At 48.0% G+C, this 143,211-nt stretch overlaps 7 protein-coding genes, 2 long non-coding RNA genes and 2 pseudogenes across 9 annotated transcripts; 8 read left to right on the top strand and 3 right to left on the bottom strand.

The window, feature by feature from the left end:
- Positions 1 to 69,829: 69,829 nt before the first annotated feature.
- Positions 69,830 to 72,201, top strand: LOC112895123. The gene is made up of 2 exons (XM_025963003.1): positions 69,830 to 70,798; positions 71,888 to 72,201. The coding sequence occupies exon 1, from the start codon at positions 69,928 to 69,930 to the stop codon at positions 70,780 to 70,782; it is 855 nt and encodes a 284-aa protein (XP_025818788.1). The 5' UTR covers positions 69,830 to 69,927; the 3' UTR covers positions 70,783 to 70,798; positions 71,888 to 72,201.
- Positions 72,202 to 73,209: 1,008 nt separating this feature from the next.
- LOC112895435 lies at positions 73,210 to 75,739 on the top strand. The gene is made up of 2 exons (XM_025963387.1): positions 73,210 to 74,047; positions 75,254 to 75,739. Coding segments are annotated over exons 1-2 (801 nt in total). The 5' UTR covers positions 73,210 to 73,247; the 3' UTR covers positions 75,255 to 75,739.
- A 3,695-nt stretch (positions 75,740 to 79,434) lies between these two features.
- On the bottom strand, positions 79,435 to 81,462 carry LOC112894323 (heat shock 70 kDa protein BIP4-like). Its single transcript, XM_025961989.1, has one exon. It carries the CDS (start codon positions 81,460 to 81,462, stop codon positions 79,435 to 79,437), a length of 2,028 nt encoding a protein of 675 aa, XP_025817774.1.
- A 6,961-nt stretch (positions 81,463 to 88,423) lies between these two features.
- LOC112892569 lies at positions 88,424 to 89,042 on the top strand (annotated as a pseudogene).
- Positions 89,043 to 90,366: 1,324 nt separating this feature from the next.
- LOC112892568 lies at positions 90,367 to 91,578 on the top strand. The gene is made up of 7 exons (XM_025959703.1): positions 90,367 to 90,444; positions 90,556 to 90,610; positions 90,834 to 90,990; positions 91,087 to 91,184; positions 91,268 to 91,300; positions 91,396 to 91,467; positions 91,561 to 91,578. Exons 1-7 carry the CDS (start codon positions 90,416 to 90,418, stop codon positions 91,576 to 91,578), a joined length of 462 nt encoding a protein of 153 aa, XP_025815488.1. The 5' UTR covers positions 90,367 to 90,415.
- A 9-nt stretch (positions 91,579 to 91,587) lies between these two features.
- On the top strand, positions 91,588 to 92,266 carry LOC112895999. Its single transcript, XR_003229311.1, has 3 exons — positions 91,588 to 91,753; positions 91,844 to 91,942; positions 92,033 to 92,266. It is a non-coding gene; the product is annotated as an uncharacterized LOC112895999 (long non-coding RNA).
- Positions 92,267 to 92,370: 104 nt separating this feature from the next.
- Positions 92,371 to 92,821, top strand: LOC112896000. Its single transcript, XR_003229312.1, has 2 exons — positions 92,371 to 92,446; positions 92,536 to 92,821. It is a non-coding gene; the product is annotated as an uncharacterized LOC112896000 (long non-coding RNA).
- A 1,170-nt stretch (positions 92,822 to 93,991) lies between these two features.
- On the bottom strand, positions 93,992 to 99,609 carry LOC112892567 (protein FAR1-RELATED SEQUENCE 5-like). Its single transcript, XM_025959702.1, has 5 exons — positions 99,540 to 99,609; positions 99,077 to 99,377; positions 98,692 to 98,962; positions 94,420 to 94,797; positions 93,992 to 94,285 (listed from the first exon to the last, which is right to left on the bottom strand). Exons 1-5 carry the CDS (start codon positions 99,598 to 99,600, stop codon positions 93,992 to 93,994), a joined length of 1,305 nt encoding a protein of 434 aa, XP_025815487.1. The 5' UTR covers positions 99,601 to 99,609.
- Positions 99,610 to 101,008: 1,399 nt separating this feature from the next.
- Positions 101,009 to 102,555, top strand: LOC112895969 (probable pectinesterase 67). The gene is made up of 5 exons (XM_025963988.1): positions 101,009 to 101,277; positions 101,402 to 101,564; positions 101,685 to 101,891; positions 102,000 to 102,247; positions 102,354 to 102,555. The coding sequence occupies exons 1-5, from the start codon at positions 101,009 to 101,011 to the stop codon at positions 102,508 to 102,510; spliced, it is 1,044 nt and encodes a 347-aa protein (XP_025819773.1). The 3' UTR covers positions 102,511 to 102,555.
- Positions 102,556 to 104,807: 2,252 nt separating this feature from the next.
- Positions 104,808 to 106,733, top strand: LOC112892566 (annotated as a pseudogene).
- Positions 106,734 to 110,669: 3,936 nt separating this feature from the next.
- On the bottom strand, positions 110,670 to 113,161 carry LOC112895503. Its single transcript, XM_025963453.1, has 2 exons — positions 112,362 to 113,161; positions 110,670 to 111,155 (listed from the first exon to the last, which is right to left on the bottom strand). Coding segments are annotated over exons 1-2 (801 nt in total). The 3' UTR covers positions 110,670 to 111,154.
- Between the last annotated feature and the right edge of the window lie 30,050 nt (positions 113,162 to 143,211).

Genomic DNA, 143,211 nt, shown 5'->3' with positions numbered 1-143,211 from the left:
ATGCAACGACTTTCCCGCCTTGCATCAGCACACACCCTAATCCTTGTCGGGATGCGTCACAATAGATGACGAAGTCTCGATGAATGTCCGGCAGGGTCAGCACTGGGGCGGTTGTCAACCTTTGCTTTAGTTCTTGAAAACTTCTCTCACAGGATTCCGTCCAATCGAACTTTTTCTCTTTCTTAAGAAGTTCTGTCATGGGTCGGGCTATCTTAGAGAATCCCTCAATAAATCTTCGATAGTACCCGGCTAATCCCAGAAAACTTCCAACCTCACTGACGTTAGTCGGTTGCTGCCAATTGGATACGGCTTCGACCTTCTCTGGGTCCACTGCTACGCCTTCAGTGGTCAGAATGTGACCAAGGAAAGCTACTCTCTCTAGCCAGAATTCACACTTGCTAAATTTGGCATATAGTTTATGTATCCTTAGCTTTTCCAACACTACCCACAGATGTTGCTCATGTTCCTGAACACTCTTGGAGTAGATAAGTATGTCGTCGATAAAGACTACAACAAACTTATCCAGCTCGTCCATAAACACTTTGTTCATGAGGTTCATAAAGTAAGCAGGGGCATTGGTTAGTCCGAAGGACATTACGGTGAACTCAAATTGCCCGTAGCGGGTGACAAAAGCTGTTTTAGGGATGTCACTTTCTCTAATCTTGAGCTGGAAGTACCCTGACCTTAGATCGATCTTGGAAAAGTACTTGGCTCCCTTTAGCTGATCGAACAGGTCATCAATCCTGGGAAGGGGGTACTTGTTCTTAATGGTAACCTCATTCAGTGCTCGGTAGTCCACACACAACCTCATACTCCCATCTTTCTTCTTGACAAACAACACTGGGGCTCCCCACGGCGACGAGCTTGGTCTAATAAAGCCAATTCGTTGCAGTTCTTCTAGTTGCTTCTTTAATTCTGTTAACTCAGAGGCCGCCATCCTATAGGGTCTCTTGGCTATAGGGGATGTTCCGGGAATAAGGTCTATGACGAACTCTATATCCCTGTCTGGCGGCATACCGGGAAGCTCTTCGGGGAATACATCTGGGTATTCGTTTACTACCGGGACTCCTTCTAAGGGTTTGGCTCCCATGCTAAACACCATTGGGTCAAACTTACTATCCCGGGTATGGCAGATCACTTGTACTCCTTCGGGGTTTGTTAGGTGTACCACTTTGTCGGTACAGCTTATGAGACCATTGTGTCGGCTTAACCAGTCCATTCCAAGGATCACGTCTATTCCCCCAGGCTTAAGTACTACCAAGTCTGCTAGAAAGTCTACCCCACTTAAATTGATCCTTACCCGTGGACAACCTAATTGACAATTGATGTCGCCTCCAGGCGTCCGGGTTAATAGGGGTGTTTTTAGTAGTACTGTAGGTATTTTGTGTTTCTCCACATAGCTCAAGGATATAAACGAGTGCGATGCTCCAGAATCAAATAGTACTGTTGCCAGAGCTGAGTTGACCAGGTACTCACCGAGCACTACGCCCTGAGCTTCTTGAGCCTCCTGCGCGTCGATGTGGTTGACGCGGGCTCGTCCAAGTGACTGCTGCTTCACCTGCTGGCTGCCGTCGTTGTTGCGGACAGGCACTCAGTTGGCACCGGTCAGGGCTGGTCTGGGCCCATTCACTGTGTTGGAGAAGGCTGACGTCGCCGGCTTATTCTTGGCGTAGGGGCAATTGGCGATGAAGTGCCCTGTCTCCCGGCAGTTGAAACAGGCCCTAACGTTGTTGTTGTCGGAAGCGGCCAGGCTGGTGTTGCTCTGCGGGGCCCTCATGGTATTCTGACTCTTAGGCTGTGCTTCAGAGGCTCGTGATCTCGTCACTTGGGACTGAGTCCTATATTGCATTGGGGCCTGGGATCTTGGTGCAGTGTAGTTGGAGTTCCTCGACTTTTGGAAGCGGTCCTGCTGGCGTGCCTTACTTTCCAGGAATTTGCGTTTATTGTCCTTTTTCTCCTCGGCTTTGGCCCTTTCTGTGAGGATAGCTTTGTTCATCAGGGTGTTGAAGTCCGGATAGATCTGTGGGGTAAGCAAGGTCCGGAGTTCTGGGCTTAATCCCTTCTTGAACATGTCCTGTTTCTTGTCGTCATCGCTCACTTCTTCCGGCGCATATCGGGCCAATTCTATGAACCGGTGGGTGTACTCTTCCACCGTCATGCTCCCTTGTTGTAGTGCGCGGAATTCGTCCGCCTTGCGCTTCATGGTGGCCGAAGGGATGTGGTAGCGGCGGAACTCCCTTACAAATTCTCCCCAGGTGATGGTAGAGGCATCCTCGGCTGCGGCACAATAGTTTTCCCACCAGGATAATGCTGTTCCGGTGAGCTGGTGGGCTGCTAGAAGGACTTTGTCCCGGTCCTGGCATTCGAATGGTTCGAGCTTCCTCTGAATCACTCGCAACCAGTCGTCTGCATCCAACGGGTTGCAGGACCCGGCAAAGGTGGGTGGCTTGGTCCTGAGAAAGGCCGTTAGCTTGTCGTTCATATTCTGCCCTCGTGGCTGCCGGTTAATGAGGGCATTTGCCAGTGTTTCCAGAATGAGGGTCTGGTTGTGGATTATCTGCGCCAAGTTTCCGAGGGGTGGGGGTGGTGGTAGTTGCTCCCCTTCTTGACTTCCTCCTCGGTTCTGGCTTACTTCTTGTTCTCCTTGGGGAAGATCTTGTTCAACGGGCTGTGCTCCGGTACTAGCGGCTACGGGGTTCCGGCCACGGGAGGCCCTCGCGACGTTCCGGGGGGTCACCTGTTGATTGGGTAAATTAGGGTTACGATTATGTGATGTTTAAGTTGTTTAACTCGTATATAAGGCAGAATCCACCTTCTGCCGGTACCCATATAAACAAGCAGCACACAACAAACCAGCACACAATCACCACAAACAGCAAGCACAAACCCTTTTATTACAGCAGGGGGGGTACAACTTGGGGGTACGACTAGGTCTCGTGCTACTCGGCCAGGGTCTTGTCTTAAGGGTACGGCGTAAACAGAAAGGCTGGGAAGGGGCATCACTGGGATGGCGTCGGTCACTCTACTTGCGTGGTGTGCCTTCTTCCGGGGCGGGAAGGGTGAGAGGTCCTCGCTCGCCGTCTTCTGGGTTCCCATCGGTCAGGGGTTGCATTGCAGCATCCCCTTCGTTGGTGGCAGCAGAACTTCCAGGGTTCTCGGGTGGGGCTCGTGTGCTCCCAAAGAGTGACCCCCACCCTATGATGGGTGTCCCGAGTAAAACATGGCCTTCCCCTATTGCCGGGACTGGTGTTCCACTTTGGGTCCAATCTTGCATACGCCGGTCTCGGGCCTGCCTGAGGCTCTCTTGGGCGACTGCTTCGCTACTGACCGCGGCTGCGGCTCTCGCCTCGGCGTGGGCAGCTCGGATCTGCTGTATCCTTACTGCGAGCTCTGCTTGCTCGGCTCGATGGGTCTGCTCCCTTAGAAGGTTGGCTTGCTCATCAAAGAGTTGGTCCAGGGCGGCTAGGTAAGTAGCCACTTGGTACAGGGGGCCTTCTTCGTGGCGACGTCGTTCCAGGTTTCTCATGCGCGCTTCCCAGACTGGGGTTCTGATGGCCGGCGGGAAGAACTTCGCTGGCGTGGGGGTGAGGTGTTCTTCAAAAATCCGGCACAAATAACGGAGTGCTTTTCTGATGGCCAAGGGGTAGGTGTCTTGGTGTCTAAACCCTGTGGCGGTCGCCCGCCAGGGCTGGATGTCGGGGTAGCGGTTGCTCCTGGCGATGACCAGGATCACCCTGCAGCGGAGGGTACCATGGTGCTCGTACTCTCGGCTGTAGTACCATGGTGCGTCCTCTTCCCTCAGCGGGTGGGAAAAATCCCATAGGAGTCCGCTGAAGGTGTCGCCTGTAGAGCACACGCAGCCGGCGCAGGGCTTTACGGGCGGCCTTTCGATAGGTGTCGGGGAAGCGGAAGCCAGCAGTGGAGATGAACCAAGGGTCCACATCAGGGTAGCGGGTGCTTCTCTCCACAAAAACCATCATGTTGCACCGAAGGGTGCCTCCGGCGATGTACTCACGGTAGGCATACTCCGGTGGTTCCATGATCCCAACGCGTTCCAGGCTGAGCAATAGTAACTTGGGAAGGCCGGGCTCTGCGTGGCAGATTCCGTTAACCCATCCATTGCCAGCCATCTGGAACAAGGCAAGGACCAGTGGTGAGTGTTTGTGCAGAAAAGTTCTAAATCGGGACAAGTTCTAGGGCCTGAAAAGGGGTCTCGCTCCTAGAGTCACGTCCTACGGCCAGCCTACGGCTCTGATACCACCTGAAGCGTCCCCCCATCAGAGAAGACTTAAAAGTGTTACTTTATCAGTCCCAGGAGGCTGATAACACTTTTATTACATTAGATGGTACATCACCGTACAACTCTTCGCGGTAATGGGCAGTGAAGCGCCACTATCGCGAGGATTACAACTAAAACCCACACTACTACACTAGCTACGAAAAGAGGATCATCAGAGTCTTGCGCCATGCGGAATCCAACAGTGGCCTCAACCACAGGCAAGACTGGGTGCAGGACGAAACCCTACTCGTTGTCTTCGGGGACGTAGTCTGGGTCTTCCACTGTAAAAGTAAGAATGGGGTGAGTACAAACGTACTTAGCAAGTCCAACCACACCCACGGAGGGGGTATAACAGAAATTAATGCACAGGACTATCCAAGGATAAGGTTATGGTTCATTTGCGGAAAACACGGTTATATGCAGGGGTTCGTTTTTAAAACATTTCCAAAACAAGTTTTCTAGTACCAAGGAGCACACGGTGTTGATCCTCACGGATCCAAGTTTTAAACTGCTACCGGACTCCCCGTCCGCCGTAGCACACGGCACAACTGCCGGACACTTTCCAAATAACTCACACCAGCCCAACCATTCCCAGAGAGAAACACTAGTTATGTGACCACACCATAACTTGCCCAATACCGTGGGCACGGCTATTCGAATAGATTTTAACTCTGCAGAGGTGTGCAACTTTACCCACAGGTGGGGTACCACAGCACGAACACCTTAGTGCCGGTGCAGATCCCATCAAAGCCATTACCCACCTTAGCTAGGCCTGACTAGCCACCACGGGATCCATCAAGGGGTCATTCGACCTATCTTCGAGGTTTAACCGGGGCATAAGTCACACAGAGCTTATCCCTTCTCCTTGATCACCCGTTGCTCTCAGCTCTCTTGATGGCTATCAGACTAACTAGTGGGGTTAGGCCAAGCCGTTGCCCATACAACGGTCAAGTGGTTTGCACGACAGGAAGCTAGGTGAGACGACACATCAACTCGGTCCTTAGGGGTGACAAGATGGATATCTCCCCTCCACGTTCAACCACACAGGTACGAGCACACCAACAGCAATTTACACAGAAATGCCATCCATCCCGTCCGACTCGTTTCTCAAATCCACATTTTACCCTTTCCCACACACACGCATTTTCTTTATAAAATCAGGTGGTCAAGGTATGGTTGTCACAACAAGGGTGGCTATCCTACCATGGTTACGGCACGCAAAACCATGCAATTTTATAAAACAGGCCATCGGGTTGTGTTTATAAAAACTAGGACAAAAACATGCATCAAAGGGCGGAATTGAACTTGCCATCGTCAAACCCTTGCGGGAGGTCCTGATCGAAGCACTGTCCCTCGGGTTCGGGGTCGCAGAACTGGTCCTCGGTTGCTTGGTCGCAGTCGGGAACTCCTTCGTTCACTCCGTGTCCTACGACGCAAACAAACAGACATACAATCAAGCGAAAGAACTAAAAGCTTTTATCGTTGGGCTTGAATCGGAAATAATTTAGTTACGGAGTTAGGGGTGATATCTTTGGGTGGTTTCTTAATGGCATGGCTAAAACTATACTAGAAAGGGCGTGGTAAAGTTTTGGGTTGATCGGAGGTCGTTTCGCACATAAAATGACGAGCTAAAGAGGGTTCGGGTGGTTAAACAGGGCTCCAGGGATTTATTCGTAAGTATCTGGAGGGGGCAAGGGCCTATTTGCAATTTCTAGAAATACGCAGGGCACGCTAAAGGATGTCGAGTATAATTAGGTTCGTGTAATGAAGGGTTTATTTTGAAATAACGGAAACAGCAGGGCCTTTTCTGCAAAGGGGAGTAAGTGGGGGTTTTCTTTTGAGAAATATACAGGGAAGGGGGGGTTATGGGCAAAACTGCCCCCTCTTCCTCCTCTCCTCCCCTGTGACCGAAACAGAGGAGGGGCAGGGGCGGCGGCGGCGGGCGGCGCCGGCCGGCCAGGGCCCAAGGGTGGCCCGGGGCAGGAGGGAAAAGAGGCAGGGGAGCAAGGGGAACTGTTCCCCGGCCTTACCTCGGGCTGAGGTGGAGCGAGGAGGCGCGCCCACGGGAGCGGAGGCGGCGGCGCAAGGCGGCTCGGCGTGGTGGCGGTGAACGCTAGGAGGGAAGGGGCCAGGCGTGGAGCGGCGTTCGTGGGGAGCTGGGGGTGCCCCTCGGCCCCTTTTATAGGCGGCCGGGGTGGTGGGCGGCGGTGACCGGTGAGGGGGGCCGGCGAGCGGCGCGGAGCGCCATTAATGGCGCTCGGCCATTTGCTTACGTCGCGACGCGGTGTGCGGCGAGGGCGCCGAGGTGCTGTACGTGGGGCTGTGCCGGTACAGGAGCAAGGGGACGACGGCGCGCGCGGCGGGGCCGGGCGTTGGCGACGGGCGGCGCGGCACGCGCGGGGAAGCGCTCATGTGCGTGCGGCGTGGCTCGGGCCAGGGGCAGAGCGCGAGCGGCGGCCGGCACAGCACGGCGCGCGGCCACGCGGTGCGCGTGTTCACGCGTCGCGGCACGTCCGGGGCAGGGGCCCGCGCGCGGCGCGGCAGGGGCTCGCGCGCGGCCGGGGCGAGCGCGCGGGAGTGCTCGGGCGTGTGCGCGTGCGCGGCACGGGCGCGTTTGGCCGGGAGCTGGTGCGCGCGTGTGAGGGTGGGAGGAGGCCGTGGCTCAGGGGCCAAGCAGGGGGGGCGGCGCGGGTTGAGCAGTGCTCGGGGCAGGGGAGAGGGGAAGGAGGAGAAGAGAGGAGGGAAAAGAAGAAAGGAAGGGCGAAAGAAAAGAAAGAGAGGGAAAAAGGGAAAGAAGAGAAAAGAAATAGGGGGGAGAAAAAGGAGAAAAGAGAAAGGGGAGAGAGGGAAAAAGGGAGGGGCGCCGCCAAATTCCCCAGTCCTAACCAAGCGCCGCCGCCTTCCCCCAAGAAAAACTCCCACCCCGACCTCCCCGCCCCTCTCCCCGCAGCTCCCGAGCATCTCGTGGCCGGCGCATCGGAGATGACGTCCAAGAACTCAGAGATCGAGGGAATGAAGAAGGATGCGGAACCAACAACCGCGGAGTGGACACACAGTAAGTGCTCCCTCAACAATCTGAAAAAACTTGTTTCTGAGGGGTTGCTGCAAGAGAAAAATCTCGTCAACTGGCGCCCCTCTTTCCGTGAACCTTTCCCCATGGAGAATGTCGACGAAATTGTCATATTCTACCATTTTGCCGAACGGGGATTGGCCCTCCCCACTTGTTCTTTCTTCCGCAGCCTTCTTTACTACTACGGGCTTGAGCTCCATCACCTCAACCCGAATTCCGTCTGCCACATCCCCATGTTCATCCACTTTTGTGAAGCATTTCTCGGAATTGAACCCCACTGGGATCTATTCCGCTTCCTCTTCCGCGTGAAACCCCAGCCAACCACGAAAAAACTCGCCGTGGTAGGGGGCGCCGGCATCCAACTGCGACAGCAGGCTGGCGAAAAATACCTTGCATATAGATTCCCCTCCAACCTTCCTGGGTGGAAAAACCTCTGGTTTTACATCGAGAATCATGCTCCCCCCTGCCGACAAAGTCGAGCAAACCGCCCGTGGTGAGGGGGGAATGGAACCTTGAACCCTCCGGCATGGAAATGATTCAAGTCAAGGAGCTGCTGGAGGCCATCGATGCACTGAAGAAGGAGGGGGTGACCGGCGCCTCCGTCATGTTCTCCTTTTACAAGCGCCGCGTCCAGCCCATCCAACAGAGGTGTTGCCTGGGCTTCGAGTACACCGGCCCTGCTGATCCTTCTCGCATGTGCACAGAGGAGGTGCCAGATGAAGTCGCGCTCCAGCGGGTTCAGCGGGTGCTGCTGGACGTGAACACCATGCCGTACGTACCCACCTTGTACTCCGCGCAACATCCGCCCCCGCCGGTAAGTGCTCGACTTCTTTTGCTGAAGAAATCGACTACTGCGCCGGTACTGAACTGAAGGACTTTCCGCAGGGACATTCGGAACTGTACTGCAGCTACCCGCCGCAGCCGAACCTCCCCCGAGCGTATCACCTCCTTCCTTCTGCAGTCACGGCGGCCAAGAAGGCTCGCCTTGCTGCGACCCAAAGCCACAACGAGGCCGCCGAACGCGTGGACTTGCCAGCGGGGGAAGAAGCCGAGGGAGGTCCGCGCCCTGTTGCCGCCGTTGCCACCAAGGCGGCACGCCATACTGCGGTTCAAGGCAGCAGCGAGTCCACGGAGTGCGTGGGCTCGCAGGCGAGCGGGGGGACCGTGGGGGAGCCGCGCGGGAACAACTCCTCCGATCAGAGCGTGGAGTTGGCCGGCGCTCTGCCACCGGTGCCGAAGGGCCAGCGCCAGGTGCGCAAGCGCAAGGCTCAAGAAGTCGAGTCCTCCAGGTACGGAATTGCTGTTTTGGCCAGTTCCAAAGTTTCCATGGTGCTGAGTACTGACAGCACCCCCTTGCAGTCTTCCTGCTCTGCCATCCGGATCTGAACCCGAAAGGGTGGAGACAGGCTCCTCTGACGCCGCGGCAGTGACAATTGCCGTGGCGGGAACCCCTCCATCAGCCGGCCAGGCCTCGCCATCAGCGACGAGCGTTCCTCGGCGGGCCTGGCGGGTGAAGAAGGCTGCCAAGAAGAAGTCGACACTGTAAGTTTTACTTCAATCGCTTGAAGATCTTGACCGTGCCCGCGTGGATAACCATGTTGTCGATGTCACCAGGGCTGCAAGTGCGGTGCAACTCCAGCTGGAGCCGAGCAGGGCTGCGGCGCCTGCCTCAGCTGCAGCAGCCCCCGAGCCCTCGGCGCCTGGGGGCCCGTACCCGCAAAGGTGGCCCCTGAAGCAGATGCTGGGCTCCCCGACTTGCCGCCTCCCGAGTCCCGACGAGAGGGAGCCGAACCCGGTGGCGATGAACAAGTCGTGGCCCCAGAAGCAGATGCGGGGCTCCCCGACTTGCCGCCTCCCGAGTCCCGACAAGAGGGAGCCGGGCCCAGTGGCGAGGAACAAGTCGTGGCCCCTGGTGCCGCTCCCACCGGTGGCGCAGGTACGTGCTTACCCACCCGCGGCTTGATGCCAGGGTCCGGGCATAATGTGGTGACCACTTCGCATGCTCGCAGGTGTCCGGCCGCCGCCGTTCGGAGAAGCCGCCGGGCCCTCGGGGAGTCCTCGTGAGGTGCTGAGGGCCGGGCCAGGGCACCAGGACATCATCACCACCGACCTGGTGGATGATCTTCTGCTGACGGCCGAAAATGTGAAGACTTTCAAGAGCACCTTCAAGGATCCGACGTTGCAGCGCGAGGTGAAGTCGAGCCGAGTAGTCGAGATCGATGTAGCCGTTTGCTGAAGGATCCGATCTCGAACTCGATGAATCGACTCGTCGATGCACATGCGTGAAGGTAGCAATCCGCCACCTGGTGAACTAGAAAGATGCCGTCGAGTTCGCCGGTGGATCTTCGATGCGCTCCCCTACCTGGCGCGCCAGCTGTCGGTGTTTAACCGGCTGCCCACCGAGGGATATACCCAAGGTGGTAAGTTTTGGGTGAGGGAACGCCGAGATCAGGAACTCGAAGGTGCAAAGAACACAAGACTTTAGACAGGTTCGGGCCGCACGGAGCGTAACACCCTACGTCCTGTATGGTGGTTTGTATTCTCTTTGGTGTAGAATGACCTAATGATCTTCTGTCTTGAGGGGGGTCTCTGACCTCCCTTATATATCTGAGAGGCCAGAGTTACAAAGATGCTAACCAATCCCCACCGAGGGATCACACCAGAACTGATCTCGAGTAGATCCTCTCCGTGTTGGTTAGCCCTATCTCCTATTTAAATGGGATAAACAAGAGATAAACAGAATGAATAAGAGATAAGACGGGCTTAATCTCTTAGACTACATAACATGCCCAGCCCGGTGGCCCCGGGTCTGACATAGGGCGCCACAGGGACGTCGACTGGGAGACAAACGCCTAGAAGTCGTCGAAGCCGCTGACGTAGTCCTCCACGTTGCCGGGCACTGAGCAGCAGTCCAAGATATCCAAGAGAACAGAAGAGTAGAGAGGCAAGTGTGAGTACAAACTAGTACTCAACAAGTATAACACAAACTATGAGGCTCTAGGTTGGCTGACTCAACTGCATTTGCTTTTAGTCTTGGCAGAATTTTATTAAAGCTAATTACTACAAGTGGATAAATTACCATAAACCCACATTTCATAATAAATTAATCAGTATTAATTAAGAACTACTGAAAAACCATCCAAACCAAAACCACCCGGGGAATCTCCCTAATCAAAGGTTGATAACCCCACTAATCAACAGAAGGATCTGGGCCGCTCATGACTGTGAGCACAGCTGATAAATCAGTTTTACACTCTCGAGAGGTTGCACAACTTTACCCACAAGTCGTGAGCTACGCTAGTTGTTCATCACACTTCCTTAGGTGAGATGGCTAGCAAGCACACTACGAGACCGTTACAAAGGATCACGTTGGTAAGGTGTAACCGCTAAGGATTCTAGATCAGCAATGATGGGGCCCACCTCCGGGGGTACAAGACACACAGCACAGACCAAGCCGGAGGAGCAGGGACCATTGAAGCTTACCACCCCTCTTGCTCACGCAGGTAAGTTACTCCCGAACCAACATGACCTAATTAGTAAGTCAAGACCGTCCCATTCCAGTCTTGTGGTTGTGCGGTTGTCCCAGGTTGTCGCTCTATGAACCGGTCCTTATGGAGAGTAGCCAACCAAGCACTAAGCACCGTGCTGGCCCCCTAAACCATGTTTCTAACAAAACATCTTTTAAGGAGACGTGAGCCACTCAAGCACACAGCACAGAGGGCCACTCTCAGAATCAAGTTGCATATACCATTAATCAAATTAATTAAAAAGGACCAAATTTGTTATAGCGCAGCAACCTAGCACGACTAACTCAAAATGCAACCCAAAGGATATATATAGGATATAAAGTGGCTAGGGAAGTCCTTATAGGCGTACAGTATTGAAATGCAGTATGAAATTGTATTAAAAGTGATAGGAGATTCATGTTATACTTGCCTTCCTCGTACTCTCCCGGCTGCTGCTCGAACTGCTCGGAAGATGGCTGCTCCTGGTACTCGTCCAAAGGCTCCGCGTCTACTCACGATCATCAAGCATAGTCCACACATACACACATGCACAAACCATAGCAAACTATAAGAAAACAGTACACCAATACAATAGAACAGCACACAAAACTGGCCTAGAACTATTCTACGCGTCACAACGATCACGTGGACATAAAGAACACCTAAATCGGAGCTAAGACGCGAAATCTATGCTTGAAACAAGATCCAGGGACCTATCTGCGAGAAAAACTGGACTATAGGGGGTTCTGGGCAAAACCAGGGACCTAAACGTAATTAAAGCATAGACTCGGGGTCTAACACGCTAAAACTCACGGCATGGACGGTGGGTTCAATAACTGGAAAGCTCAGGGGTCTAAACGAGTAAAACAGGACTTGACTGCAAATACTTTTGAACTAAGGGTGGACCGCGGGTTGATTCCTCAAAAGGGCAGGGGCTCTTTAGCAAAAAGGAACGGCTGAAGGGGTATCTCCAAATCTGAGCCTTTGGATCTCCATCTAATGGCTCAAATTAGATCTATTACGCGAAAGGGTACGCGCAGTTCTCACCCGTTGAATCTCGATCCTACGCTCCCGACTCTCACTTCCCTTGGATCTAATATGGTGAACTGGATCGAAGACGGACGGCTCAGATTCAATCGTAGGGCGAAGGGGTACGCGTGAATTCCGTCTGCTGGATCACGATCCAGTGGCTCTGACTCGTGCCCAGCACGATCTAATCTCGGCCGCCCACTTTGGATCGGACGTCTACGGGCGATCGGGCAGCGGCCGGCAGCGGAGGTGTGACAGTTCAAGTCCTTGTAACTTAGGCACATTATTTGTTAGTGTGAAGTATGTGCTTGTAGTGTAAAGCTTATGTGTGTTTAAGTAAAGCTTTTAAAAATTTAAATGCACATAAAAAGGGTATTTTTATAATTACAGAAAACCTAGGGTTGTTTTTGCAAAATGTTTTTGGATGGGAGGTAATTTCAAAATAAGGATGTTTATATAATTTATGAAAATACAAGTCCTTTTATGTAAATTAGTTGAAGTATAAAAGTGATATCTAAAAATTACCAACGATCAAAGTGAAAAAGGTAAAAGTAATCATTACCAGCATTAAATGCTTGCAAATAAGCCCAAAAGTTCATAAGATTTATACCATTAGGACAAAACTTATGTAATTTTTAAGTTGAGAGCAAAATGGTAAAATAACACAGTGTGCTTTAGGTTTCTGAACTCGAGCCCTAAAACAAAGTTATAGGTTTTGAAAAGTTCTACAACTTCTATTTTGACCATTTCTTCATTTGAGCTTTGGATCAGTGGGAAATTTCCATTTATAGTGAAGTCCCTGAGGTTTTTGCTTTTTCCAACGAAGCCCCTCGGACCCCCTCCTCTCTTCTTCCTCCTCTAGCACCTCCTCTGCTTCGCCCACTGCTCCTCTGCCGTCGGTGTCAGCGCCGCTTCCCCAGCCATGTGCTGAGCCTCGGCCGCTCCCCGGCGCCACCTCCAGCTTCTAGCCACTCCACGCGTCGCTCCTTAGCCCAGCTACCGCCCTAGCTCTTCTTGCTGGCCCCCTCGCCGAGTACCACGTTGCCTGTGATGCTGCCAGTGCCGCCCGGTCTCGCCGGCACTTCTGTTCGCCGCCCACCGCATCAACGCAGCCACCCAGGGCCGCGGCATTGCGCCCTTTCCACTCTCCTCTATCTCTACAACCTATAAAAGGCCGGTTCTAGCTCACGGTCGCACTACCAGAAACCACCGTTGTCCTCCATTGTTGCTGCTCAACCATCCCACACCGAGCTCGCCCCTCCGGTCTCTCTTCCCTTGAGCTGACCCCCAAAATCGCTTGCCCCTAGCCCCTTGAAGCTCCTCCCCCTGTTCCCCATCAACCCCGCTCGCCGGAGCTCGCCGGAGCACCACTGCCACCATTAGCAAGTTACTGTCACCGCCGTCGGCCCTCCTCCAGCCACCCCGGCGTCAACCGAGCCCATCCAAAGGTAGCCCTCGTGTCCCTCATGCTCCCCCACCTATTCCTCGCCTCCGGGAAGCACCCCATCGCCGGAATCAAGCTCCCTGAGCTTTCTCTGTTCCAAAAATCGCGACCAGAGACCCCATACAACAATAGGAATAATTCCAGAGGCCTATCTGCACGGACCATGACTCAGATGAACAGTATCGCGCTGGACCTTTTTGAAATCTTTGGCTGAAACTTTGAAAAATCGTAGTAAATCATAGAAAAATCAGAAAAATGCCAAACCAGTTTTGTTGGAACTCTTAAGTAAAATTCGACTACTTTTATTTAGGAAGTTTGAGCTGTAGGTGTATATTTTCTGATGTAGATTAAATATTAGGAAATGAGTGTTTTATTAGTATCTCATGTTATATGCATGTGTTGTGGCTGAATTTTGGAACCTAGGTTGTATGTCCCATGAGTAGCTTTGTGTAAAAATTTCGAGTATTTTACTGTTCATTTACTTAGGATTCGAGTACTTTTTGTTGTATGTTGATAGAGAGTTCATAATTTAATTCTAGCTGCATTCCTTCATGAATAATGCTGAAACTTTTACCTTAGTTTTGCTTCAACATGTTTAGTTCACTGTAAAAATTTCGTGCCCAGAAACTATGTGCATGTTTGTAAATCTATTTTTGTTCAGTTTGTCTTGTTGAGGCTAAAATAAATACTTTAGATTGGCAATAAATGCTGGTAAATTGTTTTTACTCTCCTTATCAGTGTGTTATCATGCAAGTTAATCTGTGCTATCGGATCCTTGCTGCATGTCAAGTTGTTGCATTTATTTGGTTCCTAGATATACTTTTCTTTTTGAGTGTTACTAAGAGGTGCTTTCCTACCTATTAATTTCAGTAGCTAATTCTTGTTTCTGAGTAAGTCATGTTACCCTTGTTGGATAATTATAACATGAGTTATGGTTACAACAAGTGTCTCTGTGCGGCTGCTCAGATTCTGAGCATGTGCTTTAAAGTTAATTGCTTAAGCATGGTATTGTTTGTATGCTTGTTAAAACTAGCTCGTAACCCCAATACAACTTAGCTAACATACCTGAGATCTTGTGACACTTGTGTCATGATGTAGGAATTGGAATAATTTATGAACCACTTAAAGCTATATTTAGTCATGTATGCTTGTTGTTGCAATATGTTTCTTGTGCCACTTGTTTGAATCTTAATTAGACTTGTTGTGCAACTCTAAAACATATGAGATGTCTAATCTGAAAGTGAAACATTTGATTTATATTTAACCAGCTGGTTGTATGATGCTAAACTTGATTAGCTCTTAGCTCTTGGTAGCCAAAGTCCTTGCAATAGATTGACTGAAGTTAATTTGTGCACCATGCCTGATGTATTTGCTACCCCTGTGGCAGACTGTTGCGATGTTTGGTTAACCTCCTCTGTCAGCACACTTATGTCAGTCGATTTATCGACTGAGATGTTGGCCACACACACCTTTAGCTATATACCCATAGGACACACACCTATCGGCCACGTACCCTCAACCACACTACAATCGGGTGCACATCTGTAAAACATATCCTCCTCAGCACCAGCCCATCGGCCACATTCTCTTTAGTCTAGTTCCATATTTGTAGTCTCATCAGCTTAAGTTCGATGTTAATGTCCTATTCCACCTGGTTCATGTAACCGATCCAGTTTAGATGGCCCCATCGACTAGATGTCACTCAATTGTTGTACTGACGTAATCAAATCGATGCAACCACACCTAGTTACCTAGGATAACACTTAAGCACATCTCAGTTAAGCACCGTTAGTGCAGAGTAGGACAATCAGCTACACGGCTGATATTGCCCAGTAGATATAGAAGAACATTAAGGATGGAAACCAGCTACACAGCCGACCCACCAATCGACTGAACACGCCGAGGCCAAACCGTACGAATACATAGTTCGACTAGTCTACCAATACACTGATCGGCTACATTGTGCCGATTCACAAATCTAGTACATACGCACATATCAGCTCGGCTGATGTTCACACTCTCGACTAGTTTACCAATACGCAATCATATAGTTGCATGCTACACGAGTCGAGTAGTTGTTACACAATCGGCGACTTCCAATATTGAATAGTTGCATACACTGATCGACTAGCGTGCCGATGTTCACAAATCGACTAAGCCGATGCACGCCGGGATCAGCTAGACATCCGGTTAGATGACATATCGGCTGCCCCTGCCGAAGCACACCACTGCAGATCGGCAAGTTACCACAGTAAGAGTCTTTATTAAGCACGACCGATACAGCTTTGGCCAATCGGCTAGCACCAATAGACATCCAATCGGATAGACCAAAAACATGTTGCTAATCCAATCGGCAAGATCCTTCCTTTTTCTATCCTTGAAGTACTGTACCTTCAACGTTCCCTTCCATATCAGCCGGTTTGACCTCAGGTAAACCCCAAATCAGTTAATCCCCTTTGATCATACCCAGAGACCACTCCTGCTGATTTCTCTTTTAAACGGAAATCAGCCGATTTCCTAAGGCAAAGTAGACAGCTCCCTCCTTTGCCGATTCCATCGGCTGAACCCTGTTGTTTCCAATAGACTCTGTTGTAACCTTTAACAAATAGCCAATTTTAATCAGTTGTCCAACTAAAGCTCTACCCAAGTTAATTTCTGATCTTTTTGATCGTTATATGAGTAGTATGTTAAATGAGTGTTGGATTGCAACTTTATCGTAAGGTAAAATAGTTTCATGTGCACACTTTGAATGTAATGTTGCATTGCATGTAGATACGACTACTTTCACAAGCGGTACCTACAAGATCTCCCAGGAGTCTGCAGAGGATGTTTCTAAAGACCAAAGGAACGTCACCAAGGGATTATCTGAAGCCCCGAACCAAAGTTCGGAAGATAATAATACTAACATCCCTGACTCCAGCCCCACCAGTAAAGGCAAGCCCCGGACATAAACCCAGTATCTTATTTACACTGCAATTTACCTCTATATATAGTTGTATACTTGTGCATTAAGTTCTTAGGAGTTGTCTGAAAACCATAGATGCATTTCCCTAGGAACCAATGTACTGAATCCTAGAAACTGAGTCTGACTAGTGCTATGCTAATAGGACCGGTAGAAGTCGGGTGATTTCCTGTCACTCGCGCGATATAGGAATTGATTAATTACAATTCTGCAATCACTATAAGGATGACGGATGGGGTTATGTGTAGCATCATGGAAGGAAAGGGTATCCCGTCTGTGTTGATGAATTTGGTTAAGGTCGCAGTGTGTGGTAGTGGCAGTTAAGCGTTTGAAAGTACTAGCCACATGCCGCGAAATATGGTAAGCGGTAAGCCTAGTAACCAATCGGCCCGGCAAGTGGACTCGTCCCCCACCACTCGACTTTTATTTTATGTTTACACGCACCGACTGTGGGAGTACGTTCTGCAAAGCAGATAGGCATACGGTCATGTAGTCGCGCTACAGACGTATGTCCTGCACATTGGATGTGCGTATGGTCCAGCAGTCGCTTGTGGTGGCTTTGTTCCATGACCTGGAATGAAAGGCAAACGGTTGCTTCGGAACGACTTGTTGGTGTTCCAAGCGTGTGAGTTAGGTTTACCTTGCAAGGGTTGAAATTCGATTCAGAATCGTCCGCTTCTCACGAAGATTGAGACTGCTTAACTCTTTTGCCACATAGAGTAACAAGAGCAATGTTGTTTATAAGTAATGCTAATGTATGCTTTAAAGACTCTACCTTGCTTGAGTAGCTATAGGTGCTTACCTAGAATGGTTAAAAGAACTAGAACTTGAAAGCTAAAATATAAAATAAGGACCTACTCTTTGTTGCTTTTCAGCAAAAGCTAAACCTTGAATCTTTTGCAAAGCCTGCATGGTCTAGTTATGGGCTAAGTATACCCAATACCGGGTAAGTCTTGCTGAGTATTAGTATACTCAGCCTTGCTAGCTTTATGTTTTTCAGGTAATATCTTTGAATACCCTACTCTTCCCTTGCCTTGGCCCTATGCTCTTCCAGTTGATTGGTCCGTGGAATGGGATCCATCCTCGGCCAACACTGATGATATCGAGTGATGTCGTGCCCGGGCTTAGCATGACATCCGTCTTGACGACATGCTGTAGATCATCGCGTATGTTTTCCGCTGCCAAAAACTATAACTTTAACAGTTTGTAATGATTTCTCTAGATTTGAAACTTCGTACTGCTTTTGGAAACTCTTGAAATGTAATTCCCTGTGATGTAAAATATGATGGTGACTGTATCTCTGGACTCACCTTCATGAGAGGTAACCTTATTTGATCCTGTGTATCGGTGGTTTATCGGGACGTTACCCGACAGGCCAAGGGATTATACCGTTTGAAGCACGTTGGAGCCCTCGGGGTGGACTCACGTACTTGATCCGGTATAATTATGGTTGGTTCTGCCACAGGAGGTCACCGGAAGTGCCGCTCCCGCGGCGGCAGCTCGCCGGAGCTGGCCAATCTTGGCCCTCCGGGCTGGAATCCGGGCGGGAAAGGGGGCAGGGCGGCGCGGCTCAACACGAGTAACCCAACTAGGGTTTCAGCCGGGCTCGTCGGGGCTCTGTGTGGCTAGTCCACGGGCGACGGCGGTTCCGCACGGCTCGGCCCGCCGGCGAGCGGCGTCCCAGCCTCGGGATCGACCAAAGTGCACGACTTCTAACGCAAAAGAAGGAGGGGTCCGAGCTGTTGCTCACCCAGGCTCGAATAGGCCAGAGAAGTGGCGCAGGACGGCCGGAGTCGAAGACGCGCGGCGGCGCACGGATGGCGTCGGGGAAGAAGGTCGCTGAGAGCGGCCCAAGGCTCCTGACTCCACGGTGCTGCTCGGAAAGGTCCTGCGGAGGGGATGGGGAGGTCAGCACGGCTCGAGGGACACCGGTGGCCGGCAATTGCTCGGAGGTGACTCACCGGCGGCAACGGTTCGGGCCCAAATCCGGCGAGCGCCAGGGCACGGGGAAGATTGGGATGAGCAGTGGCGGCTGGGCGAGAACACGAGAGAGCGGACGCGGCTAAGAAAAAGGGGTGAAGCGGCCTTGGCGTGCGGGTCGCTGGCAACGGATCCCGTACCTCCCGCGGCCGTTGCGGCTCGTCCACATCCCATCGCGGCCGGGCTTCTAGAAGGGTCCAGGTGGGGGTGGGTCCGGCGTGCGGCTTGGAAAGGGGGCCCAGAGGCTCGGCGGGAATGGGGCCACGGCCAGTGGCCGAGCGGCCGGCCGGCGGGGAAGAAACAGGGGAGGGGGAATCGGGCGCTGGGAGGAAGGAGCGTCTGACCGGTGGGACCGGCCTGGCAGAGGGAGAAGGGAGTAGAGGGCGCTCGGGCGGGAGAGCAGAGGGGAATGGGTTGGCGCGTGCTGGGTCGAGGGAAAAGAGAGAGAAGACAGAGGCACGGGGCTGGGGGAAACGGGGCCGGGGCACGGCCCACGCGGGGAGGGGAGAGAAGAGGGGTGCTGGGCCTCGGGTGGCCCATGCGGGAGAAGAAGAGGGAAAGGAGGTGGGCCGGGCTGAGAGAAGGAAATGGGCTGCCCTTTCTTTTCCTTTTCTTCTTTCCTTTTTCTTTTCTACACTCAAACATTCAAACAAAACTATTTGAATTCAAATAAGTTTGAATTCAGATCCTATAAACTCAACACAAGAAAAACAATGCTCCAGCATGAATGCACAAACATGTTGACCTTATAATTAATTTTATTTTCTTGTGTTATAATTTGCTTTAAATGCCACAAAAATTAGAGAAAACCCTTGAAAATTTATTTAAGCCCAAACAAATTCCTTAAAATTTAAGGAAATTACCTTAGGGTGTTACAAACCTACCCCCCTTACAGGAATCTCGTCCCGAGATTCGAATAGGCTAGCTAGCAAAGAGATCGGGGTATGTCTTTCTCAACTCATCTTCTCGCTCCCAAGTAGCCTCGTCTTCCGTGTGATGACTCCACTGAACACGGCACATCTTGATCTTCTTGTTCCTGGTAACTCTCTCGGACGTCTCCAGAATTTTCACCGGATGCTCGATGTAAGTCAGATCTTCCTGTACATCCAACCCTTCTAACGGTGCTTGCTCTTCTGGCACCCTCAAGCACTTCTTCAGCTGGGACACGTGAAACACATCGTGCACTCCCGAGAGATTGGGAGGCAACTCCAAACGGTATGCCACTTCACCTTTCCGTTCCAACACCTTGAAAGGACCAACGTATCGAGGAGCCAACTTTCCTCTTACGTTAAACCTGCGGATTCCTCTCATCGGCGAGACCTTCAGGTACACATGGTCACCCACTGCGAAGGTCAAATCTCGGCGACGAACATCCGCATAGCTCTTTTGACGAGTCTGTGCGACCCTTAGGTTCTCGCGCACCTGCTGCACCAGCTGTTCGGCCCCCTCAACAATGTCCGGGCCAAATACCTGTCTCTCGCCAATCTGATCCCAATACAGCGGAGTCCTGCACTTTCGACCGTACAAGGCCTCGAAAGGAGACTTCTTCAGACTGGCCTGATAACTGTTGTTATACGAAAACTCTGCATATGGCAGGCATTTATCCCAGCTGGTACCATACTGAATAGCACAGGCCCGAAGCATATCCTCCAACACTTGGTTGGTTCTTTCTGTCTGCCCATCTGTCTGAGGATGATATGCAGTTCTGAAGCGCAGCTTCGTATCCAACGAATCATGCAACTGCTCCCAGAACCGTGAAGTGAACTGAGATCCTCGATCAGATATGATCTTCTTCGGAACACCATGCAGACAGACGATCCTGGAGATGTACAACTCTGCGAGTCTAGCGCCCGAGTAAGTAGTGTTCACCGGAATGAAGTGGGCAACCTTCGTCAACCGATCCACTACTACCCATATGGAGTTGTACCCTTTCTGAGTACGAGGCAATCCAACAATGAAGTCCATAGTGATTTCCTCCCATTTCCACTCTGGAATCTTCAACGGCTGCAATAGTCCTGCTGGCCTCTGATGCTCTGCCTTGACACGCTGACAAGTGTCACAGATAGCCACGTACTCTGCAACGGAACGCTTCATTCCATACCACCAGAATTGTTCCTTCAGGTCGTAATACATCTTTGTGCTGCCCGGATGGATGGAATATGCCGTATCATGAGCCTCACTCAAGATCAGCTTCCTGAGGTCATTCACATCCGGCACACATATACGACTCTTGTACCACAAGGTACCCTGATCATCCTCTCTGAAATGCGGTGCCTTGCCAATCTTGAGCAACTCACGAATCTCTTGCAGCTTCTTATCTTCTTTCTGATGCTGCTTGATCTCTGCCTCAAGAGTAGATTCTGCCTCGAATGATGTACCCGAGGTGCGATGCAAGAAACCCAGACTCAACTGCTCAAACTCCTCGCATAACTCGTGAGGCATCTGAAAAACAACGGCCATGTTGACATAGCTCTTCCTGCTCAGGGCATCTGCTACAACATTAGCCTTGCCCGGATGATAGTGAATCTCCAGGTCATAATCCTTGACCAACTCTAGCCATCTTCTCTGCCGCATATTCAGCTCACTCTGCGTGAAAATATACTTGAGGCTCTTGTGATCGGTGTAAATGTCACACCTCTGCCAAACAAGTAATGCCTCCATATCTTCAGGGCATGCACAACTGCGGCTAACTCCAGATCATGAGTGGGATAATTCAGCTCGTGCCGGCGCAACTGCCGCGAAGCATAAGCTATCACTCTGCCTTCCTGCATCAAGACGCAACCAAGACCATCCCTCGAAGCATCACAATATACTGTGAACCTCTTTCTCTGGTCTGGCAGAGTAAGGACTGGCGCCGTAGTTAACCTCTTCTTCAACTCCTCGAAGGCCTTCTGACGCTCATCAGTCCAAGAGAAATCCACACCCTTCTCCAGCAAGGAAGTCAAAGGCTTCGCAATCTTGGAGAAATTCTCAATGAACCTCCGATAATATCCAGCTAAGCCCAGAAAAGAGCGGACTTCCTTCACTGTCTGTGGTACAACCCAGTCAAGCACATCCTTCACCTTTCCGGGGTCCACAGCAATACCTCCCTTGGAGATGACATGACCGAGGAATGGAACCTCGTCAATCCAGAACTCGCACTTGCTAAGCTTGGCATACAGCTTGTGCTCTCTGAGTCTCTGCAACACAAGCCTCAGATACTTCCCATGCTCTGCTTCTGACTTGGAATATATCAGGATATTATCAATGAATATCACCACAAAGGTGTCCAGATAATCCATGAAAACCTTGTTCATCAGATGCATAAAGAAAGCCGGAGCATTGGTCAAGCCGAAAGACATGACCGTATACTCGTATAGCCCATACTTGCAGGTGAATGCCGTCTTCTGGATATCCTCAGGACGAATCTTCAGCTGATGATAACCCGAACGCAGATCAATCTTCGAGAATACACAAGCACCCTGAAGCTGATCAAAAAGATCCTCGATGCGAGGCAATGGATGCTTGTTCTTGATAGTGACTGCATTCAGATCCCGATAATCGACGCACATTCTCTTCGCGCCATCCTTCTTCTCTACAAGCAATACAGGAAAAGCACAAGTAGAGAAACTGCGACGGATATAGCCCTTGGCTAGCAACTCGTTGATAGTCTTCTTAACTTCCTCATGTTCAACGGGTGCCATACGATAGGGCCGCTTAGCAATAGGAGCTGTGCCAGGCAAGAGATCAATAGAAAACTCAATGTCGCGATCAGGCGGCATACCTAGCAAATCATCCGGAAAGACATCCGGGAATTCGGACACACGCGAATACCATCCGTGGGTCTAGCCTCCATCTGATGAAGAAATCCAGAAGGCTCTGTGGCACCAACAGTAACCTCCTGACCATCCGGTGCTGACAGAAGAACTGTCCTCTGGGCACAATCTATCCGGACTCCCCACTTAGCAAGAGTCTCCATCCCGAGGATCACATCAATACCCTTGGTGTCTAGCACCATCAGATTAGCACTGAACTCTACCCCCCTTATGACAACACCGACTCTGGGACAGATGGTATGAGACCTCAACTGCCCTCCCGGTGAAGATACTAACATGCCCCTCTTTAATGTGCTAGTGTGAATACCATGATGCTCAAAAAAAGACTGGGTGATGAAAGAATGCGTAGCACCAGTATCAAAAAGCACTGTAGCAGGGTGGGTATTGACCATGAACGTACCAATAACCACGTTAGGAGCCTCGGCCGCTGACTCGGCTGTCACGTGGTTCACCCTGCCCTGAGCTGGGGCCTTGGGCGGTGCTGCACGCCCCTGCTGTCCTGCCTGCGCCTTCCAAGGACAGACGTTGGCGTAGTGCCCCGGCTCGCCGCAGTGATAGCACGCCCGTGGGAATGCTGGAGCCTGTTGCCCGGCAGGAGGAGTAGGCACTCCCTGTCGCGGAGCTGGTGGAGCCGGTGGAGCGGAGCGTGCCAGAGGCGCTGGAAGCCTCTGGCCTGGTCCTGCCTGTTGCTGCTGCTGAGGACGAGGCGGGTACTGCTGCTGACGCTGCTGGTACTGCTGGACCTGCCTCTGGTGCTGCTGCTGCTGCGGGTACTGGTATCGAGGCCGAGTGTTGCTACCCGACGCAGCAGGAGCCATCTTCCTCTTCTTATCCTCAATCTCCCGGTGCTTGCGCTCGGTGTTGAGGGCGGCATCAACCAGCTGGTTGAAGTTGTCGAAGCGGTGGTTCATGAGCGCGTACTCTAGGTGGTCATCGAGTCCCTCCCTGAAGCGCTCCTGCTTATCGCCATCATGGGCGACCTCGGCGGGGGCGTAGCGAGCGAGCTGGAGGAAGCGGTCACGGTACTCAGTCACCATCATGGCTCCCTGAAATGATAATCATCGGAAAGAAGATGGAAATTTACTCAGCACCTCTTACATCAAGGGTGGGTTTGAGCTCAAAAAGAAATTGCGGAAGGATTTTACTCGAATTTACCTGCTTGAGCGCAAGGAACTCCTTGTGCTTCATCTTCATCACTCCAGCAGGGATGTGGTGGTGCCTGAAACGCTCCCGGAACTGGACCCAAGTGAGAGTGTCGCGGTCCCGAGCTGGGTAGGACTCCCACCAATTGAGGGCTGAGCCTCGCAGCTGTCCTGCTGCGTACATGACTCGCTCCCTGTCGTCGCACTGAGCGACATCCAACTGGCGCTCCACTTGACGAAGCCAGTCGTCAGCCTGAAGTGGATCAGCCGCATGAGCGAACGTCGGCGGATGACCCCTCAGAAAATCCGCGCGCCTGTCGCGGGGCTGCTGCGGTGGAGGCGGTGGCGGCTGAGCGTGGATCTGCTGCAGCGTCTGAACGGTGTTGTTCAGAGTGGCCATCATCTGCATCTTGAGCTGGAAGAACTGCTCCGGAGTCAGAGGTGGAGGCATCGGCAGCGGCTGGTCAGTGCTCGGATTGTTCTGCCCCTGCTGGCCAGAACCGGTGCCGGTGCTCCTGGTGTTCACCATCTGTTTGCAGCATAGCGAAATTCATAAGAGATAGATATGGTATAACTTCGGGAAGGAAACTCCGACAGGATAAAATAGAGAGAAAGGAATGTACGGTTTTACCCCCAACGATCTAACTCAAATTTTTTTTTATAAATTTAGGTTTGTATTAGGGTCGTTTTGCATAAGCAAGTTTTACTTCTAAACTATGCAATCAACCAAAAATCCAAATCAAACATTGGCACAATAACAAACATTCAATATCCACATCTTAGCCGAGCTTATCACACCACTCGACTAACACACTCGTTCTAGCGCACTTTTATCAGGATAGCCTAAACTTATAGGGTTAAACGAACTCAGGCCAACGTCTACGGAAAACTCAAGCTATTTCTCAGAAGAGACAAGAGAGAGATAGCAAATCAAGGGCTTAAGACTCAAGGAGTAGAAGTAAGAAATGATTTTAGAATATTTGCGGAAGCAAGGCAAAAGAGGAGGAGTCCTATACTTGTCCAGATCTATCTAGGCTTCGTCCTACAGTCGACACGGCTCTGATACCAATCTGTCACACCCGATTTATAACAACGTAAATCGAGCAATCATATATGCGCTAGGATCAAGTCACGCATATATACAACAGATTATCAAGATATCACAACACATGTCATGAATAAAAGCGTATAAATTATAAAAGGAATGTTCTTATTACAACTGAATCAAGAATCAGTTCAAGGAATGCGGAAGTGTAAAATAAATACATGAAGAGTAGGGCGCCACAGGGACATCGACTGGGAGACAAACGCCTAGAAGTCATCGAAGCCGCTGACGTAGTCCTCCACGTTGCCGGGCACTGAGCAGCAGTCCAAGATATCCAAGAGAACAGAAGAGTAGAGAGGCAAGTGTGAGTACAAACTAGTACTCAACAAGTATAACACAAACTATGAGGCTCTAGGTTGGCTGACTCAACTGCATTTGCTTTTAGTCTTGGCAGAATTTTATTAAAGCTAATTACTACAAGTGGATAAATTACCATAAACCCACATTTCATAATAAATTAATCAGTATTAATTAAGAACTACTGAAAAACCATCCAAACCAAAACCACCCGGGGAATCTCCCTAATCAAAGGTTGATAACCCCACTAATCAAAAGGAGGATCTGGGCCGCTCATGACTATGAGCACAGCTGATATATCAGTTTTACACTCTCGAGAGGTTGCACAACTTTACCCACAAGTCGTGAGCTACGCTAGTTGTTCATCACACTTCCTTAGGTGAGATGGCTAGTAAGCACACTACGAGACCGTTACAAAGGATCACGTTGGTAAGGTGTAACCGCTAAGGATTCTGGATCAGCAACGATGGGGCCCACCTCCGGGGGTACAAGACACACAGCACAGACCAAGCCGGAGGAGCAGGGACCATTGAAGCTTACCACCCCTCTTGCTCACGCAGGTAAGTTACTCCCGAACCAACACGACCTAATTAGTAAGTCAAGACCGTCCCATTCCAGTCTTGTGGTTGCGCGGTTGTCCCAGGTTGTCGCTCTATGAACCGGTCCTTATGGAGAGTAGCCAACCAAGCACTAAGCACCGTGCTGGCCCCCTAAACCATGTTTCTAACAAAACATCTTTTAAGGAGACGTGAGCCACTCAAGCACACAGCACAGAGGGCCACTCTCAGAATCAAGTTGCATATACCATTAATCAAATTAATTAAAAAGGACCAAATTTGTTATAGCGCAGCAACCTAGCACGACTAACTCAAAATGCAACCCAAAGGATATATATAGGATATAAAGTGGCTAGGGAAGTCCTTATAGGCGTACAGTATTGAAATGCAGTATGAATTTGTATTAAAAGTGATAGGAGATTCATGTTATACTTGCCTTCCTCGTACTCTCCCAGCTGCTGCTCGAACTGCTCGGAAGATGGCTGCTCCTGGTACTCGTCCAAAGGCTCCGCGTCTACTCACGATCATCAAGCATAGTCCACACATACACACATGCACAAACCATAGCAAACTATAAGAAAACAGTACACCAATACAATAGAACAGCACACAAAACTGGCCTAGAACTATTCTACGCGTCACAACGATCGCGTGGACATAAAGAACACCTAAATTGGAGCTAAGACGCGAAATCTATGCTTGAAACAAGATCCAGGGACCTATCTGCGAGAAAAACTGGACTACAGGGGGTTCTGGGCAAAACCAGGGACCTAAACATAATTAAAGCATAGACTCGGGGTCTAACACGCTAAAACTCACGGCATGGACGGCGGGTTCAATAACTGGAAAGCTCAGGGTCTAAACGAGTAAAACAGGACTTGACTGCAAATACTTTTGAACTAAGGGTGGACCGCAGGTTGATTCCTCAAAAGGGCAGGGGCTCTTTAGCAAAAAGGAACGGCTGAAGGGGTATCTCCAAATCTGAGTCTTTGGATCTCCATCTAACGGCTCAGATTAGATCTATTACGCGAAAGGGTACGCGCGGTTCTCACTTGTTGGATCTCGATCCTACGCTCCCGACTCTCACTTCCCTTGGATCTAATACGGTGCACTGGATCGAAGACGGACGGCTCAGATTCAATCGCAGGGCGAAGGGGTTGCGCTTGCGCTTGTCCTCAATCTTCCTCTTCTTGTCCTCAATCTCCCGGCGCTTGCGCTCGGTGTTGAGGGCAGCATCAACCAGCTGGTTGAAATTGTCGAAGCGGTGGTTCATGAGCGCGTACTCCAGGTGGTCATCCAGTCCCTCCCTGAAGCGCTCCTGCTTATCGCCATCATGGGCGACCTCGGCGGGGGCGTAGCGTGTGAGCTGGAGGAAGCGGTCACGATACTCAGTCACCGTCATAGCTCCCTAAAAATGATTATCACCGGAAAGAAGATGAAAATTTACTCAGCATTTCTTGTAGCAAGGGTGGGTCTGAGCTCAAAAAAAAAATTTGCGAAAAGATTTTTTTACTCGAGCTTACCTGCTTAAGCGCAAGGAACTCCTTGTGCTTCATCTTCATCACTCCAGCAGGGATATGGTGGTGCCTGAAACGCTCCCAGAACTGGACCCAAGTGAGGACGTCGCGGTCCCGAGCTGGGTAGGACTCCCACCAATCGAGAGCTGAGCCTCGCAGTTGTCCTGCTGCGTACAGGACTCGCTCCCTGTCGTCGCATTGAGTGACATCCAACTGGCGCTCCACCTGACGAAGCCAGTCGTCAGCCTGAAGTGGATCAGCCGCATGAGGGAACGTCGGCGGATGACCCCTCAGAAAATCCGCGCGCCTGTCGCGGGGCTGCTGCGGTGGAGGAGGTGGCGGCTGAGCGTGGATCTACTGTAGCGTCTGAATGGTGTTGTTTAGGGTGGCCATCATCTGCATCTGGAGCTGGAAGAACTACTCCGGAGTCAGAGGTGGAGGCATCGGCAGCGGCTGGTCAGTGCTCTGGTTGTTCTGCCCCTGCTGGCCAGAACCGGTGCCGGTGCTCCTGGTGTTCACCATCTGTTTGCAGCATAGCAAAATTTATTAGAGATAGATAGGGTATAACTTCGGGAAGGAAAACTCTGACAGGATAAAATAGAGAGAGAGGAATGTACGGTTTTACCCCCACGATCTATCTCAAATTTTTTTTATTACTCGATTCAAGTTTGCATTAAGATCGATTTGCATAAAGAATTTTTTTTACTTCTAACCTATGCAACCAACCAAAAAATCCAAATCACACATTTGCACAATAACAAACAGCCAACGTTCACAACTTAGTCGAGTTTATCACACTACTCGACTAACACACTCGTTCTAGCGTATTTTCATTGGGATAGCTTAAACTTATAGCTTATAGCCAACGTCTACGGAAAACGCAACTATTTCTCAGAAAGGACCGGAGAGATAGCAAATCAAGGACTTAAGACTCAAGGAATAGAAGTAGGGAATGATGTTAGAAGATTTGCGGAAGCAAGGCAAGAGAAAAGAAGTCCTAAACTCGACCAGTTCTATCTAGGCTTCGTCCTACAGTCGACACGGCTCTGATACTAATCTGTCACACCCGATTTATAAGAACATAAATCGAGCAATCATATATGCGCCAGAATCAAGTCACGCATATATACAACAGATTATCAAGATATCACAACACATGTCACGAATAAAAGCGTATGAATTATAAAAGGAATGTCTTTATTACAACTGAATCAAGTATCAGTTCAAGGAATGCGGAAACGTAAAATAAATACATGAAGAGTAGGGCGCCACAGGGACGTCAACTGGGAGACAACGCCTAGAAATCGTCGAGTCCGCCGATGTAGTCCTCCACGTCGCCTGGTACTGAGCAGCAGTCGAAGATATCCCAAAGAGAATAGAAGAGAGGAAGAGGCAAGTGTGAGTACACAACTTGTACTCAACAAGTATAACACGAGTATGAGGCTCTAGGGTTAGCTGACTCAACTGCAGTAGCTTTTAGTCTTGGCAAATTTTATTAAAACTATTTACTATAAGTGGATGAATTACCATAAACCCATATTGCATAAGAAATTAATCAATATTAGTTAAGAACTACTGAGAAACCAACCAAACCAAAACCACCCGGGGAAATCTCCCTAATCAAAGGTTGATAACCCCACTAATCAAAAGGAGGATCTGGACCGCTCATGACTGTGAGCACAGCTGATATATCAGTTTTACACTCTCGAGAGGTTGCACAACTTTACCCACAAGTCGTGAGCTACGCTAGTTGTTCATCACACTTCCTTAGGTGAGATGGCTAGCAAGCACACTACGAGACCGTTACAAAGGATCACGTTGGTAAGGTGTAACCGCTAAGTATTCTGGATCAGCGACGATGAGGCCCACCTCCGGGGGTACAAGACACACAGCACAGACCAAGCCGGAGGAGCAGGGACCATTGAAGCTTACCACCCCTCTTGCTCACGCAGCTAAGTTACTCCCGAACCAACACGACCTAATTAGTAAGTCAAGACCGTCCCATTCCAGTCTTGTGGTTGCGCGGTTGTCCCAGGTTGTCGCTCTATGAACCGGTCCTTATGGAGAGTGGCCAACCAAGCACTAAGCACCGTGCTGGCCCCCTAAACCAAGTTTCTAACAAAACATCTTTTACGGAGACGTGAGCCACTCAAGCACACAGCACAGAGGGCCACGCTCAGGATTAAGTTGCATAAGACTATTAATCAAATTTAATTAAAAAGGACCAAGTTTGTTATAGCGTAGCAACCTAGCACAACTAACCATAATGCAACCCAAATGATATATATAGGATATAAAGTGGCTAGGAAAGTCCTTATAGGCATACAGAATTAAAATGCAGTATGAAATTGTATTAAAAGTGATAGGATATTCATGTTATACTTGCCTTCCTCAAAGTTCTCCTGCTGCTGCTCAAAAGCTTCAGAAGATGGTGGCTCCTGGTACTCGTCCAAAGGCTCCGCGTCTATTCACGATCATCAAGCATAGTCCACACATACACACATGCACAACCATAGCAAACTATAAGAAAACAGTACACCAATACAATAGAACAGCACACAAAACTGGCCTAAAACTATTCTACGCGTTACAACGATCGCGTGGACGTAAAGAACACCTAAAACGGAGCTAAGACGCGAATTCTACGCTTGAAACAAGATCCAGGGACCTATCTGCGAGAAAAACTGGGCCACAGGGGGTTCTGGACAAAACCAGGGACCTAAACACAATTAAAGGGTAGACACAGGGGCTAGCACGTGAAAACCTTAAGGCTGGACGGCGGGTTCGAAATCCAAAGAGCTCAGGGGCCTAAATGAATAAAACTGGGCTTATCTGCAAATACTTTTGAACTAAGGTAGACCACGGGTTGATTCCAGGAAAAGCCGGGGGCTCTTTAGCAAAAGAAGCGGGCTAAAGCGGTACCCTTTAATCTGGATCGTCAGATCTAATCCCAACGGCCCGGATTAGATCCATCTCGTGAAGGGGTACGCTTGATTCTCATCCATCCGATCGGGATCTAACGCGCCAGAGCCTAACATAATGTAAAACCAATCCCACGCGCCAGATCAAGGATGGACGGCCGGGATTTAAAATGACCCCGAACCGGTACGCGCGAACTCAGACGCTCGGATCTCAATCACACGGTCCAGATCAACGAGTTCCCAATCTAATCCTAGGCGTCAGTAGCGGATCGAACGGCCCGGGACAAAGGGACGCGAGGTGGCGGCGCTGGGTCGCTGGAGCTCGGCTCCCGCGGCGGCGCTTCGCTGGCGCTGGGCAAACGTGACCGTCCGGGCTCCATTTGGAACGAGGTCAGTCCCTGGAGGATGCTGGCGGCATGTGTAATCCATCTGGGCAATTGTGGTGGTGGATTTGGGCACGGCTTGGGCAGAACGATGGTGAGGGCGGCTCGGGGCGGCGGACATCGCCGGCGAGCGGCGTTCCGGGCGCTACGGGTAGCTAAAGGCTACGACTCCTGGTGCAAAAGGACCAGGGGAAGGAGGCAAAGCTTACCAAGGGCTGTGGAGGTCGGAGCTGCGGTGCAGGGTGGACGTCGACGATGGCCGGCGGAGGAAGCAGGGCGGCACTCGCGAGCAGGCGGCAGTAGAGGGGCTTGGGGGTTCTGATCACGCTGGGTCGCTTCGGGAAGCTCCTGCGCAGGTGATCAAGGGGTTAAGAGGGCCCGGAATGCAACGACGGCGAAGAATTGGGGCAGCGGAGCAGATCACCGGCGGCGACGTCGTGGCTCGATTCCGGTGATGCCGGGGTCTAGAGCTCCAATGCACGGCTCGGGAGGCTTCTAGGGGACGAGGCGGAGCTTTTGCGGGGGCTGTGGTGGCCTGGAGCGCGGCGGAGCGGCCTGACCACGGTAAGGCCGAGGTGACCGGAGCGGAGGAAGAAAAGGGGCGGCGGCGCTGGAGATCTTCGGGCGATGCAGGGCTAGGGTTAGGGTTCAGATGAGTTGGGGCTCCTCTTTGTAGGGCGGCGGAGCCACACTAGCGTGCGGGCCCGGGGCGAGGGAGCTCGCCGGAGATCTCGGGGCCGTTGCGCCGGAGAAGAAAGGGAAAGAGGGAAAGGGGTGCTGACGCGTGGGGCCGACCTGGCAGAGAGAGAAAGGGAGAGAGGTGAGAGCGGTGCGCGAGCGGGGAGGCTGGCGCCGACAAGCGGGCCCGGGGTGGCAGCGAGAGAGAGAGGAGGGAGCGTGTGGGGTGGCCGGGCTGAGAAAAGGAATGGGCCGGCCGTGGCCCATGCGGGGGAGGGGAAGGAAAGGGGGCCCGACGGGGAAGAAAGAGGGGGTTTGGGCTGCTGGGCTGCTGTTCCCTTCTCCTCTTCTTCTTCTTCTTTTCTTTTTCTTTCCTACACTCAAACTATTCAAACAAACCTATTTGAATTCAAATAAATTTGATTTCAAACCCTATAAACTCAACACAAGAAAAAATAATGCTCCAGCATGAATGCACAAACATGTTGATCCTATAATAAATTTTTAATTACTTGCGTTTTAAAATTACTTTAAAAGCAAGGTAAATTAGAGAAAGCCCTGGAAAATTTATTTGAGCCAAATAATTTCTTTAAAATTTGGAAAAATTACATTAGGGTGTTACAGAGGTGAGGAAACGATAGGCCAAGGGAATTTGGGTGGGGTGGCACGGTTGAGGAGGATCCCGGCGAGAAGGAGCGGCGGCGGCTCAGTGTCGTGGGGAGAAAGAAGAGGCAAAGCAGCCGGGGAGAGGGGCTCAACCAGGTTTTGTAGCAACGCACGGTTCGTAGGAGAGAAGGAAAGGGAGAGGGAGATCACACGGCTAGGCGCAGAACGGCGGGCGGCGCCGACATGCCCGACAGGGCGGCGTGGCAGCCGCTCGGGGCGTCTGCCCGATGTGGAAGAGCGAGGGACGGCCAGCGAGGGCAACGCGGGCGGCGGGAGGAGGGACCGGGCGACATGTGGAGCAAGATCAGAAGGGCGCAGAGCTGCAGGGCGGCGCTCAGGGCCGGGCGAGGGTGGCGGCGTGCAGCAGAGGAGAAGACAGAGAGAAGATCGGGATTGGGGAAGACAAAGGAGACCTGGTTGCAAAGAGCAGAAAACACAGGGGCCTCACTGTAATGTATAGGTAACTTTCCAACCAGTGCTCAAATGGAGATGGGCCCAAAAGCAAAAGTGTGTAGTTTTTCAAAATGCACAACTTTGCTTTAAGGCTCATCCACAGAAGAGCAACAGTTTGGAAATTAATATAAAATTTAGTAAAATTTTCAAACTTTATGTAAATCCTATAGATAAAACTACACTACACATATATCCAAAAGGTAGTTTCACCTACTTTTGCGATTTAAACACAAGTTTTGAACTTCTGCAAAATAACCCTCATACATTTGAATTCTACCCCCTGTATTCACCCATTTAGCACAAAAGGACCCTGATTTAAATATAAATATATAAACAATCACTTTTCCTTATCATTAACATTTTTAAACACACTTTTGCTACATTTTGTACATTACAACACATTAAGATCTAGGGTGTGACCAAGCTTTTTACCTGAGTGTCACATCATCACCCCGTTCAGGACGTACGCATACAAAACTATGTATTTTGGGTTGAAAAATGCAGGAGCAACCTATCAACGCGCGATTCAGATGTGCTTTGCTGATCAGCTGCGTCGAAACATTGAAGCCTTCATGGATGACGTGGTCATCAAGACTAGGAATCCCGACGGCGTGATTGCAGACTTGGAAGAGACGTTCAGCAGCCTATGCAGGTTTTGGTGGAAGCTCAACCCAACTAAATGCGTTTTCGGAGTACCATCAGAGAAATTGCTCAGGTTCATCGTCAACAACCGGGGAATTGAAGCCAACCGTGTGAAGATTTTGGCCATCACTGATATGGGGGCTCCGGCCACAATTAAAGATGCGCAAAAGCTAACAAGCTATGTGGCAGCCCTGAACAGGTTCATCTCCCGACTCGGGGAGAGAGGACTACCTTTCTTCAAGATCCTGAAGTGCCAAGACAAGTTCCAGTGGACAGAGGAGGCCGAGTGAGCTTTACAAGACCTGAAGCATCACCTTCAGTCTTCTCCGGAAGATCTACTACTCTATATTGCGGCAACAACTCATATTGTCAGTAGTGCTATTGTAGTCGAGCGAAGTGAGGAAAGCCATGCATTTGGAGTGCAGAGGCCTGTATATTTCGTCAGCGAGGTACTCTCCGAATCCAACGTACGACACCCGGCAGTTCAGAAACTTTTATATGCAATTCTGATTACATCAAGAAAGTTGCACCATTACTTCAACGAGTACAAGATCACTGTGATTACGGATTTTCTAGTGGCGGATATTCTCCATAATCAAGATGCAATGATATTAAAAACCCCACACTGCATTTGATGCATAAGTCTCTGGCATAAACTTGTTTCCCACAAGATGATGTTTGGCCTGTTCATATAGATGAACTTCGAATTCTCTTCCCACGGTAAAAAAAATCAAGATTTCCCAGTGAAGTCTAAGATAAAACAATGGCTAGAAAATTTTACCATGGTGGGTGCCATTGAATGTACTTCTTTGATCACCCGAATTGCCGTGCGCCTGGGTGCTTTGAACCTAGGCAAACATTTCGTATATCGGCTCCACGCATTTAATGGTCAACAGAAATTATTTGGTTTACAGACATACACACAAACATGCTCCAAATGGCTCTCTTGTTTTCTTTTTCACGGGCTATGTAAATGAAATCCTGCTTCCTAACCCAGTGTATCATTTACATAAGTGCTGGAGCTTGACCTATGAGTTACAGACAATAGAAGCCGCACGCAAGAGTAGCGTGTCAGGAAGGATGACGCGGAGATGTCGCAGAATGCCGCGATGGACATGCCGCAAGCACCACCATATGCGTACCATGGATACGCTGGAGGGTATGTTCCAGCTGGGGAGACGTCCGGTCTATTTCCTGATATCACACCGGTTGGAAGCAAACCGCCCAGCAACAGCAAGCTGGAGGTTTGGCATGGCAGAGTGCGAGCAGCGCAGAGTGGGATCAGGCCGCAAGGGCACACTGGAACCAGAGTGGTGGTTCTAGTTCAAGTGTTACACCCCCACTCTTTGCCACTCATCGCTCATTCTCGGCTCGAGGCTATCATGAGCTCAGCTAGAGAATACGAGACATCAGCCTCTGGGTAGATGACATGGACCATCAGCAACAACAATTCCAAGGCGTCGTCAACCAATACATCAACAACGCCACACGCTAGCACCGTCGTACGGACGCCAACTTCGCCAACATCATCAACATGCTGCAGCAAGGACAAGCGGAGCGACTAGCATACCTCCATTCTCAGGGGCACGACCCTGCAATGCTGTACAATGAGCTAGCTTGGGGGAGGAGCCCCCGGAAAGAAACATGTATCTTATTGCATTTTCAATTCGCATAAAAAAACTAATTATGATAAAAAGAACAAAAAGATTTGTTTAATTTCCCTTCATTTTCCATGTGCAATAAGAATGTCTTAGGTCTTCCATGTTGAGATGATGAATAGTTGCTCTATTTTATTTCCTCTTTATGCCTAGTTTATAGCTTTGTATTCTCCAAGTTTTGGGTTTGTTGGCTTAAAAAGTTCATCTTGAACCTAAAATTTTGTGGGTTGCAAGTGCATGATCTGAGTCTAAGCTGTTGTGAGGCATGATGTGATGGATTAGAGCTGCTACAAACTTGTTCCAAGTGAAACTTTACATCCAGAATCTTCATCTTTCAAAATGATAAAACAAAAAGTTTCTCAATGATGAAAAATTCCTATCAAGACCATATACATGAACCATCATAAACACTTGCTGCTTGTTATCTTGTCGAGCGTTGTCAAATTGTTGTGACCTTTGTGAGTTTCTTTTCATACTCTCATGATCAAGAACACGTACACGCTTCCGCCAAGCGCTAAATTTCCACACCGGAAGTTAGCAAACATGCCATCCACAAAAATAAATATTCCACAAAATGTGTGATCTCTCTCTCTCTCCAAGTGTTCTTGCAAGAAAGACATGGGCTATGCAAAAAGAAAAAAAATATTGGACACATGAAGGAGAGAGAGCATGCAAGAAAGAATTTCCATGTTTTCCTTTCCACATACCATCCACATACCACACATATGCACATCTTAATCAAGGTTGTATGAATTGCTTACTCTTTGGGTCTCATTTTTGGCTTTGCAAAGTATTTAATGCAAGTATGCCTTCTCAATTTCCCTACCATGAGCTCCACATAAACCTTTGTAGAAGTAGGTGGAAAAGAGGGATCAAAATATCTTTGTGAGGAATCAAACACATTGAGCAATTTGAGAGTATCATTTGAGGAACTATATTTTCTTTCCAAGATCTTTTGAAAAACTTCCGGATGAAAGGATAAGCAAGAATGGGTCAGTGGTGCTCTATGAATCGTTCTACCTCTCAACAGCCCAAGATAAGGAGAAAGCCAAATGCCCCTTGGAGAGTAAGGTAAAATGGGTGAATTAATCATGACTAACTTATTCAAAGCAAGGTAGAATATTTTGTTGTAAGTTTGGTATAAGAAAAGGATGAGATATTTAAGCAACTCCTGATATTAAAGCAAGGTAGCTTGGGGGATCTTGTTGATGCTCGTTACGGACCAAAAATGAGCGTCAACTTGACCTTAAATAAGGAGCAATTTGCATTTCTTATACACATGCTACTAATAAAAACCCCTACGTTCCACATGTCCTTCGAGAAATTTATGTATATAGGAATTTAGCTGAAAATAAAGGAGAAAGCACACCCTTTGATCCAAGGAGAAAAGCCTCAACCAATCACGTGCTGCCACACGGACATCACATGGATTGGAGGGCCCACAACTGAAGCAAACCAACTAAACTTCAGTTATATCATAAACCAGAGGCACAAGGGCCCACCAGGAAATCACTCAACCGAAGATGAAGTCGGTTGGCCTCAAGACCAGTTCGACCGAACTGGTGGTTCAGCCGAACCAGTTTAGAAGCCAACCGACTTAAGCTCCCACATGGCACCTCCACAGCTCACCTCAAGGTCGGTTCTAGGGAGCTTCAGCTATTTTGCTGTCCGAAAGGAGCCGTGCCCACACATATAAATACAAGGGTTAATGCAGACGCATTGTCTGGGTTAAAGGTTACATTTGAATGCGGTCCTATCCCATGGTTAGATGAGGTAGGCGGCAGATGGTGACAGCCCTGTCCGTCCAGCGTAACCCTCCCCATTCGGATAGTGGCGGTAGGAGGTCCATAAAGTAGCCGGGTTGGCTAGCGGCTCCTCTGCCAGTCATGTGCGGTTCTTTCGGTTGTGCCTGGGAGCCTACAGCTCGATCCTAAGCATGTGTATATGTATGTGTATACAAGTATGAGCTATGCTTGCTTAGATAGGAATAATCTGTATATACCCTTGAATGCTCTCTTCTCTCTCTCTAATCCTAGCTCCTTATATTTGAGTGGATATATCTTGTGTCACACTACCTCTCAACTATATTATCAATTACCCTATTTAGACTTGGATATTTGATCATGATATTCTCCTAACCTTGATAACTCTTTAAACTACCGCCTTCCCTACGAAAATATAAATATGACATCCAAGATTACTCATGGGTAAAATGCTACAACAGTATTCTGTGTGCTTGCGGATTTATCTGTGACGTAAGAAATATATATTCGCTCTCATGACAGAGGCTAGCATGGAGGAACCGAGGGTGGCACTGGTGATGTGGTAAGGCCGTGATTTTGGTGCTAGGGGTTGACCATATTGGGTGTATGTTGGCTATGGTGATGTTAGAAAAATACGGGATCACTAGGAATAGATCAAACGGGTTCTTGAATTAACTTGTGAATGAACAACATTGTTTACATCTAGGTGCAAGAACAGAGATGGAGAGAGGAAGAGAGAGTTCAACCATCAGGCTTGAAGGAGGCGGCCATGGGGTGATGACGAGTTCGGTGAGGCGGCGACGAGGTGGCTGGAGTAGAGGGCGCAGTGGTGGCCGGCGAGACGAGGAAGAGGTCGCAGTGGCGGCGTGGTCGAGGGCGGCGCGGAGGGCAGGTTCCCCTTGATTGATACCTCTCCTGATCAGTGGAGCTAGTTTTTTGGGGGGGGGCACTGTGGCACGACGAACTTTGGACAGCGTGCCCGATGTGCCCCCTTTAGTTCTATAGTCCTGCGCGAAGGGGGCCCACAGCCAATCCAAGGCTGATGCGCCTCTGATCAGGGCGCGTGAAAAGCGGAGGAGTCGGTCCTTGACCGACTCAGATATCACATCTAACATTGTCTCCCTTGAACTCCACCTTCCATACTTATTATTTATACTTCACGTCTACTTCTCAATGAATTGATATATGGAGCACGCTGAATCATGACAGTCACTTCCGTATCATCTGACGCAACGACTACAATACACCTTTTCATCTCGGAATAGATACTAGGCCCCTTTGTAATCTAGAAAATATAGGCTCTACCATAGATCCATGTTGACTACATGTTCTTTAAACAAATTCGACGGTAAGCCTTTGGTAAGCGGATCCGCAAGCACTTGCTTGGTCCTTATACATTCAATACTTTCTATATGATTCCGGATTTTACCCTTGACAATGTATCTCTTAATGTCAAAGTGTTTGGCAGCACACTTGACCCTTTGTCATAGGAGCGAAATACTTAATTCCGGGTATGACTTTATTAAGTTCAAGTGCCTACTTGGTGGCCTCATATCATATTATGCTATAGGTATGCATCACTGATGATACCACAACTGTCTATTTGCTTGGAGTTTTTCCACAATAAAACACCAACTGCGAATGTTAGCAACTACTGTGGATTTAACTACACATCTCGCAGAAGTTGTGTCTTTGTACTTACAACTATTTGAGAGTACTTGTTCTTTCTAACTTAGCATGACGCCTATAATACTTTGCAAAACTGCAAGGCATTCTTAACTCCATTCCAATGATCTATATCTGGACTGGACTTATGCCGAAACATCCAGGATACATGACCTACGTTAGGGTAAATTCTTACTTGAGCACATTTTAAGCTTCGACAGCAGAAGCACATGGAACCAATTTCATTTGATCCATCATTTCTTGGTTCTCGGGACTTTGAAATTTCCCAAATCTATCACCCTTGACTACAGGAGCAGCGTAGGTTTACTCGCATGCGTAAACATTTTCTAAGTATGCCTTTTGCGATAGTCTTAATACCCTTTTTCTTCTATTTCGGTGAATTTCTATTCCTAAAACGAATAAAGCTTCACTAAGATCTTTCATATCAAAATTTGAGGACAAAAACTTTTTCATCTCCAATAGCAGAATAACATCACTACTAGCGAGTAAGATGTCATCCACATACAGGATGAGGAAAATGAATTTTGCATTCTTGAACTTTGCATAAACATAATTGTCCTCCTCATTCTGTTTAAAGCCCAAACTTTCTTATCGTTTCATTGAACTTTAAATACCACTATCTAGAGGCTTGTTTTAATCCTTAAATGGATTTCATCAGACGGCATCCCATAATTTCTTTTCGTTCCAAGACAAAAACCCTTGGGTTGTGCCATGTAACCTTTTTATACAAAACCTTGTTGAGAAATGCCGTCTTTACATCCATCTGATGTACTCTAAGTTGTAATGCGCCACTAATGCCATTATGATTCTAAAAGAATCATTGCATGGGACTGGAGAAAATGTCTCATTATAGTCTATTCCTTCTCTTTGCGTGAAGCCTTTCGCCACAATTCACGCTTTCTATCTTTCCACATTCTCTTTGGAGTCTTATTTTGTTTTGTGGACCCATTTACAGCCAACTGTCTTGGCTCCTTTAGGAATATCTTCTAAGTTCCAAACTTTGTTGGTACTCATTGATCTCATTTCATCTCGCATGGCTTCAAGCCATTTCTGTGAGTGAGAGCTCCTCATGGCTTCTTCAAATAAGGTGGGACCTCCATTTGAATTTCTTCGTTAACACAGACTTTGTAGTCATTAGGGATAGCTGATTTTCTAACTTGTTACCATAGTGCTCTGCATTGTCAGTGCAGCAGCAACAGGTATCGAGAAAAATGGTTCCTCAATCATCAGAGTGGGTGCGTATACCTGCTTCTTCTCAAAGCTAAATTTCTTGGGGTACCATGCTCCCGCTAATCATCTCGTCCTCCAAGAAGACAGCATGTCTCGTTTCTACAAACTTCGTATGTCTATTAGGACAATAGAAATGATAACTTGTCGACTTATCTACATAGCCAATGAAATGGCAACTGACTATCTTGGAATCCAACTTTCCAATGTTTGTGTTAAATACTTTGGCCTCAGCTGGACAGCCCGCACACACGTAAATAGTTAAGGGAGGGTTCTCTTCCTGTCCGTCAACACATATGGTGTTTTGGGCACTGACTTGCTTGGTACTCGATTAAGAATATGAATGGCGGTTTTTAACGCCTCCATCCACAAACTTATCGGTAAAGTGGAGTAACTTATCATACTTCTCACCATATCCATTGATGTATGGTTGCGTCTTTCAGCTACTCCATCCTGCTGAGGCTCATCCAGGATGAATACTGGCCAACTACGCTATCTTCCTCTTGGAAGTGTAGAAGTCTAGGAATTTAGCTATTTTTATACATAGGGATATCGATATCATGATGGTTGTACTCTCCTGACGGTCATAGTCATTGTTAACAGATCATTCTTGCCCTCAATGCATACTATGCATTACATTCGATTTAAAGTATAGGGGAATGGATATTATCTTTCCTAAATGAATGGACAATATCTTTCTTAACCGATCTCACAATCCCTCCCTCGAAATATGACATAAACTTTACTGCCATAATTTTAAAAACTATTCAGAATTCTTGTGAAACGAGGAGACATTTATCATTTACTTCATTCACATGACTATTTTATGCAAATAAAATTCTTTCGTAATTCGCAAGGGAGTACTCTTTCCTCGTTCCACTTCAGGAACTTAACAAAGTTCTTTATTAGTGATACTTCCACAAGTTATGCTCGCATGTTTTTCTTATCTTTTGTTTTGTATATGACTTACTTTTGTCCGTAAACTCATTTCAGGTCAATATGATACTACAAGGAAGGGTTTGAATTATTATTGAATTAATTCATTTTCTTACTGACGTGATCAGCTCAGTTGATAGATTCAACCTGTCAAGCCTTTCTGGTGCATGTGTGCGTTGGAGAAGACAAGAGAGCATATATCATCAACGAGTTACATTTACTTTGATTTTGGCTGATGCCGTGCTATTGGAACCGTTGTTGTGCCTAATATGTTATATTTGTGGAAGGTAACTATATTTATGATGTGTAACTAATATATCTCTTTAATTATTTATAATAGACTTTAAAATAATCAGAACAATGTTGCTAGAAGATATTTGGGCCTAAAATAATATTATTTTTTAAAATGGATTTTCAAGAACAACCGGAACTTCCCATGTGGACCATCCTATGTGGACCAACGAAAATGGCCCACATGCACCAACCAGATCGTGCCACGTGTCCAACCAGATAATGACACATGGATCATCCAGAATGACCCACGTGATTCAACCAAAAAGTGCCACATGGACCGACCAAAATAGTCCATGTGGACCAATTAGATTGTGCCACAAGGCAAGCCCACAGTACGACACGTCTCGCTTGACACGTCGCTTGCCAGTGTGGACGGCGCCATGTGAACTGCCAGCGTGGACCAGGACACGTGGATCCGGTAGTTTTTAGTTTTTTGACGTTTTTGCGACCTGTCACAGAACCAAAATATGCTTCCGCAATGAAAGTTTTTCATCACAGATAAAATCCGTTCCGTGATGTTTTTGGGAATTTTGTCATGGTATAACTAATTTGACGCGAGTTCTTTAACGAAGGAATATTCGTCACAGAACCTCCTTTATGACGTATTTGGCCTTTACAGTGAAAAAAGTCATTCATCACTAAAGTATTGATTTCCACTAGTGCGAGCTGGCGACTCGGGTCCTCCCGCGCGACGGCAGGGTTCTTCCCACGCGAACAGCTGTAGTGACGGGTGGTTGAAGAACCGAGGTGGGTGCTTCCTCCTCTCCGTCAATTAGGGTTAGGGTTTCTTTGATTTGCTCCTTTGATTCGAGGTCGAATCCTTTCTTCTTTTATTCCCCGGAGTATATCTACTCTCTAATAGGCAACTGATACCAATGTTAGAACAATACGGGATCACTAGGAGTAGATCAAACAGGTTCTTGCATTAACTTGTGAATAAACAACTTTGTTTACATCTGGGGTACAAGAACCAAGATGGAGAGAGGAAGAGAGAGTTCAACCGTCGAGCTTGAAGGAGGTGGCCATGGCGATGACGACGAGGTCGGTGAGGCGGCGACGGGGTGGTCGGAGTAGAGGGCGCCGTGGTGGCTGGCGAGTCGGGGAAGAGGTCGCAGGGGTGGCGAGGTCGAGAGGCGCCGCTGCGGGCGAGTTCCCCTCACTTTAGGACCTCTCCTAATTGGTGGAGCTAGTTTTTGGGGGCCACTGTGGCGCGATAAACTTTGGACCGCGTGCCCGGCATGCCCCCTTTTGGTTTTATAGCGCTACGCGAAGGGGGCCCTATCGGTGTTTAACCGGCTGCCCACCGAGGGATATACCCAAGGTGGTAAGTTTTGGATGAGGAGACGCCGAGATCAGGAACTCGAAGGTGCAAGGAACACAAGACTTAGACAGGTTCGGGCCGCACGGAGCGTAACACCCTACGTCCTGTATAGTTTGTATTGCCTTTGGTGTAGAATGATTTAATGATCTTCTGTTTTTAAGGGGGTCCCTGACCTCCCTTATATATCCGAGAGGTCAGAGTTACAAAGATGCTAACCAACCTCCGTCAAGGGATCATGCAAGAGCATATCTCGAGTAGATCCTCTTCGTGTTGGTTAGCTCTATCTCCTATTTAAACGGGATAAACAAGAGATAAAGAAAATGCATAAGAGATAAGACGGGCTTAATCTCTTAAACTACATAATGTGTCCAGCCCGGTAGCCCCGGGTCTGACAAGCCCCCGAGCTCTTCGTAGCTGAGTATGCAGGCTTATCGAGTACTTTCGAAGCAGTCTTCGACTTCTTCTGAAGTTTCATCTTGAAGTCCTTCTTCGAGTACTTGTTTGACTGCATCGAAGCTATGAGGTGCTCATGCCCCGAATTTTTATTATGGCGTGCGATTTAAAAATCGCACTCCATATGGAGTAGCCCCCGAGCCTTAGGTTGAATCGGAGAATCAGGCTGAGGGGCCCACTTGTCTGTGACTCTACTTATACTTTCAAAAGATTTGAAAAATAAGTAGTCGATGCCACGTATCCCGCAGCCCCCGAGCCTTGAATCCAAATCTCTCAAATTTGGAAAAAAGGATCCAAATCCCACAAATATGGAGATAAGGATCTAAAAACCGTGGCATTGGTGTTACTCTGGAATTCTGAGAAAAACTCTTCGCCTCTGCATAGTGAAATTAAGCCTCCCGCTGGTTTATTTAACCGCGCGGTGGCTTAGAGTTTCTTCTACACTCTCAGTCTTCATATGAGTCGTCTTCGAGTAGTTTTGCGGCGTCCAGCCCCGAGCTTACAAGCCAGGTGTAACACCCTAGTGTAATTTTTCCTAATTTTCATGAATTTAATTGGGCTTAAATGAATTTTCCAGGCTTTTCTTTAATTTTTGTGGCATTTAAAGTAATTTTATAACGCAAGTAATTAAAATTTATCATAGGATTAAATTGTTTGTGCATTCATGCTGGAGCATTATTTTTCTTGTGTTGAGTTTATAGGATTTGAATTCAAACTTATTTGGATTCAAATAGATTGTTTGAATGGTTTGAGTGCAAAAGAAGAAAAAGAAAAAGGATAAAAGAAGGCAGCCCAAACCCAGCAGCCTTGGCCCAGCCCAGTCTCCTTTTCCCCTCGAGCCTCCTCTCTTCTCTCCTCCCCTCCCGCATGGGCCAAGCCGGCCCATTTCTTTTTCCCAGCCCGAGCCAGCGCCCCTCCCCGCTCTCCCCCTCCTTTCTTCCGCTGCCAGGCCGGCCCCACCGGTCAGGCGTTTCTTCTCCCTCACGGCCTCCTCTGTTTTTCCCCCACCGGTCCATCCCCTTGGCCGCTGGCCGTGGCCCGCGCTGCCGCGCCCTTGGGCCTCTCCTCTGTGCCACGCCCAGCTGAGCCACGCGCTGGCCTGGTCCCCGCGCCCAGATTCTTCTAGAAGGGCACCGCGCTCGGGTTAGATCGGGCCGCAACGACTCCGGGAAGGGCAGAGTTCCGTTGCTCGATTGACCTGCATGCCGAGGCCGTCACGCCCCTTTTTCTGAGCCCAGTCGCTCCCTCGCGCTCTCCTCAGCCGCCTCTGCTTTCCCCAATTTTTCCCCTTTGCCCTAGCTCGGCCGTGCTGTCGTGCGACCCGAGGACGGTGCCGCCCCTGCGCCGCCACGATTTCATCCCGGCACCGCCATTTCTCCACCGCCAGCAGTCGTCGCGGCTTCCAGGCGTGGTAAGGGTCGCGCCGAGCTCCACTGTTTCTTATATTTTTGCTATTGTTTGCATGTGTGTGTGCATGTGTGGCCCATGTATTGCTGTTACGATCGTGAATAGACGTCGAGCCACCGGAGCAGTACCAGGAGCAGCCATCTTCCGAGCAGTTCGAGCAGCAGCCGGGAGAGTACGAGGAAGGCAAGTATAACATGAACCTCCTATCACTTTTAAATACAATTTCATACTGCATTTTAATTCTGTATGCCTATAAGGATTTCCTAGCCACCTTTATATCCTTATATATATCCTTTGGGTTGCATCTTTTTTGGTTAGTTGTGCTAGGTTGCTGCGCTATAACAAATCTTGGTCCTTTTTAATTAATTTGATTAATGGTCTTATGCAACTTAATTCTGGAGCCGACCCTCTGTGCTGTGTGCTTGAGTGGTTTGTGCGTCCTTAAAAGATGTTTTTGTTAGAAACATGGTTTAGGGGGCCAGCACGGTGCTTAGTGCTTGGTTGGCCACTCTCCATAAAGACCGGTTCATAGAGCGACAACCTGGGACAACCGCGCAACCACAAGACTGGAATGGGACGGTCTTGACTTACTAATTAGGTCATTTTGGTTCGGGAGTAACTTACCTGCGTGGGCAAGAGGGGTGGTAGGCTTCAATGGTCCCTGCTCCTCCGGTTTGGTCTGTGCTGTGTGCTTGTACCCCCGGAGGTGGGCCCCATCGTCGCTGATCCAGAATCCTTAGCGGTTACACCTTACCAACGTGATTCTTTCTAACGGTCTCGTAGTGTGCTTGCTAGCCATCCCACCTAAGGAAGTGTGATGAACAACTAGCGTAGCTCACGACTTGTGGGTAAAGTTGTGCAACCTCTCGAGAGTGTAAAACTGATATATCAGCTGTGCTCGCAGTCATGAGCGACCCAGATCCTCCGTCTGATTAGTGGGGTTATCAACCTTTGACGAGGGCGATTCCCCGGGTGGTTTTGGTTTGGATGGTTCTCAGTAGTTCTTAATTAATATTGAGTAATTTCTTATGCAATTTGGGTTATGGTAACTCATCCACTTGTAGTAATTAGCTTTAATAAAATTTGCCAAGATTAAAAGCTAATGCAGTTGGGTCAGCTAACCTTAGAGCCTCATACTCGTGTTATACTTGTTGAGTACTAGTTTGTACTCACACTTGCCTCTCTACTCTTCTGTTCTATTTTGGATATCTTCGACTGCTGCTCAGTGCCCGGCAACGTGGCGGACTACGTCAGCGGCTTCGACGACTTCTAGGTGTTTGTCTCCCAGTCGACGTCCCTGTGGCGCCCAGCTCTTCATGTATCTCTTTTACGCTTCCGCAACTCTTGAACCGATTCTTGATTCGGTTGTAATAAAATAATTCATTTATGATTCATTTACGATTTATATTAATGTTATTCCTGACATGTGTTGTGATATCTTGATAATCTGTTGTATATATGCGTGACTTGATCCTGGCGCATATATGATTGCTCGATTTATGTTCTTATAAATCGGGTGTGACAGATTGGTATCAGAGCCGTGTCGACTGTAGGACGAAGCCTAGGTAGAATCGGTCGAGTTTAGGACTTCCCTTCCTTTGCCTTGTTTCCGCAAATCTTCAATCATCATGGTTTCTGCTTCTATTCCTTGAGTCTTAAGCCCTAGATTTGCTATCTCCTCGTCTTTTCTGAGAAATAGCTTGAGCTTTCCGTAGACGTTGGCCTGAGTCGCCTAATCCGGTAATTTATAAGTTTAGGTTGTCCCGATAAAAATACGCTAGAACGAGTCTGTTAGTTGAGTAGTGTGGAAAACTCGACTAAGTTGTGAATATTGAATGTTTGTTATTGTGCAAATGTTTGATTTGGATTTTTGGTTGATTGCATAGTCTAGTAGTTAAAACGTGTTCATGCAAATCGACCTAACCCAACTTGAACTAAATAATAAAATTGAGTTAGAACGTTGGGGGTAAAACCTATATTCCTTTCTTTCTGACATATCCTTCCGAAGTTTCATTTCCGCAGCTGCACGATATCTTATTCTCATAAATTTCGTTTGTTGCAATCAGATGGTGAACACCAGGCGCACCGGTTCCGGTTCTGACCAGCAGGAGCAGAACAACCAGAGTACCGGTCAGCCGCTACCGATGCCGCCACCACTGACCCCGGAGCAGTTCTTCCAGCTCCAGATGCAGATGATGGCTACCCTGAACAACACCGTTCAGGCTCTGCAGCAGATCCATGCTCAGCCACCGCCTCCTCCGCCGCCTCAGCCCCGTGACAGGCGTGCGGATTTCCTGAGAGGTCACCCGCCGACCTTCTCTCACGCCACGGACCCACTCCAGGCGGACGACTGGCTTCGTTCGGTGGAGCGCCAGTTGGTTGTTGCGCAGTGCGACGACCGGGAGCGAGTTCTGTACGCCGCAGGGCAGCTGCGAGGTTCTGCTCTTGACTGGTGGGAGTCCTACCCAGCTCAGGATCGTGACGCTCTCACGTGGGACCAGTTCCGCGAGCATTTCAAGAACCATCATATTCCTGAGGGCATTATGAAGATGAAGCAGAAGGAGTTCCGTGCCCTTAAGCAGGTAAAATTTAACGGAAATTCCCTACAATTTCTTTTGAGCTTCGATCTATCCTTGATCTCTTTCGTGAGCCTGACCTATTGAGCGATTTCTATCCTTGTTATCTGTGGTTGTTATTTCAGGGATCGATGACGGTGACGGAGTATCGTGACCGCTTCCTTCAGCTTGCCCGCTACGCCCCTGCTGACGTCGCTCGCGACAGCGATAAGCAGGAGTACTTCAAGGAGGGACTGGATGATCACATCCAGTATGCGCTGCTGAACCACCGCTTCGACAACTTCAACCAGCTGGTTGATGCGGCCCTCAACACCGAGCGCAAGCGCCGGGAGATTGAGGATAAGAAGAGGAAGATGGCTCCATCCTCTTCGGGCAGCAACACTCATCCCCGCTACCAGCATCCACCACAGCAGCAGCAGAGGCCGCCCCAGCAGTACCAGCAGCGGCAGCAGTACCCGCCTCGTCCTCAGCAGCAGCAGCAGGCGGGACAGGGTCAGAGGCTTCCAGCGCCTCCGGCTCCACCAGCTCAGAGGCAGGGGGCGCCCACTCCTCCTCCTGGGCAGTAGGCTCCAGCACTCCCACGAGTGTGCTTCCACTGCGGCGAGCCGGGGCACTACGCCAACGTCTGTCCTCGGAAGGCGCAGGCAGGACAGCAGGGGCGTGCAGCACCGCCCAAGGCCCCAGCTCAGGGCAGGGTGAACCACGTGACGGCCGAGTCAGCGGCCGAGGCTCCCAACGTGGTTATTGGTACGTTCATGGTTAATGCCCATCCTGCTACAGTGCTTTTTGATACCGGTGCTACGCATTCTTTCATCACCCAGTCTTTTGTTGAGCATCATGGCATTCCTACTAGCACATTAAAGAGGTGCATGTTAGTATCTTCACCGGGAGGGCAGTTGAGGTCTCATATCTTCTGTCCCAGAGTCAGTGTGGCTATAAGGGGGGTAGATTTCAGTGCGAATCTGATGGTGCTTGACTCCAAGGGCATTGATGTGATCCTCGGGATGGAGACTCTTGCTAAATGGGGAGTCCGGATAGATTGTGCTCAGAGGACGGTTCTTCTGTCAGCACCGGATGGTCAGGAGGTTACTGTTGGAGCTACGGAGCCTTCTGGATTTCTTCATCAGATGGAGGCTAGACCCACGGATGGTATTCGCGTGGTGTCTGAATTCCCGGATGTCTTTCCGGATGATTTGCTAGGTATGCCGCCTGATCGCGACATTGAGTTTTCTATTGATCTCTTGCCTGGCACAGCTCCTATTGCCAAGAGGCCCTATCGTATGGCTCCGGTCGAGCATGAGGAGGTTAAGAAGATTGTCGATGAGTTGCTAGCTAAGGGGTATATCCGTCGCAGTTTCTTTCCTTGGGTTTTTCCTGTATTGCTTGTAGAGAAGAAGGATGGCGCGAAGAGAATGTGCGTCGATTATCGGGATCTGAATGCAGTCACTATCAAGAACAAGCATCCATTGCCCCGTATTGAGGATCTCTTTGATCAGATTCAGGGTGCTTGTGTATTCTCGAAGATTGATCTGCGTTCGGGCTATCATCAGCTGAGGATTCGTCCTGAGGATATTCAGAAGACGGCATTCACCTGCAAGTATGGGTTATACGAGTATACGGTCATGTCCTTCGGCTTGACCAATGCTCCGGCTTTCTTCATGCATCTGATGAACAAGATTTTCATGGATTATCTGGACACCTTTGTGGTGATATTTATTGATGATATCCTGATATATTCTAAGTCGGAAGCGGAGCATGAGAAGCATCTGAGGCTTGTGTTGCAGAGGCTTAGAGAGCACAAGCTGTATGCCAAGCTCAGCAAGTGCGAGTTCTGGACTGACGAGGTCCCATTCCTCGGTCATGTTATCTCCAAGGGAGGTATCGCTGTGGACCCCGGGAAGGTGAAGGATGTGCTTCACTGGGTGGTACCACAGACGGTGAAGGAAGTCCGCACTTTTCTGGGCTTAGCAGGTTATTATCGGAGGTTCATTGAGAATTTCTCCAAGATTGCGAAGCCTTTGACTTCCTTGTTGGAGAAGGGTGTGGATTTCTCTTGGACTGATGAGCGCCAGAGTGCCTTCGAGGAGCTGAAGAAGAGGTTGACTACGGCGCCAGTCCTTACTCTGCCAGACCAGAGCAAGAGGTTCACAGTGTATTGTGATGCTTCGAGAGATGGTCTTGGTTGCGTTCTGATGCAGGAAGGCAGAGTGATAGCTTATGCCTCGCGGCAGTTGCGCCGGCACGAGCTGAATTATCCCACTCATGATCTGGAGTTAGCCGCAGTTGTGCATGCTCTGAAAATATGGAGGCATTACTTGTTTGGGCAGAGGTGTGATATTTACACCGATCACAAGAGCCTCAAGTATATTTTCACTCAGAGTGAGCTGAATATGCGGCAGAGAAGATGGCTAGAGTTTGTCAAGGATTATGACCTGGAGATTCACTATCATCCGGGCAAGGCTAATGTTGTAGCAGATGCTCTGAGCAGGAAGAGCTATGTTAACATGGCCGTGGCTTTTCAGATGCCTCAGGAGTTATGCGAGGAGTTTGAGCAGTTGAGTCTGGGTTTCTTGCATCACACCTCGGGTACATCGTTCGAGGCGGAACCCACTCTGGAGGCAGAGATCAGGCAGCATCAGAAGGAAGATCAGAAGCTGCAGGAGATTCGCGAGTTGCTCAAGATTGGCAAGGCTCCTCATTTCAGAGAGGATGATCAGGGTACCCTGTGGTACAAGGGTCGTATATGTGTGCCGGATGTAGCAGATCTCAGGAAGTTGATTCTGAGTGAGGCCCATGATACAGCATATTCTATCCATCCAGGCAGCACGAAGATGTATTACGACCTGAAGGAACGATTCTGGTGGTCTGGAATGAAGCGTTCCGTTGCGGAGTACGTGGCTATCTGTGACACTTGTCAGCGTGTCAAGGCAGAGCATCACAGGCCAGCAGGGTTATTGCAGCCGTTGAAGATTCCAGAGTGGAAATGGGAGGAAATCACTATGGACTTCATTGTTGGCTTGCCTCGTACTCAGAAAGGGTACAACTCCATATGGGTAGTAGTGGATCGGTTGACGAAGGCTGCTCACTTCATTCCGGTGAACACTACTTACTCCGGTGCTAGACTCGCAGAGTTGTACATCTCCAGGATTGTCTGTCTGCATGGTGTTCCTAAGAAGATTATATCTGATCGAGGATCTCAGTTCACTTCGCGGTTTTGGGAGCAGTTGCATGATTCGTTGGATACGAAGCTGCGCTTCAGTACTGCTTATCATCCTCAGACAGATGGGCAGACAGAGAGAACCAACCAAGTGTTGGAGGATATGCTCCGAGCCTGTGCTATTCAGTATGGTACCAGCTGGGATAAATGCCTGCCGTATGCAGAGTTTTCGTATAACAACAGCTATCAGGCCAGTCTGAAGAAATCTCCTTTCGAGGCCCTGTATGGTCGGAAATGCAGGACTCCATTGTATTGGGATCAGATTGGTGAGAGGCAGGTGTTTGGTCCAGATATTGTTGAGGAGGCCGAACAGCTGGTACAGCAGGTGCGAGAGAATCTGAGGGTCGCTCAGACTCGTCAGAAGAGCTACGCGGATGTTCGTCGCCGAGATTTGACCTTCGCAGTGGGTGATCATGTATATCTGAAGGTCTCGCCGATGAGAGGAATCCGCAGGTTTAATGTACGAGGGAAGCTAGCTCCTCGGTACATTGGTCCGTTCAAGGTGCTGGAACGGAAGGGTGAGGTGGCATATCGTCTGGAGTTGCCACTCAATCTCTCAGGAGTGCACGATGTGTTTCACGTGTCTCAGCTGAAGAAGTGCTTGAGAGTGCCAGAAGAGCAAGCACCGATAGAAGGGCTGGATGTGCAGGAGGATCTGACCTATGTCGAGCATCCGGTGAAGATTTTGGAGACATCTGAGAGAGTCATCCGAAACAAGAAGATCAAGATGTGCCGTGTTCAGTGGAGTCATCATACGGAGGATGAGGCTACTTGGGAGCGAGAAGACGAGCTGAGGAAGACATATCCCGATCTCTTTGCTAGCTAGCCTATCCAAATCTCGGGACGAGATTCCTGTAAGGGGGGTAGGTTTGTAACACCCTAAGGTAATTTCCTCAAATTTTAATTAATTTATTTGGGCTTAAATAAATTTTCCAGGCTTTTCTTTAATTTTTGTGGCATTTAAAGCAATTTATAACACAAGAAAATAAAAGTTATTATAGGTTTAAAGTGTTTGTGCATTCATGCTGCAGCATTATTTTTTAATTGTGTTGGGTGTGTAGGTTGAATTCAAATTTTGGTTTGAATTCAAATAGATTTGTTGTTTTAGTTTGAGTTTAGAAAAGAAAAGAAAAAGAAAAGAGAAGGAAAAAAAAGAGAGGCAGCCCAGCCCAACCAGCCCACCCCCACCTCTCTTTCTCTCTCGGGCCCTCTCTTTTCCCTCCTTGCGCGGCCCAGGCCCGGCCGGCCTCCCTCTTCCCTCCTTCTCTTTCCCCGCGGGCTTTCTCTTCTTCCCGGCCCAGCCCACCGCACGGCTCCTTCTCCCCGTTCTCCCCCTCGCAGCCACTGACGGGGCGGCCCCACCCGTCAGGGGCGTCCCCTTCCTTGCGACCGAGCCGGACTCGAGCTCGAGTCCGAGCTCGACCGCACCACCGCGCTGCCCCGCCTCGGGCCCGCTCGCCAGGCGCCGCGTGGCCCCTATTTAACACGCCGGCTGCCCCCTAGGGTTTTCCCCTTAGCCGCCTCAGTGCTCCGCCGCCCCGAAACCCTAGCCGAGCAGCGCCGCCGCCGCTCACCTCGGGCCGCCGCCGCGCCGGTCCCTCGCCGGCCGCCGCTGCCACTCAAGCACCAGGAGCTCATCCTGGTGGGGTAAGGAACACCCCCGTCCCTTTTCTCCCTCTGTCTCGCTCTTCCCGCAGCCGCGCAAGCTCGCCGGCGTCCCCGAGCCGCGGGCCGCCGTCGCCCGGCCGCTACGGCCAGCACCTCAGCCCCTTTTGCCCCAATTGGGTTCCCCGTGTCCGCCTCTCTCTCCCTGACCCGGTCTCGTCTCAAATGGAGGCCGGAATCGCTAGATCGGTGAACTCCGGCGAGTCGCCGCCGCCCGGGTCGCCGCCGGCGTCTGCCCCGCCGCTCGCACCCCCAATTCCCTGGGCCGTCCGATCTTAATCCCGCGGACGAGATTTGATCAAACCGGTATCCGACCCGAGCCATTAGATCTAAAACCGACGATCCAGATTAGATCTAGAGCATCATTAGATCCCAGCCGTCCAATTCAAATCCAGTGAACCGCGCGAGTCTTTAACCGTAGATCCGTTTCCGATCGTCCGATCTTGATCCGAAGGCCCACGTTCGCGCGTACCCCTTCGCGTATGGATTCTAATCTGGGCCGTGCAGATCTGATCCGAGGGCCCAGATTAAATCATACCCTTTCAGCCAGCCTTTTTGTTAAGAAGCCCCTGCCTTTTTGAGGATTCAACCCGTAGTACACCCCATAGAGCAAAAGTATTTGCATTCAGGTCCTTTTTCTTCCTGTTTGACCCCTGGCCTTTCTAGAAATTGTTTTTCAACCATAGTTTTGTAGTTTTTGCAGTCTAGCCCCTAGGTTTAACCTTTAATTAGGTTTTGGCCCTCAGTTTTTACACAAAACCCCCCTGGTTTTCCTGTTTTCTTACAGAAAAGCCCCTGGACCTTGTTTTAAGCGTAGTTTTCGCGTCTTAGCTCCGTTTTAGTTGGTTTTTGCGCCCACGCGATCGTTATAACGCGTAGAATAGTTTTAGGCTAGTTTTATGTGCTGTTTCATTGTATTGGTGTACTGTTTCTTATATTTCTGCTATTGTTTGCATGTGTGTGTGCATGTGTGGCCCATGTATTGCTGTTACGATCGTGAATAGACGTCGAGCCACCGGAGCAGTACCAGGAGCAGCCATCTTCCGAGCAGTTCGAGCAGCAGCCGGGAGAGTACGAGGAAGGCAAGTATAACATGAACCTCCTATCACTTTTAAATACAATTTCATACAGCATTTTAATTCTGTATGCCTATAAGGATTTCCTAGCCACCTTTATATCCTCATATATATCCTTTGGGTTGCATTTTTTTGGTTAGTTGTGCTAGGTTGCTACGCTATAACAAATCTTGGTCCTTTTTAATTAATTTGATTAATGGTCTTATGCAACTTAATTCTGGAGCCGACCCTCTGTGCTGTGTGCTTGAGTGGTTTGTGCGTCCTTAAAAGATGTTTTTGTTAGAAACATGGTTTAGGGGGCCAGCACGGTGCTTAGTGCTTGGTTGGCCACTCTCCATAAAGACCGGTTCATAGAGCGACAACCTGGGACAACCGCGCAACCACAAGACTGGAATGGGACGGTCTTGACTTACTAATTAGGTCATTTTGGTTCGGGAGTAACTTACCTGCGTGGGCAAGAGGGGTGGTAGGCTTCAATGGTCCCTGCTCCTCCGGCTTGGTCTGTGCTGTGTGCTTGTACCCCCGGAGGTGGGCCCCATCGTCGCTGATCCAGAATCCTTAGCGGTTACACCTTACCAACGTGATTCTTTCTAACGGTCTCGTAGTGTGCTTGCTAGCCATCTCACCTAAGGAAGTGTGATGAACAACTAGCGTAGCTCACGACTTGTGGGTAAAGTTGTGCAACCTCTCGAGAGTGTAAAACTGATATATCAGCTGTGCTCGCAGTCATGAGCGACCCAGATCCTCCGTCTGATTAGTGGGGTTATCAACCTTTGACGAGGGCGATTCCCCGGGTGGTTTTGGTTTGGATGGTTCTCAGTAGTTCTTAATTAATATTGAGTAATTTCTTATGCAATTTGGGTTATGGTAACTCATCCACTTGTAGTAATTAGCTTTAATAAAATTTGCCAAGATTAAAAGCTAATGCAGTTGGGTCAGCTAACCTTAGAGCCTCATACTCGTGTTATACTTGTTGAGTACTAGTTTGTACTCACACTTGCCTCTCTACTCTTCTGTTCTATTTTGGATATCTTCGACTGCTGCTCAGTGCCCGGCAACGTGGCGGACTACGTCAGCGGCTTCGACGACTTCTAGGTGTTTGTCTCCCAGTCGACGTCCCTGTGGCGCCCAGCTCTTCATGTATCTCTTTTACGCTTCCGCAACTCTTGAACCGATTCTTGATTCGGTTGTAATAAAATAATTCATTTATGATTCGTTTACGATTTATATTAATGTTATTCCTGACATGTGTTGTGATATCTTGATAATCTGTTGTATATATGCGTGACTTGATCCTGGCGCATATATGATTGCTCGATTTATGTTCTTATAAATCGGGTGTGACAACTTCCTTGCTAGAGAAGGGTGTGGATTTCTTTTGGACTGATGAGCGTTAGAAGGCCTTCGAGGAGCTGAAGAAGAGGTTGACTACGGCGCCGGTCCTTACTCTGCCAGACCAGAGCAAGAGGTTCACAGTGTATTGTGATGCTTCGAGGGATGGTCTTGGTTGCGTCCTGATGCAGGAAGGCAGAGTGATAGCTTATACCTCGCGGCAGTTGCGCCGGCATGAGCTGAATTATCCCACTCATGATCTGGAGTTAGCTGCAGTTGTGCATGCTCTGAAGATATGGAGGCATTACTTGTTTGGGCAGAGGTGTGATATTTACACCGATCACAAGAGTCTCAAGTATATTTTCACTCAGAGTGAGCTGAACATGCGGCAGCGAAGATGGCTAGAATTGGTCAAGGATTATGACCTGGAGATTCACTATCATCCGGGCAAGGCCAATGTTGTAGCAGATGCTCTGAGCAGGAAGAGCTATGTTAACATGGCCGTGGCTTTTCAGATGCCTCAGGAGTTATGTGAGGAGTTTGAGCAGTTGAGTCTGGGTTTCTTGCATCACACCTCGGGTACGTCATTTGAGGCAGAACCCACTCTAGAGGCAGAGATCAGGCAGCATCAGAGGGAAGATAAGAAGCTGCAGGAGATTCGTGACCTGATCAAGATTGGCAAAGCACCTCATTTCTGAGAGGATGATCAGGGTACCTTGTGGTACAAGGGTCGTATATGTGTGCCGGACGTAGGAGATCTCAGGAAGCTGATCCTAAGTGAGGCTCATGATACGGCATATTCCATTCATCCGGGCAGCACGAAGATGTATTACGACCTGAAGGAACGATTCTGGTGGTATGGAATGAAACGTTTCGTTGCGGAGTACGTGGCTATCTGTGACACTTGTCAGCGTGTCAAGGCGGAGCATCAGAGGCCAGCGGGGTTATTGCAGCCGTTGAAGATTCCAGAGTGGAAATGGGAGGAGATCACGATGGACTTCATTGTTGGCTTGCCTCGTACTCAGAAAGGGTACAACTCCATATGGGTAGTAGTGGATCGGTTGACAAAGGTTGCCCACTTCATTCCGGTGAACACTACTTACTCCGGTGCTAGGCTCGCAGAGTTGTACATCTCCAGGATTGTCTGTCTGTATGGTGTTCCAAAGAAGATTATATCTGATCGGGGATCTCAGTTCACTTCACGGTTCTGGGAGCAGTTGCATGATTCGTTGGATACGAAGCTGCGCTTCAGTACTGCTTATCATCCTCAGACAGATGGGCAGACAGAAAGGACCAACCAAGTGTTGGAGGATATGCTTCGAGCCTGCGCTATTCAGTATGGTACCAGCTGGGATAAATGCCTGCCTTATGCGGAGTTCTCGTATAACAACAGCTATCAGGCCAGTCTGAAGAAATCTCCTTTCGAGGCCCTATATGGTCGGAAGTGCAGGACTCCCCTGTATTGGGATCAGATTGGCGAGAGGCAGGTATTTGGCCCGGATATTGTCGAAGAGGCAGAACAGCTGGTACAGCAGGTGCGAGAAAATCTGAGGGTCGCTCAGACTCGTCAGAAGAGCTATGCGGATGTTCATCGTCGAGATCTGACCTTTGCAGTGGGTGATCATGTATACCTGAAGGTCTCGCCAATGAGAGGAATCCGCAGGTTCAATGTACGAGGGAAGCTAGCTCCTCGATACATTGGTCCGTTCAAGGTGCTGGAACGGAAAGGTGAGGTGGAATATCGTTTGGAGTTGCCTCTCAATCTCTCAGGAGTGCACGATGTGTTCCACATGTCTCAGCTGAAGAAGTGCTTGAGAGTGCCAGAAGAGCAACCACCGATGGAAGGGTTGGATGTGTAGGAGGATCTGACCTATATCGAGCATCCGGTGAAGGTTCTGGAGACATCCGAGAGAGTTACCAGAAATAAGAAGATCAAGGTGTGCCGTGTTCTGTGGAGTCATCACACGGAGGATGAGGCTACTTGGGAGCGAGAAGATGAGCTGAGGAAGACATACCCCGATCTCTTTGCTAGCTAGCCTATTCGAATCTCGGGACGAGATTCCTGTAAGGGGGGTAGGTTTGTAACACCCTAGTGTAATTTTCCCTAATTTTCATGAATTTAATTGGGCTTAAATGAATTTTCCAGGCTTTTCTTTAATTTTTGTGGCATTTAAAGTAATTTTATAACGCAAGTAATTAAAATTTATCATAGGATTAAATTGTTTGTGCATTCATGCTGGAGCATTATTTTTCTTGTGTTGAGTTTATAGGATTTGAATTCAAACTTATTTGGATTCAAATAGATTGTTTGAATGGTTTGAGTGCAAAAGAAGAAAAAGAAAAAGGATAAAAGAAGGCAGCCCAAACCCAGCAGCCTTGGCCCAGCCCAGTCTCCTTTTCCCCTCGGGCCTCCTCTCTTCTCTCCTCCTCTCCCGCATGGGCCAAGCCGGCCCATTTCTTTTTCCCAGCCCGAGCCAGCGCCCCTCCCCGCTCTCCCCCTCCTTTCTTCCGCTGCCAGGCTGGCCCCACCGGTCAGGCGTTTCTTCTCCCTCACGGCCTCCTCTATTTTTCCCCCACCAGTCCATCCCCTTGGCCGCTGGCCGTGGCCCGCGCTGCCGCGCCCTTGGGCCTCTCCTCTGTGACACGCCCAGCAGAGCCACGCGCTGGCCTGGTCCCCGTGCCCAGATTCTTCTAGAAGGGCGCCGCGCTCGGGTTAGATCGGGCCGCAACGACTCCGGGAAGGGCGGAGTTCCGTTGCTCGATTGACCCGCATGCCGAGGTCGTCACGCCCCTTTTTCTGAGCCCAGTCGCTCCCTCGCGCTCTCCTCAGCCGCCTCTGCTTTCCCCAATTTTTCCCCTTTGCCCTAGCTCGGACGTGCTGCCGTGCGACCCGAGGACGGTGCCGCCCCTGCGCCGCCACGATTTCATCCCGGCACCGCCATTTCTCCACCGCCAGCAGTCATCGCGGCTTCCAGGCGTGGTAAGGGTCGCGCCGAGCTCCTCTCCTTTCCTCTCTCCCTCCACGTGAGCGTGTTCCACTTGTCATCGTGAACCCGAGCCACCCCTGCCGTGGGGAACCCCAACCCAAACCCTAAAACGCCTCCTTGACCGCCTAGATGGGTTCACCGTGTTGCGCACTACCTCCCAGGCCTGGTATTGTCCCAAAAACGGTGCCGGAGGGCCAAGTTCGGACACCTCCGGCGAAGCGCCGCCGCGGGGAGTGCGTCTCCGGCGACCCCCACCACCACCCGAGCCTCCAGGGCATTCCGGCCGTCTGATCTGACTCCAACGCATAGGATTAGATCCCACATACCCCTTCGCCGCGAGCTGTCCGATCCGCATCCTGCGCTCGGGATTAGATCTAGATCGTAATAGATCCCAACCGCCAGATCCCGATCCAAGGGCTGAGATTTGCGCGTACCCCTTCGGTTAATGGATCTAATCTCAGCCGCCCGCCTTAGATCTAACGGCCCAGATTAAAGCATACCCCTTCGGCCCGTCATTTTTGCTAAAGAGCCCCTGTCCTTTAGGGAAATCAACCCGCAGTACTCTTTAGTTCAAAAGTATTTATGTTTTAGTCCTGTTTTACTCGTTTAGACCCCTGAGCTTCCGGGATTTAGTGCCCGCCGTCCAGCCTAGGGTTTTTAGCCAGCTAGACCCTGTGTCTAGGGTTTATTTTCGTTTAGGTCCTCAGTTTGCGCACAGAACCCCCTGGAAGTTCTATTTTTCTCGCAAATAGGTCCCTGGATCTTGTTTTAAGCGTAGTTTTCGCGTTTTAGCTCCGTTTTAGGTGTTCTTTATATCCACGCGATCGTTGTAACGCGTAGAATAGTTCTAGGCCAGTTTTATGTGCTGTTCTATTGTATTGGTGTACTATTTCTTATATTTTGCTATTGTTTGCATGTGTGTGCATGTGTGGCCCATGTATTGCTGTTACGATCGTGAATAGACGTCGAGCCACCGGAGCAGTACCAAGAGCAGCCGTCTTCCGAGCAGTTCGAGCAGCAGCCGGGAGAGTACGAGGAAGGCAAGTATAATATGAACCTCCTATCACTTTTAAATACAATTTCATACTGCATTTTAATACTGTATGCCTATAAGGACTTTCCTAGCCACTTTATATCCTTTATCTATGTCCTTTGGGTTGCATTTTGGTTAGTTGTGCTAGGTTGCTGCGCTATAACACACCTGGTCCTTTTTAATTAATTTGTTAATGATCTTATGCAACTTAATTCTGGAGCCTACCCTCTGTGCTGTGTGCTTGAGTGGTTAGTGCGTCCTTAAAAGATGTTTTGTTAGAAACATGGTTTAGGGGGCCAGCACGGTGCTTAGTGCTTGGTTGGCCACTCTCCCTAAGGACCGGTTCATAGAGCGACAACCTGGGACAACCGCGCAACCACAAGACTGGAATGGGACGGTCTTGACTTACTAATTAGGTCATTTTGGTTCGGGAGTAACTTACCTGCGTGGGCAAGAGGGGTGGTAGGCTTCAATGGTCCCTGCTCCTCCGGCTTGGTCTGTGCTGTGTGTCTTGTACCCCCGGAGGTGGGCCCCATCGTAGCTGATCCAGAATCCTTAGCGGTTACACCTTACCAACGTGATTCTTTGTAACGGTCTCGTAGTGTGCTTGCTAGCCATCCCACCTAAGGAAGTGTGATGAACAACTAGCGTAGCTCACGACTTGTGGGTAAAGTTGTGCAACCTCTCGAGAGTGTAAAACTGATATATCAGCTGTGCTCACAGTCATGAGCGGCCCAGATCCTCCGTCTGATTAGTGGGGTTATCAACCTTTGATTAGGGAGATTCCCCGGGTGGTTTTGGTTTGGATGGTTCTTAGTAGTTCCTAATTAATATTGATTAATTCTTATGCAATTTGGGTGTATGGTAACTCATCCACTTGTAGTAATTAGCTTTAATAAAATTTGCCAAGATTAAAAGCTAATGCAGTTGAGTCAGCTAACCTTAGAGCCTCATACTCGTGTTATACTTGTTGAGTACTAGTTTGTACTCACACTTGCCTCTCTACTCTTCTGTTCTATTTTGGATATCTTCGACTGCTGCTCAGTGCCCGGCAACGTGGAGGATTACATCAGCGGCTTCGACGACTTCTAGGTGTTTGTCTCCCAGTCGACGTCCCTGTGGCGCCCAGCTCTTTATGTATCTCTTTTACGCTTCCGCACTCTTGAACCGATTCTTGATTCGGTTGTAATAAAATAATTCATTTATGATTCATTTACGTTTTATATTAAAGTTATTTGTGACATGTGTTGTGATATCTTGATAATCTGTTGTATATATGCGTGACTCGATCCTGGCGCATATATGATTGCTCGATTTATGTTCTTATAAATCGGGTGTGACACCAGGAGAGCCGAATGAGTCGTTTCGAGTAGTGCGCATCGCCCAGCCCCCGAGCCTGGGAACTAGCGAAACTGCGATGGCACGCCGCGCTGCCTGGAGGGTTGTTGCTGAAGCTTGACCTGAAAAAAGACAATGCACACATTATGTAGCATAATGCGAAGATACCGAGTAGTACTCAGTAATAATATAAATACACCAAAATTTATTCGGTGTAAAAATTTCGCGTCTTGCTCTTGTGAGGCCATGTAATTTTCCCGGGCAGTTAGCCTGTTACGTTTAAGCACCTGATCCCTGATGGCCGTAGACCATAGCGTAGGGAGCTTAGCCGCATGCACGCGTAGGAGCATAGGCTTACAGAAGAGTCGAGGTTTCACGGATTAAGGCGTGTGCTACCCGAGTACTTTAGCAACCGTTAAGAGAAGACAAAGAAGTCGTCATGCGACAAAGAGGATGCGCAGTGCGCAAAGATAGTCGGCGAAGTGTAGCTCTGGAGGGTTTCATGCCCATCGAGAGTCGTACACGGACAAGTAATCGATCATGGTGTAGCCCCCGAGGGTTTCATGCCCGTCGAGAGGCGTACCAAAAAAGGTAGCCGATCTTGTGAAGAACAAGTCGGAAAAGGTATAAATCACTTAGCTTGATTCGTGGATGAATGTCGACGAAGCCGTGGAGCTCGTTGATGAAGCTGCGATGATTTGTTGATGAAGCTCGACTAGTCGGAACCGATTCTGACTAGTTTTCAAGTCGAAACGAGTAGTTGATGTAGTCGCCGGCGAGCTGCCGATCGTCCTCGCGAAGTCGAAATAGTCGAACATGTTGCTGCCGCAGAATGTGCCAGAATGTGTTGAAGTAGTTGAAGTAGTCGACGGCCGCGGTGCATCGACGTTGCAGCGCAAGGTGAAGTCGAGCCGAGTAGTCGAGATCGATGTAGCCGTTCGCTGAAGGATCCGATCTCGAACTTGATAAATCGATCCGTCGATGCACATGCGTGAAGGTAGCAATCCACCGCCTGGTAAACTAGAAAGATGCCATCGAGTTCGCCGGTGGATCTTCGACGCGCGCCCCTATCTGGCGCGCCAGCTGTCGGTGTTTAACCGGCTGCCCACCGAGGGATATACCCAAGGTGGTAAGTTTTGGATGAGGAGACGCCGAGATCAGGAACTCGAAGGTGCAAGGAACACAAGACTTAGACAGGTTCGGGCCGCACGGAGCGTAACACCCTACGTCCTGTATAGTTTGTATTGCCTTTGGTGTAGAATGATTTAATGATCTTCTGTTTTTAGGGGGGTCCCTGACCTCCCTTATATATCCGAGAGGTCAGAGTTACAAAGATGCTAACCAACCTCCGTCAAGGGATCATGCCAGAGCATATCTCGAGTAGATCCTCTCCGTGTTGGTTAGCTCTATCTCCTATTTAAATGGGATAAACAAGAGATAAAGAAAATGAATAAGAGATAAGACGGGCTTAATCTCTTAAACTACATAATGTGTCCAGCCCGGTAGCCCCGGGTCTGACAGGCCCATAGCCAATCCACGGCTGACGCACCCTCATCAGGGCGCGTGAAAAGAGGAGTTGTCAATCCTTGACCGACTCGGACATCCCATCTAACATGGTGAAGGCATGGATAGAGGCTAGGTTGGAGGAGCCAGTGATCTTGACTCTAGAGGCGGTGGAGATTATGGCTGTTGATGGTGCAGGAGGTGGGATAGACGCTGGGGTCTAGACTTCAGGCCTTTAATAGGATGTTTGTTGAATGCTCGATTGAACATGTGCGTTATGCTATATCATGATCATATTCTTATGTGATAACCAGAACAATGACATATGTCCAGATATATAGTCGATGATAATTGTACAGTGGTTTGTATGATGTATATCTATGTTAGTGCCGAATTCGAGTAGTTCTAGTACTTGTATTAGTATTTATCTAGTACGATGTCCAACATTTTGGGCCTCTTTTGGTAGGGCTCCTCAAGCGGTTCTTTGATGGCTCCTCAAGGAGCCCAACCAAAGGGGCGCGCACCAAATGGCTTCATAGGCGGAGCTCCTCGAATCCCGCTGATTGGAGCTATTCGACGGGCCAGGAGCCAAAAAAACTAGCTCCTCCAGTGGCTCCTCCTTGGTGTTTTACCTCCTTGTCCTCGTGAGCAAGCAGGGAGGCAGATGGAAGGAAGTGGGCACGGGAAGGCGGACGTGGAGGCCGGTCGACCGAGGAGACGGATGACGAGGGCGACGTGTCCGGCGGTGGGCGGGAAGACAGCTGAGGAAGGGGATGGCGAGCTCAACGTGGTCGGCGGCGGCGAGTGCGGCCTACAAGGCTAGCGCTACGGCGGTGGGTGAGGAGACGGCCTACCGCGGGCGTCGAGGCAGGGGCTGCCGGCGCCTAGCGCGGAGTGGCTCGCGGCGGTGGCGGAGGCAGGCTGAAGCGTCCCCCCCCCCCATCAGGGAAGACTTAAAAGTGATGCTTTATCAGTCCCAGGAGGCTGATAACACTTTTATTACATCAGGTGGTACGTCACCGTACAACTCTACGCGGTAATGGGCAGTTAAGCGCCACTATCACGAGGATTACAACTAAAATCCACACTACTACACTAGCTACGAAAAGAGGGTCATCAGAGTCTTGTGCCATGCGGAACTCCAGCGGTGGCCCTAACCACAGGCAAGACTGGGTGCAGGACGAAACCTTACTCGACGTCTTCGGGGAGGTAGTCTGGGTCTTCTGCTGTAAAAAGTAAGAATGGGGTGAGTACAAACATACTCAGCAAGTCCAATCACACCCACGGGGGGGGATAACAAAAATCAATGCACAGGACAGTCCAAGGATAAAGTTAGGGTTCATTTGCGGAAAACTCGGTTGTATGCAAAGGTCTGTTTAAAAACATTTCTCAAAACCAGTTTTTACGTACCAAGGAGCACATGATGTTGATCCACACGGGATCCAAGTTTTAAGTTGCTACCGGACTCCCCGTCCGCCGTAGCACACGGCACAACTGCCGGACACTTTCCAAACAACCCACACCAGTCCAACCATTCCCAGAGAGAAACACTAGTTATGTGACCACACCATAACTTGCCCAATACCGTGGGCACGGCTATTCGAATAGATTTTAACTCTGCAGAGGTGTGCAACTTTACCCACAGGTGGGGTACTACAGCACGATCACCTTAGTGTCGGTGCAGATCCCAACAAAGCCATTACCCACCTTAGCTAGACCTGACTAGCCACCACGGGATCCATCAAGGGGTCATTCGACCTATCTCCGAGGTTTAACCGGGGCATAAGTCACACAGAGCTTATCCCTTCTCCTTTGATCACCCATTGCTCTCAGCTCTCCTGATGGCTATCAGACTAACTAGTGGGATTTATGCTAAGCCGTTGCCCATACAACGGTCAAGTGGTTTGCACGACAGGAAGCTAGGTGAGATGACACATCAACTCGGTCTTTAGGGGTGACAAGATGGATATCTCCCTTCCTTGCTCAACCACACAGGTACGAGCACACCAACGGCAATTCGCATAGAAATGCCATCCATCCCGTCTAACTCATCTTTCAAAACCACATTTTATCTCTTCCCACACACACACGCACATATTTTTATTTATAAAACAGGTAGTCAAGGAATAGTCATCGCAAAACAAGGGGTGGTTATCACAAAACAAGGGTGGCTATCCTACCATGTATTCTCAAGCAAAACCATGCATTTTTGTAAAAGAGGCCAACGGGTTGTATTCATAAAAACTAGGGTAGAAACATGCATCAAAGGGTGGGATTGAACTTGCCATCTTCAAATCCTTGCGGGAGATCCTGATCGAAGCACTGTCCCTCGGGTTCGGGGTCGCCAAACTGGTCCTCACTTGCTTGATCACAGTCGGGACCTTCCTCGTTCACTCCGTGTCCTACGACGCAAACAAACAGGCACCCAATCAATTGAACGAACTAAAAGCTCTTATCGTTGAGCTCGAGTCGGAAACAAATTAGTTATGGAGATAGGGATGATATTTTTGGGTGGTTTCCTGATGGCATAGTCAAAACTACGCTAAGGAGGGTGTGGTAAAGTTTCGGGTTAATCGGAGGTCGTTTGGCGCATGAAATGACGAGTTAAAAAGGGGTTCAGGGGTTAAACAAGGGTCCAGGGGCTCATTTGTAAATGGTTATGAAACGGAAAAGGACTTGGTTATAAATTTTAGAAACATTTGAGGCATAGCAGAAAGGTGTAAGGGTTTATTTGATATTAGGTTTATGTGGGGGGGAGGGCCTAGTTTGGAATATGGCAAAGAGGGGGGCTCTTCTTGCACAGATGCCAAAAGGGCGGAGGGGTTCTTAAACAGATAGGAGGGAAGGGAAGGGCCCAAGGGCAAATTTGCCCCTTTCTTCCTCCTCTCATCGACAGGAAACAGAGGAGGGGAGGGGGTCCCTGCGCCAGCCGATTTCGGCGGCCCAGGGCGCGGCGGCAGCCGGGGATAGGGGCAAAAGAGAGAGGGAGGCAAGGGGATTCCATCCCCCTCCTTACCTCGAGCTAGGATGGAGCGTGGAGGGCGGACCACTAGGGCCGGCGGGCGGTGGTGGGGGAAGCTCGCGGCGGAGGCTATCGAGTGCAGGGAGGAGGGCAGGAGGTGGCGGTGGTGCTTGAGGGCGACGCGAGGGGTCGTTTTATAGGCGGAAAGAGGCGGTGGCGAGGCCGGGTGTAGGTGGAGGCTGGCGAGCGGCGTGGAGCACCATTAATGGCGTTCGGTCGTTCGCTTGCGTCGTGACGCGGCGTGCGGCGAGGGCGTGGGCGTCGAGGCGTCGTCGAGCACGTGGGGGAGATGCTGTGCAAGCACAGGGCGATGGCGCGAGCGGTGAGGGCGGGATGCGGCAGTGGCGGGCCGCACGGCGTGCAGCGTGGCCACGCGGTGCGCGTGCGCGCGTGTCGCGGCATGGCCGCGTGAAGTGCGTGTGCGTGCTCGTGGGCGGGCCGGGGCACGCGCGTCGTGTGCGGCGCGGCCAGGGCGGCGGTGCGGCTGCTCTGCAGCGCAGGGGGGGCAAGGTCGGCTGGGGCATGCGCGTGAAGGAGGGAGGCGGCCGGCGCCTGGCGCGGCGGCGTGCTGCCAGGGGGCGCACGTGCGGGAGCCAAGCAGGAGGGAGGAGGGGAAAAGAAGAAAGAAAAGGAAGAAAGAAAAAGAGAGAGAAAAAGGAAAGAGGGAAAAGAAAAGAAATGGGAGAGAGAGAGAGAGATAAAGAGAGAGCAAGAAAAAGAAAAGGGAAGGGGATCGCGTCGGCGCTGATCGCGGAAAGGCGGTCGCGCGTGGTCGACAGACCGCCGAGCGGTGCGGGATGGGACGGCGACGAGGGAAAAGAGGGCACAGATATTGCAAAGGGGGGCTGGGCAGACAGCTGGAGTCGGGCATCAGAACGGCGGCGAATTCGGGAGAGGATTAGGGTTTAGGGTTGAACGAGCTTCGACGACGAAAAGGTTTTTGAAACACTCTAGCGCGTGATTCATTTTGGTGAATTTTTTGGGGTGTTACACAGGCTCGGCCAGCGGCAGGCACCGAGGGGGCCGCGACGGGCATGCAGGTGGTGGCGGGGGTAGAGGCGTATCGAGATCGATTGGTGACTGTGGGGAAGAACCGACAAGGTGGAGAGAGAAGGAAGGAAAAAAAGAAATATGAAGAAAAAGAAAATACAAAAAATGCGGGTATTGTGGTCATTTGATCTTTTCTACGTATTTTAAAGAACTAGCTGAAGTTGTTTTGTCAAATATTTTTGAAAATAAAAATAGCTCCACGAGAGAAGCCACTCCATCAGAGAAGCTAAAGCTGAAGCTGTTTCAACCACAACCAGAGCCCTACCAAATGGGCCCATATTTTGATTTACGAGGATTGGAGTTCTTGCTTGCATGCCGCTGTATATATGGTGTCCTGTAAGGAGAAGATTGAGGCTGCACCATTGCAGATGTTTTTGCTAAGCTAGCCCCCCTTGGGGTGGGGATTAACCAACAAGGCTCTGGATTAAAGGTCATATATGATCGCGGATATATGATCGTGCGCTGCTATATGTCACGTAAAGGTGCAAAACAAATTATATCTTTTTCGTCGGCTATACTGGTCGACAAAAATATAATGTACATTTCCATCGACTATCTTGGCTGACGAAAAGAAACGTATTTTCGTCGGTTGCAGACGAAAATGCGTTGATTTTATTCCGTCGGCCTATTTTTTTCGGCCGACCGACAAAAATATATATTTTTGACAGTTTTCTGACTATTTTCGACGGTTTCTAGCCGACAAAATTAAGCTATTTTCTTGTAGTGGTATGCGACGGGCGGGGCCTAGCCCAGCGGCAGTGATGGAGGATGACGAGATTTCGGATGACTTCGATTATCGTGTTATTCATTGAAATCATAAAGGAAGGAAAAGGTATTAAAATATCTTTAATATTAATTTTGTAAGTGGTTTCCGACCCATAAAATAATAGATTTCGGTCCACATCTTAGGTTCTTCGTAACATGTTACTCATACTTTTTAACCATCGGATCCGGACCTTTTAAAGGCTCTCAAAATTCCCAAGCAGCCTAAAATTTCTCATAATCTAAACCATTTCTATCTTAAAAGTCCTGAAAGTTGTCCATCGTTTACAGTGCCACCGCAGTTGAAGATAATTTTCACAGTGCTGAAAACACGTCTACTCCTTGATGTACCACATTCTTACACTCGTCGATCACTAAGAACTATACAGGCTCAATGATAACATGGGTGCTAATTCGTTATATACCTATTTCTGAAAAATAATAAAATATAAATTTGGTCAATTTAATAATAATAAGGTCTGCTTCTATTATGTACCTATTTCTAAAGCGTAGAACCGACATTGCGGTCGCCAGGGGAAGAAGCGGACGGCCAGCCGAGGCAGTAACGGTGCTGCTCGCTAGACCCCATGCTATCGCAGATGGGTATAGGGAAAGGGGAAGTGACAGCACCACTCAACAGGGGAAGAAGCGGATGCCAAGACGAGGTACTGACGTGTCGTTTGCTAGGTTCGGTGACCGTGCTGACGCAAGCGGGTATGGATAGAGGGAGAGGTGGCGGTGGAGAGGAAAGGGCGGACACACGGATATGACACAGATGGGGAAGAAGCTGAAGGCATTGTGCGTGCCGAGTGGATGCTTGTGCTTGACGCTGATGCGGAAAAAAGAACGAACTTGAGTTACTAGACCAGACTCACCTATAGTTGACCTGAGATGGATCACATAAAAAATTAATAAAATTCTACGTATTTTAGAAATAGGTAAAGAAAGGTGGCATACTGGTAACAATTGATATTAAAATATGATATTATGCTAGATGCAGTTAGTTGTTGCATTTGTATTTGCAGTAAGATGCAAGCTACCAGGAATTGAACAAGGACCTCCCATTTCTCAAGATACACTCGAACCACCGAGCTATAGTCATGTTTGTGACAATAGTAAAAAGTATATGACTCATAGTACAGCGCCATGACCTTTGGCGCCATGACCTTTGCCGCCGTGCTTGTGGTCCTCGCAGAATCCACGTTGAAACGCACGGCGCCAAATATCACAGCTCAGTGCTGTTATACAACGGCGTCATGATCTTTGACACTGTGCTAAAATACAAAAAATACGCTAAAGATACCTGGAATACACTCCATATACAGATCTTTTAGACCTCTGTTTAGGTTGCTATTCTGTTATCTTTCATATTTGTTAGGCTTAACTACGCGTAGGATGTTCCGATTATTTGGTGAAAGTTTTAACCGTTGTAGATTGGATTAGCTTATTGATTACAGAGCAAGTTTATATTAGTATCAAATATACGCACTTTGTTTAGATATACAGATCCGATCTGATACTGGGAGACAATCGGCTCTTTACAGCCAATATCGGGGATCACCCGATGAGTCGATCATGGCTCGGACTAACGTTTGAACGTGTCTGTGTATGCAGAAAACTACCTGAAACCACATCTACACCTTCCTGATTAGGTATAGGTCAGGTGGCACGCCTAGCAAACTCATACGCCAGGTCGTGTGCCAAATCCTAGGCCCACCAGCAGTTTCGAGAGCCTCCCGGCTCCTCGTGTTGCCTGTCGCTGCTCGCCGGTGGGTTTCGACCGACAACACTTATTACATTCCCTCAATCTATTCCTTGTTTCTTTTGCATCATGTAGAACGGAGATTCAAACTTGCAAGAAAAATGACTACTTTCACTTGGGCTTCGTCAACTCAGTGGTTGTGAATTGCATTACTCTAAAAGACAACCCTCAAGAAATATTTGAGTGAGTGTTTTTTGCCTTACAAGTAGAATATGTTGTTTCCTTACAACTTTCGGTGAGTGTTTTCTGCCTTGGAACCCTTTTACTTTTGTATAATTGAATTTTTTAACCCTAAATAAAGTGGCTCTATATAATCTTGTAGAAATCACTGGATACTAATTGTGATAAATCCTGAAATGCGCTTAACGATTGTTATGGACTCATTAAAGAAAGATCCAGAAGATTACAAAAGCATCACCCACTTGTTAAAAAGGTAATTAGTAATTGTGATAATTCCTGACATGCGCTTATTGATAAATATATTTATTCATTCTCAGCCATGTGCAGGGTTTGGAAAATGTTAAGCGAAAAAGAACCAGGTAATTTCATAGGCGAGCTTAGATTCAAGACAAACTTTTCGGTACGTACTGGATGCTGCTTTGCACGTTTCATTTGTTTTATTATATTCATATGGATACTTGGTGACTTCTTTTGTCTTAAAGTGTTTGAGGTAGGCACTGGGCAATAATTTATGCGCATACTATATTTGCGAGAACATTCATAATTTTGTAGGTCCTTACAAGACATATACTTTTTAGGAAGCGGAAGTAAGTAATAAACAACATCTCGCAATGTTTTGACTAATTTTAAAAATTGTCATAATTAGTATTTTTCACTTTTTTATAGATTGCTAGGATGCGGGATCAGCTCCTTCCACGGAATAGCTTTTTGGCGATTCAAGAAGCCCTGGCACGATTTATTTACGAGCAAGTCGTCAAACCAGATGGCGAATTTTCACTATGATGGACACAATCTTGATAGAAGCAGTAAATATAGTATAGATGTTATATAAAACTTTGGTGACACCAGCCGGGACTAAAGGGAGGTCTGCTAGGCCAGGGATTGGAGCCCCTTTAGTCCCGGATTGGCGGTCCAGATTGAAAAACCATGACTATAGAGGGTTTTCCCAACCAGAACTAATGAACATTTCTGTAGGTATCAATCTAATCTGCATAGGGAAAAAGAAAAAAGAAAAGGAAAAAGAATTGGTAATGGCAGGGTTCGTAGGATCGAAGGCTCTGAATACCAATTGATAGGGCCAACCCATTGGCCATAACAGGATGCCCACCGATAGTGATGAAGAAGCATCTGCGTCAAGTAATGATGATTACATTACATACCTACGATGCTCGTATTGTGCCTGCTTTCCAGGGTACCAAACAAAGAGTGTCAATATTGCTTCTCTGAGTTTCAGTTCAATCAAACAGTAAACCTCGTGTTGCTATATGCACGGAACGCAATAACTACAGAGTTAGGTTGTTGCTGCTGCTTCGATATTAGAATGTACCCTCTCGATTCATTCAGGAGCAACAGCAACTAAACATATTTTCAGGAGGTATGCGACGGGCGGGGTCTAGCCCTCGGCGGCAGCAGCATTGATGGGGGATGATGAGATTTTGGATGACTTCGATTATCGTGTTATTTACTGAAATCATAAAGGAAGGAAAAAGTATTAAAATATCTTTAATATTAATTTTGTAAGTGGTTTCCGCCCCACAAAATAATAGATTTCGGTCCACATCTTAGGTTCTTGGTAACAGGTTACTCATGCATTTTAACCATCGGAGTGCTTACACTCTCCCTTTTATAGTCCAAGGGGAGTGCTTACACTGTGCGGGGCCCCGACAGGTGGGCACGGCCAACAGGAGCCTACTCTATGAGAGATGTGGAGATCTTCATCTCCAGCTCCTCTCCGTAGTCTTCTCTATCGGGAAGTTGATGTGCGTATCCATAGCCAGGATATGGCCGTGTACAGCCTTGTCTTGCACAGTGTCCGGTGTCAGTGTTGCCCAACAGCGAAGCCGTGCTGTCACTGTTGGAATGGAACCTTCTGTCAGGCGGTAAAACAGCGCTGACCCGTTGCGTGCGCACTGTTACAGCGCATGCCTTGGTTCGTCCATTACAGGCCATCATCACGCTCCCGCGCAGCGCCGTGACGGGACTGCACGCCGCCCGCGCACTGTGCACGGTGATACGACGCGCCGCCTTTAGATCAGGCAGGCTTACAGAGGTGTCAGCATACCTGCCCTGTGTGTCAGTGGCAGGCCGCTCTTTTTGACTTGGGTGCGCCTGGCCCAGCTACCGCATTGAATGCTGGTAGATGGGTTGGAGACACACGAAGGGCCTCCATCCGCAGGCATCCGGCAGGGCCAGCCCCGCCCCTCTGCAGGGGCGGCACGTGGCGGCACCGGACCCCTCCCCGGAGGGAGGGAGGTCCGGGCCCCTGTAGCCGGTTGGAGCGGTCAGACCCGTGATGGTCCGGCCATCACACGCGGCGGCCCCGGACCCCCTGGGGAGTCCGGGTCCGCGGGGGCTACCCAAGAGCCCGCCTGCCCTCCTCGGTGAGCGGAGGCCTCGGACCTCTTAAAGCTCGGGGAAGGTCCGGAGACCGTGGTCCCAGCTGTCAGGCCCGGGCCGTATGCCACGTCACCCAGAGGGCGAGGGGGAGATTACGGATTGTAGACGTCAAGAGCCTGGACACCCTAGCAGGAGGTACCCCTGTCTGTACGTACCGACATATAGGCTCAATGATAACATGGGTGCTAATTCGTTATATACCTATTTCTGAAAAATAATAAAATATAAATTTGGTCAATTTAATAATAATAAGGTCTGCTTCTATTATGTACTTATTTCTAAAGCAAAGAACCGACAGTGCGGTCGCCAGGGGAAAAAGCGGACGCCCAGCCGAGGCAGTAACGGTGCTGCTCGCTAGACCCCATGCTATCGCAGATGGGTACAGGGAAAGGGGAAGTGACAGCACCACTCAACAGGGGAAGAAGCGGATGCCCAGACGAGGTACTGACGTGTCGTTTGCTAGGTTCGGTGACCGTGCTGACGCATTGGGTATGGATAGAGGGAGATGTGGCGGTGGAGATGAAGGGGCGGATACACGGATATGACACAGATGGGGAAGAAGTTGAAGGCATTGTACGTGCCGAGTACCTGGAATACACTCCATATACAGATCTTTTTGCTAAAACTAATATATATTCAACGGAATGCCCTTCAATTCACGTGGGCCTAGGTTCCGTTGCTCACTTGGCTTCAGCCGTCAGGCACCCGTGCCAGCTAGCGAACGGCGCGCGCTAACTCTGCTCAGCTACGGCCCACCCAGGCACCCGGTAGAATCAAAAGCCGCGAGCACGCACAAAGCGACACCACAGACATCTTCGCCTCCTCTTGCTCCGGCCATGTCGCGCTTCCTCCGCCCCGCCGCCCTCGCCGCCGCAGCGACCGGGGGGCTCTTCTCTGCAGTCTCGTGGAGCCCCTCCTCGCCCCTCGCGTTCTCGGCCACCCCGTCATCTTCTCCGTCGACGCCCGTCGGCCCCGCCGACACCACCGGCCACACCGCCCTCGTCCGCGCGCACCCGGGCCTCCGCGAGCTCAACACGATGCTTACCCCGGCCTCCTTCCTCGTCGACGCCACGCAGACGCTCCTCGGGGCTGCTCTGCGCATCACGCCCTTCTGCCCCAAGAGTCTCCGCCTGGTCCGCGACTTCCTCACCGCAGAGATCCTTTCCGCGGAGTCGGAGTCGGAGGGCCCCGCCGACGCAGCGGCGGAGCAGGCGGTGCTGGCCCGGATGCATATGGCCCTCTTCGACGCTCGCGATGGCCGCCTCGACGACGCGCTCGACGCCATGTCGCGACTCGCCGCGGAGCACTCCGGCAGCACCCTCGCGCACCTCTACGCCACCGCGCTTTGCCACGTCCTCGGCCGGCACCAGGACGGGGCCCGGTGGCTCCACGACGCCGCCGTGCCCATCCTCTCCCGCCTCGAGCACAAGATAGCGTTCGTGGAGGCCATCCTTTTCTCCACGCTCGGCTCCGCGCCGCGCGCCGTGGCGGGCTCAGAGGAGCTGGTCCTGGCCACCACGCTCGGGCTGGTGGAGATGTCGCTGTGGTCCATTTTCAAGCACGGGGATCTGTCGGAGAGGCTCGAGGTGTTGACGTTGATGGCATTCTTGCGTGGCGTCGTGGCGAGGAAGTTACGCAGAGATGATGGATCAGCACCGCTAGAGGGATCTCAGGACGCCACCCCGAACTAGTACACGCCAAGCCTAGGTGAGATGATGCATGATAATTTCACTCAGATACTTTGATTCAGTCGTGTCATACAATTGGATGCAACCAATTTTAGGTTCTCGCAGTTGTTTGTAGTGTTTCACGTGTTGCAAACTTGTATTCCTCATGTGAATTCCATTATGCCATGATTCTGTGCTTGTTTTAATTAAACATCAATCTGATAGATCTGAATATGTTGATACCGTGTCCATTTAGGTGATGAATAAGTTGATGAGCTTTCTATGTTTTTAGGACAAAGAGTTTACAGTTGCTAATTTCAAGCATTTCTATGTTTTTAGGCCAAAGAGTCTGTCTGCTTTACCATTTGCAGCGACATCCTTTCAATTCGTCCATATAAACCATGATACCTTCTATGTGGGCAATTCAACACTGACATAATTGTTTTAGGAACTGATTCAGTAAACTTATTTTAAATGTATTCTGCTGTACGCAAGAACAACTGTATTTCCTTGGTAATAGATTGATAGGAAACATGCAACTCCTGTGTACAATTGAGGTCCAGGGAAATGCCACAGCACTGTGTATCTGATAATTGCTGGCGTATTTGTAATCAGAAGTATTCCATTTGGGAAGATGTATCCAAGTGCATTAGTGAATGGTACTTATGCTTGATAGATGGCAATGGTCGTCTCATATTTACCTTGCTGATCCTGTTACTAAAGTTAAATGTGGCGTCGTAGGCACATTTTCCTGTTCAATGTGTCTAGGATGGATAGAGTCCATACAAACCTGAATTGTCATATTTTGAATACAGAGTGCTGACCACATTGTAATTACCGTTTGGCCATCCATTTCGTACTACTATTAGAACATTTGTAGTACAGTAAATTATGTGCGAAATGTACTAAATGACACACATGCATGTTAAGATTGATTATTAAAAACTCATGCCGTTCCTGTTTTTATTTTCTTGCTAGCTGGTGTGGATGTCGACATGCCTATGCATCAAATCTGTACGGAATGTTGTGTTATGAATGTCTTGCATTTTCAGCAGAATGTTTTTGCTTCTCTATATGTCATATTGTGATCCATCAGTCCTGAGAACAGAGAATATTGTTGTCCTTGCAGGAGGTGAATTGTCTTCAGTAGTTCACTCGGATTTTGGTAACCAACTCAGAAGATCCTCGGTTAACACTGAATGAATGTTCACAGTGAAGTGCTGCTGCGGAGTTTTGAATTGGTCGTGAAGCGATAGTGTAATGCAAATTTAGTCGCTGACCTTGTCCTTACCAAATTTCACTTTTGTCTTGGCACTACCAAGGTGTCCCATAGATTGATACCAAAGTACTGCTTACGCTGGTGTGGCAATCAATGCGTGAAAGCTATATGACTTGACGGATATATGTTTCTATGCTTGGATCGTTATGCTGTGAAAATATTACTCTTCCATTTTTCAGTATTACAAATCTTAGTAGTATACAAATTTGAAGCATTCTTTACCACTTCTGTTGCTGTCTGGAAGCAGAGCAGCAGCTTATGCTGTTCTTTTTCAAATTTCTGGTGTCATTTTCCATTGCTTATATTTGTTCACTGTTACTTTAGGTTGGGAGGCCCCAGCCACTCTCTTCGGTTATGTTGCATGTTTTATGAAGGCGCATGCATATCTATAATCAAGTTCATTCTTTTGGTTTCAAGGCTTTGAATTGAATTGTTCTTTTTCATCGGACACTATGACTGGATTTTCATTGGACAAAGGTGCCGTGATTACCAGGCAAAGCAAAGATTAGAACATATACGTGTGTGCTTTGTAGACTGGGTTGAGATAGGATTAATGAAAACATGCATGGTTGTAGGCATAATCTAAACCACTTCTGGATTAAAAAAGATCCTGAAAGTTGTCCACCTAGACAGCTCTATTCTCGCCCGCAGTTGAAGATATTTTTCACAGTGCTGAAAAAGCATGTCTACTCCTTGATATTACAACATTCTTACACTCATCGATCACTAAGAACTATTAGCTATATAGGCTCAATGATAACATGGGTGCTAATTCGTTATATATGGTCTCTGCTTTAAGTTGCATCATTTTGTTTTAGAAATTATCTCCAAAGTCCAAACTAGTATCTTGTTGTAAGAGCTTGTTCTTAATTGTTCGTTTTTTAAAAAAAAACAACAAACCGGCAAGAAAGCTGCTAGTTACTGATTAGAAAGGAGAAACCGGGATGGGTGAGTTACAGGGCAAGTGCACAAAAAGGTGGAAAACAGGGTGTCATCTCAATTGTTGCACACATTTTCTTCTTAGGAGCTGCTACAGCCTGGAATATGTGCCATCTGTGTTTGGCTGGCCAATCACAAGAGCTACCGTGGCCGGCAAGACGCTCAGCAACCGTTCATCACCTCCGGCAGGCACACGCTCCCGTTTCCTTTCGGTGCCAACACTCTCTCGGAAACCACCTCCCTCCGCCAGTCCGCCCTCCTCCTGCTGCCCATGGCCGGCCTTGTCCTCCTCCGCGCCACCGCACTCGGCCTCGCCGCAGCGGGGGCGGGGGCCCTGCACGCCATCTCCAGGTGGACGCCGCCCAGGGACCTCTCTCCCTACGTCCCGTCTGTCAGGTTCATGCTACTGGAGTCCGCGCAGGGCCTCCAGGCCGCCCTGCTCGGCGCGCACCCGCTCTCCGGCAAGCACCTCCGCGACGTCCGCGCCCGCGCCGAGCATGACCTCGCGCTCGCCGACGTCGACCTCACCGAGGGTGGCGACCCCGCCACGGCAATCGACCTCCGCCTCCTCCTCGCGTTCCTCGCCACGCGTGACGGCCGCGCCGACGACGCCCTGCACATCTACGAGGAGGCGGCCCGCGACGCGCCGTTCGACGCTCGCCCCCGCGCCCTCGCCTACTACCTGTGCCGCTTGGTAGGGCGAGAGGACGAGTCGGTGCGGTGGAGCGCGGCCTACCGCCGCCTCGTCCCGGTCATCGACGGCGCAAGCCTGGTACCGGAGATGGAGTCCTACGAGATGCAGGGGCTCGTCCGCGAGCTGTTGGTCGCGGCGACGGTGGGCTGCGTCTGCAAGATCGTCCACCCCGAGGACAGGGCCGTCGTCATGCGCGCGGCCTGCGGCGCAGTAGACCAGGGGCTAGTCGCTGCGCTGCAGGACAAGGCGCTGTCAGCGACAGAGAGGCTTTATCTGCGAGCTCTCCGCGTGTATCTGCACGCCAAGGTGCGGCTTCTCATCAAGAAGGAGGCACGGGACGTGGCCGACGGTGATGCGGAGGCATCTCCTGTTTCATGGTAAGCAACCTTACACTCGTCTCAACCTCAGATCCGATGCATGGATGCGGTGGATTGGATAATTCAAGCTATTGTGCAGACCTGCAGGGTATTGTGTAACCTGATTGATTTGGTTCTTCTTTCATCAATTTATCTGTTAGGCACCAGTAAGATCACAATCAGTTAGTACAACAAACTAAAACACTAATAAATCTTGCTCTGTTGGTATTTATCCTTACACTGAATCCATGGACATTTTCATGTGCAACGCTATATGCTGTTGACTATGAACTGGGTTGGTAGCAGTATTATGTCAGTTCAAGTGTGGATTTGGCATTTTGTTGGAACTGAACTGCGTGCATACATGCTGACATAAATTTGATTCTTTAATTTGATCAATGCATAAGTAAGGTCCAGCTCATTAGAACAGAACATATGCCGAGTTTAGTGATATTATGACATTATTGCACAAGTTTAATTAGTTTAATATCTAGTTGTGCGGTGTGTTTGATTTGTTTTTTCCATGGACCAGTTCATTGATAAGTAGGGTCCAGTAAATTGAAGCATAACAGAAGGTGCCAATGACTGGGATAAATGATCTATATCCTTCTCGTGGAACCATTTGTTGATTCCAATGAACAATAATATGTGGCATTGCTTTGACTACCATCTGAGTTGCATATATATTTTGACAGAAATTTTCTACTGTTCTGTGTAGTTGTATTCAATTCTTTCTTCCATTGATAAATGCATAAGCCATAAGGTCCAAGTCATTGAAACAGAGCAGAGCAGAGTATTGGTTTGCTGATACATGGCGTTAGTGTACAATATATGCTTTTAACTAATATGCTAGTAGTGTAGTATATATGAGAAAAGGATTTCTATTGTTTTAATTACATAAATGCCATTATCGGCCATCTCAACATCTCAGAAATGAGAGTTTGTTATGACCTAAGAGAATTCCAAAAACAGTATGTTGGTGTGCCTGTTTGTGAATTTTAATCCGGAAATTCTTTGTTTACAAACTAATGGACAAACATTCTATTCCGTTTCTTTTAAAACATATCTGACATTGCGTGACTCTTTTCGTTTCTCTTAGGCATTCGAAAAAACATGCGTTGCTTGCAAAAGACATGACTGCTCCGCTTTTTGCCCTTTTAAAAATTGTTCTACAGCAAATTAAAAATGTTTACCTGGTGATTAAACCTATGCTACCTTTGGTTGCAGATGAGGTTGACATATAACTACAGAAGTCGACAGTTCTTATTTTTCTGAAGTGCCTGATCGCTCAAGTTACTATGGAGGCCATGTTCGATGCATCAGCGTTAAGGTTCTAGATTGTAAGCAGAGATTTTCATCTAGCAGATCTGTTAACCACAGAAGCTAGGTTATTGTTTCGCAAGAATGTTAATTCATATGCCGCTTGAATAGAATTGCCTACTATAGTGTCATATGCTCGAAGTTGACTTCCAATTTTTCCAGGCAGTAGAAATTAGTTACACAAGAGTTTCCTGCAGCTTACTTGTGATATCCTCGAAGGTGTCTGTAATATTTTCTGGGCATGTAGCCCATATTTACTGTGTCTTTTAGGTTCTCGGAGATTATGAGCCGGAGATGCAATTACTTTTTAGTTTTTACGCATTCGTATGCAAGCTATTATAACCTTCTATCTTAGTCAGTTATGTCCTCTGGTTTCCTTATGAGACAAGCTACGTTTCCGTTGCAAGTTATCTCAGCTTCTGCATGTTTGTGTGTCAGCCTATCCTGTAACGATTGTGCATGCTTTTGTTTTATTAACAGCTATCTGCAAGTTACGGTAGGAGGTCACTGTTTCCACAATGGTTGCTAAGATCTGCTTTGATGTATCCATCTCTGGGTGTACTGACTCAACTCATCCTCTGTGGATCAATACCCGGGCCTCGGCAGGCTGCTCACGCCGGAGGCCCTACTCCTCGACGCCACGCACGCGCTCGGGGCCGCCGAGCTCCGCGACCTGCCCCACACCGGTCGGGCGAACCGCGCGCTCCACGACGTCGTCGCCCCCGCGGACCTCGCGAGGGCGGAGGCCCTGGGCGACGCCAGGGCCGCGGCGGTCCACCGCCTCCTCATCGTCCTCCTCGACGTGGAGGACGGCCGCTTCGACGACGCGCTGCCCGCCCTCGCGCGCCTCGCCGCGGAGAGCCACGCCCCGCGCCTGTGCTACGCCGCGGTCTGCGACCTCATCGGGCGCTCCGACGAGGGCGACTGATGCCTCGCGTGCTTCCCGGAGGACCAGCGCCCCCGCCAGCAATTGTCCTTCCAGCTGGGCGTCGTGTCGGCCACCCTCGGCGGGGTACAGGTCGCCAAAGTCGCCGGCTCCGAGGGCCGCGTGGCCTCTGCTGCCTTCCAGATTATCGACGACAGCGTCGCCAAGATGTCCGCCTTCCAGATCATCATCGCTGCGATGCTGAAGCGCGCGGCGAACAGGGCGAGCAAGGACGTGGCGGCGCTCAAGGGCGATGGCGGAATTGGGATGTTCCGCGCGGTCTTCAAGGCCCTCTCCGGCGGCAGCGGCCCCGACCCCAAGGGTCCCCCGTTCTTCCTTCAGAGTAGAACTGCTATCTGAAATGAATTTCACTTGAATCCCCTTGATGGCGATGCGACATTGACTGAACTACTGTAATTACTGTCTTTCTGTAGTTGTTTCCTGCATTTTCATGGTCGTTGGGTACTGCTTATAGTTCAGATAGTGTAACCACAGCGTGATACAGGTTTTATCAAATGGTAATGTTACTCAGCCCTAGGTACTTACCAAGGGCCATGGATATGGTGTTTAGTCTTATTATTGATATTCAGAGTGTTAAGTCCGCACTGCTTAGTTTTAATAGATATCGATCTTCAGTTCCTAAAATTCAGTTGCTTGTGTTTCAGATATTTACTTTAGGATGGCACTTCGATATAGCCAGTCACCTTACATTGCGATTATAGTTATATAAGATCTACTATAATGTAGCCTGTTATAAGCTCTACTATAATGTAGCTATATAAGTTATATAGCCTGTTATATTTTCATCTGTTCCCCGATCAGATCACATATGGCTGGTACACTGAACAGAGTTTTTCGAACTTTCTATTTTTACTTTTCGTTTTTAATTTAAAAGAAACTGTATAACATTTCTAGTCGGCGTTTATGATTTTCGCAGGCTTTATTGACCAACATCATTCACAAATCATGAACGGGGTGAACTCTGTAAAATGGGTAAAAGGAAGAGTGAACTTAGAAGCACAGTTACTTTTTATGGATCCGATTATAAATTGATTTCTGGTGAATTAATATATGTGCAACATCTTCTGCTAGACAAAGCACCAGATTGATGTATATATTTATGGTTGCAGAAAGGATAATCGTAGCTTTCAACCTTCATTAGCGTACTTGAACTAGGTATGATCACTGTGAATATCGCCGATAAACTTTTCATACGTATGAAATATCAATCAGATGAATAAAACCGTCAAATGGTTTTATTTTAGGAAAAAGTCTACATAATCCCCCCTCCCCCACACTAGTTATAGTGGACTACTTCACCCCCTAAATTATAAAACTGGATATTCTACCATTAAACTTTCCAAAACCGGTCAAATAACCCCCCAACTGGTTTTGAATGTTGGTTTCGCTACAGTGACGGTGGTTGCACAAAGGATCGGATAACCATAGCTTGCAACCGTCATTGGCGTACTAAAACTAGGCATCATCACTGTGAATATCGCTGATAAACTTATTCATATGTATGAAACATCAATCAAATGAATAAAACCGTCAAATAGTTTTTATTTTACAGGAAACATGACGCAGTGGAAGGTTATTGTTCGCTGGTAGTGCTTATCAGAGTAGTCCAATTGTTTTGACTTGCGTGCGAAAGCTGTCTATATATTCAACTGTAAGCAGCATTCATAACCCGCTTCCATTTTGTTGGCAGAAACTCCAGTTTAGATCTCGCTGTATAAATCATCTGAGGAGAAAATAACTTGAATATGAAACAGTTTTTGAAAAATTCAGGCTGAAATACTGCAGCTATTGAGATCCGAGTGTTGTTACCCCAAATATGATTTTATCATTAGACAGTAATCAGTTCTTGCTATTGTAGTGGTACACTACTATATTTTGCCTCCGGAACTGCTGCAGGTCTGCAACTTCATGCTAGTTGTACACTACAGAAAATTACATTTGCTTGTACACTACCGGACAGTAGAATTCCAGCATATCTGTTTCAGGGTGTTAATCTTTTCCAAAGACTGTTTTCAAATTCACTTCTTTACAATTTGATATTCTCACTGAGAGTATGATCCGCACCATCAAACAATTCAAATCAGGCTCATACAGTAGTTACATACAGAAACAAATCCTTCATTGTGCGCCAGATTACCATAGCTTCAACAATTATTCCCTTGTTCAGATTATTTTCGGTTATTCGCTGCTCTTTGTTACTGGCAGTCGGGCAGGGAAAAGCTTCGTTTCACTACTAAGGACATGCTGCATAATAAGGTGCATGAAATAAACATGAAGAGAGATCTTATTTTCATCCATACGCGAAAATAAAAATGAAGAGATTGACAATCCAGGCTCAGGATCCTTGTTTAAAAGGACAAAATTGATGTTCGCTAGAAAACAGTCTCATGCAGATAAAGAGAAATAATTGTTGTGTTTGGAACAGTAAGATCCTATCATCATTATTTTTTCACAACATCACGGGTTTAATCCAATGTTCAAAATAGCTGGCTATAACCACCGCTACAGCCCGCTATAGCCTCCGGTAAACCCCTCCGCTAGGATAGTTAGCCTTTAGCGCTAATTACTCATTTCCGCTAATAGCCGCTATTAGCCCGCTAAAACCACTAAATTGGACCTTCATTTAGCTTTCAGTTTATGTCTAAACTGTCCTATGTTAGACTGATAGGTCACTGGCTCACTGCACTATCTCAACTTTATGTTTATCTAATTTCTATTATGTGCTGAACATTTGAACTTTTTACTTATTTGATGAGGTAATGAACTTTGTGACCTGTATCAGTTTGATTTCATGTTCTGAACATCTAGATTCTTAATTTAATTACTCAATTTGCAAAAACAGCTAAATAAGATTAGCGGGAGCTATAGCCGCTATAGCCTTTTCTTAGCCTCTAGAAAACTCACCGCTAGATGTCTTAGCCCGCTATTTTGAACATTGGTTTAATCTACACAATGTGGCTTCCAGTTTTGCAAAATTCATTTGATACGATGCCAGAGGAATATAAAAAACTGAGCATAAATTTTCAACTCGGTATCAGTAGACGAAAGTAATAATAATAATAAAAACAAGACCATACTAAATTGAGGTTACAAATGAAAACCGGTGGACTGAAAATAGCTAGCGACAAGAAAGTAAAACTGCCTAAAGCTCATCATGATCATCCTCATCATTGTTGTCTTCCCGTGTACCGGCGGACCTCTGGTACACCGCCGAGATGACAGGGTTGCAGACATCCTCCAGCTCCTTGAGCTTCTCCTCGTAGTCCTCCTTTTCAGCATCCGAGTTGCCGTCCAGCCACTCGTTCGCTTCCCTGATTGCCTCCTCCACCTTCTCCTCCTCCTCAGCATCCATCTTGCCGGCCATCTTGCTGTCTTCCACCGCGCTCTTGACCTGGTAGGCGTACGTCTCCAGCTTGTTGCGCGCGTCGACCCGCTCCCTCACCTTCCGGTCCTCCTCTGCGAACTCCTCCGCCTCGCGCACCATCCGGTCGATCTCCTCCTGGCTGAGCCGGCGGTCGTCGCTCGTGATGGTGATCTTCTCCGACTTGCCGGTGCCTTTGTCCGCCGCCTGCACGTGGAGGATGCCGTTCGCGTCCACCTCGAAGGTCACCTCGATCTGCGGCGTGCCCCTGGGCGCCTGGAGGATCCCGGTGAGGTCGAACTTTCCGAGCAGCCTGTTGTCCTTGGTCATGCTCCGCTCACCCTCGAACACCTTGATGGTCACCGTGGTCTGCCTGTCCTGGTACGTGGTGAACACCTGCGTCTTCTTCGTCGGCACCACCGTGTTCCTCGTGATCAGCTTGGTCATCACCCCGCCGACGGTCTCCATGCCTAGCGTCAGCGGCGCAACGTCGAGGAGGATCATACCTCGCGTGTTGTCGTCGACGTGCCCGCTGAGGATACTAGCCTGGACGGCAGCGCCGTACGCAACGGCCTCGTCGGGGTTGACTCCCTTGTTGGGCTCCTTGCCATTGAAGTAGTCCTTGAGCAGCTGCTGCACCTTGGGGATCCTGGTGCTGCCGCCGACTAGCACGATTTCGTCGATGTCGGCCTGCTTCAGCCCGGCGTCCGCCATGGCCTTCTTCAAGGGCACCATCGTCTTCCGGAGCAGGTCGTTGTTGATCTCCTCGAAGCGCGCCCTGGTGAGCTGCTCCGAGAAGTCGACGCCGTCGAACAGCGCCTCGATCTCAACGCGCACCTGGTGCTGGTTGCTGAGCGCGCGCTTGGCGCGCTCGCACTCGCGGCGCAGCTTCCCTAGCGCGCGGGCGTTGCCGGCGATGTCGCGGCCGTGCTTGCGCTTGATGAGCTTGATGAAGTAATCCATGACGCGCTGGTCGAAGTCCTCGCCACCGAGGTGGGTGTCGCCGTTGGTGGCGAGCACCTCGAAGACGCCGTTATCGATGGCCAGGACGCTGACGTCGAAGGTGCCACCGCCGAGGTCGAAGACAAGGACGTTCTTCTCGGCGCCCTCCTTGTCGATGCCGTAGGCGATGGCGGCCGCGGTGGGCTCGTTGACGATGCGGAGCACGGTGAGGCCGGCGATGACGCCGGCGTCCTTGGTGGCCTGGCGCTGCGCGTCGTTGAAGTAGGCCGGGACGGTGACGACGGCGTGCGTGACCTTCTCGCCGAGGTAGGCCTCGGCGGTCTCCTTCATCTTGGTGAGCACCATGGCGCTGACCTCCTCGGGGCTGAACTCGCGCACGTCGCCGTCTCTGACCTGGACCCGCACGTGCGGCTTCCCGTTCCTGTCGACGACGGCGTAGGGCAGCAGCTTCATGTCGCGCTGCACCACGGCGTCGTCGAACTGGCGGCCGATGAGCCTCTTGGCGTCGTAGATGGTGCGCTCCGGGTTGGCCGCAGCCTGGTTCTTGGCGGCCTCGCCGATGAGGCGCTCGCCGCCGTCGGTGAAGGCGACCCAGGAGGGCGTGATCCTGTTGCCCTGGTCGTTGGCGATGATCTCGACGTGGCCGTTCCGGTAGACGCCGACGCAGGAGTACGTGGTGCCCAGGTCGATGCCGATGACGGTGCCGGTGCCGGTGCCGGTGCCGGTGTTCTTGTCGGCGCCTCCTGCTGCGGCGGCTCCTTGAGCCGGTGCAGCGTAGATCGAAGCCACGACGAGATCGGCGACAAGTAGCGCGAACAGAAGCATCCACAAGCGAGCCAGCGCCATGGCGTCGAAAACCTGCAGCTAGCTGATCGTTGGTAGGAGGCGATTCGAGACGAGGAGGTGGGCAGGGGACGCGCCGGTATATAAAGCCAGGTGCAGGACGTCTCAATGTGAGTCGGTGTCTGATTCCCGAGCGACGTGTGGCGTCCGATGTCGGGTGAATATATACCGCCGGACGCGTGGGGTACGAGATCTGAGCCGTATGTTTTCCCAATCGGGCGGTCAATGGAGGTCCGTGACGTGGTAATGCGTTGGCCCTGTAGAAGTACCTTTTCCGGACTACTTAGTATTGTTTTCCTTTCCTTATCTTATCAAGACACACCAGGGTTGTCGATCGACTGTATATGTGTCCGCGATATATCTCTGTAATGCCACTCGGACAATGGCAAACGAAATTAGTTCGGCCTTATCGATGATGTTTCTTGCCGACTTGAACTCATGCTAGAGTTGGAATTTTGTTCTTTCCTAGAACATGTGCACGCGTCTCATGAAGCAGAGGTACAAACGAGGGTTGCATGACCAGCAAGCTGGAGCCTGTCAAAGAGCCAAACATATCCCCGGCGGGTTGCATTGTGACCTGAACTTTTTATTATGACAGTAGTGAAACAAGAACAAACTACAAACCACACTTTTCCTAGGGACAATACTGGTACTTCAAGAAAAAGCAGACATGTGGTAAATGTTTATGGAGTTTCACTGGAATTGATTAGAAGGAAGCCACAAAGCACAGCATCTGTTGATCTGAGGGACAATGGCGCATATGCCATGCTCCTCCACAAACAAGCTCTCGATCTTTCAATAAACATGTAACAACACAGACACATATAGAAGAAAACATACATGACATAATGCAGACACATATAGTTGCGCGCTACACTCCTGCAGCTTTATTTAATTAGCTTATTGGGATGACGACGAAATTCTTTTGAGGGAACGACGACTACTCGGTTTCGGCACAAGTGAAGAAGGTTGGCCTGCAGCTGACTTCTCCGGCCTGTTTCCCTGACTTGGCCGTCCTAGTGACAGCGCTGGACATCTTGCGCTGTCCCATCATCGCCACGGCGAGCCTCTTCTTACGCTTGTCCACCTCACCGAGGTAGTACCCATACCTGCAGTCCCTTGAGCAGAACCCCATGCTCCTGCATGACCAAAAAAAATCATGTTTGATTACAGATTAGCATGCATGCATGCATGCATGCGCCAGGAGTGTAGTGATGCCATTCCTCCCAGCTCGATCAGTGAAAGGCGGCTTACATACATGTACACATAGACGGTGTGGCCATTGGTGTCGCGGCTGCAGAGCTTGCAGGTGAGGAGGAGGGACCTGTCGACATGGAGCGGGGCGGCGCGGGTGACGCAGCATAGCCTGGTGGACAGCGCGAGAGTGATGTCGCGGGCGCTGGTGCGAGCAGGCTCGACGACGCGGAGGTGCGCCGAGGCTGCAGGCTCCACGAGGGCCGCGGGGAGGCCGACGAAGGTGTCCAGGACACAGGGAATCCCGCCCGTGAATGCCCCCGCGAAGCGCTGCTTCTTCTCAGTGGGTGCGTGCTGTGGCAGCTGTTGCCAACTTGCTGGCCTGCTTCCCTGCTTCGGCATGGTGGTTTGGGAGCTAGTGCTTGTGCTCGAGAGGGAGAAGGGAAGTGAAGAACTAGTGTGGAGAGAGCTACGTTCTTATAGGGCGAGGGACTGAAGGGAAAGGGGTTCCTTCGTTGTGAATGTCTATCTCATTTTGTGATTTATCTTTCTCTGGAGGAATCTGTTTTGTTGGCACCCTGGTGTAGCTAGAGAAACATCATGATGCTACCCAGGTCTTGGGCGCCGGTTGCTACACAGGAAGATCTTGATCTAGTATTCAATAGACTTTCAGGATTCTGCTTGGAGTCCAAAATGTTGAGATGTCTTGTATATTGATGAACAACTTAAAATTGTTAAGCGTCAAGCAGTAGCATATACAGTACCCCTATGTATCTTCCAATCTTGATAGGTTAAAAGGTGCATCATTAAGGCGAAGCCACTTCAGAAGTTGCACACAAATGCAAGATTATTCCATTTATAGTTGATCAGAAAGATTTTCCGTATTTGAAGTTCTTAGTTTTACATACATGTTTAATATGGCGATATTAAGTACACCTACAATCAATATGGATACAGAATATATTGTGGATTCCTGGTGTATTGGATTTCTCATAATGTACCCTAAATTCACCACTGACATAATATACCTTATCTGTCGCTACTTATTCACCAAATCTACCATTTCCACCAATGGCGCAATGAACAAAAGTTTACATACTTATTGTTGCAATTGAGATGATCTCGTATCAATCCTTCTAGATCTGTTTATCACTACACGGGATATTAGTTTTTGCCATTGCTAGCCATTGTTATATATATGGTACTGTGGACCTTCAAAGCCCTTACCTATGATTCCTTTTACGATTTACTACTATTTTCTCACCAAATTACATCGGCATCGCTCACACTCGTTTTTTGTCTCATTAAACATAGCTGGGTGTATATATATTACCGTGGCCCTTATCGACACATTGGAGACCCAAGACTTCCATAAAAAAGATTGAAACAAATGCAAAATTGTGTTAAGATCATCTTACCTTACCCTTCTTTTTCTCATCATTCTTGTGGTGACGTCAGGATCCGCAGCTCTCCTTGACAAGGTGAAAGTGGACATTGAAATAATATTCCTCTTATGGAGCTCTGGTGTCTATTCCAAGCATTCACTCATTATCTCAGCGCCTGAATTTGCTCTTGAAACTCCTGAGAAGCAGCACTTCCCGTGGCTATCTAATCCGCTATGCACATTCTAGGGGTTTCAGAAGCCGAATCATCGGGTTTTATAGACGCACACGGCAGCATGGCTTCAACCTTTCACTTTATGCTTTGCTTATATTTATCTAGGCCCCTAAATTTATCAGCATTTATAATACGCATAGATACTTGCATCGTACCGTTGCGCATGAGGACCCAATTCTAAATATGTGTAGATTTAGTGGTGTACACTTACCAGAGATGCCCAAACTAAACATTTAGAAAAGTGTAAAAGTGAGGTGAACTATATCTAATGCTAAGGTTGCTGAGTCACTGACTTGCTGGCCAACACATGCCTGGTGTGACACTCACAACAAACCTATCAGTGCTAGCTGCCGCACACAATAGCTTATGGTGCACTCCAAATTACTGTCCAGGTCATGCAAATAGTCATGCAAAATCTTGTTGTGATGCGGCCTTCTCCTCCTTCAGAGGAGCAAGCAGGACGTGAGGTCGGATCCTCTCATGTGAGACTCCCAGAGGATCATACTGTGTTATCTCGGACGTGTAGAGTGTAGGCGAGTTACAAAGGTGAAGGATAGCGTGCATTAATAACTTTCAGGATAGGTGATAACCTCGCGTGGCAGTGGCGGCCGGCTTGGTTTAACTTGAGAGCTTTTCTGTAAAGTTTTTGCTCATCCAGAACAGACTCCGTCTTAATGACCAACAGATTTTGTATTGAGGTTAATTGTCTTCTAGTAACCTTTATTTTTTGGATTGTGACAATTTTTTTTTAAGTTCAGTGTAAACTCGTGCTATTCTCGGATGTGGAAAGCATAGATGAAGTTCACAATTTAGTTTTGTTTCTCAAGAACTTGTAGGCCTTCAAGTGAGCATGAAAGTTGAAGATTAGTATGCCTTGCTAACATTGTATTAAGCTTTTCAGTACTTACGATGAAGTGTTGTTGACTAGATAAAGTTGCTCGAACGTGTATAGCAAGGATGGGCGAGTTGCAAGGTAATGTATTGGAGCACCGGCCAAACAGTGCCATGAGAGAAAGGTGAAGGTTAGCATGCCTTACTAATGTTAGGGTCAGGATACATATGTCCTTGGTTACCTGTGGTGGCTTTGTTTTATGTGAGAGCTTGGCTGTAAAGTTTTGGCTCAACCTGAACAGATTTTGTCTTAGTGACTAGCAGATCTTGTATTAGGTTAATTGTCTTTTAGCCTTTATTTTTGAATGGTCACAATTGCTTTAAGAGGCCATGTGGATAGGAGGAAGGCTGGTAACGATCAGAGCGAAAAATCTACATGCATAAGGGGCTGCGGAGCCTATCTAGCGGCCGGCAAGCGCACAGCTGCACGGGGATACGCGAAAAGATGCCACCATGGATCTAAAAGTGTGCCGCCTGAATAGTGTTTTTATATTATGTGGGGATCGCTGCAGTCAACGCCGCTGGTGCCTCGCTCCGGTGCTCCCTGATCAAAATGTGCCTCGTTCGGTAGTTTGCCTCGCTCGCCACTAACATGGTGCCTCTCGCAGCATTTTGTGGGGCGTTCCCCGTCCGGGAAGCCTGGCTCTAAAGTGGCTGCCACACGCACTACTTGAGCTACTCTTTCATTCGCTTCCGCCGCCACCAGACTTCCTCCTCATCAGCGCCGCTTCCTGCTCCTCCACCGCCTCCGCCGCTCGTCCATCCCCTACCGCCGTGATGGGCCGCTTACTAGTAGAGTTGGAGAGGAAAGAGTATGCTGCTAGGGTGTCTCCTAACTGTGAAGATGCTGCTATTGTGTACGGTGAAGCCCGCGACTTCATAGCATCCTTTATGTCCAGATTCATGGAAAAACAGGCGACAGCTTGGTCAGAGTTCATGACTTTTGAAACTGAGCGGGCCAAGTACATAGAGGAGGTGTCTGAAAGGATCAACAAGTTCAGGCTCAAGGTGACTTCCCTTCTTATTAACTCAAAAGTAATGAACAACATTTGTTCTGGCAATACAGAGCCTAAACATTTAACCTATGTTTTTTGTGCCAGGGTCCTGTTGAGAAAGTCTGGTTCACTGAAAAGGATGTGCTTGATTATGTGCTTTCGTACATTGGTCTTGGGAGAGCGGCGTACAGCAATGAACCGGGTCAGGATGCAGTATACACCGGCGAGGTGAAGATTTGGCTGCCTGATATTGAATCTGCTCGGTGTGGTGAGCATTTTGCGGCGACTACAACTTCTCTGCAGAAAAAGCTGAGGAGGATGCAGCAGGTACTTATTTTAACACCCTACTGGTGTTTTGATTTTATTGACTCAACATGTTGATTCTAACATCCTTTTGTTATACGCAATGTGATTCTATTTACGTCTGTGCAGGTAAAGCATTACAGTTCATGGAGAGTCGCCTCAACGTTGTTATTGTTGATGTGAATTTCAATGAGAGGCTTGCAGCAATTGAGACGTACAAGTCATTGATCAGGATGCTTGGGAAGCTGATTGACCTGTGCAAAGACATTAGGGTCCAATGGACAGTGATGATGGAGTGTTTGACGCACGGTCTTGATGCCTATGGGCTCGACGTGGAGGAGTTTGGGACAGGGGCCAGGGCAACTCACAAGGTCAATGCTCTTAAGTACACAACTGATGCAATGAACAAGGTTCATGGAGAGTTTGCTAAAGAGTATAACAGTGCTATAGACAGGCTGGGTGCTTTAGGGGATCTTAGGGGGCGGCTTGATGCTTTAGAGTAATATCAATGGTTGGCAGTAATGTAATATCTTGAATTTATTATCACGAAAACTTTTTAGTTCGAATGTTTAGACCTTAATGTCTTCGTTAATCACTGGCGGCTAAACCTTCTGTGGTGGACTAATAGCTGTTGTATTGGTAGTTTGGATGATGTTGCACTGATGCCCATGTTGTGAGTGTTGGCCTGGCTCTGTATGACACAAACAGCTCAAGCTGCACATTTTGCTTTGTTCTTTGCAGCTTGGCTTAGGTTTTACATACGGGTTAGTAACTCGAACTTCACATTATGCCTTGTTTTTTGGGACTTGATTATAGTTTTACATACGGGTTAGGATTTTGACAGTGAGTTGAAACTGTGAACCTTATGGTTGATGTTTTCCGTCTCCCCTTTTGCTCCCCATATAGTTTGATCTGACCAGAAAATTGCTCTTCAATGCTGCAGGTACAGGGAGGGTGCACTAGCCTTGGCCAAAAGGTTGACAAGACAGCATTTCACAGCTTTGGCAGATGTAGGCTACTAGACCATGGCAGGAGATGGTGAGGGCGTGGGTGGTGGACTGGGGTGTCAGGGGTTCAATTTTTTTAATTGATTGAAACATTCAACCCTCCCAGCAAAAGGTATGTGCTTTCCAAGGAGATTGGGAAGCCCACGCAAAGGCAAAAAGGATAACCCCATCGCAACGTAGAAGAACAAGCACTTCGTCCCCAAGAAACCTCCACCGCCCTCATTTCCCCACACCCCTCAGTTTTCACTCCCGGCTGGATCCCGATCGAGGGGAAGCGCGAGCAGATCTGAAGCTACGAACAGGTCAGTGCTAAAGGACTTGTTTCTTTCACTCTTCCTGGTTGGAATTTGTTTAGTGTAGTTCATTCCTCTACACCAACTGCTAGTTTGTTTTTTTTTGTGGTAAGACTTGAGTGCAGATGCTTTTCTTTCTATGCTAGAACCAAACAACCCAGCGGCACAACATTTTAGAACCAGTCCCCATGCTAACGCACCTTTTGAACCCATCTATATTAGGAAAATGTGACCGACAATACCCAGAATGTTTTGGCCAAATAGGCACGATCAAACGTTGCATATTCTCCCTATTTGAATAAACACTCCGTAGAGCAATGCAGTGGGGTTTAATTGAATTCTTTTGCCATGCGTGTTAATTGAATTCTCTTGTTTTCCTGGTTATAACTCGAAGATCCTTTGCGAAGACTTTGACAAACCTCTGGGTTATTTTGCCCGTTTGCTCACTCAAGATTGTTATTTTTCCAGACATCAAGAGGATGAATAGGAATAGGAGGTCAACCCGGAACCGGGGGAAGAGCCCTATCGTTGAAAGCCTAGACATTTCGGACTACTCAACAGATGAGGAAGATGAGTCTAAGGAGGAATGTGAGGCTGAAGCTACACAGGACAGTGTGAGCATCCAACCAGAAGTTCAGTGAAGCGGGTCGCATCTTTGGTGTCAATGTTTGATGAGAAGAAGAAAGAGTTGGTGCGCTCAATTGGGTTTGGGGGCATTCTAGAACTACCACAGGACAACAAGGTTAGTCACCGCTTCACACTGTGGTTGCTGAGCAGACTAGACCCCGAGAGCCGGACCATTGTTGTCAATGGGGAACCAGTTGCTAAAATGGTAGATTTCGATGTAAAGGATATCCTTGGTATCCCAGCAGGACAATTAGAAGTTACAGGTCTGGTGTGTGAGGATGCCAGAGCAAAGAAAGTTTTCATGCAGCAGATGATAGGAGCAGCTGCGAATGAAACAAATAGTCTTTTGGCCGCTGGTAGGGTGGTGAAGAAACAATATTCTGGGAAGATGACAAAGAAGCAGTGCGACAACTTCAAAGTCTCATTTGTCGTGTTTGTGGTTGGTCACTTCCTAGCACCCACCACAAGGAACAATGTAGGGAACAGCTCTTTCTGGGGGGCTCTGAGGGATCCTGATCAGATATCACAGTACAATTGGGCAGAGTATGTACTGAAGAACCTAGTAGATGCAGCAATTAAAGTACAAGAAGATATCGAAGAACAGAATATCAAACATAACTGGCTGTTCAATTTTAATTCAGGTAACAATCCTATGATTGCACAGCACGTGTCAACTTATCAGCCAATGCCTAATGGGTGCCAAAATAGTTGCAGGTACTATATTTCGAAGCGCTGCGTATCCCTGGGGTGCAGCGACCTGACGTAGTGCAACCCAGGATAAAGCAATATACTTGCAGCTACCTCAGGTCTCTGATCGAAGCTGACAAAGCTTCTTCTAGCTGTGGCACGTGGAGCTCAACTTGGGGTAGCAACGTGGTACGTAAAAAGCTTTTCCCAAACCTAGTGTCCTTTTCTCATGCTGCCTGCTCAAGCAGGACGTGCTAATAGTTTCAAAATAACTCCAGATGTGGAATGGCAGTGGCAGGAATGATGGAATGAGTAGTGAGGAATGGGACATTTTGTCCAAGATTGCAAGGTCATCGCACTTTGCGAAAGAACTGGTAGAGTTTGCAAAGGATAACTTCTCAGGGAAGGTAAGCTGCTCTGTTTGCTGGGAAATATCATAGTTATCTTAAAAAGATGTCTGCTAATACCCGAATTACTTAGCTGACCGAAATGCACGCAAGTGCATTGACGGTGTATGGCGAAAGGTGCAGTGAACACTTCAACACACTAAAGAGTGATCTAGTGAAGGAGAGCCTGACTCTAGTGGAGTACTTGATGTGCGGCTCATTCGGTGCATCCAAGCAAAAAGGAGCGCATGCATCGCATAGCAAGTCCTCAGAGGCCGGGGTCAAAAATGCACCTGCAAAGAATGTAGTAGCTGACCAAGGGGATGCAACATCAACAAGAAGTTGTGGGAGCAAGGAACAAAGTAAGCATTGTGTGCTCTATTAACACTGCACGTATAGATGAAGAAGAGTAACACTGTTCTGTGTGTTTCCAGGTGCTACAAACCACAACCAAGTATGCGCAGAAGTCAATAAAGGTAAGGGCATCATGCTTTCTTTGTGGCCACAATACATTTTAGCTTGTGCTGACTGCAGACATAGTCTAAATGGAGACACTTTGTCTGTCTTTCGAATTTTCAGTCAATGACGATTGCCAGACAGCAGTTACAAGCAGTCATATTAGTTCAGATGAGCTGAGGCATCAAGGGAACAGCAGCCAACTGACAGAAAGCAAGGCAGGTCCAGTCTCAGCTGACAACGCTGGATCTATCGATATTTATGGCTGCACATTCTTCCTGCAGGCAAGTAAACTTGATGGGCCTTTTCAGTGCTGTTGAATCCAAAAAATACAGAAGAATACAATTGATGAAAGCCTAATATGTCCTTGCAGGTTTTCTACCTGGACAACGTGAAGCTCGGATCTTTTAGTGTGGTTAACCTGGAGTTGCCTAGAGCATGCGTGTTCAGCCAAGAGCATTTGGACCACATGATTAAAGTGCTTGGCAGGCTGCCAGAAAATGGAGATGAAGTTTCTGACATGCACAAGGTATTTTTTGTGCTATGGGAACTATTTTGACAGTCTTGCTTTGATATTGGCTAGTTTGATGTTATGTTATTTTGAGCAGGCGAGACTGATAGGAGAGGTGTGCTACAGCAGGGGCTGGGGGGACATAGATTTTCACAACATGGATTCACAATGCGAGTCTGCGACGGTAAGAGGAAGGATTAACTCTGCACAAAATGTTCTGATAAGACTCGCAATGGCTAGATTGATGGTATGATAAAGTACCTGGGAAACTAATACTTTTGCACATAAGGTTCTGAAAATACTATCTCTGCACTATATGTTCTGGAAAGACTAACTATGTACAAAATCTTATGGTAGTGCAAAAGTTCTACAGATAAACCAACTAATACTTCTGCTAAAAATGGCAGGAAACTTTGCATACCATCATGCGTGGAAGTAAAGAATTGATAGAGTTGCTTGGACCAGCAATGAACAAGCTTAGCATGATCACATCTGCTGGAGTGAAAGAGACATACAGTGTGCTGCATGCAGGTTATGTGCCAGTAGCAGAAAGAAGAGTTTTTGGTACGTTTAGAAACCCTTTAAAGCTAATTGTATCCTATGCAGCTCAAACAAGGGGCAACATCTAACAATAAAGGTTGATTCTTATTATGTGGCTAGCAAAAGATGGACAGGGAGGGATAAAAATCGAAGGAAGCAGTAGCAGAGAGCAGGCGTTTACAGCCATGCTACCTCAAGCACCTGCAAAAAGAGGAAAAGTAAGTTTGCCCACCAACTGTGTGAAACTTTAATACAACCGCGTTTGTCCAACCAAAGTAAAGCTGCCTTTTGTGTGACACAGGAAGCATTAAACCAAAGCCGCAAGAGGCTACTAGTTTGTTTTGGAAGCTGGTGTAGACAAGAAATCAGTGAGATGGCACTCGCAATTTGGTAGATCGCCATTTGATCTTGGTGGCTACATTCACATAGTACAGTGGAAGAAACGTAATGCTTTATACAGATGGCTCCACAAAGGCCCGGTGGTGTGGGGGAAATGACAAGGTGAGTTTTGGGTTTAAAAAAAGATGAAGTTGGTTCATAATAATACTTACTGTGCTTTTGCATGCTTTTCACTAATGGGGTTTCGATGCACAGGGTATGGGTTCAACATGAATGCCCAACTCCAATCACTCTCCTAGGCTACAACTTAAGAACAGAGCTGTCTGAGGAAGGGTGGCTCACTGGAGCAATGATGGATGCAATCACAAGATGCAACATGCAGCTGGACAATATTACTTATAGGAAGGTGTCCAGGAGATGGAGACACTACCTGCCTGCAAGTTTTGCGGTGAGCGAAACATCTATTCCCTAGCAGAGCAAAGGGCATACACAAATTTGCAGAGAAGTTACACTTGTTTTTTTTTTTGGCCGGCAACAGGATGCAGTGATCGGGGGCTCAAGAAACATAGACGGCGAAGGAATGAGGGTGCATTTTACTGGCAACCAAATTGGGTATGAAGTGCCCAATTGCCGAATGGTAAGAGCGATTGTGACACCATTTTATCCCAGCTCCAGCAGAAAATTATTTTAGACTAATAGAAGTGTAATGTGCTACCACAATGAGCAGATCATAGCACCAGTGTGCTACGTTGGCAAATGGAGCTGTTATTATTGGGATTTCATGAACAAGAAAATCGTATTACTTGACCCAATGAAAATGAACATGAGCCCTGGTACAGTGGAGCTCACCACGATTGGGTGGTATCTGTTATGACAGAAGCTATATGCAAGTGCATTGACGCTTTCTTTATGGGATGGGAGGTTGACTGGAGCGGCTGGGAGCATTGCTACCCCACCCAAGTTGGACCACGGTGCAACTAGTAAGTTGGTTAAAACTGGGAGACATAATGCACATAATGGTTCCAGTACACGCGCTAACAACTTGTCATTTCCATACACCTGAAGTTTCGACTCAGGGCTTCATGTTGTGCACTACTCGCGCTACTTCAATGGGACTGACAACATGGTGACGGTGAGCAGTGTAAGTGACAAACCATACAACACCTACCCTTTCACATCTTGGTTGGTGTATTTTCGCACACTGACTAAGGCTGTATGCACTGTGTCCAGGCACGTTTGGAAGAACTATGGTCTTCGGTTCTTTACCAGCTACTCTGCTTGGAAGGAAACAGGGGATACATCCCACAAGAGATTAGGGAGATCATCCATGGGATGTGAAAGAAATGACGCGAAGATGGGGAGGTTTATTTTGTCCTGTACTCCTCGGTGTGTCTGTGGAGGGAAATATTTTGGCTCAAGACTGTATGCGTCTGTCAATGCCTATATATTGCTGAAAATGTGGCAAGGGATGAAAATTGACAAACATTTCCGTAAGCATATGTTTGGAGTTGAGAAATGTTTGGATCCAGTCTACAGTAATTGAACACTTTAAAAACAAATAGTTGTCCAGGTTAGAACAATTATCAGTCAAACAAAAACTTGTGCCACAAACTGGAAGTAGCCGTCTGCAGTAGAAGAGCCCAGTCATTCAGCTGACAATGTGCTAGCTTACAACAAAAGTAGGGCACTAGGAAAAAAGAACTTCCCAGGCCAAAATCACTACATTGCAACCAAAATGTCCACAACAGGCACTGGTCGCGAGATGCAACCCAAATGTGCACAACACGAGTCCAAATCAAATGTGTCCAAACACCACACGACGAACAAACATAAAAGGTCCAATTGTAGGTCACACGTCTTTGAAAGATCGTGAAAGTCACAAAGTATTCTTCTTCTTCTTGCTGGATCGTGGCGCCTTCACTCTGTGTGGTGCTTTTTTCTTGCACAGGCTCTGCGGATGCCCTTCCTCATCGCAACAGTCACAATAACCTACGGAAAAACAAGGGGAAAACACTTTCAACGCTACCACTCTTCCTCTAGGGGCAAATAAGACTGCAGAATAAAAGGGGTTAGACATAAACCATCAACACTGCCACTCTTCCTCTTGCTGCCCTTCTTGAACCTTTCAAACATCCTTGGGAACCTGTTCTGCCTTGGTCTTCCAGCTGGGTTGCGCACCAAAGGAGCTTGAATGCTGCGAATGTCAGTGTCGCTAAGGCAAGCACTGGATCCCGCAGCTCCATAAGAATTATCAAAACCAACGGCCGCATCGAAATCCGTTTCTACGCCTTCAGAATCTTGAGGCAGAAGAGTACCCTGAAGACAAAATGTTCTCTGCATTCCGCTCATCCATTAGTCGCTGGATCTCTTTCTTGGCAATGCTTAGATGATTCATAAGAATTTCAGATGCTTCTGCATCCTTTTCAGCCGAAGTAACAACCTCAAGGGCATTGACATACACAACACTGTTGCGCAGTTGACTGTCAATCAACCCTGAGTTTGTGTCTAAGCTGTAGCGGAAGTCCTTTGCTGCCCGGGTCCAGCGCTTCATGATATGCGCCTGTGGGATTTCTTTCACACCAGTGGATAAGAACCTTGTTACCAGAAAGTTAACACTGGGTTAGATAAAGCTGCCTTGATACCAGAAAGTTAACACAGGATCCGGTGTTAGATGGTTTGCTGACCTTCAGACCTTGATTGCGTGGCAACAGAGAATGCCGAAGTGTTCAAACATCCCGCACTCACATATGAGTTTGCCATCAGCTTCATTGATCTTGACATTGAACACGCTCCTAGCCCAGTGCTTCCTAACCTCCTCGTTATAATGGACAACCTTCATCTCGTCATGAGAGTCTCCTTGTGCAACATTGTAGTCAGCTGACTTGTCCACCTCTGAACTGAATAGCTGACAAACTTTCTTGGTGTACACTGAAAGAGCATGCTTCTCTATGGCATATACTCTCTTCCCCCGATGCTGAAACTGCACAAGATGCACAGATGGCAAACAAACAAAAAAAACATATTAGTGCATTGCATTATTGGGTCAGAACTGAAAGAGCAAAAAACATGTGTTGGGAGGAGCTTTGTAGAGCCATGGGGTGGGCGCTAGGATACCTGTTTTGTTTGGTGCTCGGCTTTCTCTTCAGCGCTAGCGCGAATAAAAAGCAATTTCCGGTACTGCTGTACAAAACGATTCATTGAACAGTTGCGTGGGATGACCTTTTTCAGAATACTATTGGCACTCTCGGAGCTCTGAGTGCTGGCCATCCGGGTGCAGATAATATCCTTGCACCAGGGTTTGGCCCACATCTTCTTCTTGCAATAACAACCTTCCATGAAAGAGTTTCCACGTAGGTTGTAACGTTCGACCAGATCATCCCACGCCCTCTCGAATTCATCCTCTGTCAACATTTGGATGATGACGAAATGGAAGTCCCGTCTGAAAGGGCCATTCCTCCTATACACTGGTCCAAGTTCTTCCGGCGCACTGATCTGTGGAAATACAGGCACAAACATTTCACTGCCAGTAAAGGGAAGTTACTCAACTATACACAAAGTTTGCTACTTCAGCGAGAATATGTGAAACAGAAGGAATAAAAAGGAAACCAGCATAGTGATCCTACAAAACAGTAAACATATGTAACACCCTAAATTTTTAAATTAGCAACCTAAGTAAATTTTGCTAGAATTCCTTTAGGATCCATAAGATTTTTATTCCATCATTTTAATTTTAGAGCATTTACCGTGAATTAATAGCAATTTACTAAACCATAAATAGAAATATAAGAAACTATAGGTTTTGTGCATCTCATGCTCCATTGCATTGTTTTGTTGTTTGTCTTCCATTTAAATTTAAATTTAAATATATTTGACTGCAATTCTTTTTCTCTCTCTTTTTCTAATTGGGCCCGGCCCACTCTCTCTTTTTCTTTTTCCCACTCTCGTTTTCCCCTTGCAGCCCAGCCCAAGCCGGCCTTCCTTCCCCTTCTCTTTTCCCTGTGTGGCCCAGCCCAGCCCTCTCTCCTTTCTCCTCCACGCGGCCCAGCAGCCGTTGGTTCTTTTCCTTCTCTCCCCCCGTGCGGCCCAGCTTTCCCCAGCCCAGTTCCTCCCGCGCGGCCCGCCTTCTTCCTCCCTTCCCCTTCTCTTGGTGACGGGTGGGTCCCGCCTGTCGGAGCTTTCCCCTTCCCCGCGCCTAACTCGGACTCGAGTCCGAGTCCGGCCGGCATACGATGCCGCTCCACGTCGCGCGGAGCCTCGGGCCCGCACGCCTAGGTGCCCGGCCGCGCTATTTAAGCGCCTCCCTGTGCCCTAGCTTCTCCCCCAAGCCACAGCCGCTGTTCCGCTCGAGAAACCCTAAGCACCCGAAGCTACCTCGCCGCCGCCGCCTTCGCACTTCGGCCGCCGTCGTTCTCGCTGCCCTGCCGTCGAGCAAGCACTCTAGAAGCTTCGCGTTGCGGTAAGGATGCTCGCCTGCCGTTTCTTCCCCTCTCCCTTGCTTTCCCGTGCTCACCAATTGCTCACCGTCGTTCTCGAGCCGCACCTCGCCGCCGGCCGCCATCTCCGGCCGCTTCCGCCGCCTCCCGAGCCTCTAGATGGGTTCCCCATAGCGCCCGCAACCTTCCAGTGCAACCCGCACTCAAAACCCGAGGGCGGAAACATGTTTATGTGTTTACCCCGGCGAGCCGCTGCCGGCGCCCAGCGCCGCCGCTTCGCGCCTCCAGCGGCCCCTGACCGTTAGATTAGATCTAACCCGAGTCAATAGAACCAGATACCTGTCAACCCGAGGTAGTTTTGCATTTTAGCCCCTGAGTTCCATAGAAATCAACCCGCAGTCCACCGTAGCTCAAAAGTATTCACGAATAGATCCTTTTTCTTCTATTTAGGCCCCTGTCTTTTCCAAAAATAGAATCCGCCATCCTAAATCCTTCTGTTTTACAATCTAGATCCTAGATCTAAGGTTTAATTATGTTCTAGCCCTCGGTTTCTTTGGTCAGAGCCCTTCTAGTTTCAAATTTTCTACAAATAAGCTTCTAGAATCATGTTTTAGCAATAACTTCTCCGTTTTAACTCCATTTTCAACGATTCTCACGCTACGCGATCCTTGCGACATATACAGTGGCTTCATAACATTATTTTGCTCTGTTTATATTATTTGGTGTACTGTTTCTTAATTATTGTATTTATTTGCTTGTATGTATTTGTGTGTTACGATAGACGGTGCGCAGTTCGAGGGTCCGCAAGAGCAGAGCTTTGAAGACGTTCCCGAGCAGCAGTAGTTCTTTGACGAAGGCAAGTGGTCCTTGATCATACTTCAGTCCCAATAACATTATAAATACACATATTTACTTTATATGCATGCACGTGTCTAGAATATGATGGATCCTAAACTAAGGACGTGCCTAGTTTCTTTTCAACTTCCTTGATTAAATCTGGGTTGTTACAATTATGTTGTAGCTATGCTAGTTGCTATTACTTAGACTTTGGTTGGATAACCTGAAAATTATGCTATACTGGTTTACTCATGTTCTGGAATACTTTTATGGTGATAATTAAAATCATTGCATTAATCGGAACATGGAGAACAATACAAGAAAATAGTGCAACCACAATACTACGTGGCTCTGGTCTTGGCTAATTAATTAGAAACCTTAGCTTATGATGATCTTACCGAAAGGTCAAGAGGGGTTGCAACGTCGGGGTATAGCTCGGTCCTCTTGAGGGTGTGATATGGTCCTGGGTAAGGCGTCTGCCTCATTAGGGAGAGTTATGACCGCTTTGACTTGAAAGCTTAACGGATTGTTATAAGTTAGGAAATCTTTGTAAAGGCCACTCACCTTGGAAGTGTTTAAGGGCCTTTCAAACCCGGGCATCAAGGGAAACACGAATTGTGGGTAAAGTGTACAACGTCTGCAGAGTGAAAACTGATATATCAACCGTGCTCTTGGTTAAGAGCGGCTTGGACACTCACATGATAATTGAACTTAAAGATGATCTAAATCGACATTCCTTATTTATTTATTTATTTATGTCGTGGATTATTTACCTCAGATAGTCGTTTAAGGGTTGGTATATACTTACATTTAGTAAATGCTTGCTTAATAAAACTTGATCAACTAAAAATGCATATCGCAATCAAACCATGTTAGCTTTTCCTTGATTTTGACCTGTCATATAATTTACTCCACTTGCTGAGTACCAACCATAAATGTACTCATGCTTACTTTATTAAAACCAATGCTGCTCAGAATAAGATAATTGTCCGGAGTTCCCTGAAGATTTCGAAGAGTACTGGACGTATGTCTCCCAATCATCTGAGTGTGAAGTTGAAGTCCGCTGCTAGTTATAAATATTTATTTATTCATTTAAGGTTAAGACTGTCGGTCATGTAATAAAGTACTATGATACTCTATTTCGTTATTGCATTGTTTCGGGTATACACTTGTGACGTCTATCATATGTGTGGAACTTGATCCTGGCGCATTCGGTTCCCTTTTCAAAATCGGGTGTAACAACGTAGAACCATAGTACATACTATGATGGAAATGAAAACTAGTGGTCATGGGCAACAATGTGTTGGGAGGAGCTTTGTAGATGACAAACCTGTCAATATGGTTATGGGTGCTTTTTCCACCCATCAAACTCAGGAATTCATTGAAAACCCACTTGAAACTTTCAGCTGTCTCATCACGCATGAGCACTCCGGCGAAAATTACGAACTGGAAATGGTTGTTTACCCCCATACCAAACGGCATCTTGTAAAGGTTTGTACAGTAGGTAGTGTCAAAAGTTATTGCATCCCCAAAGTATGTGTGCTGGCTCCTACTTCTCCCACTAGTCCATGATAAAGTTTTGATCTTCCGGTCTTCATCAAGTTGCACGCTAAACTGGAAGCCGGGATCCTCCGCACGCATCTTCCGGAAGACTTCTAGTGTCTTTGCCACGTCATCATCTTTGTGGTCTCTTGCAATCTCAACACACACTGCCCGTAGAGACTTCTGGTTAAAAGGCACATTACCCATGCTCCCAAACATACTGCCCATAATGCAATGCACCCTGCTTAGGGAAACATTGTTCTCCCTCAGGAAGCGGATCATGTCCTTGACACACTGCTCTATCTTGCTATGCGAGTTCCACTCCCTTTTTTCAGCACAAGACAAAGACAGGAGGGGGTGGTTGTGCTCTGCAACGTGCCGGCTAAGTACCACCCATGATCCTCAGTCCGGTGTTGCCAGATCATGGCCTTGCAATGATCCCTCTTGGAACTGCTTGTGCAACGGTGGTCGAAGCCCTATGGAAAAATTCAGATGAACATGAGCGTTGTAAGAGAGGGAGAAACAAACCACAGCCGACCCAAAAATGGTTTGACAGGAAAAAAACATAACTTGCCTCTTTCTCACACACAATTTCTTGCATCGTGCGGTACTTGTTCACACGATTCCTTGCGCTCGACCCAAACCGGATGCCAAATCCAACCTCCCATGAATAGAGGTTAAAGAACTTGTATGCCTCGGCCCTTGAATCAAACACCATACCTAACACCGGCTCAAAAATGTGAGCTGTGGCTCGGTTTCTTGAATTCTTAAGAGCCTTTTCAATGGCTCCAACAGACCTAGGTATCCTGCAGTCGGGTGGTTCCACACCTTTGGACAACCTTAACCTACCCAGACACAATAGCTCATCAGTTTAGCTCTACACTGCATATCCAACCAGGTGTAATTAACACAAAAAGACAGGGAAAAGGATACACGATGGGCAAACTACTAATCTGTACCTTTTTCTGTAGCCCTGATCTGTACCTCCTGAGCCTGGGGAGGAGAACATTTCGTATTGCAGTGACTCAACTCGCTCATAAGTGACAGGACAAGCTCCTCCGGCATCAGAATCTGATTCAACTACCTCTCCTCCAAAGTTGGCTTTACCCAAGTCAGCAACTGTTAAAGAACCTGACCCAATGCCAAGCTGGTTAACCTCAACGCAGTCAGTTTCAGCATCAGAAGCGACCTCACAAGCATTACAGCATGCCACATTATGAACGGTTCTACATGGACCGGCAGCTGATGAATTACCACCAGCTGAAGATTCTGACAGCACATATCAAAAAACAACAGAAGAAACATCGAGTTAAAATAACCTACCCAAAACATTTCAAGCTAACTGGCACTCTTATCGCTAAGGAATTAAGAGATCCAAGGCACGATTCTACCAATGGTAGCTACAGGGGGAAAAAATCCTACCTGATAGCCCGCAGATTTCATTATTGCTGCTGGAGATTTCTTCGTTGCCTATGCTCGGCATTACTTCTTCGCATCCTGTAGATTGAGGCGGCGTAATGGCAGCTCGCAACGAAAACCCTAACCAAAAAGCTACCTAAAACTATTCGAAATCTGTCCAGGTAACGACTCTGCCAAGCAAGCGCGCAAGGCACGGGAACATTTCGCGAGGCACATTTTCATAGGCAAAAACGGAGGAGTGCCTGAGCCCTGAGGCACAGCTCGTTTGACCAGCGTGGGACCGCGCGAATAGAAATAATGCGAGTCGGCATGCACGAGGTGGCCACGGCGGCAAGATATGTGACCCAGATAGCCTCCGCGGCCGCTTATACAACTGGGGATGCATTTCTGGGTAACGATTCACAATTGCATATAACAACAAAGAAATAATACAATATATCGCAAGATATTGCACCTGTAGTAAACTGCATAATCTGAGCAAATTTTACAGAGAAAATTCCTATTTGACACTACTAAAGTTACTAATTCCTTCTTTAGCCCTCTAAAGTTCAAATTTCCCTATTTGACACTAGTTCAAAGTTTCATTCCTAAATTAACACTACCGTCCATTTCGAGCAGCAACAGTGTTAAGTGGCATATGAAAAAACTATTTTGCCTCTGAATCTAATTAATGAGTTTTGCTGTCAGTAAGACACCAGGGGCATTGTTTTGGCTGTCACATCATGCGACTTAGTGGGACTACACTCGAGAACTCATCCAGATAGTCCGAGAAATTTGAAGCATCAGGCACCAGGGCGTACTGTACAGGGACAGGGGGGAACAGCAACCTTACAAGGACTGCCAAAAATTCATCAAGAACAGAGCAATGAGCACCCAAATATGCACGATGTGTGTATATATTTTTTAATGCTGCTCGGATGTGTATAGCTTGGATGGGCGAGTTGCAAGGTAATCTATTGGAGCACCGGCCAGACAGTGCCTTGAGAGAAAGATGAAGGTTAGCATGCCTTAGTAATGATAGGGTCAGGATATATATGTCCCTGGTTACCTGTGGTGGCTTTGTTTTATGTGAGAGCTTGGCTGTAAAGTTTTGGCTCATCCAGAACAAATATTGTCCTAAGACCTAACAGATTTTATATTGAGGTTAAGTTAAAAATTGTCTTTTAGATTTTATTTTTGAATGGTACAGTGACAATTGCTTTTTTGAGTTGGGTGTAGAACTGTAGATAGATCGAAATTGCGCTGTCTTGGACATGCATGTGAAACGTACGTACGTGTCGGCACCGCGAGAAGGATAGCTGGCTTGAAGAACCAGGCTCCGGTTTTCCCTCCCAGCCTTCACCTGCCTCGCGGCAGCGAGCGGCCAGGAAGCGAGCGCCGCGTTAAGAGCCCCGGCGCTTCCGCAGCATTGCCCCTCTTAGAAACTGGCTAAGCTGATCTTGCACGATCGCACGCGCGCGCGAGAACCGACGATGGACCGGCCGTGCCTCCTCCCCTTCCTGCTGCTCGCCGCCGCGGCGGTGCTGACGTCGGCGCCGGGCGGCGCGCTCGCCAAGTCGAAGCTCGCCAAGAAGAGCGACGACATCGTGAACGGGCCCCTCCTCACCGACAAGCTCAAGGCGAAGCGGACGCTGATCGTCGGCCCGGACGAGGAGTTCAAGACCGTGCAGTCCGCCATCGACGCCGTGCCCGCCGGCAACACCGAGTGGATCATCGTCCACCTCCGCTCCGGCGTGCATAAGTATGCTGCTTAGTATTTCGCATCTCTCCCTCTTCTTTGTCCTCCTGTCAGTCTTGGTTATTACAGTAGAAAGGTAAGCTGATTGATGTCGTGAGCATGTATGTATGTATGGTGGTGCATGCAGTGGGAAAGTCGTGATCCCGAAGAACAAACCGTTCATCTTCGTGAGGGGCAACGGCAAGGGCCGGACCTCCATCTCCCACGAGTCCTCCTCCCCTGACAACGCCGAGTCCGCCGCGTTCACCGTGAACGCCGACAATGTCATCGTCTTCGGCGTCAGCTTCAGGGTCCGTGCATGATCTCTCTCTCTATATATATATAAGTATAATAGTATATATATATATATGTTTCTTTATCCTGAATGGACATTGGTCTGACACCATCTATCGTCCGATCGCCAACAACAGAACACCGCGCGCGCCGGGCTTGTCAACAACCAGGAGATCCGCTCCGTTTCAGCGATGGTGGCCGGCGACAAGGTGGCCTTCTACCACTGTGCCTTCTACAGCCCCCACCACACCCTCTTCGACAGCGCCGGCCGCCACTACTACGAGAGCTGCTACATCCAGGGCAACATCGACTTCATCTTCGGCAGCGCCCAGTCCATGTTCCAGGTAATAAACTAGCAGAGCTGCTTCTGGCAACCCTCCTCCAACACGTACGTGCAGCTAGCTGCCAGCATGCAGCTATCGCCTGAAACGGCAGCCCTACCTGTGGTGCAGTGTCCGGAGATCTTCGTGAAGCCTGACCGGCGGACGGAGATCCTGGGGTCCATCACCGCGCATGACCGGAAGGTCGACGACGACACCAGCGGCTTCGTGTTCCTCAAGGGCAAGGTGTACGGCGTCGGCGAGGTCTACCTGGGCCGGGTCACTGCGCCCGACTCGCGCGTCATCTTTGCCGACACCTACCTCTCCAAGACCATCAACCCGGCCGGGTGGACCACCATAGGCTACACCGGCAGCACCGAGTAAGTGGCAAGCAATAGTACTAGTAGCACACGTACGCCATGAATGGTCGTGATCCAGATGGTTTTTTTTTTGGTTGTGGTTTCCTGGTGACTCGCATGCATGCAGTAATGTGATGCTGGCGGAGTTCAACTGCACGGGGCCCGGCTCCGACGCGGCCAAGCGCGTGCCGTGGTCGCGGCGGTTCACCCTGAACGAGGCCACCAAGTACCTCACCATCGACTTCATCAACGGCAAAGAGTGGCTGCTGGCGTACTACTACTGATGATCGATCGGAACTGATTTGGAATGATGTGATCCAACATGCAGTATACACATGTCATGTGTTTGCCATGCTGGCAACTTGTAGCACTTCTCTTCCATGCTGCTCTCAGGTGTACCACTAAATTCTGATTGAGACCGAACGATCCATTTCTTGCCATATATATAGGACTGGGACGAAATTCAATTTGTTAATTCTGAGCTCGTCAATCTATCAGTGCATATACGTGACCATGCTTGCTTTAGAACGTACTGAACACTACATCAAAACAACTCAATTTCGTCGGTCTATGGAAAGCCAACAAAAACCACTAAATTAGTTCGTCGGCCTACCCAAGCCAACGAAATTAAATATATTTTTGTCGGCCCGGTCACGGCCGACGAAACAAAGGCAATATTTCCGTCGGCTTAACCTAGGCCGACGAAAATAAAGTGTAATTTCGTCGGCCTCATTTGAGCTGACGAAAATACAGTTACACTAAGTAGCGACCTAAGTAGTGAACTGGCTCCACGCACGTTTTCTTTGTACGCCGCCAAACGCCCGCGCGCCGCCGCCCCCCGCGCCGCCACCCTAGCACGCCGCCGTCGCCCCCGCGCGGTCGCCCCCGCGCCGCCGTCGCCCCCACGCCGCCCCTTTAATTGATGGTCTTTATCTTATTGGAAATCGTGTAAAGATTATTTGGATTTGATACAGCTACTTGTGCAAGCATTTTACGAATAAGAATCAATTCTTTCTTGTACAGATTGTGTATTAATTTACTATAACTATCGAATATGTTATATACCCGTGTTGCTGCGTTTATCCGAGTGATCCACAAACGACGAAAATCCCTCTTTTGCCTACCTCTATCTTGATGAGAAGAAACAAAAACTCTTCTTACTTGTTGAGTAATCATTCGATTAAGTCTTAAATGAGCCCCTCCAAAGTTTGAGGCAAATGAACGCATTTTTGTTCGTAGTCTCCAAGCTATATATCCTCGCAGAACTCTGGTCATTGAATCAAATTAACCTTAATGAATAACTAATGATTTCTCTTCTTTTCTTTTAACCCTCTTTTTTCCCATCTTATATTCGTTTGAGTATCTAACGTGGTCAGCTCTACATATGCAAATGCCATAGATCTGTTTCCAATGTGGTTTTCATCCTGGGGCATTTGGGCATTTCATTGATGCTACATTTATCTTTGGTAACATAAGGGAGTCTGGGTATACATGACTAGCATTTACCCTTTTTCTAGAGTACATACTATATAAAGTTGTGAAATAAGGAGAAATATCTGTCAACAGTAGTTTCAGGTGGCCATACAGGTTGTTGCCATATTGCTATTTCTAAAACATTGATTAAAAAACTCTAGCATACAAGCTGGTCACTGATAACTCTCTTAGTTGCACTCTTGTAATAGGATATTTGTCGTTCTTGCTATTTCTTCAAACAAGAACAAGTTATGCACACCATTTCATTCTAACTCACACAGTTTTATATTTTTTCTTGTTCTTTTCTTTTTGTTCCCAATGCAAATAGACATTGAACCAACATGAGTTACTGAATGTTACGAATACATTTTCAATATGAAATGTGGATCTCTCTCCCGTGAATGCTAATCACTTAGTGTGATCTTCACTTAATAGTTTCAGAACTGATGACCAATGTATTAGAGAGTTCAGTCCTAATGTTTACATATCATATTATATGCCCCTCTCTTTTTTCCCCTATAGTTTTAGATCTAAGATGAATGGTTCAAAAACAGTACATATGTTTGGTTCCAGAACATGTATTTGGATACCAGAAAAGGATGTGTGAATATCTAAAAATATTTGAATATTGCTATGTTCTAATAAAAATGAAGCATGTGATATTTGATTATTAACAAAAATATGTGATAAACAATGGATGTATGTTGAGATTGAGGGTGGAGAGAAATCTATGCAAAGAACGAGAGGGACTGACATGTAGGTCTGGGTGGGTGAGGGAATCTGCCCGGTGAGTGAGGCAAAAAACCACCCCATCTTGGGAGGCACACAGTGGAGAGATCTCAGCAGGCCAGGATAAATATTAAAGAGCAGAACAGGTGGCCCAACGTACAGATCCCATCATGCTGCATCAACGGTAGAAAAATTGCCTGCCCGTACCGGTGCCGGCGGTATATATTCATCCGACATCGGACGCCGCCACACGTCGCTCGGGAGACACCGACTCACATTGACACGTCCTGCATCTGACTTTATATACGCGTCCCCTGCCCACCTCCTCGTCTCGAATCGCCTCCTACCAACGATCAGCTAGCTGCAGGTTTTCGACGCCATGGCGCTGGCTCGCGTGTGGATGCTTCGGTTGCCGCTACTTGTCGCCGATCTCGTCGTGGCTCCGATCTACGCTGCACCGGCTCAAGGAGCCGCCGCAGCAGGAGGCGCCGACAAGAACACCGGCACCGGCACCGTCATCGGCATCGACCTGGGCACCACCTACTCCTGCGTCGGCGTCTACCGGAACGGCCACGTCGAGATCATCGCCAACGACCAGGGCAACAGGATCACGCCCTCCTGGGTCGCCTTCACCGACGGCGGCGAGCGCCTCATCGGCGAGGCCGCCAAGAACCAGGCTGCGGCCAACCCGGAGCGCACCATCTACGACACCAAGAGGCTCATCGGCCGCCAGTTCGACGACGCCGTGGTGCAGCGCGACATGAAGCTGCTGCCCTATGCCGTCGTCGACAGGAACGGGAAGCTGCACGTGCGGGTCCAGGTCAGAGACGGCGACGTGCGCGAGTTCAGCCCCGAGGAGGTCAGCGCTATGGTGCTCACCAAGATGAAGGAGACCGCCGAGGCCTACCTCGGCGAGAAGGTCACGCACGCCATCGTCACCGTCCCGGCCTACTTCAACGACGCGCAGCGCCAGGCCACCAAGGACGCCGGCGTCATCGCCGGCCTCACCGTGCTCCGCATCGTCAACGAGCCCACCGCGGCCGCCATCGCCTACGGCATCGACAAGGAGGGCGCCGAGAAGAACGTCCTCGTCTTCGACCTCGGCGGTGGCACCTTCGACGTCAGCGTCCTGCCATCGATAACGGCGTCTTCGAGGTGCTCGCCACCAACGGCGACACCCACCTCGGCGGCGAGGACTTCGACTAGCGCGTCATGGATTACTTCATCAAGCTCATCAAGCGCAAGCACGGCCGCGACATCGCCGGCGACGCCCGCGCGCTAGGGAAGCTGCGCCGCTAGTGCGAGCGCGCCAAGCGCGCGCTCAGCAACCAGCACCAGGTGCGCGTCGAGATCGAGGCGCTGTTCGACGGCGTCGACTTCTCGGAGCAGCTCACCAGGCGCGCTTCGAGGAGATCAACAACGACCTGTTCCGGAAGACGATGGTGCCCTTGAAGAAGGCCATGGCGGACGCCGAGGAGCCCAATAAGGGAGTCAAGCCCGACGAGGCCGTTGCGTACGGCGCTGCCGTCCAGGGCTCCAGGCTAGTATCCTCAGCGGGCACGTCGACGACAACACGCGAGGTATGATCCTCCTCGACGTTGCGCCGCTGACGCTGGGCATGGAGACCGTCGGCGGGGTGATGACCAAGCTGATCACGAGGAACACGGCGGTGCCAACGAAGAAGACGCAGGTGTTCACCACGTACCAGGACAGGCAAACCACGGTGACCATCAAGGTGTTCGAGGGTGAGCGGAGCATGACCAAGGACAACAGGCTGCTCGGAAAGTTCGACCTCACCGGGATCCTCCAGGCGCCCAGGGGCACGCCGCAGATCGAGGTGACCTTCGAGGTGGACGCGAACGGCATCCTCCACGTGCAGGCGGCGGACAAGGGCACCGGCAAGTCGGAGAAGATCACCATCACGAGCGACGACCGCCGGATCAGCCAGGAGGAGATCGACCGGATGGTGCGCGAGGCGGAGGTGTTCGCGGAGGAGGACCGGAAGGTGAGGGAGCGGGTCGACGCGCGCAACAAGCTGGAGACGTACGCCTACCAGGTTAAGAGCGCGGTGGACGACAGCAAGATGGCCGACAAGATGGATGCTGAGGAGGAGGAGAAGGTGGAGGAGGCAATCAGGGAAGCGAACGAGTGGCTGGACGGCAACTCGGATGCTGAAAAGGAGGACTACGAGGAGAAGCCCAAGGAGCTGGAGGATGTCTGCAACCCTGTCATCTCGGCGGTGTACCAGAGGTCCGCCGGTACACGGGAAGACAACAACGATGAGGATGATCATGATGAGCTTTAGGCAGTTTTACTTTCTTGTCGCTGGCTATTTTCAGTCCACTGGTTTTCATTTGTAACCTCAATTTAGTATGATCTTGTTTTTATTATTGTTATTACTTTCGTCTACTGATACCAAGTTGAAAATTTATGCTCAGTTTTTTATATTCCTCTGGCATCGTATCAAATGAATTTTGCAAAACTGGAAGCCACATTGTGTAGATTAAACCAATGTTCAAAATAGCGGCTAAGACATCTAGCGGTGAGTTTTCTAGAGGCTAAGCAAAGGCTATAGCGGCTATAGCTCCCGCTAATCTTATTTAGCTGTTTTTGCAAATTGAGTAATTAAATTAAGAATCTAGATGTTCAGAACATGAAATCAAACTGATACAGGTCACAAAGTTCATTACATCATCAAACAAGTAAAAAGTTCAAATGCTCAGCACATAATAGGGATTAGACAAACACAAAGCTCAGATAGTGCAGTGAGAGCCAGTGACCTATCAGTCTAACATAGGACAGTTTAGGCATAAACTGAAAGCTAAATGAAGGTCCAATTTAACGGTTCTAGCGGACTAATAGCGCCTATTAGTGGAAATGAGTAATTAGCGCTAAAGGCTAACTATCCTAGCGGAGGGGTTTCCTAGAGGCTGGGCTGTAGCGGTGGTTATAGCCAGCTATTTTGAACATTGGATTAAACTCATGATGTTGTGAAAAAACAGCGATGATAGGATCTCACTGTTCCAAACACAACAATTATTTCTCTTAGTCTGCATGAGACTGTTTTCCAGCGAACATCAATTTTGTCCTTATAAACAAGGATCCTGAGCCTGGATCGTCAATCTCTTCATGTTTATTTCATGCACGTTATTATGCAGCATGTCCTTAGTAGTGAAACGAAGCTTGTCCCAGCCTGACTGCCAGTAACAAAGAGCAGCGAATAACCGAAAATAATCTGAACAAGGGAATAATAGTTGAAGCTATGGTAATCTGGCACAAAACGAAGGATTTGTTTCTGTATGTAACTACTGTAGGAGCCTGATTTGATTTGTTTGATGGTGCGGATCATACACTTAGTGAGAATATCAAATTGTAAAGAAGTGAATTTGAAAACAGTCTTTGGAAAAAATTAACACCCTGAAACAGATATGCTGGAATTCGACTGTCCGGCAGTGTACAAGCAAATGTAATTTTCTGTAGTGACCAACTAGCATGAAGTTGCAGACCTGCAGTTCCAGAGGCAAAATATAGTAGTGTACCACTGCAATGACCAGAACTGATTACTGTCTAATGATAAAACCATATTTAGGGAAACAACACTCGGATCTCAACAACTGCAGTATTTCAGCCCTGCACAGAGAGCTGAATTTTTCTTAAACTGTTTCATATTCAAGTTATTTTCTCCTCAGATGATTCATACAGTGAGATCTAAACTGGAGTTTCTGCCAACAAAATGGAAGCGGGTTGTGAATGCTGCTTACAGCTGAATATATAGACAGCTTTCGCACGCAAGTCAAAACAATTAGACTACTCTAATCAGCACTACCAGCGAACAATAACCTTCCACTACGTCATGTTTCCTGTAAAATAAAAACTATTTGACGGTTTTATTCATCTGATTGATATTTCATACATATGAACAAGTTTATCAGTGATATTCACAGTGATGATGCCTAGTTTTAGCACGCCAATGAAGGTTGCAAGCTATGCTTATCCGATCCTTTGTGCAACCACCGTCACTGTAGCGAAACCACCGTCCAAAACCAGTTGGGGGTTATTTGACCAGTTTTGAAAAGTTCAATGGTCGAATATCCAGTTTTATAGTTTGGGGGTGAAGTAGTCCACTATGACTAGTGTGGGGGAGGGGGGATTATGTAGACTTTTTCCTAAAATAAAACCATTTGACGGTTTTATTCATCTGATCGATATTTCATACGTATGAAAAGTTTATCGGTGATATTCACAGTGATGATGCCTAGTTTTAGTACACCAATGACGGTTGCAAGCTATGGTTATCCGATCCTTTGTGCAACCACCGTCACTGTAGCGAAACCACCATCCAAAACCAGTTAGGGGGGGTTATTTGACCGGTTTTGGAAAGTTTAATGGTAGAATATCCAGTTTTATAATTTGGGGGGTGAAGTAGTCCACTATAACTAGTGTGGGGGAGGGGGGATTATGTAGACTTTTCCTAAAATAAAACCATTTGACGGTTTTATTCATCTGATCGATATTTCATACGTATGAAAAGTTTATCGGCGATATTCACAGTGATCATACCTAGTTCAAGTACGCCAATGAAGGTTGAAAGCTACGATTATCCTTTCTGCAACCATAAATATATACATCAATCTGGTGCTTTGTCTAGCAGAAGATGTTGCACATATGTTAATTCGCCAGAAATCAATTTATAATCGGATCCATAAAAAGTAACTATGCTTCTAAGTTCACTCTTCCTTTTACCCATTTTACAGACTTCACCCCGTTCATGATTTGTGAATGATGTTGGTCAATAAAGCCTGCGAAAACCATAAACGCCGACTAGAAATGTTATACAGTTTCTTTTAAATTAAAAACGAAAAGTAAAAATAGAAAAATAGAAAAACTCTGTTCAGTGTACCAGCCATATGTGATCTGATCAGGGAACAGATGAAAATAAAACAGGCTATATAACTTATATAGCTACATTATAATAGATCTTATATAACTATAATCGCAATGTAAGGTGACTGGCTATATCGAAGTGCCATCCTAAAGTAAATATCTGAAACACAAGCAACTGAATTTTAGGAACTGAAGATCGATATCTATTAAAACTAAGCAGTGCGGACTTAACACTCTGAATATCAATAATAAGACTAAACACCATATCCATGGCCCTTGGTAAGTACCTAGGGCTGAGTAACATTACCATTTGATAAAACCTGTATCACGCTGTGGTTACACTATCTGAACTATAAGCAGTACCCAACGACCATGAAAATGCAGGAAACAACTACAGAAAGACAGTAATTACAGTAGTTCAGTCAATGTCGCATCGCCATCAAGGGGATTCAAGTGAAATTCATTTCAGATAGCAGTTCTACTCTGAAGGAAGAACGGGGGACCCTTGGGGTCGGGGCCGCTGCCGCCGGAGAGGGCCTTGAAGACCGCGCGGAACATCCCAATTCCGCCATCGCCCTTGAGCGCCGCCACGTCCTTGCTCGCCCTGTTCGCCGCGCGCTTCAGCATCGCAGCGATGATGATCTGGAAGGCGGACATCTTGGCGACGCTGTCGTCGATAATCTGGAAGGCAGCAGAGGCCACGCGGCCCTCGGAGCCGGCGACTTTGGCGACCTGTACCCCGCCGAGGGTGGCCGACACGACGCCCAGCTGGAAGGACAATTGCTGGCGGGGGCGCTGGTCCTCCGGGAAGCACGCGAGGCATCAGTCGCCCTCGTCGGAGCGCCCGATGAGGTCGCAGACCGCGGCGTAGCACAGGCGCGGGGCGTGGCTCTCCGCGGCGAGGCGCGCGAGGGCGGGCAGCGCGTCGTCGAAGCGGCCGTCCTCCACGTCGAGGAGGACGATGAGGAGGCGGTGGACCGCCGCGGCCCTGGCGTCGCCCAGGGCCTCCGCCCTCGCGAGGTCCGCGGGGGCGACGACGTCGTGGAGCGCGCGGTTCGCCCGACCGGTGTGGGGCAGGTCGCGGAGCTCGGCGGCCCCGAGCGCGTGCGTGGCGTCGAGGAGTAGGGCCTCCGGCGTGAGCAGCCTGCCGAGGCCCGGGTATTGATCCACAGAGGATGAGTTGAGTCAGTACACCCAGAGATGGATACATCAAAGCAGATCTTAGCAACCATTGTGGAAACAGTGACCTCCTACCGTAACTTGCAGATAGCTGTTAATAAAACAAAAGCATGCACAATCGTTACAGGATAGGCTGACACACAAACATGCAGAAGCTGAGATAACTTGCAACGGAAACGTAGCTTGTCTCATAAGGAAACCAGAGGACATAACTGACTAAGATAGAAGGTTATAATAGCTTGCATACGAATGCGTAAAAACTAAAAAGTAATTGCATCTCCGGCTCATAATCTCCGAGAACCTAAAAGACACAGTAAATATGGGCTACATGCCCAGAAAATATTACAGACACCTTCGAGGATATCACAAGTAAGCTGCAGGAAACTCTTGTGTAACTAATTTCTACTGCCTGGAAAAATTGGAAGTCAACTTCGAGCATATGACACTATAGTAGGCAATTCTATTCAAGCGGCATATGAATTAACATTCTTGCGAAACAATAACCTAGCTTCTGTGGTTAACAGATCTGCTAGATGAAAATCTCTGCTTACAATCTAGAACCTTAACGCTGATGCATCGAACATGGCCTCCATAGTAACTTGAGCGATCAGGCACTTCAGAAAAATAAGAACTGTCGACTTCTGTAGTTATATGTCAACCTCATCTGCAACCAAAGGTAGCATAGGTTTAATCACCAGGTAAACATTTTTAATTTGCTGTAGAACAATTTTTAAAAGGGCAAAAAGCGGAGCAGTCATGTCTTTTGCAAGCAACGCATGTTTTTTCGAATGCCTAAGAGAAACGAAAAGAGTCACGCAATGTCAGATATGTTTTAAAAGAAACGGAATAGAATGTTTGTCCATTAGTTTGTAAACAAAGAATTTCCGGATTAAAATTCACAAACAGGCACACCAACATACTGTTTTTGGAATTCTCTTAGGTCATAACAAACTCTCATTTCTGAGATGTTGAGATGGCCGATAATGGCATTTATGTAATTAAAACAATAGAAATCCTTTTCTCATATATACTACACTACTAGCATATTAGTTAAAAGCATATATTGTACACTAACGCCATGTATCAGCAAACCAATACTCTGCTCTGCTCTGTTTCAATGACTTGGACCTTATGGCTTATGCATTTATCAATGGAAGAAAGAATTGAATACAACTACACAGAACAGTAGAAAATTTCTGTCAAAATATATATGCAACTCAGATGGTAGTCAAAGCAATGCCACATATTATTGTTCATTGGAATCAACAAATGGTTCCACGAGAAGGATATAGATCATTTATCCCAGTCATTGGCACCTTCTGTTATGCTTCAATTTACTGGACCCTACTTATCAATGAACTGGTCCATGGAAAAAACAAATCAAACACACCGCACAACTAGATATTAAACTAATTAAACTTGTGCAATAATGTCATAATATCACTAAACTCGGCATATGTTCTGTTCTAATGAGCTGGACCTTACTTATGCATTGATCAAATTAAAGAATCAAATTTATGTCAGCATGTATGCACGCAGTTCAGTTCCAACAAAATGCCAAATCCACACTTGAACTGACATAATACTGCTACCAACCCAGTTCATAGTCAACAGCATATAGCGTTGCACATGAAAATGTCCATGGATTCAGTGTAAGGATAAATACCAACAGAGCAAGATTTATTAGTGTTTTAGTTTGTTGTACTAACTGATTGTGATCTTACTGGTGCCTAACAGATAAATTGATGAAAGAAGAACCAAATCAATCAGGTTACACAATACCCTGCAGGTCTGCACAATAGCTTGAATTATCCAATCCACCGCATCCATGCATCGGATCTGAGGTTGAGACGAGTGTAAGGTTGCTTACCATGAAACAGGAGATGCCTCCGCATCACCGTCGGCCACGTCCCGTGCCTCCTTCTTGATGAGAAGCCGCACCTTGGCGTGCAGATACACGCGGAGAGCTCGCAGATAAAGCCTCTCTGTCGCTGACAGCGCCTTGTCCTGCAGCGCAGCGACTAGCCCCTGGTCTACTGCGCCGCAGGCCGCGCGCATGACGACGGCCCTGTCCTCGGGGTGGACGATCTTGCAGACGCAGCCCACCGTCGCCGCGACCAACAGCTCGCGGACGAGCCCCTGCATCTCGTAGGACTCCATCTCCGGTACCAGGCTTGCGCCGTCGATGACCGGGACGAGGCGGCGGTAGGCCGCGCTCCACCGCACCGACTCGTCCTCTCGCCCTACCAAGCGGCACAGGTAGTAGGCGAGGGCGCGGGGGCGAGCGTCGAACGGCGCGTCGCGGGCCGCCTCCTCGTAGATGTGCAGGGCGTCGTCGGCGCGGCCGTCACGCGTGGCGAGGAACGCGAGGAGGAGGCGGAGGTCGATTGCCGTGGCGGGGTCGCCACCCTCGGTGAGGTCGACGTCGGCGAGCGCGAGGTCATGCTCGGCGCGGGCGCGGACGTCGCGGAGGTGCTTGCCGGAGAGCGGGTGCGCGCCGAGCAGGGCGGCCTGGAGGCCCTGCGCGGACTCCAGTAGCATGAACCTGACAGACGGGACGTAGGGAGAGAGGTCCCTGGGCGGCGTCCACCTGGAGATGGCGTGCAGGGCCCCCGCCCCCGCTGCGGCGAGGCCGAGTGCGGTGGCGCGGAGGAGGATAAGGCCGGCCATGGGCAGCAGGAGGAGGGCGGACTGGCGGAGGGAGGTGGTTTCCGAGAGAGTGTTGGCACCGAAAGGAAACGGGAGCGTGTGCCTGCCGGAGGTGATGAACGGTTGCTGAGCGTCTTGCCGGCCACGGTAGCTCTTGTGATTGGCCAGCCAAACACAGATGGCACATATTCCAGGCTGTAGCAGCTCCTAAGAAGAAAATGTGTGCAACAATTGAGATGACACCCTGTTTTCCACCTTTTTGTGCACTTGCCCTGTAACTCACCCATCCCGGTTTCTCCTTTCTAATCAGTAACTAGCAGCTTTCTTGCCGGTTTGTTGTTTTTTTTTTTAAAAAACGAACAATTAAGAACAAGCTCTTACAACAAGATACTAGTTTGGACTTTGGAGATAATTTCTAAAACAAAATGATGCAACTTAAAGCAGAGACCATATATAACGAATTAGCACCCATGTTATCATTGAGCCTATATAGCTAATAGTTCTTAGTGATCGATGAGTGTAAGAATGTTGTAATATCAAGGAGTAGACATGCTTTTTCAGCACTGTGAAAAATATCTTCAACTGCGGGCGAGAATAGAGCTGTCTAGGTGGACAACTTTCAGGATCTTTTTTAATCCAGAAGTGGTTTAGATTATGCCTACAACCATGCATGTTTTCATTAATCCTATCTCAACCCAGTCTACAAAGCACACACGTATATGTTCTAATCTTTGCTTTGCCTGGTAATCACGGCACCTTTGTCCAATGAAAATCCAGTCATAGTGTCCGATGAAAAAGAACAATTCAATTCAAAGCCTTGAAACCAAAAGAATGAACTTGATTATAGATATGCATGCGCCTTCATAAAACATGCAACATAACCGAAGAGAGTGGCTGGGGCCTCCCAACCTAAAGTAACAGTGAACAAATATAAGCAATGGAAAATGACACCAGAAATTTGAAAAAGAACAGCATAAGCTGCTGCTCTGCTTCCAGACAGCAACAGAAGTGGTAAAGAATGCTTCAAATTTGTATACTACTAAGATTTGTAATACTGAAAAATGGAAGAGTAATATTTTCACAGCATAACGATCCAAGCATAGAAACATATATCCGTCAAGTCATATAGCTTTCACGCATTGATTGCCACACCAGCGTAAGCAGTACTTTGGTATCAATCTATGGGACACCTTGGTAGTGCCAAGACAAAAGTGAAATTTGGTAAGGACAAGGTCAGCGACTAAATTTGCATTACACTATCGCTTCACGACCAATTCAAAACTCCGCAGCAGCACTTCACTGTGAACATTCATTCAGTGTTAACCGAGGATCTTCTGAGTTGGTTACCAAAATCCGAGTGAACTACTGAAGACAATTCACCTCCTGCAAGGACAACAATATTCTCTGTTCTCAGGACTGATGGATCACAATATGACATATAGAGAAGCAAAAACATTCTGCTGAAAATGCAAGACATTCATAACACAACATTCCGTACAGATTTGATGCATAGGCATGTCGACATCCACACCAGCTAGCAAGAAAATAAAAACAGGAACAGCATGAGTTTTTAATAATCAATCTTAACATGCATGTGTGTCATTTAGTACATTTCGCACATAATTTACTGTACTACAAATGTTCTAATAGTAGTACGAAATGGATGGCCAAACGGTAATTACAATGTGGTCAGCACTCTGTATTCAAAATATGACAATTCAGGTTTGTATGGACTCTATCCATCCTAGACACATTGAACAGGAAAATGTGCCTACGACGCCACATTTAACTTTAGTAACAGGATCAGCACGGTAAATATGAGACGACCATTGCCATCTATCAAGCATAAGTACCATTCACTAATGCACTTGGATACATCTTCCCAAATGGAATACTTCTGATTACAAATACGCCAGCAATTATCAGATACACAGTGCTGTGGCATTTCCCTGGACCTCAATTGTACACAGGAGTTGCATGTTTCCTATTAATCTATTACCAAGGAAATACAGTTGTTCTTGCGTACAGCAGAATACATTTAAAATAAGTTTACTGAATCAGTTCCTAAAACAATTATGTCAGTGTCGAATTGCCCGCATAGAAGGTATCATGGTTTATATGGACGAATTGAAAGGATGTGGCTGCAAATGGTAAAGCAGACAGACTCTTTGGCCTAAAAACATAGAAATGCTTGAAATTAGCAACTGTAAACTCTTTGTCCTAAAAACATAGAAAGCTCATCAACTTATTCATCACCTAAATGGACACGGTATCAACATATTCAGATCTATCAGATTGATGTTTAATTAAAACAAGCACAGAATCATGGAATAATGGAATTCACATGAGGAATACAAGTTTGCAACACGTGAAACACTACAAACAACTGCGAGAACCTAAAATTGGTTGCATCCAATTGTATGACACGACTGAATCAAAGTATCTGAGTGAAATTATCTTGCATCATCTCACCTAGGCTTGGCGTGTACTAGTTCGGGGTGGCACTGTAAACCACTTCTGCCTGGATGGACAAACTTTCAGGACTTTTAAGATAGAAATGGTTTAGATTATGACAAATTTTAGGCTGCTTGGGAATTTTAGAAGCCTTTAAAAGGTCCAGTCCGATGGTTAAAATGCATGAGTAACCTGTTACGAAGAACCTAAGATGTGGACCGAAATCTATTATTTTGTGGGGCGGAAACCACTTACAAAATTAATATTAAGGATATTTTAATACTTTTTCCTTCCTTTATGATTTCAGTAAATAACACAATAATCGAAGTCATCCAAAATCTCATCATCCCCCATCAATGCTGCTGCCGCCGAGGGCTAGACCCCGCCCGTCGCATACCTCCTGAAAATATGTTTAGTTGCTGTTGCTCCTGAATGAATCGAGAGGGTACATTCTAATATCGAAGCAGCAGCAACAACCTGACTCTGTAGTTATTGCGTTCCGTGCATATAGCAACACGAGGTTTACTGTTTGATTGAACTGAAACTCAGAGAAGCAATATTGACACTCTTTGTTTGGTACCCTGGAAAGCAGGCACAATACGAGCATCGTAGGTATGTAATGTAATCATCATTACTTGACGCATATGCTTCTTCATCACTATCGGTGGGCATCCTGTTATGGCCAATGGGTTGGCCCTATCAATTGGTATTCAGAGCCTTCGATCCTACGAACCCTGCCATTACCAATTCTTTTTCCTTTTCTTTTTTTTCCCTATGCAGATTGGATTGATACCTACAGAAATGTTCATTAGTTCTGGTTGGGAAAAACCCTCTGTAGTCATGGTTTTTCAATCTGGACCGCCAATCCGGGGCTAAAGGGGCTCCAATCCCCGGTCTAGCAGGCCTCCCTTTAGTCCTGGCTGGTGTCACCAAAGTTTTATATAACATCTATGCTATATTTACTGCTTCTATCAAGATTGTGTCCATCATAGTGAAATTCGCCATCTGGTTTGACGACTTGCTCGTAAATAAATCGTGCCAGGGCTTCTTGAATCGCCAAAAAGCTATCCCGTGGAAGGAGCTGATCCCGCATCCTAGCAATCTATAGAAAAGTGAAAAATACTAATTATGAAAGTTTTTAAAATTACTCAAAACATTACGAGATGTTGTTTATTACTTACTTCCGCTTCCTAAGAAGTATATGTCTTGTAAGGACCTACAAAATTATGAATGTTCTCGCAAATATAGTATGCGCATAAATTATTGCCCTGTGCCTACCTCAAACACTTTAAGACAAAAGAAGTCACCAAGTATCCATATGAATATATAATAAAACAAATGAAATGTGCAAAGCAGCATCCAGTACGTACCGAAAAGTTTGTCTTGAATCTAAGCTCGCCTATGAAATTACCTGGTTCTTTTTCGCTTAACATTTTCCAAATCCTGCACATGGCCGAGAATGAATAAATATATTTATCGATAAGCGCATGTCAGGAATTATCACAATTACTAATTACCTTTTTAACAAGTGGGTGATGCTTTTGTAATCTTCTGGATCTTTCTTTAATGAGTCCATAACAATCGTTAAGCGCATTTCAGGATTTATCACAATTAGTATCCAGTGATTTCTACAAGATTATACAGAGCCACTTTATTTAGGGTTAAAAAATTCAATTATACAAAAGTAAAAGGGTTCCAAGGCAGAAAACACTCACCGAAAGTTGTAAGGAAACAACATATTCTACTTGTAAGGCAAAAAACACTCACTCAAATATTTCTTGAGGGTTGTCCTTTAGAGTAATGCAATTCACAACCACTGAGTCGACGAAGCCCAAGTGAAAGTAGTCATTCTTCCTGCAAGTTTGAATCTCCGTTCTACATGATACAAAAGAAACATGGAATAGATTGAGGGAATGTAATAAGTGTCGTCGGTCGAAACCCACCGGCGAGCAGCGACAGGCAACACGAGAAGCCGGGAGGCTCCCGAAACTGCTGGTGGGCCTAGGATCTGGCACACGACCTGGCGTATGGGTTTGCTAGGCGTGCCACCTGACCTATACCTAATCAAGAAGGTGTAGATGTGGTTTCAGGTAGTTTCCTGCATACACAGACACGTTCAACCGTTAGTCCGAGCCGTGATCGACTCATTGGGTGATCCCCGATATTGGCTGTAAAGAGCCGATTGTCTCCCAGTATCAGATCGGATCTGTATATCTAAACAAAGTGCGTATATTTGATACTAATATAAACTTGCTCTGTAATCAATAAGCTAATCCAATCTACAATGGTTAAAACTTTTACCAAATAACCGGAACATCCTACGCGTAGTTAAGCCTAACAAATATGAAAGATAACAGAATAGCAACCTAAACAGAGGTCTAAAAAACAACAGGAAGCCGATTTCCGGAACAATCCCTCTTTAGATTAATATAAAGCATCAAACGTATTGCCGGATCATTTAACTCGTTTGAAGGGCCTAATCATGCAGATCTTAAACCAAATCTTTGAAGAATAAAGACTAACCATAACAGATTAGATCTACTAATCGAAACAGAGCAATGTGCTGCCCTCACACCCGGAATCGGGCACAAAGACAGCTAAACATTTACAGGTGATGAACAATGCACGGATACAGTATGAAAAGCTGATGCATCCCTATAAACGTTAAGATAACTAGTGTTACTCGCCATCAACAACACTTCAGCACGAGAAACACAAAGATAAATAGGTAGGAACGATACTGCCCCGATCACGCGATCGGGGCTGCATAGCACTTATCTGAGAGAAACCCTACAGCAGGGGTGGCGATGCGCCGAGAGTTGTTTGCAAATGCTTGTTGTTGTTTTCATTCGTAGTCTAGAGTACATATTTATAGTCTAGAGACTTGCCTTTCCTAACTAATCCTGATTGACTACGATACAAATCCTGACTATCTATCTCTAAACTAACTTAAACTAGATACATGGCCAATCTGGCCTTACACCGCCTGCGCAGGAGCTGATTCGCAAGCCCATTACAATTATCATTTGAGCCCATCTTGCTCGCAGCCCACCTTCTGGCCCAGCCAAATTATGGCGATAACAATAAGATTCGCTAATTATGTAAATGAAAATTAAAGAACACCACCTACAGAAGCCAGGTGCTGAAGAAAGAGATGCCGAGGGCATCTTTATGGTATAGTTGGTATAATTCTTCAAAATTCAACCATATCGCATCCTCGTCACCAAAGTAATCTTCATCTTTAATCTGTAGACCCAGCATGATGTCGCCACGGCTAGATGCGAGCTTGTAATAATATGTAGCCTGCGCATTTGCGTTGGAAGCTCAGGCACGACTTCACGGGGAACAAGGCTCTTGCCAAACTCATATGTCCATCTAGCAATTCCGGTGTGTATTGAAATTTCTTTACGCCCTGCAACACTAAGCCGCCGAGAGACCCGAGGTGCCCGGAAAAGCAATTAGCCCTTGTTATTTTGTTGGTAGCACAACGAGCGGTTCAATTGATTGCTTCTTTTGGGCTTCGAGCTATGGAACATTAGACGACGACCCAGTAGATTTCTTCTTCTTCTCATATGCTTTGGTAATCAAGCGGTCGTAGTCTGATGGTGGAATGAATTTCTTCCGATTTGCATCGATCATTTTTAAGAAAAAGGCTGAATTGGCTGGATTTATGGGTACCTTCTTCTGTGACTTCTTCAGTTTGAAGTGCTCGTCAACCGCCTTTTCAGCTTCCTCACAGCATTCCTCATAATTTTTTTCCCATGGTAGCTTAGGAGCCTCCTTAGCTTCCTTCTTCTTCGGCTGCTTCTTCTTCGAAGGCTCTTTATTAAATGACTGTCTTGGGTTGTAGCTTTTGCTTCTTTGCCGCCGCCGGTGGTGGATGTGATGAAGCAGGAGACATCTGCCTAGGAGGAGGTGAAGCAGGAAACGCCCGCTGCCTAGGAGATGATGGTGAATGAGAATGTTGTGGAGCAGCTGGCGGAGACGGTGGACTCGTGCTGGGTGCCCTTGGAGGAGGTTGCGGAGATGCTGGTCTTGATGCCTGATCAGTAGGCTTTAGGATGATGTTGCGCTTCTCCCACAGGATATAACCATGAATGGCCTCTACTAGTGTCTTCTCCCCGTCACACCTCCAAGACTGTCGACCTCGAGCATCTCATAACCCTTGCATACCTCCTCCACGCCTACTCTAGCGTATCCAGCCAAAATTGGTTGTCCATGGTAGACCTTGCCTGTTTGGGTTGGCATAGCGGTAGCAAAGGTAGCTGTGGTGATTAAGCCCTTATAATGAATTTGCAGCCCACAAGGTGTCCGCTGAGTGATATCATCCAGAAAATAGCGCTGCTGGCCAGTTTCTACTGCGGGGATTGCGTTGTCGACAAGGAGACCCGTGGAAGCGCAACTGTTTCTTAGCTAAGGCAAATTTGCTGCATTGACATGAGGCTTTGGAGTCAGTTCTGGTTGCTGCTGCTTGCTCATTGCTATAGCAACTTGTCGTTTTATTTTCCTCGCCATTCTAGTATCTTGAGATAACAACTGTTCTTCAAGCCTTCTCAAGTGCGCCTGCTCCTCGTTCTTCCTTCTTAGTCGACTTCTGTAATCGATCACATAACCATATTTTCACGGAATTATGCATTTGCCTCGTGTTCAGCCCATATGTTCTGGATTCTTAAGGGTGTAAGTCAAGTTATCCTTTTCTCTATCAGACCGGAATGTTTCCTGGGTAACTGCTTCTATTGCCTCTTGTAGCCAATAGGCTGCCTCCTGAATTTTTTGGCCAAAGATGTACTCGCCATTCTCTAGGTTCAATCTTCCGCCATGACCATAAAACCAGTACATTGAATGTTCAGGCTAGTTCATGGTCTCATGTATGATACCTCTAGCAAGCAAATCTTGCTCCATCTTCTCCCATTTAGGGATTGCACGCTTGTAGCCACCTTGCCCTAGCTTGTGGTGATATAGTTTCTTCGATGCATTTTGTTTGTTCCTTTGCACCGACTAAATACCTAGATCTGAACACTTATATTCCACAAAGTCATCCTAGTGGTCCTTCAAATTTTCAAGTTCTCCAGTAAATTTTGGCATTTTCTCTTGCTTGATATTAGCATTGGTCAAATTCTTCTTGAAGGTCTGGAATTGTTTGGCCATCTTCTTAAGAGTCCACTGCTTAACTAATTCTTCAGATCTTGCTCGAAGCGTGAACTGCTGCTTTAATTCATGCCAAACCATTTCCTTTTTCTCTTTGAGGCACCACACTTCGCTCGTTTGGATTGTCGGATTTCCATAACCTACAGCTGATCGGAATATGGTCCCTCACAAGATGTCCGCGTTGTCCTACGTATTTCCCTGTAGCATTGGCGGGAGTAATTGGCTCGCCATCATATGCCACTTTTGTGATAATGTGTCACCCTTCCAATCTTTTGGTCGGGCCACGTTACTTCTTTTCGCCGATGCTGAGGGCTAAAAATAAAAGACATATTATTCATGCTCAATAATAATCATTATCTACATTGTTATATATATATATATATATACAAGAATTGAAATGTTAGATATATACATTATCATCTTGGTCAGCATTACGGGTTGTTGATCAGCATCATCCTCAGATTGATCAATTCCATCACCGGACATATTGAGGTATATGTTGATATTGCTGGCGTCACCACCGACAATCATGTCCATGAGGAACTGATTATCATCACGTCTCAGGTCCATCTTAACTATAGTAATAGAATACAAATAAAACAATTAATAAATTATGCTAAGTATTAGCCCTATACAATTTCTAAGGACTTATACAAAATTAACTATAGACTTTAGGATTAGTTATGTAAATAACCTAAGTAACTTTTAAGGACTTATACTAATAACTAATTAAAACTAACAATTTCCAAGGACTAATATACTTCAGTATTTGAGTGTGAGTATATGTGTGACATTAAGTAATTGGTTTTCTGAAAAACCACGAACCAAAAAACACTAAGTAATTGATTATCTGAAAAACCACGAACTATATACAAATCTATAGAAAACACTAAGTCATTGTGTGTGTTAGTGTGTGTATGAGTGCGCAATTGATTATCTAGAAAATAATCAATAAATCCACAAAATGACACCTATATAACACTTGTACACTACATTATCTTTGAAAAATTAAGTAATATTATATACATCATCTTTGAAAAATCAATAGAATAATACATGTACACTACATTATAATTACGTGAAAAAGACTATATACACATATTCTATGCACTAACACTAGACCTAAAACTAAAGTCTACATATATACTTATAAAACATAATCAATTGTAATTCATACACAACTTCATTTCTTAATCAATAATTATTCCATAACCTAAATTTCTATGGAACCCAATTTCGTTTCTTAATCAATTATTCCATAAACTAAAATTCTATGGAACACAATTTCATTTTTAATCAATTATTCCATAATCCATAATCAATTTTAGAGTGCACACAACACACAGGCTGTGGTGGAACCGCCTGAATTAATCCGCCTCAAGTGCGCTAACCATCACCATAAAGACAACCCGAGCTAACTCACACTTAAACCGGAGTAACTCGACAGTCTATCGGGTAGCATCCAGTCGCAACCACTGCAATTTCGATTGAAACAAAGCATACATACAACCCACATAAAGATGAGTCCAGATATTACAACAATCCACAAATTTTACATATCAGAGTTCAACATGAATTATTATTATAAATCAAGTTTGAATTCATAAAATGGTACTTCAGAGTTTAACAGTGCAGCGAAAAATAAACAATAGTTCTAACGACGATACAAGATATTATGATGAAGCTCGTACATGAAATCATTCAGCATTATTATCATTGGCCGGAGACACATCCCATTCCACCGACCAACCAGGAGGAAGAGTACGCGGCCAAGTCAAACTAGCAACCATGTCCCCAAAAGTCTCACCTGAAAATAAAGCCACAAGCAAGACTGAGTATACTAATATTCAGCAAGGCTTACCCACCTAGTGGTATATACTTAGCCGACTCCTAGACATGCAAGGCTTTTGGCTGAGGGTTGTTTTTGCCAAAAAGCATCTAAGAGTGAGTCCTTGCTTTCAAGTTTATCATCAAGTTCTAGTTGATTAACCATTCTAGGTAAGCAACTATCCAAATCACGCATGGTAGAAATAATTAATTGAGCATCCAACAAGATTAATCATCATCATTGTTCCTCTTCACTCTATGTGGTAAAAGGGTCAAGCAGTCTCAATGGCTGTAAGAAACGGATGATTCGAATCGACTTTCTTAACCTTGCAAGGCAAACCTAAACACACGGCACGTGATTACTCCCAGAGTCACACGTTCAACTTTTCCCCTTTATTCCCATTTCATGGATTAGGGCCACCCCCTCAAGTACAAAGCCCGGCTTTGCACTCACCATGTGCCCATGGAAATGAAGTCAAGAGGGTGGGGATGAAGTCCACGCACCGGTTCAATTAGGTACTTAAGCTTACCGATTTCCATATTTTCAGCATGTGGTTAGTACGTTCAACAACCTAACCACCACTACCACCACTGTGACCTTAGCCATTTTTGCTACATAGACGGGGCATCAATCAACAACATGAATATCACACCAAGCCCCGCCCGTCGATCTTATGATTCCAACATAAGTAAAATAAGCAACTCCTATATCTCGCGAGTGATAGGCAATCACTCGACTCTTACCGATCCTATTAGCATGGCATCTAGCGACCTACACATATCAGTGTTCAAACATAGGTACTAGGATTATGCAGCTAAGGTTTCAATAAACACCTATAAACTTAAATGCACAAATACATAGAAGTAATAACATTGCTTATATCGAAAATAGGGTTCATGCTCTAGGGCTTGCCTTCGTGAGCAAGGTTAGCGTTGGGCTCTTTCAAACTTTGGTCCGGATCTTCAGCAACTTCAGTTAGATTCATTTGAGCTTCACACTGTGCACTCTTGGACTTGGGGATCAGCTCATACGTTCCGTCAGCAAGAGCGGTACCATCTACATGAAATGCACATGCACGAGTTGTGTTGATGGAAAGTTAAATCGAGCATTTTACTATAAAGTTGTAATCCAACAAAACTCAAGTTAACTTATAAATCATTTCATTTATAATTCCTTGGGCAGTCATTTACTGAGTACTATTTAGATTAACTAGCTCCATTAAGTAGGTGGGGGGGGTGTTCTCATTTCATTTACATGCAGAAATTTTCTAGTTTCATATTTAGACACAAGACATCGTGTGGGATTTATATTTGAAGTTAGATAAAATTTCTGATATTGAAATTTTTATATACAGTACATTTCCTAGTGAAAAACCCACTGTAAAAATTTCAGCTATTTTTACCTAGCAGATTAAGCATAATAAATCAAGTAAACAACTACCGGTAGAATATAGATTCATTTATATAGAATAGACTATGCATGCACTGGTGCCCCAAATTGTACGGTGCGCTTATATACTTATGCTGCATTTGCTGTGAATTTTCATATTTTATTGTGCAAGTTACAGGGCATAGAAAATATAGCAATATTTTTCTACATTATTAAAGATTCAGTTTTATTGGCAGATCTACTGAGCTTCTGTACTCCAAATTTCTCTAGCATGTTTGGGGGCGGAGGGAGGCTAGAGGTGGGGGCGCGGCGGTGAGGTTTAGGCGGCGTCCATGGCGGGCGGCTGTGCTGCTCGGGCGCGAGAAGGGGGCCAGCTCGACTTTTATAGGCGCAGGAGGAGGGGAGGCGAGGCTGGACGCGGCACAATGGAGGGAGGCACAATCAAGACAAGACTGTGGCAAGGGCGCGGCGTCGTTGACGCGTCATGGCTTGGCCGGGAATCGACGGCCGCGTGGCGCGCGTGCGTCGGGCATGGGCGGAATTGGGGCAGGGGAGGGCGATTCAGCCGCGGGCCTATTGGGGCCTGTCGGGTGCTGCCCTTTGCGCGGCTCGCCAGCAGGCATTGCCAGCCAGGTGGCCGATGTCCGCCGCCCCTCGATGGGACAGAACAAGGGAGGGAGAGAGAGAAGGAGAGAGAAGGAAGAGAGAGAAAGAGTGAAGGCCGGGGTTCAAACAAATTTTTCTCAAAAGTTTGCAAGGAAACTTTAAAATCTGCCAACATGAAAGTTGTAGGGAATTTGAAACTCTAAAACTTTTTTTAGGCCAATATTAATTTGAGCTACGGTTTGAAAGATATTTTAAATTTTCAAAAACCAAAATTTGAATGACTTGTCATTTCATGTTTAAAATTTCAAGTTTTCATCATGATCTCAACTAGACTTTGATTGAACATGAAAAGAGGGAGGTATCTAACCTTTTTATTATGCATTTTTGGTTTGATTTGAAGTTTATAAAGAGGTACTTTGGACACACATACACATGCATATACACTCATTCACACATACACATGTATAGTCCAATTAAAATACTTTTGGTTATATTTCTCATGGTCAAAGATGCATGATGCCTTGTTCGAGGTCTCTTGCTTAGCAATTTAAACACCTAGGGTGTTATAGCTTTCCTCCCTTAAAAAGAATCTCGTCCTGAGATTCAGATAAGCAAGCTTAGTGTGGAAAGTGCGTGTACCTTTGCGTGAGTTTAGAAAACCGCGAAAATTTTGATTTAGATAGTTTTCATTTTTCCAAGTGGCTTCCTCTTCAGTGTGATCGCTCCATTTGATTTTATACATTTTAACGACCTGTCTCCTAGTGACTCTTTCTTTTAATCAAGAACTTTGATAGGATATCCGACATAAGAGAGGTTCAGCTCTACCCATATTTCTCCTCATTCAACGATCTTGGTGGGAACTCGGACACATTTCTTGAGTTGAGAGACATGAAAGACATTGTGTATCGCTGATAGTTGCGAGGACAGTCGCACTCTATAGGCCACGGGTCCACAAGTTTTGATGATTTCATAAGGACCAACATATCGGGGAGATAATTTTCCTTTCACTCTGAATCTCTGTACACCCTTGGTTGGTGAAACCTGAAGGTAGACATGATCACCAACTTTAAATTTTAAGGGCTTTCTCCTCTTATCAAAATAGCTCTTTTGCCTAGACTGTGCGGCTCTAAAATTCTCTTGTGTTACCCTCACTTTCTCTTCAGCCTTAGTTACAAGATTGGGTCCGAATACTTTTCGTTCTCCAGCTTGCGACCATCTCAAAGGAGTACGACACCTTCAACCATACAAGGCCTTAAATGGTACCAACTCTTGATAGCTATTGTTGTATGAGAACTCTGCTAGCAATAGGCATTTGTCCCAACTCTTGTCATAGTGAATGACACAAGCTCTCAACATGTCTTCTAGCATTTAGTTTATTCTCTCGGTTTGCCCATCGGTTTGAGGGTGATAAGCTGAGCTTTGAATCCGTTTGGTACCAAGAGAAGCTTGCAAATGTTTGCAAAACATGCTACAAACTGAGCACTATGGTTGGAAATAATTATCTTGGGTACTCCATGTAGGCAAACAATACGATCGAGATAAATCTCGGCATATTTCTTGGCCGTGTAGGTAGTAAGTACCGAAATAAATTGTGCTGTCTTTGAAGCCTATCAACAATGACCCATATGGAATCATAATTTTGGGAGGTGTTCGGTAACCCAACAATTTAAACCATTATCTGAATGACTTGTCATTTCATGTTTAAAATTTCAAATTTTCATCATGATCTCAACTAGACTTTGATTGATGGTTATAAAGAGGTACTTTGTACACACATACACATGCATATACACTCATTCACACATACACATGTATAGTCCAATTAAAATACTTTTGGTTATATTTCTCATGGTCAAAGATGCATGATGCATTGTTCAAGATCTCCTGTTTAGCAATTTAAACACCTAGGGTGTTACACACGCGCACTCACACTGCAGAGTGCACACAGTCGGTCGGCGCTGCCGGTACGGTGGCGAGGGGGTGGTGGAGGGGCAACGTGGCAGAGGTAGATGGCGAGGAGGGGCACATCTTCGTGAAGGGGGCGGCGGTGGGTGACGGTGCGGAGGAGCATGGTGCGACGCAGCTAGCGGCGGTGGCCGGACCGAAGGTGCCGGCGATAGGATGAGTACGGCCGTGGAGCCACGGATCGAGGAGCGAGATGGTGTGTGGGGTGATGGCATGGAGGGGCATGACGCGGAGGGGCCGACGGTGGAGGCGAAGACGGGGAGGCAGCGCTGGAGGAGGCCAGGGGACGCCGCGGTGAGTCATCGAACTACCGTATCGGATCGAGCGCCGAGGGAGTGGCCACGCCAGGACAGGGCAGCCGGAGAGGGGGGCCGTGCGGTGCAGCGGCATTGCGAATGCACGCAGCGATGCAAAGGCGATAATGGAGAGGAGACGCAGATTGGATGCAGCGGTGGTGATGGTGGTTGGCCGTAGGTGATGAGTATGAGAAGGAGAAGAAAAGAGGGCTGGGGGGACATCATGGACTGTGGGGGGTATATACACCCCCTCTTAGTCCCGGGTCTCATCCACACCCAGGACAAAAGACCCTTTAGTCCCTGGTTGTGAAACCACCTAGGACTAAAGGTAGGTCTTTAGTCCCGGGTGCTCTCAAGACTCGGGACTAAAGGGGAGCTGATGCGGCGGAAGATGAAAACAAAATACGGTGATGACACTACCATTCGGGGCCAACATTGATATCCGCAACACGGTGTGGTATAAGGAAGTGATGAAGGAGCACGGCCTTGGTCCGAGTGGTGGCATCCTCACCTCGCAGTCCATTTGAGCTCAAATGGTGTATAAATCAAATAAACTCCAACGTTTAACCCAATCTAAAAACCTCAAAACCTCTATTTCTAAACCATGAAATGAGCTCCACTAGCAATGAAAGTTGAGAGGATGAAGTTTCTAACCTTTAGAACCGTTGGATGGAGGGGAAATCAAAAACCTTCACAAATCTTGGAGAAAATGGGCATGAACTCCCCACACCCGAGCCAAGAACAAGAAGAACACGACTAGAAAAATGGCTCGGTAGGGGGAGGATAATGGGGCTAAAAAGGCTTGGGGAATTTAGTCCCGGTTCTAGCCACTAATTGGGACTAAAGGGTCACCTTTGGTCCCGGATGGAGGCTACCACCAGGATTAACTATGCCGCACGCCATTAATCCCGATTAGAGCCACCAACCAGGATGAATGATGGACCTTTAGTCCTGGTTGGTGGCTCCAACCAAGACAAAAGGCCCCTCCTTGCACCCCCTACTCCGTCTCTAGCCGTTGGATCCGGGACTAATTGTTTCATTAATCCCAGTCCCAACCCCGGCCGGGACTAAAAGGGGTGGATGTATGTGCTGTTCTGTACTAGTGTCCAATCCTATTCTCCCACCTAATTTCCTCCCCTATTCCAATTCAGCACCAACATGTTTGCATAGCACTCATCCATGGCAGCAACCACGGGAGTTCCTAGGTTCTGCATCCTAGCATATGGGAAAGTACTGTCCATTGAGTGGCTGCACAACTGCAACTAGTGCTTCGACGCATGGGAGACAACAACGGATGAGAAGGTATGGATTGCTTCTTTCAAATTGAAGGGTAAAGCATATCAGTGGTACTGCTGGGTGGAGAACATTGGTGTGCCTACGTGGCTAGGAATAGTTGATGCCCTCAGCCGCAAGTTTGCGCCGGTTGTTGCGCTTGTCAATCCTTCTTCATCGCCATCGTCTTCACCATCAGCAACCCTTGCTGAACCAGCATCTTCGCCGGATGAGACAAAAGTGGGGGCTGCAGCAACACGTACTATTGCTGAGATTCTCATCAAGATCGACTCCATCTATGCATCTTTACCAGCATATAGTGGGGCCACAACAATAGTGACAGCTGCTGCTGCATCACCTCTGACGCCGCAACCATTGGTGGCAACGCCTCCCTACATGGCCGTGACATCTTCCCCGATGTTGATGTCCCCTTCGAGCAACTCCAACAATGGCCTTGGCAACACCATCTTCACCTCCGATGTTGTATGTCCCCTGCCACAACAATCACAGCAACGCCCCTTCATCAACAGTGCCATCATCAGCACGGGCACGTCCTGTAGTAGCTACTTTGCCTGCAGCAACCACTACCTCACCAGTATCTCCTCTGGAAGAGAAGAAACTGTAGGCGGCAGTGACACCGACCATCACCAAGATCCTTGCCATGATTAATTCACTCTTTGCATCTTCACCAGTGTCTCCGTCAGCCACGACGACACTGTTCGCTGGCTCATCATCACCGCTACCACTACTATGTATACCTCCTTCACCGTCAGTTCGACCGCTCATTGGATTATGGTCGACGGTGATAGGGTAACACATCACTGCCATCTCTAGAACTCACGGTGATGCTGGATAAAAAACCAAAAAAAGAAAAAAATCTGCCTGCACCCCACGGCTCCTCGCTCTGCTATCGCGCGCTCGCCACGGCATTGCGCCACCACCTGCTCCGCGCTCTGTTGCCTGCCTGTTGCCCGCTCCACCACAGTCATTTGCACGCAGCTAGCTCCATGTGCCGTCACCGAATGCAACCACATCTGGACGGTGTGACCACCTGCAGCCCGCTCCCCGCGCCATCGCCCGCTCCCTGCGCCATCGCTCGCTCCGCACGCGCTCCTCTAGGTGCCGCGCCACTGCCGCGACCCCTTTGTGGGAGATGGGGAGGGGAGGACCATGAGGCACTGGTGCGAGAAGGGCCTCTCGTGCCACCGTTGAGCCGGGGCCTCTCGGCGCAGCCGCAGGGGATGAGCGCCCCCGCGTCGTGGCCCTTCGTGCCGCTGTAGTGGATGGATTGTGGGGGAAGCAAGTGGCTGCAGGGGAGGGGTTGTAGGGGAGGAGAGGTGGCGGCGGTGAGGCATGATGGGGAGGGGAGGGGAGCTGCCAGCTAGGAGTTGGAGCAGGGAGGAGGTGGTGGGGGAGTTGCAGCTGGGAGGGGATGGGAGGCGGGAGAGTGGAGGAGTGGGGGTAGAAAGTGAAAGAGATGGGAGAGAATCAGGGAAATGAGAGGGAGAGGGAAGGGAGGGGGAAAAATAAAAGGGAGGAGTGGGCATCACCGTCTCTCGGTGTTTAACCTCCAAGCCCTCTGAGGGATACCTTCGAGGTGGTAGTTGTAGGTGGGGTATTGCTGAGATCAGGAACTCGAAGGTGCAAGGAACACAAAACTTTAGAATGGTTCGGGCCACCGAGAGCGTAATACCCTACGTCTTGTATGGTGGTTTGTATTACCTTGGATGATGTAATGTTTGGAGGGGGTCCTTGCCCGCCCTTATATAGTCTGGTGGGATAGGGTTACATGGAAGTCCTAGCTTGATGCTAGCTTAGGAGTCCTACCCGAGTACTACTCGGGTAGTGTCCTTCTGTTCCGACTAGTCCTACTCCTGTACGAGTAGTTACAATTGGTGTAGGGTGTGGGTCATGTCCCATCCCTTATCCTAGAATATGTACACCATGTGCGCAGTCCCGTGGCTTCGGGTCTGACAAGCTCCCGAGCTCTTCATGGTTGAGTACTGCACGCTTCCGAGTACTTGTGAAGGCGTCTTCGAGTTCTTCCAAACTCCATTTTGAAGGTGTCTTCCGAGTACTTCCTTGGCTGCTTCGAGGTTGTGAGGTGCTCATGCCCCGAGTAGTTTTCAAGTTTTCTTTTATATGGGGTGTGATTAAACTCGCACTCCATATCGAGTAGCCCAAGCCTTAGGTTGAATCGAATAATCAAGTTGAGGGTCAAATTAGTCTTGAATCTTCTTTCCGTATCTTCTAAAAAATTCAAAAAATAAGCCGTCGATGACACGTGTCCCGCAGCCCCGAGCCTTGAATCGAAATCCCAAGGTTTGGAAAAAAATCCAATGAGTCATGGCATAGATTGTGGAAAAAAATAAGAATTTGATTTGATGGTTAAAATGACTAAATTGGTTCAGAAATCCAAAAAACCCCTTTTTTCGGGATAACATCCATGAAAAAATGGTTAAGGAAATAACTTTTCCAAGACAACCTAAAATTACCGCTCAAAACAAATCTTATCCTGAGGAAAAAATCCTTTGCATTCCACACAATAATTGCAGGGTCACTGCTGGTTATTTAATCATGCGGTAACTTAGGGTTTACTCACCCCTTCGCTTGCATTCTTACTGCCTTGACCTTTCATCTTCATCTGTCCTGCAGCTGCCGCTGCTCCCAAAATTAGATCTAGGTTATTCCCAGCTTCTTCTCACTGAGAGCCCCTACCTCTCCCGATCACGTCTCCACCACATGCGTCCTCGGCCCCTGAACGTATGCGAGTGAAAAAACTTGTGACATCAAGAATGGTGAGCAAGAAAGACGCCTCAAAGGGAAAAGGGAAGGAATCCAAGCCCGCCGCCACCGCTGGGGATGGGTGTTGAACAAGTGCTTTGAAGCCCATCTGAAAGCACTTGTAGATGAGGGACTACTTCCGTCCCAAGAGATCATCCAGTGGCGCGCCGCCACTATGTATAAGAGGCCGTATGAAGAGGCTGATGAGATAGTGCTATTCCAGTACTTTGTCGAGCGCGGGTTAGCGTTGCCGATTTCTGATTTCTTCTATGGTCTGCTTTTTCACTATGGCATCTAGTTCACCACCTGAATCCCAATTCAATCCTCCACATAGCCATCTTTGTACATTTCTGTGAAGCCTTCTTAGGGATAGAACCCCATTTCAACTTGTTTTGTCATCTTTTCCATTTGAGAGCTCAACCTAGTGCTGACGAGATAGAACTAGTTGGAGGAGCTGATTGCCAACTAAGGTAGGGGATGGAAAATAAATATATCCCTTGCAAGTTTCCGTCTAGCCTGTTTGGCTGAAAAGAACGCTGGTTCTACATTGGGAACCACGCGCCTTCACTCCTGGAGAGGACCGCTGGAGTCCCATAGATAACTTGAGGGTGGACGAAGAGAGCCCCTGAGTTGAGCCAAGTCAACGTGCTACTTATCAAGATCAAGGTCTTCAAGGATGAGGGAGTCACCAGAGCTTCTATGGTGTATTCTTGGATAGGTAGACGAATTCAACCGCTGCAACAACGCAATCACTTTGGCTTCGAGTACATGGGCCTCAAAGATCCGTTTCGGTTCTCTGTAGAGCAAATTCATCAAGCTAAAGCCATGAGGTGAGTAAGCCGGGTAGTCCTTGATGCCGAGATGGTGCCCTATATGCCGTCCAAGTTGTTCACTATAAAAAATCCTTCCAAATAGGTAAGAGTAAGTAGTCGTGTCTTTTTGTCGAGTACTTCTCAGTCCCTGATACTGAAGTGTACTGACAATAACTTGAACCTATTATAGGATGATGTAAACGTGTATAGGAGCATGCCTTTGATGCTGAACATCAATCGCCCAAGCCACTTGATGCCTTCCACCCGTCCTCTTGCCATCGCAGCATCAAGCGAGGAAGATGAGGGTGATAAAACTGATGATGACCGCACCCTGGCTGAGGTGATCAAGGGCAAATCCATGAAGACCTCCCAAGAAGGCGCAAGCTCTCCTGGTGGTGATCTTTTGTCAAGTCACCCAAAGAAGCCGCAGGTTACTACTCGGAAGCACAGGGCAAGCACTTTCGCCGGGTGGTAATGATGAAGAAACACCCAGGTAAGAGCTTTTCCTAAACTTGCGAGTACATTTGCTTAATTTGCAGTTGCTGAGTGTTGTTGACATCTCCCCTTTTTCTTGACTCCACTCTGGTAGCTCCTCAAACCCCAAGCACTCGAAGCGAAGGGTCGAGGATGCTGCCGCGGATGATATTGTGAGGGAGCAGAGCGTGCCCTCCGTCACAGTGGACCCGTCGTTAGGTTCCGCTAGGGCCGTGTTGGGGCAATCACCGCTCGCGTCTGGCTTGAGTTCAATGGTGACCATTGTGATTGCCCCACCGGGGCAGACACTGCCCTCGGCTAGCACAACGATGTTGGTGAGTGCCGTACGTGTGGCTCCAGACCTAGGGTACTTAGAAGGAAAGTATTATCAGTGAAGAAATCCACTTTGTGAGTATCCAAGTAATTTTTCCTTGTGTATTGTAGGTTCTTTTTGTTGGTGACAACTCTCATAGTTGTTCTTTGTGTGTAGGCCATCCTCTACTCTAGGCTTGGGGCAACTTGGCAATGCCACTGGAATGCCAGCCCCTGAGCTAGAGAAAATGTTAGATGCTGTCGCGACTGACACAGTGCTGGCGATCGTGGCACCCGATAACCCGACGTCTGCCGATATTGAAGTCGACAGTACCGGAGCAGGAGACCAGCCAGGCGTCGAGGGAAAGCTTGTGGTCAGGGATGTAAACCCGAAGATGCTTGCAGGTGAGCACACTGAAACGGCTCCATCCATACATAATAATGTACCCGTCGTATGTTTGATTTCAAGGTGTACTAGTTCAGGTAACCCGCAACAGCGGTCTGCCGCTGAAGGTCAAGGCGCTTTTGGTCCTTCTTCAGGTAGTATTCTAGTGACTCCTCCCAAGTGGCAACATGCCATCCCGACTGAACTCATTGATGATCCAATGCTGTCGTCTGTGACCTTGATGGAGTTCCAAACTACTTTCAAAGAATTTTACATGTTTTACACGGTAAGTGGTCTGTACTAATAAAATATGACTTTGTCGACTAGTATATGAGTTGTTCGACTGCCTTTTTCCTATCATGCAGACCTTAGCCAATCGATCCAGGATCAAGTCAAACAAGTGTGAGACCCAGGGTCACGGGACTACGCACATGGCATACATACTGTCGGTGTTTTACCGGCTGCCCACCGAGGGGTATACCCGAGGTGGTAAGTTTAGGTGAGGAGACGCCGAGATCAGGAACTCGAAGGTGCAAGGAACACAAGATTTAGACAGGTTCGGGCGGCGAGGTGCGTAATACCCTATGTCCTGTATGGTGGTTTGTATTCCCTTGGGTGTTGATGTTATGTTTTGAATGGGTCCCTGCCCCCCTTATATATCCGGGAGGTCAGGGTTACATGAATCCTAGCCAATACTAGCCAAGGAATCGTACCCGGGTATAACTCGAGTAGTTTCCTTCTATACTGACTAGCTTTATCTCCTATTCAAATGAGTAGAAAACAACATAAATAAGAGATAAAACAGGCTTTATCTCTTAGTCCTGTTTAAACTACGTTATGTACACATCCCCGTAGCCCCGGGTCTGACAAGCCCCCGAGCTCTTCATAGCTGAGTACTGCAGGCTTCTTGAGTACTTTCGAAGTAGTCTTTAGCTTGTTTTGAAGCTCCATCTTGAAGTTCTTCTTCGAGTACTTTCTTGGCTGCATCGAAGCTATGAGGTGCTCATACCCCGAATTACTTCTTTGGTATGGTGTGCGATTGAAAAATCACACTCCATATGGAGTAGCCCCCGAGCCTTAGGTTGAATCGGAGAATCAGGCTGAGGGTCACATTAGTCTTTAATCTTCCCTACTTACTTTTCAAATAAATTTGAAAAAATAAGTAGTCGATGCCACGTATCCCGCAGCCCCCGAGCCTTGAATCCAAATCTCTCAGGTTTGGAAATAAGGATCCAAAATTCGTGGCATGCAGTGAAAAAATATCCCCATCATAAATAAATGGTGTGATGGTACAAATGATGGAAGTTAGATCTGGAATTCGAAAAAACCCCTTTTTTGGGACAATTAACCCTTAAAAAATGATTAATCAAATATTTTATCTAAACAATCCACCAAATGACCCCTCATCTTTCGAATATTCCCTGAAACGACTCTTCAACTTCGAAATAGTAAAACTGGGTCCAGTCGCTGGTTATTTAACCCCGCGGTAACGCCGAGTAAAAAACTGTGTTTCCAATCTGCAATCCGCCAAGAACTTTCCAAATTCCCCAATCAGAGCCGCACTCTACCTTCACCCCTTTGGAGAACCCCAATCCAACCAAATCCCCCCGCTCCTTTCTTTGCAGCCCCCGAGCAACTCGTGGCGAGCGGATCCAGAAATTGCGCCCAAGAGATCTCAGAAGGATGGGAAGAAGAAGAAGGAGGCGGAGCCGCCGTCTGGGGAATGGACTCACAGTAAGTGCTCCAACAACGACCTTAAAAAACTTGTTTCCGAGGGATTGCTCCAAGACAAGAGTCTTGTCAACTGGCGCCCCTCTTTTCGCGAACCTTTCCCCATGGAAAATGTAGACGAAATCGTCACATTTTACCATTTTGCCGAACAGGGTCTGGCCTTCCCCTCTTGCTCTTTTTCCATGGCCTTATTTATTTCTACGGGCTTGAGTTCCATCACCTCAACCCGAATTCTATTTGCCACATTGCCATCTTCATCCATTTCTGCGAAGCTTTCCTCGGAATCGAACCCCATTGGGATCTTTTCCGCTTTCTTTTCCGGGTAAAACCACAACCCACAACCAAAAATCTATCTGTTGTAGCAGGCGCCAGCATCCAACTTAGACAGCAAGCCGGTGATAGGTACCTTTCCTATAAATTCCCCTCCAACATTCCTGGATGGAAGAACCACTGGTTCTACATCGAAAACCATGCCCCCCAGCTTCCTAAAAAATCCGGCAAACCCCCTATTGTGAGGCCAGAGTGGAACACCGTGTCAGACCGGGGGCCACGGGACTGTGTACATAACGTAGTTTAAGGAGGTTGAAGAAATTAAGTTTGTCTTATCTCTTATTTATTTTGTGTATCTCTTATTTATCCCATTTAAATAAGAGATAGAGCTAACTAATATAGAGGGAATCTACTCGAGATATGTTCTGGTACGATTCCTTAGCTGGTGTTGGTTAGTATCGTTGTAACCCTGGCCTCTCGGATATATAAAGGAGGATAGGGACTCCTCTCAAAACAAGATCTCTAGATCATTCTACACCAAAGGCAATGCAAACCACCATACAGGATGTAGGGTATTACGTGCTTCGCGGCCTGAACCTGTCTAAGTTTTGTGTTCCTTGCACCTTCGAGTTCTTGATCTCGGTGTCTCCTCACCTAAAACTTACCACGTTGGGTATATCCCTCGGTGGGCAGCCGGTTAAACACCGACAGCTGGCGCGCTAGGTAGGGGAGCGCGTCGAAGATCCACCGACGAGCTCGATGGCATCTTTTCGATTCCCCAGGGCAGTTCCCTCTCAGGGCATGACATTTGTTTTTGGCTCGTGGGTCTGCATCGCAGATGGTGTGGGCGATTTTCAGCGATTCCTCGTCGATATGAAGCCAAAGACTCCCACGGCACATCCTCGCAGCGACCTCGACAAGTTCGTTGATGATCTCGATGACCTATCGATCCATGCATCCGCTACAAAGATCAAGATGGAGTCAGCTCCCGGCTCGACTTCATCAAGCGCTGCGGCAACTTCCCTTGGGTTGGAACCATTCCAATCTAAGGACTCGCGGAACCGATGTCAACTCAATTTATGTAACCTGGCCACTGATCTTCAGGAGGCCAGCATCTCTGGGTCCCTTTCCGCGCTAGAGAAGGACCTGGACTCTCTGCTCCAAGTTGGAGGGCCTGAAGCCACCGCATGCTGGGGGGCTTCGGGTTGTTTTGGCGCTAGTGATCTAATGATCACCTCCATGCTGGAGGGGCGCATTATACATTGGAGGGGCATGGAGCTCTCCAATCTACTCGAGGCTGAGGGTCGACTTGTGGCTCACCTCGAGCCTTTGCTCTTTCAGGAGGGCAGGCCGCTGGCCACCGTGGCGGAGTAGTCGACTGAACTAGTCGATGCGAGCTCTGATGAGCTCACCTCCCGCCAGGTGTTAATGGCGGAAGAAGGCGAGGACGATGGTGGCTTCCCCATCATCGACTTCGAAGTGGTCTCTGAAGATGAGGCCACAGCCAACGGCGGCAATGAGAACGACGCCGATCGTGAGGCACGAAGGGCCAGGAATAGAGCCCGCACAATCCGGCGGAGGAGGGTCAACGAGTGCAGGCGATCTATGCATTGCGAGCTTGACCCTGAATTCCTCGCCGTAAGTGAATGGGGTTTCAGGACCCCGGTGGCCAACATTGCCAGGGTTACGGCCATTCTCGAGCGCAGCGATGATCCGAACGTGCGTCAAGCACTTGTTTATGAGCAGAGGGTCTGGATCCAGTTGGATCAGCAAAACCCGGCGTCCACCATCAGGGAGGAGCGCGTGGGCGAGAGTCGGAGCCAAGCTCACAGCCGAACGGCTGGCGGACGCCTTCGACCTCAGCCCAGCCACAACAACGACAACGCTCGCGGGAGCCAGGCCCCTGGCGGGAGGCAGTAGCCACCTCTAGGGGGCAACCCGCGACAGGCCAATCATCGGCCTCCTCCGGAAGACTTGCGCCCGCACATTAACGAAGGCCGCGATGCGCGGTCCGTGATCGACTCCAGGCGTAAGGTACGTGAAGAAGTCGAGACTGAAGGAACTGATTGCAGTGATCGCTTCCTAGCTTTCTCTGCACGATTCAGCAGCTATAAGTATCCTGAGGGCTTCAAGCCGATCGGCATCTCCAAGTACGACGGCAAGCAGGCTCCTCAACGTTGCTACTCCACGGCCATTGAGGTCGCAGGAGGCTCGAACATCACCAAGGTCATCTACTTCCCGATGGCTCTGGACCCTGCACCGCTCACGTGACTGGAGAGCCTTCGCAGCAACTCCATCGACTCCTAGGAACGACTCAAGAGGGTGTTCATCGACAACTTCCAGGGAGCGATCGCTCATGCAGGTACTCGTCACGATCTTGCTCAGTGCAAATAGGAACGTAACGAGCTCCTACGGTCCTACACACGTCGTTTCTTCGACGTCCGCGCCAGCATCGCGAACATCTCGGAGGACGACATCATCGATTGCTTCTACAACGGCATCACCAACCCAGGCATCTACAGGGATTTTGGGCGGAACAGGCCGAAGACTGTTGCGGGCCTTCGTGATATGATGCACGATTGGTCCGAACAGGAGGAGAAGATGCGGGAGCGGTTCCTGCGGCGCCAAGATAGCAATCTGAGGCGCCCAAACGACAACCGCAATGACAAAGGCCAGCAGGATTATTCGGGTCCACCCCGAAAGCGCAAGCCAGATGATCTCATCACGACTGTGGATCGTCCCCCGTGGGGCAAGAAGTCGATGACGCAGGAGGAGTTTGAAAAGCTCCTGCAGAAGAAGTGCCCATGGCATCCAGGTGCCAATCACGCGGCCATCGATTGCTACCACCTCCGGAGGACGTTCAACAACTCCGGTGGTGGCAGGAAGAACAAGAAGCCTGCGGACAAAGAACCCGAGGATGACGACCAAGAGGACCAAGGGCGCAACCCAAAGTTCCAGGACACTTCGAAGACCATCAACGTCATCTTCGGGGGAGATGGGGATTTTGGCTTTAGGCGGGACCAGAAGCTGCTTCTCCGGGAGATCATGTCCGTCGAGCCGGCGGTACCACTAGCACTCCGTTGGTCGGAGGTCCCCATCTCGTTCTCCCGCGATGATCAGTGGACGAGTTTCTCAGAGCCCGGCAAGTTTCCTCTGGTTCTGGATCCTGTGGTGGCTGAGGTCAGGCTTACCAAGGTGCTCATCGATGGTGGGAGCGGTCTCAACCTCATCTTCGCCAGCACTCTGAGGAAGATGGGCTTGGACTTCAAGGACATGCTGGTTCTGAGCAAGTCCCCTTTCTACGGCATCATCCCAGGTAATGCAGCGCACCCACTTGGTACGGTAGTTCTCCCAGTGACCTTCGGCACGAGGGAGAACTACCGCACTGAGTTCATCAAATTCGAAGTGGCCAGTTTCGAATCTTCTTACCATGTAATATTGGGTCGTCCGGCACTCGCCAAGTTTATGGTAGTGCCACATTACATTTATCTGCTTCTCAAGATGCCAAGACTAAGTGGAGTACTTACTCTCCGTGGCGACTTGAAGAAGTTGTATGACTGCAATCAGGAGGCGATCCAGTACGCTTCGACTACTCGTGTGCCAGATGCTTCAGGAGAAGTACACGAGGCCGTGCAGCAGCTCTCCCAGTCCGGGCTGGAAATCCCCTCAAGAAAGGCCAGCAAGTCGAGCATCCAGTCGACTGACGACGTGGCCCTCAAGACGATCCAGCTCTAGGAGGGTGATTCATCTAAGACCGCTATCATCGGCGCGGGCTTAGGTGAGAAATAGGAAATCGCGCTCGTCAGCTTCCTTCGGGCTAATCGAGACATATTCGCATGGAAACCTGCGGATATGCCAGGGGTGCCTAGGGAGTTGATCGAGCATAGTCTGAATGTACACCCAAAGGCGGTGCCTAAAAAGCAACGCCTGCGAAGGTTTGCCCATGATAAGCGTGAGGCCATCAAACGGGAGATAGCTAAACTCCTCGCGGCTGGATTCATTAAAGAAGTAATCCATCCAGAGTGGGTAGCTAATCTCGTCCTTGTAAGAAAAAAGAACAATGAATGGAGAATGTGTGTTGACTACACTGATCTCAACAAGCACTGCCCAAAAGATCACTTTGGGCTGCCACGCATTGATCAAGTCATCGACTCGATGGCTGGTTGTGTCCTTCTTTGCTTCCTTGATTGTTATTCAGGATATCATCAGATTGCGCTCAAGGAGGAGGACCAGATCAAGACCGCGTTTATCACCCCATATGGGACATATGCTTACAAAACTATGTCCTTCGGGTTGAAAAATGCAGGAGCAACTTACCAGCGTGCGATCCAGATATGCTTCATGGATCAGCTGCATCGGAACGTTGAGGCCTATGTGGACGATGTGGTCATCAAGACCAGGGATTCCGGCGATTTGATTACAGATTTGGAAGAAACGTTCAGCAGTTTGCGCAGATTTCGGTGGAAGCTCAACCCAACCAACTGCGTTTTTGGAGTACCTTCAGGGAAATTGCTCGAGTTCATTGTCAGCAACTGGGGCATTGAGGCCAACCCTGTAAAGATTTCGGCCATCCATCAAGTCTTTTCCGCAGGTAACCATCGACGCGGGTCCCCAACAACCTGATCGAGAGGTTATGGTGCTGGGGGAGGACTGGCGAGAGGCTTTTATCGACTTCATCCGAGATCAAAGGCTACCAGCGGGAATTGACGCCAGGAGCGCAGAGGCGGCACGCATCATGCGCAGAAGCAAGGGTTTTGTTCTAATCGACAGCAAGCTCTGTTGGTGTGGCGCTCGATCAGGCGTCCTCATGAAGTGCATCACAACGGAAGATGGCTACGACATACTGCGGGAGATCCACGAGGGTGTCTGCGGTAACCATGCAGCTTCAAGAACGCTGATGGGGAAAGCATACAGGGTCGGTTTCTGGTGGCCCACCGCGGTATCCGATGCGGAGGATCTCGTGCGCAGGTGCCAAAATTGTCAATTCTTTGGCAAGTAGTCTCATGTTCCAGCCCACAGCCTCATCACCATACCGCCATCCTGGCCCTTTGCTTGCTGGAGCCTTGATATGATTGGGCCCTTCACAACAGTGCCAGGCGGTTTCACCCATGTGTTGGTGGATATCGACAAGTTTACCAAGTGGATCGAGTACAAGCCGATAGCCAAGCTCACACCAGATCGGGTTGTTGATTTCATCTCTGATATCTTGCACCGTTTCGGCTTCCCAAATACCATCATCACGAACTTGGGATCAAATTTCACGGCCAACCAGTTCTGGGAGTTCTGTGAGAATGCATGCATCGAGGTTAAATATATTTCTGTTGCACACCCAAGGGCCAATGGACAAGTCGAAAGGGCGAACGGTATGATAATCGATGGCCTCAAGAAGAGACTCTATGATGAAAACAGCAAGAAGGGAGGCAAATGGATACACGAGTTGCCACATGTCATCTGGGGGCTTCGGACTCAGTCGTCCAAAGCCACAGGACAAACATCTTTCTTTCTCATGTATGGATCTGAAGCTATATTGCCGGCCGACATCATGTGGAGATCCCCAAGGGTTGAAATGTACAACGAAGGCAAGGCGGATGAGGCGAGGCACGTAGAGCTTGATTCTGTCGAAGAGGCTCGTTGCACCGCTCTTGTTCAGTCAGCCCGATACCTGCAGGGGATTCGGCGATATCACGATCGCAACGTGAAGGAACGGTCATTCAGCATAGGCGACTTGGTCCTACATCCCATCCAAGATGAGTCCGGCCTACACAAGCTCAACTCAAGGTGGGAAGGTCCGTTCATCGTCAAGCAGGTTACAAGACCAGGGTCATATCGACTACAATATCCTGAGGGTCAAGATGTTCCGAACTCTTGGAACATCCAGAACCTGCGCAAGTTTTACCCATGAGAAGATGTCCGAAGATAGCTGAATCTTCGAGGGTTTAGGCGGTCACTTTTTCTCGAATCAGTTTGGAGGCTGTGCGCCACAAAATTCGAGTTGAAAATTTCTTTATGAACATACGGAGGCCACGGCCACGTGCAGTATTTATATAAATTGACTTCTTGTCATGGATTTTACGGAGGCTACGGCCACGTTTATATCTTATCGACTTCATGTTTTGACGGAGGCCTCGGCTCCATCAATACCTTTGTGGCAGAACCAACCTGAATTACACCGGCTCAAGTACGCGAGTCCACTCTTGAGGGCTCCAACGTGCTTCAAACGGTATAATCCTTGGTCTGTCGGGTAACGTCCCGATAAACCACCGAATTCAGGATCAAACAAGGTACCCCGCACGAAGGCGAGTCCAGAGATACAAAGGCCATCACATTTTACATCACAGGCAGATATATTATATGAGTGTTTAAAAGTAACATAACCTTCCTCACTGGGAAATTATTACAGAACAGCCACAAGTTTTAGTTCAAACAGCGGAAATTAGAGTACGGTATTATACACGTCGCCAGTGCAGATGTCATGCTCGCCCTTGCATGACATCACTCGGAAGGGTCTGCGTTGGCTGGGGACGGGTCCCACTCCACGGACCAACCATCAGGCAGAGGATAGGGCCACGATACAGGCAGAGCTGAGTCATCAGGAGGATTACCTGAACAAAAGTTATGAAGCAAGACTGAGTATTCTAATACTCAACAAGACTTACCCGGTCATGGTATACTTAGCCATGTACCTAGACTTATGAAGGTTTATAATGGTTCTGGGTTTAGTTTTAGCTGAAAAGCAACAAAGAGTAGATTCTTATTTTCAGCTTTTAGCTTTCAGATTCTAGTTAATTATCCATTCTAGGTAAGCACCTATAGCTACTCAAGCATGGTAAGATCTTTAGCCAAACATCATCTTTGATATTCATGGCATTGCTCTTGTTACTCTATGTGCCAAAGGGATCAAGTAGTCTCAATCTTCGTGAGAAGCGGACGATTCTGAATCGAATTTAACCTTGCAAGGTAAACCTAACTCACACGCTTGGAACACCAAAGGGTCGTTCCGAAGCAACCCTTTGCCTTTCATTCCGACTCGTGGACAGGTCCACCACAAGCGACTGCAGGACCATACGCACTACCAAAGTGCAGGACATACGTCTGTAGCGCGACTACAAAACCCGTATTCCTGGTTGCCTTTGCAACATGTATTCCCACACATCGAATCAAGTAACCAAAAGAATCAAATACATGTTGTGGGAGGTATGTCCACTCCTCGGGCCGATTGGCTACTAGGCTTACCGCATACCCATAACTCACGGCATGTGGTTAGTACTTTCAAACGCTTAACCCCGATCACCACACACTGCGACCTTATCAAAATTTTAACAACACAGACGGGGTATCATTCCCTTTTAAGATATTGCACATAACCCCGTCCGTCATCCTTATAGTGGTAACAGGAATGTAAGCATTACAACTCCTATATCGCGCGAGTGACAGGAAATCACCCGACTTCTACCGGTCCTATTAGCAGAGCATTTACACGGTAAGGACTCAGGTACAGTACATTGGTTCATAGGATTTGTGCGTCTAGGGTTCCAAGCAATTCCTAAGAACGTAATGCAAAGATAGATATAAATAACATAGGTGCAGTGTAAATAAAATAGGGTTTATGTCCGGGGCTTGCCTTCTTGCGTAGAGTTGGGGGCAGTAGGGTCAGGGTTTCCCGAACTTTGGTTCGGAGCTTCAGTTAGATCTTCGACAGTGTCTCCGGGATCTTCAGAAACTCCTGTGACTTGATCTGGGATAAGCTCGTAGTCACCGTCGGCGAGAGTAGTCGAGTCTACATGATATGCAAAGTTGTGAGTTCAGGGATGCAGACTCTTTTATTTTATTTCGCAATAAAGTTGCAATCCAAACAATTATCACATAGAAACTCATGAAACAGTAGGGGTTTAGGCTTGAGTTGTCATTTTTATGTAAATTATGACAATATCATAGTGTTGGGTTTATTAAAAACAGGACTAGCTCAGTTGAATTTGAATACAAATATCAAATTTAAATTCAAATCCTAGGTAAAAAGAATTATAAAGTTTTGAAAATTTAAGCATAGATCAATTGCATACTTAATAGATCATGATCCAGAGATCTAATTAGTTAAGCTTTAATAGGTATACTTAGCTAATTCTATTTCAAAACAAATTGAAATGATCAACTTAAAAAGGATTCAAGTTATGAAATTAGGTGTAAAAATTTCACATCACTTCATACATCATCTATAGAAATTGTATACCAAAAATCATAATAAACAAAGTCAACATGTAGGAGCTAAGGATATAATACTCCCTTATCTTAGATTTAAAATAGATTCAAAACTATTTGGTTTCATATCAAACTTACTTAACAAACGT

This window comes from Panicum hallii, chromosome 5, assembly GCF_002211085.1.
Source record: "Panicum hallii strain FIL2 chromosome 5, PHallii_v3.1, whole genome shotgun sequence".
Classification (NCBI taxonomy): Eukaryota; Viridiplantae; Streptophyta; class Magnoliopsida; order Poales; family Poaceae; genus Panicum; species Panicum hallii.
This window is presented reverse-complemented; position numbering and strand designations above follow the sequence as displayed.

Bases quoted from the DNA above. Each gene is read 5' to 3' on its own strand.
- LOC112894323 (XM_025961989.1), bottom strand. From the start codon at position 81,462: ATGGCGCTGGCTCGCTTGTGGATGCTTCTGTTCGCGCTACTTGTCGCC.
- LOC112895435 (XM_025963387.1), top strand. From the start codon at position 73,248: ATGGCCGGCCTTGTCCTCCTCCGCGCCACCGCACTCGGCCTCGCCGCA.
- LOC112895503 (XM_025963453.1), bottom strand. From the start codon at position 113,161: ATGGCCGGCCTTATCCTCCTCCGCGCCACCGCACTCGGCCTCGCCGCA.
- LOC112895969 (XM_025963988.1), top strand. From the start codon at position 101,009: ATGGACCGGCCGTGCCTCCTCCCCTTCCTGCTGCTCGCCGCCGCGGCG. The intron at 101,278-101,401 runs GTATGCTGCTTA...TGGTGCATGCAG, and splicing joins CTCCGCTCCGGCGTGCATAA to TGGGAAAGTCGTGATCCCGA. The intron at 102,248-102,353 runs GTAAGTGGCAAG...GCATGCATGCAG, and splicing joins GGCTACACCGGCAGCACCGA to TAATGTGATGCTGGCGGAGT.
- LOC112892567 (XM_025959702.1), bottom strand. From the start codon at position 99,600: ATGCCGAGCATAGGCAACGAAGAAATCTCCAGCAGCAATAATGAAATC. The intron at 99,378-99,539 runs GTAGGATTTTTT...CAGAATCTTCAG, and splicing joins TGAAATCTGCGGGCTATCAG to CTGGTGGTAATTCATCAGCT. The intron at 98,963-99,076 runs GTACAGATTAGT...GTGTCTGGGTAG, and splicing joins GATCAGGGCTACAGAAAAAG to GTTAAGGTTGTCCAAAGGTG.
- LOC112892568 (XM_025959703.1), top strand. From the start codon at position 90,416: ATGGAGATGAAGTTTCTGACATGCACAAG. The intron at 91,185-91,267 runs GTAAGTTTGCCC...TGTGTGACACAG, and splicing joins CACCTGCAAAAAGAGGAAAA to GAAGCATTAAACCAAAGCCG. The intron at 91,301-91,395 runs GTTTGTTTTGGA...ACATTCACATAG, and splicing joins AAAGCCGCAAGAGGCTACTA to TACAGTGGAAGAAACGTAAT.
- LOC112895123 (XM_025963003.1), top strand. From the start codon at position 69,928: ATGTCGCGCTTCCTCCGCCCCGCCGCCCTCGCCGCCGCAGCGACCGGG.